The 144,179-nt window shown below is 44.0% G+C and overlaps 2 protein-coding genes, 2 long non-coding RNA genes and 1 pseudogene across 9 annotated transcripts in view; 3 read left to right on the top strand and 2 right to left on the bottom strand.

The window, feature by feature from the left end:
- Positions 1-19,302, top strand: part of SPMIP9 (sperm microtubule inner protein 9) — a 65,025-nt gene extending 45,723 nt beyond the window's left edge. For 2 of the 5 annotated variants that reach the window (XM_040496808.1, XM_040496812.1), the window contains 3 exons: positions 15,316-15,352; positions 16,089-16,181; positions 18,768-19,302. In XM_040496808.1, the coding sequence (XP_040352742.1) occupies positions 15,316-15,352; positions 16,089-16,181; positions 18,768-19,196 (559 nt within the window). In that variant the 3' untranslated portion in view covers positions 19,197-19,302. Of the gene's footprint in view, positions 1-14,388; positions 14,898-15,315; positions 15,353-16,088; positions 16,182-18,767 lie in introns of those variants that run through there. The other 3 variants (XM_040496807.1, XM_040496809.1, XM_040496813.1) reach the window with 3 other exon arrangements.
- LOC121044482 (uncharacterized) lies at positions 5,517-14,313 on the bottom strand. Its single transcript, XR_005797322.1, has 5 exons — positions 14,164-14,313; positions 11,528-12,331; positions 9,540-9,654; positions 6,764-6,973; positions 5,517-6,350 (listed from the first exon to the last, which is right to left on the bottom strand). It is a non-coding gene; the product is annotated as an uncharacterized LOC121044482 (long non-coding RNA).
- A 20,704-nt stretch (positions 19,303-40,006) lies between the features above and the next one.
- Positions 40,007-109,206, bottom strand: EIF2AK3 (eukaryotic translation initiation factor 2 alpha kinase 3). Of its 2 annotated transcripts, XM_040496803.1 has the most exons (17): positions 108,689-109,206; positions 96,477-96,606; positions 77,990-78,184; positions 75,892-76,022; positions 73,658-73,892; positions 72,326-72,488; positions 70,863-71,003; positions 70,035-70,157; positions 68,485-68,705; positions 68,028-68,140; positions 64,293-64,415; positions 60,043-60,192; positions 58,271-59,048; positions 53,815-53,982; positions 48,115-48,216; positions 44,170-44,232; positions 40,007-41,221 (listed from the first exon to the last, which is right to left on the bottom strand). In XM_040496803.1, the coding sequence occupies exons 1-17, from the start codon at positions 108,997-108,999 to the stop codon at positions 41,021-41,023; spliced, it is 3,348 nt and encodes a 1,115-aa protein (XP_040352737.1). In that variant the 5' UTR covers positions 109,000-109,206; the 3' UTR covers positions 40,007-41,020. The 2 variants fall into 2 exon arrangements, with proteins under 2 accessions (XP_040352737.1, XP_040352738.1); XM_040496804.1 differs by lacking the exon at positions 48,115-48,216.
- On the top strand, positions 56,541-57,086 carry LOC121044480 (uncharacterized). The gene is made up of 2 exons (XR_005797321.1): positions 56,541-56,655; positions 56,903-57,086. It is a non-coding gene; the product is annotated as an uncharacterized LOC121044480 (long non-coding RNA).
- Positions 109,207-109,623: 417 nt separating the features above from the next.
- Positions 109,624-120,707, top strand: LOC121044533 (eukaryotic translation initiation factor 4B-like; annotated as a pseudogene).
- The last annotated feature ends 23,472 nt before the right edge of the window (positions 120,708-144,179 follow it).

Below are 144,179 nucleotides of genomic sequence, written 5' to 3'. Positions count from 1 at the left end.
GCCTTATCCTACAGGCAGTCCGGAACACAGGGAGTTCTAACCCTAGGGGATGAACGCTTCGGACTTGGCCAAGATGCTCCTGTTTGCAGGGTAGAGAATTGAGTGAAGGCAGAAGAGCTAATTAGAAACCCGTTGCAGGCAGGGGTCCATCTCAATAAAAATGATGGTGGCTGGAAGAAGGGTACGGAGAAAAAACAGATGCGTTTGAGGACTTGTGGCTGTTGATTTTCTGGCTTGGGCGGATGTGTGTCCTTCTTCACAAAGATGAGAGAGAAAGTTTTGGGGGAGTGAAGCTCAGTTTTTGATCTGATAGATTTAACAAGAATTGCAATGAATTGTATATGTAGTTTTATTATTATTATTATTATTATTACTATTCAGTATAATTAACATGCATTGCTATATTAGTTTCAGGTGCACAATAATAATAATTCAACAATTTTATACATTTCTCAGTGCTCATCGAAGTAGGTATACACTTCATCCCCTTTATCTATTTCACCCATCTCCCCACCCACCTCCCCTCTGTTCTCCGTATTTAAGAGTCTGATTTTGTTGTGTCTTTTTCCTTTCTTCATTTGTTTTGTTTCTTAAATTCCACATATGAGTGAAATCATGTGGTATTTGTCTTTCTCTGACTGACTTGCTTCCCTTAGCGTTATACTCTCTAGATCCATCATGATGGCAAGATTTCCTTCTTTCTATGACTGCATACTATTCCATTGTACATATGTACCACGTCTTCTTTATCTATTCATCTATGGAAGGACACTTGGTCTTACCCTGGCTGCCCCTGCTAAGGTACATCATGCTGCAGTAAACATAGGGGTGCATATAGCTTTTAGAATTAGTGTTTTCATTTCCTTTGGGTTAATACCTGGTGGTGGAATTACATGGCAGTTCTCTTTTTGATTTTTGGAGGGACCTCCACACTCTTTTCCACACTGGCTGCACCAGTTTGCATTTCCACCAACAGAGCACCAGGGTTCCTTTTTCCCCACATCCTCGCCAGCATTTGTTTTTCACTGTGTTTTTGATTTTAGCCATTCTGACAGGTACAAAGTAGTATCTCATTGTGGTTTCAATCTGCAGTCCCCTGATGGTTAGTGATGGGGAGCGTTTTTTCCTGTGTCTGTTGGCCATCTGCACGTCTTCTTTGGAAAAATGTCTCTTCAGGTCCTTGCCCATTTTTAATCAGATTATTTATCTTTATATATTTGGATATTCATCCTTGATCGTATATATCATATCATCCTTGTTGAAAGAAATTGGAAATGACACAAATGGAAAGATATTCTGTGCTATGGATTGGAAAAACCAATATTGTTAAAATGTGACAAAGCTACAGATTTACTGAAATCTCTACCAAAATATCAAGGGCATTTTTCACAGAACTAGAGGAAATAATCTTAACATGTGTGTGGAACCATGGAAGGCCCTGAATAGCCAAAGCAATCTGGAAAAAGAACAAAGCTGGAAGTATCACAATCCCAGATTTCAAGATAAACTACAAAGCTGTGGGAATCAAAACGGAATGGTACAGGCACAAAAATAAACACATGGATCGATGGAATAGAATGAATAACCCAGAAATAAACACAGATCCTATGGTCCATTAATCCATGACAAAGGAGGCAAGAATATACAATGGGGAAAAAGCCTCTTCAACAAATGATGTTGGGAAAAGTGGGCAGCTACATGCAAAAGAATGAAACCGGGCCACTTTGTTCCACCACACACGAAAATAAACTCAACATGGATTAAAGACCTAGATGTGAGGCATGAAAGTATAAAATTCCTAGAAGAAAACAGGCAGGAATTTCTTTGACATCGGCCATAGAAACATTTTTCTACTTATGTCTCCTCTGGTAAGGGGAATGAGAGCAAAATATATAGTTCTTTAAAAAATGTAGAGCTGGGGGGTGCCTGGGTGGCGCAGTCGGTTAAGCGTCCGACTTCAGCCAGGTCACGATCTCGCGGTCCGTGAGTTCGAGCCCCGCGTCAGGCTCTGGGCTGATGGCTCAGAGCCTGGAGCCTGCTTCCGATTCTGTGTCTCCCTCTCTCTCTGCCCCTCCCCCGTTCATGCTCTGTCTCTCTCTGTCCCAAAAATAAACGTTGAAAAAAAAATTAAAAAAAAAATGTAGAGCTGGGAGTTTTGGGGTCGGGGAGGGTGGCTATCTATCATTTGTTGAGCTTTTACTGGGCGCCAGGTACTTTATATACTTATTATTTCTAACCCAGTCAACTAATCCACTAGACAGGCATTCTTCTCTGCATTTTCTGTAAGAGGATGCAGAACTAAATAGCCTTCCCCAGGAATCACACTCACAAATAGTAGGGCAGCTGGGTTGAACCTAAATCTGTGTTCCCTGTAGGGAGTCCTGCTGCTTCCCCAACCGCAACCATCACTAGGGCCTGCTATGGATCAAGTGTGTCCGTGAATTACTTCTAATCATTTCTATGGTTATGCTTCCGTGATTAGTTATGACTACAAAACCCATCCCAGCAAGTGGAAAAGGTAGGGCGCGCCCTTCGTTCACTAACCCATTCCCAAATGCCAGGCATATATCAGGTGCCCAACAAATATTTGTAGAAAGGAAAGAATGAAGGCAGGGAGGGAGAGAGGAAGGGAGGCCATGGGGGAGGCTCCAGGCATTGTTACACTTAGGTGGTTAATTGCTTTTGACCAATGAAACAGTTACGTTCAAGGTTTTGGTAGAAAGAGCGGGGAGAAACAAAATTCTGTGTATACCACACGTTACAAATGAATACGAATAGAACATCCCTGAGAATTGAAGACAGGTTCTTTTTCTTCACCAAGTTTTAATACTTTTTTTTTTTTTTTGACAAATTCTCGTATATGGCTGTGAGCTGTTTAATGTTTGCTGATTAAGGGAATCAGTAAGTGGCATGTGTGTACACAATCTTCCTCGAAGTCTTATTTCATGTCCTAAGGTTGTTATTCTTGGTGTTATGTCCGGTATTGCTGGGATATAACAGAGGAGCCACTTAAATCAGGTTTCATTTATTTTTCATAGTTTGCTACACCAGGTAATGGGGTCGTGGTCACTTGATTGCTTGCAAAAATTCTTCACGTAAAGATATAATCAGTCATAATGGGATTCCCAAAATACTTGCTTATGGGCAAAATATTGCCAAGGGGTCCCTAAACTTCAGGGCACAAAAGAATTCCCTGACAACAAGTTTACCAGGCTGATCCCCCGGCCTGACCCCAGGCCCCCATCAAATTCTGATCTGGGAGGGATGTAGTGAGGTCTTAAGACCGTGTTCTCAGCAATCACTTCGGGAGGTCCAAGGACCACACTTTAAGATCCACCAACTTCTCTAGAAAGTGTTTGTGACCAAAAAAGTCTTTCCCAACCTCCCACTGCCAGATTGCGTTATATGAGGTGTGAAGGGGCTGACCTCAAACTGACTGACCAATCTGTCAGCGCGACTCCTAGGAGAGATGCTCCTCTCCGCACTTCATTCCAATGTGATGGCATGAAGGGAGATCCCCTCACAGATTACGCTGCCAGTGCCAGGTCAGGCCGGGAGGGACAGGGGTGTGACTTACTGGTCCCCTTGCCCTTTCAACATCTAAATGGCCCGACCCACCACTGACCCCAGACCCGAGGCCCAAAAGGCATGTGAAAGAACTTAGCAAAGTTGACAAAGGTCCACGGAGAAAAAATAAGCACTTCTAATATGTTGCTGTAACTTCTAGGCAGAGCAAGATCTATAAGGGGCAGTATTCTTCTTCTAACTCTTTTGGGTGTAGAATCTTCACCATTCCCTTCTTCATCTTCATGATCATCGTCATCGACAATCACAATAGTCAATAGTTACTGAGCCCCCATAGAACGCGTCTTAGATTTATTATGGGCCAGAGACCCTGGAGGTTAGAAATGTCCATTCCATTCCCAGGCCTCTGGGCAAAAGAATTTTATTCAGCCATCTCTGAGGGTCACAAATCATTCTTTAGTATCTTCACGGAAATGGTTTCTCCTTCTCATGAACATGGACATCCTTCCATATCGGTTCATCTGAAGATCTATCTTATTTTCTTTAAAGGCATACAAGCATCTCATAGTGCGGATGGACCCATGTTTATTTAATCACCTCCTGCTGATACAGATTTGGCCTGTTACAGGTATTTGTTATTTCAAGCAATGCCATAATGAATGTGTCCTGCCTATCTCTGCACACGTGAGTGGTCGCTGATGTAAGAGGCAACATCTAGAAGTGTAGTTGCCAAAAAGGTCAGAAGGTACAGCCATTTACATTTTTGGTAGGCACCTCCGATTGCCTTCAAAAGAATTATGGCAGCTTATACTCCTAACAATAGTGTATGAGGAAGTACCTGTTTTCCTCACACCAGGACTGGAACTTATATTTAAGACTTTTTTTGATGTTCTGATAAACGGAAAATTGCATATGTTTGTTTGCGTTCCTTTTAATTTGTAATGATGTGTTTATTGGTCATTTGTGGGGTTTTAAAATGTCTATTTTGAGAGAGAGAGAGCAAGCAGAGGAGAGGCAGAGACAGAGGGAGAGAGACAATTCCAAGTAGGCTCAGAGCCCGACATGGGGTTCGATCCCATAAACTGTGAGATCATGACCTGAGTCAAAATCAAGAGTCAAATGCTCAACCGACTGAACACCCAGATGCCCCAGTCATTTGTGTATTTTACTTCTGAGACATGCCTAATCTTTTACTAAACATGTGAAAAATTTTAAAATTATTAAACAGGTTACTTTTTTGATATGTCATTTTGAAAATAGTAAGCTTCATTTATTGAGAAAATTTATGCTATGAGGACACTCACTGAACATCTCATTCCTCACCTATATCACATATTTTGAGATTTGTTGTAATAGAATAGAGAGAGAAGCTAATCATATGAATTTCTTAAAAATGTTTTTAAGCATTACTAAAATAACAATAAAATAAGACAAATTAAGAATTGTAGTTTGAGATCTCTCTGCCAGTCACCACACTAGAAGTGGCCTCATGTTCAATCTTCTTAGCAGTTCTTTGGCATCAATAAGATCCTCCTCCTCACTTCAATAGAGAACTCTTCCCCTTTCTATGGGAGAGATGAGAGAAACACAAAAATAGCCAAAGCATAACACAAAATAACACAAAAGCAGCCAAAGATAAGGGCAGTGGCCCTTTCCGAGGCTCCCAGCCGTGGCGTGGCCTGACAAAGATTCGGCTTCTGATTGGAAGAGGCAGTCTGGGAAACAGCTTTGATGCCGAAACGTTGGGATTTCCAGAGAGATGTCAATGACTTCCATCCAAAGACCATCAGGAATCTGCCCGGACTTGAACAAGTTGGGTTTATGTCCAGTTGCAAAGAGGGAGAAGACATGCGATGAGAAGCGTTTAGAAGAATGGGGAATCAAAAAGTGTTTATTTCTGAAGTATTTAGAATGATTTGATCGTTATATAGTTGTGTCAGAGGGATGGGACGAGCCTGGGGTCCTCCTCCTATAGTGCCATCTTTCCCATATGCTTTCAAAAATTATTTATTATAGGCTTTGGGTATTAGGCGATTTGAGGGTGGGTTCAAGGAAGCGAGGCTTTGCTCTGGATTGGACACTTTCAGGAAACAGAGGACTCGGTAAAGGGGCTCGAGCATTCTTGTCAATCAGGCAGGAGGAATAATACGTTTAGGGCCGTGTTTGGTCATTCCTGTGTTTTGGGCGACGTTCGTGGTTTGTGTGTCTTCAGACATAAATAGCTGCTTGCCTTACTTTTGTCGCGATCCATCGTGATCACAGCAGTCTTGTCCGACGTGAGTATTCTCTGAACTCGTTGATGTTCAGCCGGAGAACGCCACGTCCTCAGGGCGGGTACCAGCCTCCAGATCAGGGGCCCCGTTTCACGTTCTTCAAGGAATTCAAGACATTGTTTGAAATAGAGACTATCCCCCAAATTCCGGTGTATAACTTGCCTCTTTAGAACCCCATCCCATTTCTCTCCAGGTGTGCAGAGGCCAGAGGGCTCAGGGATTGAAAACATGAACTCTGGCCACAGGAAGCTGGGGCCACAATCCTGTCTCTGTCACTTAATAGCTGGGTGAGACCCTAAGCACGTCACTTATCCCTTCTGTGCCTCATTTTCCTCATTTACAAAATGGGGAGAGTAAGGATTCATACTGAAGGACTGGGGTGAAGCAGTCGGGACATAACCCAGCAATTGTGCTCTGTTGTTACCATTGTCACCAAATGTCCAGTCAATTCTCAAGTGCCTGGCTGCTTGTAGGTGCCTCCAGCTGCTGTCATTCTCTTGTCATTCCCTCCTCTTCCCTGTCTGTGCTGCACACTTCTCCCACACTGGTCTTCTTTAAAAAAAAAAAAAAAAAAAAAATTTAATGTTTGTTTATTTTTGAGAGAGAGAGAGAGAGAGAGAGACAGAGCATGAGTGGGGGAGGGGCAGAGGGAGAGGGAGACACAGAATCCGAAGCAGGCTCCGGGCTCTGAGCTGTCAGCACAGAGCCCAACGTGGGGCTCGAACTCACTAACTGTGAGATCGTGACCTGAGCCAAAGTTGGATACTTAACTGACGGAGCCACCCAGACGCCCCACAGGATGGTCTTTAAGAAGTCTCTTTCATCATGTTCTGTTGAGGGACACGCTCCGCCCTCATTCTTGTTTAGTGAGCACATGCGACGGGCCAGGCATTGGGCTGAGCTGGGAATTTACAGCATTTTAGTCCATTCTCCTGCAGGGTAGGTATTTTGAATCCCCATTTTACCACTTGAGAAGGATACCGAGAAGACAGTATAAGGAACTTCTCCGAGGGCACGTGGTTTTTAAGTGGCAGAGCTGGGTTCAAATGCAAAATCTTCTGACTCTCAAAAAGAACACTATTGCAGGGTCTAGCACTTGTAAGTCTAGTCCGGCAGGCTCGGGAGAGGCAAAGGGCAGTTCAGATCTTTTGGGGAAGCAAAAAAAAAGGGCGCACCTAAATAAAGACATGGAAATAGCATCAGTTATGTGACAAATACCTGCCGGAGTGTTATAAATGCTCAGAGAGAGGGGTGTGGGTGAGCGTGAGCGGGCAGGAAGTGGTTGCTACCAGAGGTCAAAGGTTACCTGAACCTTCAGAGATGGGCCAGATATGGACAAAACGAGGCTCTGCATTTAAGACTTGATTTCACCACATCTCTTCTGCCATTTGTGTAGTCCCCTGGCAATACCAGATGGCCCTCCCTTCTGCACCCCTTACCTGTGCTTGCTCACCCTCCCTTTGGGCCCTTCCCCCTCCTCCCTGTCACCAGTTTGTAAAATTCAGATGGCAGAAACCTTGTGCTTTCCATCTCCTATTATCACCATGACAATGCCCCCTTCCCCCCCCCCCCCCCCCCCCCCCGCCCCCTGGGACTGGCCACGCACAGCATCTGACCCAGTGTCTTGCTCACCCAAGGCAGCCAGTAGTTACTTTTGAACAAATGAAGCAGGAGACTCCAAGTTCTTATACCAGTTTAACAATTTCACTGGCATTTTTGGTATCGATTCACATGAACTGTGAATCACATCTACCATTCTGCATGCACCCCAGGCTGGGCCCTGACTGGCTCTCTGCACTTGTACAAGTCTCTGAAAGACCCTGGTCCTGGCCTCCCGCCTCTAGAAAAAGCTAAGGGTGGGGCGCCTGGCTGACTCAATCAGTTAATCTCACAGTTGGCGGGTTCGAGCCCCGCCTCGGGCTCTGTGCTGATAGCCCAGAGCCTGGAGCCTGCTTCAGATTCTGTGTCTCCCTCTCTCTCTGCCCCTCCCTGACTTGTTCTCTCTCTCTCTCTCTCTCTCGAAAATAAATAAAACATCAAAAAAATAAATAAATAAAGGCATAAAGCTAGGAGTGGCCTGGCCATAGTCTCCTTGTAGTTGAGTATAAGAACCATAAGAATCTCTGGGGCGCCTGGGTGGCTCAGTCAGCTGGGCGTCCTACTCTTGGTTTTGGCTCAGGTCATGATCTCACGTTTTGTGAGCTCAAACCCCGCATCGTGCAGTGTGGAAACTGCCCGGGATTCTCTCTCTCTTCCTCTCTCTGTCTCTCTGTCCTTCCCATGCATGCTATCTCTCTCTCAAAATGAATAAATAAACTTAGAAAATATTAAAAAGAATCATAAGACTCTCGTGAGGCTTGTTAAAAGGTAGATTCTGGGCTTGGCTCCTACTCCCAAAGATTCTGACACGGAAGGTGGCAGCAAAAATCTAGGTGTTAACATATATCCAGGACTCTGAAGCAGCCGGTCACTGGGCTGCCCTTGGAGAAAGCCTGCTCTAGGTGACCCGGCTAGTTGCTATGAATCTAGAATGGAAAAGGTTGACAAACCCTGTGTTGGGGGCCCGTGAAGGCATCTGTGCGGGGACAGACCTCTCTGAAGCACTAACCCGTCTTAATTTTCAGAGTTGTCCACTTGAAAGCTAATGACCCAGTTGTGTGCGTCCCCAGGGGAAATCTCGAAGAGCGAAACTGACGCGCTCTAGTGTCCGGCCCCCTCCGGCCCCCTCCCGAAGATGTGGGGCCTCTTGCCCCCTGAGCTGTGCGGCAGGGGCTGATTCTGATTAACTCCACAGGATCTGTTTTTGTTTGTTTGTTTGTTCTTCACCTGAAGGGGTGTCCGTTTCTGCTGAGGGCCCTCCCAGCTGAGGCACCCTGTTTGGGAAAGGCGGGAGTTTGCTAAGCCCTTTGGAGGCTCCTGGCTCCTGGAGAGGGATCGGTATCCCCATTGCTCTGGGAGGAGGCCTTTGTAGTGTCGACTTGCTGTTTGTGTTTCAGGCTCTAAGGGAAGGTTTGCTCCTAATTAAAGGCATAAATGCTTTAATCCCTGGCCTGAGGGCTTCCCATAGCGCATTAGCCGTATTAGGAAGGAAATGGATTGTAATCCCTTTAATATAAGCCTGGAGGAACTCGAAGGCTTCTGGTTTGGGAAAAGAATTTCCTCCTGTGATTTAACAATATTAACATGCTGAATTTGCATAGACAGAAACTTGGGGCCCAGCTTTCCCTCCAGAAAGAGCCAAACTGATTCTCTCTCAAATGAATGACTGCTACGATAATTAGGCTCCTACAGCATACCAGCTCAGATGCCAAGGCATTGTACCTATTTTTCTCTTTTAGTTTTGTCATCCAACCGTGTCCATATGTATTTTCTCAAAAAGGAAATGAAGATAGAGAGGTGAATGTTCTCACCGAAGGAAGGAGGGGAGGATCTCGTTGAGATCCTTCCGTGTGCCCTGTGCTTTGTGGATTCTGCTTATTGATTGCTGTCCACACAATATATTTGTGTGTGCTTTTAAGCGTTTACTTCACCCTAACCACGTTTTTGGAAACACACTCATGTTGGTTTCTAGCGTGCCACGTAGTTTGTCTTACTCTATACAATTTGAACCCAACGCCCGTATTTAGGCTTTAAAAAAACAAACAGGATTTGTTTTCTGGTTTATTTTTCATCCCTTACCAATGTTGAAAAGATCCCCCTTCATGCTGCTGGAGGAGACAGCAAGAACCATGAGAAACTTACCTGTGCTGCTTCAGAAAAACAACAGGGATTGCACCGTGGGAACTTGAACATCGGTACATGGCGATCCAGCAGTGCGTCCGTGTGAGCTTACGACACGTCGTAGCTATGTTGTAGCCTAGATGTAGGAAGAAATGGGGGCACTGAGGCTCTCGGCGTGAACCTGCCCACGGTGGCTAGCCATGGGGTGGCCCATCTGAGGCCTCGGCCCTGCTCCTATAGGTTAATGCATTGACGTTGCTCCATGAACTCTGAAGCCCAGAGATTCTGCAGAAACCTGACCGCAGTGGAAGTGGCAAATGCCAGAAACTAAAAAAAAAAAAAAAAGGCTGAGTACATGGACCCCTTCACCTTTTCACTCCCGTGGCCTTATTTCCCTTCCTGCTGCCCTTTTAGAGAGGCAGAGGAAAGCTCTTTAGGGCAGGCTCGTACCGCAGGGCTGTGTGGGAGGGAGCTATGCTCCCCAAACGTGGCAAATCCTCTCTGTTAGCTTCAAATACCGCCTGTGTCACCAGCAGTTCCAGAGTGTGTATCACAGGTCCAGACCTTTCTTCTGGGGGCTATAGATTCTCTTACCCACTTGGAAGCCACACAGGCCGCACAAATGCAATATTTGTCTTACTCCCCAAGCTGGCTCCTCTGCTGGAGTTTCCTACCTTGCCAAAGGGGGACCAACCCCCAGCGGCTCATCCCCAAAATCTGGGAACCATCTTTGATATTTCTGTCTTGCTCCTGCTGATTCCTGATAATGAATTCTATAGAGTTTGGGGTGACTGGGCGATTCAGTTGGTTACGTGTCCAACTCTTAAAATCAGATCGTGATCTCAGGGTTATGAGATCGAGCCCCACACTGGGCTCTGCACTGAGTTTGAAGCCAGCATGGGATTCTCCCTCTCCCTCTCTCCCTGCCCCTTCCTCGCTTGCGTTCTCTCTCTCAAAATAAATAAATAAACATTGAAAAATTCTATAGAGTTTACTTCCAAAATGCCTCTTGAATCTGCCCATTCTTCTCCCTATCACTGTCATCTCCTCTGACCTGTCCCAGTCGCCACCATCAGCTAGTGGCCTGCAAACTCCTTGCCTGCATCTTTCTCACCCCCCCCCCCCCCCCCCCCCCCCAGGCCATTGTCGATCAGTGATCTTTTTGATATGTTGTTTCATCCTTCTGCTTTAATTCCCCAGTACTTCCCATTATTTTCAGGATAAAACCCACCAATCCCCGTGTACCCTACTGGACAAACCACCCCCACCCCAGCCTCATCTGGAGTCAGTCGCACCTGTCTCTCCTCACTCTGCCCTAGTAGAGCAGCCTCTGTCTTCCACACAAGACAGGGCTCCCTCGAGTCCTACAGTAGTCACACAGGCCAGAGCATTCGCCTTCCTCCCTAGGACTGAGTTATAATGTCACTACTTGGCACAGGTCTCCCCTCTAAGACTGGATCAGGTCCCCGCACCCAACTTCTCTTCGACGGCATTGTCACCGTTGTATTTAAAGACTCACTTATATAATATATTTCTCTATCGCTAAGCTGTAACTTCATGAAGGCAGAGACCACTTCTGTTTTATGTCACCACTCTGATCACAGGCCCCGTACAACGTCTGGTCCAGAGCAGAGACCCAGAAAACATGGGTAAACACTGGCATGAAGAGCCACCAAGTACCGTCACAGACTTATTATCCATTTGGCTTTCTTTTTTTTTTTTTAAATGTTTATTTATTTTTGAGACAGAGAGAGACAGAGCATGAACGGGGGAGGGTCAGAGAGAGGGAGACACAGAATCCAAAGCAGGCTCCAGGCTCTGAGCTGTCAGCACAGAGCCCGACACGGGGCTTGAACTCACAGACTGTGAGATCATGACCCGAGCTGAAGTTGGACGCTCAACCGACTGAGCCACCCAGGTGCCCCATCCATTTGGCTTTCTACATTCATTTCAGGTGGAAATCACTTACCTGTTTTACAGATGATCAAACTGGTTTCTGCTGAACTTACCTGGTTTACCCAAAGGCGTGAAGATACCAAGTATCAGGATTTGAAGTCAGGACTCCACTTGGTTTTATTTTCCTGGAACTATATCCTTGAGGCACAAAAGCCTCTTGTTGTGGCCCGGCTGTCCCTTCCACTTGTATCTCTGCCGCGATTGCATTCTTTACCGAGTTCTTTACCATTTCCTTCAGTGTTATTACATTCACAAGCACTTCTTAAATTCTTACATCTAAGGGACAGTGCACTGAGGGATAAAAAGGTGACTAACACCAAGTTCTTTAGCTGAAGGACACCACAGTTTGCTAGGAGAAATAACTACTTTCTCTCTCCAACCTTGGATTTGTTGGAACTGTTTTAGCTGTAAGTCGTGCAAACTCCACTAAAACTGGCTCCAGCAGGAAAAGGAATATATCGGCTCGTACAAACTGCAAAGTCTGAATGTAGTTTAAGCTTCAGGCATGGTTGTATCCAGGGGCTTGGTGTCCTCATGATACAGTCACTTTCTGTCTCCATCTCTTGGGTCTTCTTTTCCCTGCTCATTTTCTTCTTTGGCCAGGCTCCCTTCGATTGGTGGCAAAGATGCTCCAGGCGCCAACAGTTCTTAGTGCCTGCTATCTCGGAAAGAGAGAGATGCTTTGCCAGGAGCTGGCATGATGCTCATCAGCCCACCTTGGGTCACCAGCCTCTCCTTGAATCAATCGTGGTGGCCTAAGGGACGGAATGTTGCTCACTGTTGAATCTGCACAGTTCAGAACAGTGCCCAACACAAAATAGTGCTCAATACATATTGGTTGGATAAATGAAAAGCGTCTAGTAAAGAGAACAAGGAGAGCTTCATGGGAGAGGTGGCCCTTAAAAAGAGTGACTAAGGGGCGCCTGGGTGGCGCAGTCGGTTAAGCGTCCGACTTCAGCCAGGTCACGATCTCGCGGTCCGGGAGTTCGAGCCCCGCGTCGGGCTCTGGGCTGATGGCTCAGAGCCTGGAGCCTGTTTCCGATTCTGTGTCTCCCTCTCTCTCTGCCCCTCCCCCGTTCATGCTCTGTCTCTCTCTGTCCCAAAAATAAAAATAAAAAATAAAAAAAAGAGTGACTAATTTTTATTGTGGTAAATATATATAACCTAAAATTTACCATTTTAAATGTACAATTTTGTGGTTTAAGTATGTTTGCAACACTGTGCCACCATTGCCACTAGCCATTTCCAGAAAGTTTTTATCTTCTTAAAACTCTGTACTCGTTCCTTCCAACCCCTGACAACCACCACTCTCCTGCCTGTCTCTCTGATTTTTAAAAGTCTTTTTTTTAACGTTCACTTATTTTCGAGACAGAGAGAGACAGAGCACGAGTGGGGGAGGAACAGAGAGAGAGGAAGACACGGAATCGGAAGCAGGCTCCAGGCTCTGAGCCGTCCGCACAGAGCCTGACTTGGGGCTCAAATTCATAGACTGCGAGATAATGACCTGAGCTGAAGTTAGACGCTCAACTGACTGAGCCACCCAGGTGCCCCTCTGTCTGATTTTGACATCTCTAGGCACCTCTTATAAGTGGAATCCTACGATATTTGTCCTTTGTGGTCTCGCTTATTTCACTTAGCGTAATGTTCTCAAGGTTCATCCGTGTTGCAGCACGTGCCCTATCTTCTTTTTAAAACTGAATAATAGGGGCACCTGGGTGGCTCAGTCGGTTAAGTGTTTGACTTGGGCTCAGGTCATGATCTTGTGGTTCATGAGTTTGAGCCCCATGTCGGGTTCTGTGCTGACAGCTCGGAGCCTGGAGCCTGCTTCCGATTCTGTGTCTCCCTCTCTCTCCGACCCTCCCCCCTTCATGCTCTGTCTCTCTCTGTCTCAAAAATAAATAAACGTTAAAAAAAAAACAAAACAAAAAAAACCCTGAATAATATTTGAACAAAGGGAAAAAGAGACAAACCAAAAAAACCAGACTCCTAACTATAGAGAACAAACTGGTGGTTACCAGAGGGGAGGTGGATGGGAGATGTGTGAAACAGCTGATGGGGTTTAAGGAGGGCACTTGTGAGGAGCACTGAGTGAGGTATACAACTGTTGACTCACTGTATTGTACATCTGCAACAAGTATAACACTGCATGTTAACTACACTGGAATTAACAATTTTTAACTTTTTACAAAACAGAATAGTATTCCATTATGTGTATATATCACGTTTCGTTTATTCATTCACCTGTTGATGGATATTGGGGTTGTTTGCATCTTTTGGCTATTGTGAATACTGCTGCCATGAACATGGTCGGGCAAGTATGTGTTCGAGCTCCTGCTTTCAATTCTTTGGGGCACACACTCAAAGGAAGAATTGCAGGATCATATGGTAATTCTGTTTAGGTGTGATTTTTGGAGGAACCGCCATCTTGTCTTCCACAGTGGCTGTGCCACCTTCCGATTCCCACCAGGGGCACACAAGGGCTCCAGTTTCTCCGTATCTTTGTCAACATTTATTACGTTTCATTTTTGGATTATAGCCATCCTAAAGGGCGTGCAAGAGGGTGAAATTTTGACAGAGGATGGACAAGCCAGCCTTTCAGCCAACAGAGGCCTGCCTGAAGGGGCTATGGTATGCAGTGGATTGAGTCACGCAATGTCTGATGTCAAAATCCATGTGGGGTTCTGTTTACCTTCCTTTCCTGGAAACGACCGACTGTAGAGTACCGTAAAGGCCCCGCCTCCCATGTACCTTCCAGTGCTGCTGCCAGAGCTCATGCTGGCTCAGGTGTGCTGGAACATCAGTGACTTGCTCTGAGAGGCTGAGTCAGGGGCAGACACCCGGGAGGTGAGCTGGTCACCCATCACAATGACCGGGGGCTGTGATCAAAGCAGCCTGCATCACACAGGTCAGGGTGCATCCCAAAGACAGGTGTGGTGGTGGGGCACAGAGACAGGACTCTTCACGAGGCAGGGGCACCTGGAGTTGGAAGGGCAGGAACATCGTCATCTGCTTGGTAGAAGGAGGGGTAGGTGCTGTTTGCACTGAAGCTGGCCCCCAGCCCCAGGAGGGGAGCTCTTTATGCACAAAAAGGAGGGGGCGTAGGGACTTTTTGAGGTCTGGCAACCACCCCACTGGGTCACAGCCCACTGAATGGAATAGGCTCGGGGCTGTGTTCCATGGGAATGAAATGGAGTACCAGTCAAGAGCCTAGGGGTCCATGCACACAAGACAGGGTGAGCTCAGATTGCTCCCCAGTGCCCAGCTGTGAGGCTCCCCACTAAAACTTCAGGGCTGGGGGGGTCGAGGGGCAGGATTGGACCTACCTGTGGCTATCATTCAACTGGGAATGCAGAACCTTCTTCACCCTGGATGCTCCCGATCCCTGCTGGAAAACATGATTTGTGCTTCTGAATCGGGGCACCTGTAAGTCCTAGGCCCGTGGCTTGCTTCCTCAGCGCAGCGTTATGTGGGTAGCTTGAAATGGGCCATGGTGGGAGCATTTGCACGACAGAAATGCAGAAATCGGTAAATGCTTATTTATTTGCCTCCAAAGGTGGTTGTTAAATATTTACCAGCACACGACTTGCCCTGCTTGAGAGGTGAATCCGATGTTCTCATCGGCTCAGGTTCGGTCTGGGGCCTGCTCATGCCCCTTTGTCCCAGGACCCCTGTCCACCTGCCCATTGATCCCTGCTGCCATCAACCCCTGGGTGACTGAGTCATGTGCAGGGTGGGGCTGAGAGGATTGAGGCAGTTGTGCTCGGTTGGCACAGCTTTGGGGACAATGGCTGTTTCCCTGGCATGTGACAGAAGCAGGGCTAACCAACTTGTCTGTGTCTAGGTCATCTGCCATGGCAGGTGTGGTGTACTCCAGACAGGTGAGTGTTGTGGCTTTCTGTCTGTCCCTTGTGGCCACTTTGAGGTTGGGCAGCTTTAACAAACAGGCCCAGACGCTTTGGGGATCCCTATGATGATCATTCTGAAATGGTGGGAGGTTTTTTCCTTGTTTTTTAACCAGTAGGGGAAAGCTAAGGATTTGCAATGTTCTGAGGGTTCATTTACGTATTCAGCATGCATGTATTAGGTATCGTGGGTGTGTCGGTCCCTGTGCTGGGTTTTGAGGCTGCAGAGATGTCCAAGATTAGGTCCTAACCTTGTGTGCTTCATTAAATCCATTACAATTCGCCACGATAAGTGCTGCAACAAGGGACGTAAAATGTTGTATGAAAGCGGAGGAGAAAAAGTTTAATTTGGGGGAGGTGAGGAATGAAGGGGTGGGATAGATGTTTTGGGGCGAAATTTAATCTGGGTTTTGGAGAATGTGTAGGAGTTTGCCAGTCCGTGAGGAGTACCACTGGTGTTTCCGGCGGGAGATAAGAGCATGTGCACCTGTGAAGAGTAGTAGACTGTAGCGAGGCTGGTGTACAGAGGGCATGGAGGGGAGCCAAGTGGGATGAGGTGGTAAAGGTCAGTAGAAGCCAGATCGTGAAGGGCTCTGAATGCCAAGCCCAAAAGTTGGGCTTGGTCCTGTAGCCCATGAGAAGCCACGACTGCCTTTAGGTGGAAGAATGGCAAGACGGGATCTCTTGTTTTGTAATCTCCCTTGCCCTTTAGGCCCCTGTGGACTTAGATATATACCAGAGCTCTTACATGATTGACTATCAACCCTACGGGAAGCACAAATACTCCAGGGTCACACTACAAGAGGTAAGAAGTCGCTCGGTCTTGTCTTTTCTTCAATGGCCGACTGAAATCATCTTTACTGCATTTGTATTATGAGCGTGGATATTGGGGGCACTTACTTAGAACAATATCTGATACCAGGAGATCTAAAGAAGTCTTTTATGTGTATGTTTTGTGGGTGTGTATGCTTTAAAATGTACATCAACTCTAGGGGCGCCTGGGTTGCTCAGTTGGTTAAGCGGCCGACTTTAGCTCAGGTCGTGATCTCGCGGTCCGTGAGTTCGAGCCCCGCATCGGGCTCTGTGCTGACAGCTCAGAGCCTGGAACCTGTTTCAGATTCTGTGCTTCCCTCTCTCTGACCCTCCCCCGTTCATGCTCTGTCTCTGTCTCAAAAATAAATAAACGTTAAAAAAAATTAAAAAAAAAATAAAATGTACATCAACTCTAAGTCATGCATGCAAAAGAGTGTACATAATATACGTTTACAGTTTAAATAACATTGACAAAACAAACACCAATGTACCCATTATCAGTCAGCTTAAAACATAGCACGTTAGAAATACCAGAGAGCCCTAGTTAGCCCCTCCCTGCTCCCACCTCCTCCCACCTCCAGACGTAGCCACTATTCTGAATTTTGGGTTAATCATTCCCATGTGTGTGTGTGTGTGTGTGTGTGTGTGTGTGTGTGTTTATTTTAAGTTTATTTATTTATTTCTGAAAGAGAGGCAGAGGGAGAAAGGGAATCCCAAGCAGGCTCCTCACTGTCAGTGCAGAACCTGACGTGGGGCTCGAACTCACGAACCGTGAGATCATGACCTGAGCCAAATCAAGAGTCGGATGCTCCACCACCTGAGCCACCCAGGCTCCCCTCCCTTGTGTGTTTCTTTAAAAAATAGCTTTACTCTATATGTATGTGTCCCTTTAAACAAATTGTTTAGGTTTGCCTTTTGAGCTTTATTATATATTGGATCATACTATTCATCCTCTTCTGTGACTTTTATGTTTTGCTGAACATTGTATTTTATATAATATATTATTGATTTCTGCTGTGTGGTACTACACTGCATGAATGTGCCACCATGCCTGTCCCGTTGGCCATCTGGGTTTTTACTTTTTTGTTACCCCTCCCCACTGCCCAGTGTTGCAATGCCGATTGCACAGCCTAATGTATCCACCGCCCCGGGAGTGGAATTGCTGGTCACAGGTAACATCGCTATTTGCCAAAGTTGTTACATCGATGCAGCAGAGACAGTTCTGTAACTCTCCAACCTTGCCATACACTTGGTATTGATAGACCTTCAGAGTTTTGCTGATTTGGTTGGTTTGAAATAATATTTTCTTGTGATCCCATGTTTCTGGATATTTATTATTCTGTGAGATGTCTGTCCTGCCTTTTGCCCATTTTTTTTTTAAGTGGGATGTTTGTCTTTTTCTTATTAATTTGTAGGAGTTCTTTACATATTCTAGACATGTTTCATTTGTTAGTTATATAAAGTGGCAAAAGTTCACAGGCTGTGGTTCATCTTTTCACTTCCTCTCAGTGAATCGCAATTCTTACCCAATTCTTACTGGCAAAATATAGCATCTTTCCCTGTATCATCTGCTCTTTTGAAGTCTTAAGAAATCCTTTCCTATTTCGAGGTTTCGCCCCAAAAAATAAGGTCTAGACAAACAAAGGGGACAATTTCTGGGATATAGTATTTGGTGGAAGCAAAGTGCAGAGTGGGACTATAATGTGCATTTGTGTACAAACCAAGGGTGTGTGGAACTTCATTATATGTTTATATGTACATAAACTCTATCTAAAAAGATACATGGGGCACCTGAGTGGCTCAGTCGGTTAGGCGTCTGACTCTTGATTTCGGCTCAAGTCATGATCTCTCAGTTTGTGAGTTCAAGCCCTGAGTTAGTCTCTGTGCTGACAGAGGGGAGCCTGCCTGGGATTCTGTCTCCCTCTCTCTCTGCTCCTCCCCTGTTCACTCTCTCTCTCAAAAATCAATAAAATAAACATTAAAAAAAGAAGAAGAAGAAGAAGAAGAAGAAGAAGGGCACCTGAGTGACTCAGTCGGTTGAGCATCTGACTTCTGCTCGGGTTCTGATCTGGAGGTTCGTGAGTTCAAGCCCCACATCGGGCTTGCTGTTGTCAGCACAGAGCCTGCTTTGGATCCTCTGTCCCCTTCTCTCTCCCTCTGCCCCTCCCCTGCTTGCACTCTCTCTAAAAAATAAATGAAACATTACAAAAAAAATTTTAATAAAAAAATTTAAAAAACCCTTTGTATTATTTCAGTATTGCCCTCAGTCATATACATTACCATTCAAAAACTAATTAAATTTTTTTTTAAGAGAGAGCGAGCATGAGTCGGGGAGAGGGGCAGAGGGAAAGAGAGAGAATCCTAAGCGGGCGTCACACGGAGCATGGGGCTGGATCCCACCACCCTGGGATCACAACCCAAGCTCAAATCAAGAGTAGGACACTCAAAGGACTGAACCGCCCAGGCGCCCCCAATGTTTTTTAAGTAAAGAGAAGTGTGCTTCCTGGAGGATAAGGCCAAGGAAGCTTCGCCTCTCACCGAGCTCAGCTCTCGGTTCATGTGTGATTTATTTCCACAGCAAGTGAAGCTGGATGCCCAGCTCCGGGACAAAGAGTTGTACAGGCCGATCCCCAGCTCCAAGCCCAAGTTAGAGGATGGGTACCCCGCCTTCAAAACTCCTCCCATGACCGCCAGAGACCTGGGACTCCCAGGCTTCTTCCCACCACAAGACCAAGACCGGGCGACCAGGGCAGAGGGCGAAGGCAGGTTCACCGGTCTCTGCCATTCCGTGTACCCGGTTTCCCACGCTCTGTACCTGGCCCAGGGCGATCCCAACCGCGTCCACCAGAGCGCCCACTTTCCGTGCCTCCTGGAGCCCGAGCACCAGCCTGCCGCCAAGGAGGGCAAAGGCTACTTACTACTGCCTGGCTGCCTCTGTCCTCATCACCACAAAGTCAAGTTCCCCATCTTGAACCGATGGGGGCCCTTGATGCCATTTTACCAGTAGGAAGTGTGGGGCGCCCGCAGGGGCACTGTGGAAACCCTCCCTCTCACCAGGCAATCCCCCACTTCCCTTGGAGAATGGACAGAAGTGAAAATAAAGCCGTGGAAGAACGGCCCTGCCTGTTCTACGCTGCGCCCTGCCTGCCCTGGGACCACATCTCTGCCCACCTGTAGGAGGAGGAGGGGATGAGGGAAGGAGGGCAGGACGGAGGGAGAGAAGGAAAACTGGCGTCTTTGGAGGCTGGAATCCGTGTCAGTTGAGCGTCCTGCTGTAAAGATTCTTGCTGCTGCAGGCATTTACTTACGAAATGGGAAAAATCACGTTCCCCAGAGTTGTCTGGATGTTGAGTGCGATTGCAAACTGGTCCCACGCTGGAGCCACCCACAAGTGACCACTTCAAGGGCGTCATTTTACACGTTCCTTCTTGCTCAGCGGTGCTTTTGCAAACATGCATATGCCCTCTTAGGGGCACAATGCAGAAATGACATTCTTCCCTTCCAGTTCTGCCCTCTTGGCCACAGCCTGGCCACATGGTCCCACCAAACTGCAAGGAAGGCTGGGAAATATACCTTCATCCTGGGTGGCCATGTGCCGGTGAAAAACAGGAAGCCAGCAGAATAGAAGGAGAGGGTGTATTGGGGTGGACGACTGTCCATTTTTGCCACAAAACCTGAGGAGGCTTTCCCATGGGAATCACACCAGACACCTTGTGCTTCCCCAGGGAATCTCGTTAAAATGCAGATTCTGAGCCAGTCAGTCTAGGACAGGGGCAAGATTCTGCATTTCCAGCAAGCTCCCTGGTGAGGCCAGCACTTCCGGACAGGGGACCATGCTTGAGTAATGAGGTCATACACAATACTCTGCACCTTCCGTTTCTCTTTACAAGCCATCACTTACAGATCTATTTTTTCTTTCTTTGTTTTTGTTTGTTTGATTTTTTTTTTAATTTTTTTTTTAACGTTTATTTATTTTTGGGACAGAGAGAGACAGAGCATGAACGGGGGAGGAGCAGAGAGAGAGGGAGACACAGAATCAGAAACAGGCTCCAGGCTCTGAGCCATCAGCCCAGAGCCTGATGCGGGGCTCGAACTCACGGACCGCGAGATCGTGACCTGGCTGAAGTCGGACGCTTAACCAACTGCGCCACCCAGGCGCCCCTGTTTGTTTGATTTTAACAGCCTCCATGCCCAGTGTAGGGCTTGAACTCACGACCCTGAGACCAAGAGTTGCATGCTGTACCTAGTGAGCCCGTCAGCCACCCGGGATGCAATTATCGTTATTATTTTAAAGTTTATTTATTTATTTTGAGAGAGAGAGGGAGTAGGAATGAGGGAAGGACAGAGAGAGGAAGAGAGAGAGAATCCCAAGTAGGAGCTGAGCTGTCAGCACAGAGCTTGATGTGGGGCTCGATCTCACAAACGATGACAGACCTAATTATATATATATTTTTAACAGCTGCCTGATATTCCATTGAATTGATGGATTGTGACGTATTGAATGATTCTCTCATTTGTGGGCAGTGAGGCTTTTCCAGTTTCCTTCCTACAAATAATACAGCAGTAACAATTTGTGAACATATACCCTTGCTGCTTTTATTTCTGTAAGAGTCTTACAAGGGCTGGGTTTGTGCTGGGTCTGATGGGGTGGGTGTTTGCTGTTAATAGATACCATTAGAAGTGCCCCCATCCTCCCAGCAGTGGGTACCAGTGCCTCTTATCCCCATCTCCTTATGATGGACATTATCAATCCTTCTGATTTTTGCTAATTTGATAAATAGAAAATGCTACCTCATTGTGGTTTTAATTTGTCATTACTTGGGTACTGGTGAGATACAGGATCTCTTCTTTTTTTAAGCTTGTTTATTTTGAGAGAGAGAGAGAGGAAGAAAGAGAGAGAGAGAGAGGGAGACAGAACACAAGTGCGGGAGGGGCAGAGAGAGTGTGAGAGAGAGAATCCCAAGCAGGCTGCACTCTGTCAGCAAGGAGCCTGACTTGGGGCTTGATCCCCAGAATCATGAGATGATGACCTAAGCTGGAAACAAATTGGTCACACTGCCAACTGAGCCTCCCGGGCACTCCCATGGTCTTTATTATATCATTTGCCATTGGGTTTCTGAGTCCCATCTTTTGCCCTGAATTATCTTTTTTCTTATCAGTTTATAGGATTTTTTTTTTTTTTTTTGCACATTGGCCATGCTAGTTCTTTGTATAGCACATGTTCCTAATATGTTCTCCCTGAACTTTTATTTTTTTTTATTTTTTTATTTTTTTAAATTTTTTTTTTTCAACGTTTATTTATTTTTGGGACAGAGAGAGACAGAGCATGAACGGGGGAGGGGCAGAGAGAGAGGGGGACACAGAATTGGAAACAGGCTCCAGGCTCTGAGCCATCAGCCCAGAGCCTGATGCGGGGCTCGAACTCACGGACCGCGAGATCGTGACCTGGCTGAAGTCAGACGCTTAACCGACTGCGCCACCCAGGCGCCCCTCCCTGAACTTTTAAATACACAATTTAAAATATGTAGTCGGAACATATTTTTTGCTAACATAAAATGAATACCTTCAGTGGAAAATGCTGCAAAGTGAAGAAAAGCACGAAGAAGAAAAAGAAATCACCTCTAATCCCACTGCTCAGCCAGTAACTACTGGTAACATTTTGATTCCCAGCGTAGCAGATGCTCGGTCAGATCCTTGGGCTGTAGAGCCAGACAAATCTAGGGCTCCACCCATGCCTGAGTTTACTACCTAGCACCTGAGGGGTATTCTAGAAAGTGATTTCATGTCTCTGAACAGCAGTTTCCTCATCTGTAAGAGGCATTCATAATGCTCCCACCTTTTGAGTAAACACTGCACAGCATCTAAGATATTGTCAGTGCTTGGAGAGACCTTTTATAGGCATTTTTACAAATCTCATACTGGATACGTAATTTTATTTATTTTTTTAAGTTTATTGTTGAGAGGAGAGGGAGGGAGAGACTATGCAAGAGGTGGAAGGGGGCAGGCAGAGAGAGAGGGAGAGAGACAGAATCCCAAACAGGCTCTGTGCTGTCAGCGGGGAGCCCTAACTCGGGGCTCAATTTCATGACTATGAGATCATGGCCTGAGTCCAGATCAAGAGTCGGATGCTTAACCAACTGAGCCATCCAGGTGCCCCTGAATATGTAATTTTAAACGCTGCTTGGTCTTCGTTGCATTAGCAATAAGCATTGCCATTCAGCCTTAAAACTTTATAAATATCCTTCATGAGTTCAAGCCCCGTGTTGGATGTAGAGATTACTTAAAAAATACAATCTTAAAACTTTACAAACACGCTTGCATGTTCATACCGTAATTACCAGTTAGATGTTCAAGTTGTTTCCAATTATGTCTTTTTCTCTTGCAAATTAGGCTACAGAATAAACTTTTTTCCGTAATTAGAGAAAGAAGCAAAGTTACTGTGTCAAAGTGTATGTATATATTCTCAATGAGCATTACCAAACTACGTTCTAAACAGGCGTATCTTTAATATCAAGGAATCTTTTTTTAGGTGTGATGATTGCCTTTTGGTTATGTTAGACTTCTTTTTTTTTTTTTTAACATTTATTTATTTTTGAGAGACAGAGTGAGAACAGAGCGCAAGCAGGGGAGGGGCAGAGAGAGAGGGAGACACAGAATCCGAAGCAGGCTCCAGGCTCCTAGCTGTCAGCACAGAGCCTGACGCGGGGCTCGAACCCACGAACCCTGAGATCATGACCTGAGCCGAAGTCGGTCACTTAACCAACTGAGCCACCCAGGTGCCCCAGTGAGATTTCATTTTGAAATACAGGAGAGATGATGTCTGAAACTTTATTGATTTCTTTTTTCGTGATGCTTATTTATTTTTGAGAGACAGAGAGACAGAGGCAGAGACACAGAGCTTGAGTGGGGAAGGGGCAGAAAGAGAGGAAGTCACAGAATCCAAAGCAGGCTCTAGGCTCTAAGCTGTCAGCACAGAGCCTGATGTGGGGCTCGAACTCACAGATGTAGGGCTCAAACTCATGAACCAGGGGGATCGTGACCTGAGCTGAAGTCGGATACTTAACTGAGCCACCCAGGTGCCTCTGAAATTTACTTTAAAATGCTGTAGCAAAGCAGTGTTACTGGAACAAGGGAATAAATAAAACAAGATCATTGACAAAATAACTGTAGCTGGTGATGGGTGCATGGAAGTCCATCATCCTGCCTTCTTTTCCACTTTAGTGCATGTTTAAATTTTCCGTCATAAACAGTAAAACAGGATGAGGCACCTGGATGGCTCAGTTGGTTGAGCACCCCGCTTCAGCTCAGGTCATGAGCTCACGTTGTGGGTTTTAGCCCCATGTCAGGTTTTGCGTTGACAGCATGGAGCCTGCTTCAGATTCTGTCTCCTTCTGTCCCTCCCCACACACTCTCCCTTTCTCTCTCTCAAAAATAAATAACAAAAAATTAAACAGGAGGGAAAGGAGGAAGGGAGGGAGGAAAAGGAAGAAAGGAAAGGAGGAAAAAAGGGAAGACATACCTTTAGACTATGGGTACCCATCTTTTTTTAAAAAAAAATTTTTTTTCAACGTTTATTTATTTTTGGGACAGAGAGAGACAGAGCATGAACGGGCGAGGGGCAGAGAGAGAGGGAGACACAGAATCGGAAACAGGCTCCAGGCTCTGAGCCATCAGCCCAGAGCCCGACGCGGGGCTCGAACTCACGGACCGCGAGATCGTGACCTGGCTGAAGTCGGACGCTGGACCGACTGCGCCACCCAGGCGCCCCTGGGTACCCATCTTTAAGTGTATTCGTTCATAATATCCTTGTCATCCTTGCTATTCTGAGTGAAAAAAAAAAAGAGGAAGGAAGGCTGGAAGGAAAGGGGGATGGAAGGGGGAAGGGAGGGAGGGAAAGGAGGGGGAGGGAGGAAGGAAGAAAGGAAGGGAGGGAAGGAGGAGAGTGTGAAAGAGAAAGTCTGTTAGTTGGATAGTATAATCTGATCCCCGGTGAGGTTGAATAATTTCACAAATGACCCTTATCTCTTCATGGGTTGCAAAATGCTTTCTCGCTAGCGTGTCCCTTCTCCTTGACCTATTACACTCTTTCGTGAATCTGTTTTATCCAAAATGGCTTCTAGGATGTCTGTAAAAGAAAGTTTATGAGTGAAATCTCACCACTTTTCAATGCTTGTGAACGTTTTTTCCAGTGTTGGGCCATACGGGTCCGCTGACAGTTTTAACACATAGTTACTTCCACAAAGTGATTTGGTTGCAAAAATGTAACAATAGCCACCCTTTACCCATCACCTGTTGTAAGCCAGGCTGTGAGCATACATGACAAACCTTCTTCTGTCTTCAACAAATGAAGAAACAGAGGTTCAGGGAAGTTAAGTATCGGCCCAAAGCCACACATCGCAAAGCTAGAATCTGAATCCCAGAAGCATCTGATTCTAACCCCAGTGGTCCAGTCAGTTTTAGAATGTTGCATGCCATTTTGTTCTAAATAAATGATAGGAAGCCCTTTAATACGATAGCTCTCTTGCTCCCTAATGTCCAAGTTTCCAAAGCTGCCATTTGGTGTGAACAATTGCCCCACCAAGAAGATGGGCAGATGCAGGGCTCCCTCTGGATTCTGAATCTCGAGGTGTTCAGGAGGTCACAGCCCTCGTCATGGACTCCCAAGGGCTGGGACTGGCCACGCTGAAGATCTGAAATGGATCACAGAGTCATGCCCGGACAGGTCCACGGGAGCCAGAGCAGGAAGGCTGGCCGGGACCTGGGCCCCTCGGAGCAGGACAGCACAGGGAGTCGATGGCTCCAGCGACGATGATGAATAGAGACCCCAACACACGGCGCGTGAGGCACTGGCCACACAGTCCCACACGCAGGCCCCAAGGTGACCCTGAGCTGTGTCTGGGCAAGAGCCACTGCAGGCACGACAGCCCCACCCTGGAAATCTCTCTGACTTGGTCTTGCCTCAGACCCCACCGCAGCCGGAGCGCCCCCTGCAGGCCCTCCCCATATCATGCTCCCCCATTCTTTCTCCTGGGCAGGACCTGGCCTCTGGGGCCCCTCACCTGCGCCACCCTTCCTACCAGGCTCCCTGCCTTCCCCAAGTTCACAGGCAACAGGCCGACGTCGGCGCCTGCGCACTTGCTGTTTCTTTCTGTCTCCCCCCCCCCCCCCCGAATTATTGCGTCCTCTGAAAAGCCTGTCTGGCCAATCCCCTGCAGTAACACTGCAATTCCCGAGTGTTCCCAAGGTCTGCCATCCCTGCATCTCTCTGAGGGGTGCTGTGCGGATTACCTGGCTGAACCCCTAGGGCCTGGCCGAGACCGCTCGGTAACTGTTAGATCTTTTTAATTGTCGTTTTTATTGTCTTTAGAATTATGACGGTTTTACTTACCTTTGTTGTTCCCGGAAGCCGGCCTGTAGCAAGTGCTCAGTAAATAGTGAAGGAATGAAGGGGGCGAGAGGGAGGAAGAGCTTTCTGAGGGGCAGCGCAGCAACCAGGTGGCCCCGGGCCTGACCTCCAGGCATTTTCTGTAGCTGCTCCCTTGGTTCTTGCCTCTGGCAGTTTCAGGCTCCAGGCGGGGCTGTGTGTCCGTCCGCCTTCAACCAGGGAAGCTCTCGGTACCTGGTGATGTCAGGTGAAGTTACCTGAGTGACATTCCTGAGGACGGCCCACGGCTTTGCCCAGTGAACTCTACTCTTTACCAAGTGGAGTCTTCTTTGGGAAGACAGCAGGACGGTGGGAACTCCAAACTGGGTTTGGGCCACCCCCTTGCACGTTCCTAGTCCCAATTCTGGCCTAGTGCAATAACTGTGTTTAATCAACAGATTCAGGAGAAGCCTGCTTTGGTCAATAGACATTTCAATATTCTCAGAAGAAGACTCTTAGCTCCTCGTCCAGTTTATTATGGGGCAGAACATGGCTCCCTGCCAGCAGCCACCCCAAATGTCCTCATCCGTTTTGCATTTTTAGAGCCCCCCCCCCAGAGTACCTGAACATAAGGGAGAGAGCAGGGAATCTGGAGCAGGTGCTGTGGGTGGACCCATAGTGCCACCGGGTGGGCCAGCCCATGTCAGGCACAGCGCAGACCTTCTCTAAAATCCCACCAACAGCTGCCAACCGCATTTTACAGCGGAGGAAACCGGGGGCTCAGGTGATCTGGCCAAATGTCACAGGATAGGAATATCTTCCTTCCATGAAATCTGACTTCCATGAAAACCTTCAGTTTTAGCGTCTGTAAAAAGAGGATAATTATGTTCATTTCACAAGATGCAGATAAGAATGTGCAGGAGTGGGCCTTAAAAAGTTTTTTAAATTTAACAAAGGGCTCCTTTCCAATTATTGACCTAAAAGACGACAAGCTGACACCTGTCTTGCTGCCCTTGCTGGTAGATTCGCCCCTGCCCTGCGCTGAGCCCCACCCCCCAGCTGGAAGTCAACTTGAAGGGATGTTTTTGTCATTCCTGGGCCTGGGGAGGGGCCCTGATTATGACGCTGCAGAAACAGGATTGGGAGGCTCCAAGATAATGCGAAGGGCCCTTACATGTGTATATGCTTCAGAGTTTACAAAACACAGCCGCAGATGGTATCTCCCTTCAATCTCATTTCATCTCTGTGACACGCGAGCTCTTGCTCCCATTTCACAGAGGGGACAAGTAGCTCAGGCTGAGTGGGGATGCACACCCCGGGCTTGTACGGCAGTGTGCCTTTTCTGGATCAAGCAGCCGTTCACTGTGGAGCAGTAGCTCTGAAAGAGTGCCTCGCATCGGAGCACCTTGGTGAAATGCTGATTCCTCAGCTCACCGGGTCTGGATGGTCAGTAGGTCTGGGGCCAACTCCAGAAATCAGTACTTGTATCCAGTTCGCCTGGAAGCTGGGTCGCTGGTACTCTGTGGATCACAGTTTGAGCTGCAGCAAAGGATGCAGAGTTCTGGAAATCTCGGGGCAGACACCAGTAAATCCCTGCTGGAGATAAACACCACTGGGAGTGGGTGTGGGAGGGGTTGGGGGAGCAGGAGGTAGATCAGAGGAGGCACGTACTGAAACATCTCAAGAACGTTTGGGCCATGGGTGCCTGGGCCGCTCAGCCGGTTAAGCATCCGACTTCGGCTCGGGTCATGATCTCATGCTTCCTGAGTTTGAGCCCCGCATCGGGATCTGTGATGACAGTGCGGAGCCTGCTTGGGATTCTCTCTCTCCCCCCATCTCTCGCTCTCTGCCCCTCCCCCACTAGCTCACACACTCACTCTCTCTAAATAAGTAAATCAACTTAAAAAACAAAAACAAAAACAAGAGTGTTTGGGCCAAGCACTATGCCAGAATGCGTTCATTAATTTCCAAACATTAAAATATATATAGATATATCCTCCACTTACGTGAAGTGCCTAAAGTAGTCAAACCTAGAGAGATGGAGAGTAGAGTGGTGGTTGCCCACGGCGGGGAGAAGAGGGGATGGGGAGCCACAGCAATGTGAATGTACTTCACGCTACTGAACTGCACATTTTAAAATGGGTGAGTCAATTTTATGTTATGTGTATATTTTATCACAATAGATGTATACACACACATATGAAAGGGAGCTTCTCTGAGTATGACATAAAGCCTGGAAACCATAAATTAAAAAAATCAGGGGCGCCTGGGTGGCTCCGTCGGTTAAGCATCCGACTTCGGCTCAGGTCATGATCTCACAGTTCCTGGGTCCAAGCCCCGCATCGGGCTCTGTGCTGACAGCACGGAGCCTGGAGCCTGAAACTGGGACAACACGGACAATACAAAGGATGAAAGCATCTGAGTCCCTTATACGCCAAGAAGAAAAAGACCAACAATGCAGGAGAAAAACTACTTTTTAATGCTGTCATTTGCCCTGTTAGCAAATATCTGTTTAACACGTAAGCACCTGACACAATTCTAAGTGCTGGGGATATCACAAAAAAATAAATAAACAAATAAATATATAAAAACAATATTAAGACAAGGAGATTCAATACCCCGTTGGGGAAAATGACAAAGTAAATGGGGAAAGTATATAATACGCTGGAAAGCAATGAGTGATATGGAGAAAGTGCAGCAGGTGTGAAGGAGGAGACAGTTGTGCCGAGGGGCGTAGGTTAAGTGATTCATCAGAGCAGGTCTCGCTGTGAAGGTGATATTTGAGCAAAGCCCCGAAGGGAAGAGAGATCTTCTCGCGGTGACAAGTGGGGCCAAATGACCAGGAAAGACCCTGAAGGGTCAGGCCTGGGAGGCCAGAGGGCAGCACAATGAGGTCAGGGAAGTCACAGGGTCCCACATTATTGTCTACACATGGGTGAGTGCTTGCAAAGATTCCTGGTCCTCTTTCACACAACATGGGAGCCCCCTGGCAAGTAATGAGCAAAGAGATGACCTAAACCGATTTCTAGCTTTAAAGAGAGACTTTGGCCACTGGGTTACCAAAAGACTGAGAGGGACAAAGGCAGAGGCAGAGAAGTGGATTAGGATAATCCAGGCAGGCGGCGCTGGCCAATGGGGCCCAGAGCTTCAGCTGTGGAGATGGTAACTGGTTGGCTTTGGGGTGTATTTGAAGGGACAGCCAATGGAATTTCTTAACAGATCGGCTGGGGAGGCCACGTGACAGAAAGAGACGCGTCAAGATGACGCCATGTTTTGGGCTTGTGCAAACTGGAAAGGTGAGCTGCTTTTTTTTTGAACTGGGAGAGGATGACATATGAAGTGGGTTTGGGGGGAAGATCGCTTTGGAACTGGCGACATTAAATTAGAAATGCCTCCGGGACGTCCAAGTGCAGATTTCGGTTGGCCACACAGGGGAGAGGTCAGGGCCAGCTGGGGATAGAAACTTGGCAGTGAACAGCCTTTGGAGGGTACTGAAAACCGGGACACCCGATGCCATTGGCACGGTGTGGAAGTGGTCCAAGGACTGAGGTCTGGGGCAGGTCAGGGTTGAGAAGTCAGGGAGATGAGGCGGAGCCGTGAGGTGGGAGGAAAACCAGGGGAGTGTGGTGTTCTGGAAACCAGGAGAAGGGAGGTGTCAGGGAGGAGGGAGCCCTCATGGGATCAGTGGGGTCAGAGGCTGCTTCTGGGCCAGGAAGTAAGAGCTCTGAGAATTACCGCTGGATGCGGCAAGGCTGTTGATGACCTGGCAAGGAGCCCGGGTTGGGGTGAGGGTGGAGGAAGAGGGCAGGCAAGAGAGAATGAGACAAAAGAAACAGAAGCACTGAGTGTAGAGAACTGTTGAGAAGCTTCGCAGTAAAACCCCGGGGGGGGGGGGGCGCCGAACAATGGGCAAGGACGCGGAAAGTTCACAGAAACAGAAATATGTGTGGCTTTTAAACATATGGAGAGACGCGGAACTTCATAATCAAATAAACGACAGAGATGTCATTTTATACCTCTTAGACTAGGAGAAATTAACAAGTCAATACTGTATTACTGGAAGAGCAGAGAAGCCAACTGTCATCCCTTGTTTTAGGACTTTAAATTAGTACAGCCTTTCTGGTTGGTGGAAACGCACTTACAGGGGCGCCTGGGTGGATTTCGGCTCCGGTCATGATCTCGTAGTTGTGAGAGGGAGCCCTGCATTGGGCTGCGAGCCAGGCATGGAGCCTGCTTAAGATTCTCTCTCTCCCCTCCCCAGCTCGTGAGCACACACTCTTTATTTCTCTCTCTCTCTCTCAAAAAAAAAAAAAAAAAGTACTTACACTTCAGCTCAGTAATTCTACTCATAGGAATGTCCCAATGCATAAAGTCACACAGATATTCAATGACCATGTACAGGTATACACACAGCATTATTATGTATGATATTTATAATAAAACCCTGGAAGAAATCTAGATGTCTATGAACTGGCCTCATGGTATAGCCATAAAGGGAACACAAGCAGCTGTGTGTACCAGATGGACTAGGAAACATTCTGGATGATCATTCTGGACTAGGAACCAAGGAAAGCAAATGTATATTGTCTCTCATTTGTGATGAAAAGAGGATACCTACATACATGCCTGTGCAGGTCTCAGAGATTTCTGGGAGCACACACAAGACACTGAAATCAAGGGTGACCCTGGAAGGGTGGTCTAGGGTTCAAGGTAGAGACATATTTTACTCCACATCCTTTTTAACTGTTTGAAGTTTTACCCATGAACATGTACTGTGTTAAGAATTCACTTTATTATTATTATTATTATTATTATTATTATTATTATATTTGAGAGAGAGAGAGCGAGCAGGGGAGAGGTGCAGACAGAAGAGAGAGAGAGAAAGAATCTTAAGCAGCCTTCATACTCAGTTGCAGAGGCCCATGTGGGGCTCGATCCCACGACCCTGGGATCATGACCTGAGCTGAAATCAAGAGTCAGACACTCAACCGACTAAGCCACTCAGGCAGCCCAATAATTCACTTTAAAATAAAACTTCTGGGGTGCCTGGGGGCCTAGTCAGTTGAGCATCAGACTTGAGCAACTGGTGATCTAGCAGTTTGTGGATCTGAGCCCCACATCGGGCTTTGCACTGACAGTGCAGAGCCTGCTTTGGATTCTGTGTCTCCCCCTCTCTCTCTCTCTCTTACATAAATCAACATTAAAAAAATTTTTTTAGGGCTGCCTGGGTGGCTCAGTCGGTTAAGCATTCAACTTCGGCTCAGGTCATGATCTCACAGTTCGTGGGTTCAAGCCCTAGGTCAGGCTTTGTACTGACCGCTCACAGCCTGGAGCCTGCTTCGGATTCTGTGTCTCCCTCTCTCTCCTCCCCCACTCGTGCTCTGTCTCTCTGTCTCTCAAAAAATAAATAAATGTTAAAAGAAGTTTTTTTTTTTTAATAAAAAAAATCTTTTTAAATAAAACTTCTGCCCTAGAGTTATATCATGCGGAGCTGGAGGGACTTTCAGGTGATCTAACCCAGTGGTTCTCACACCCCGCCCATGGTCGGGCTGCATCAGAATCACGTGGGGGCTGCAAAGGACACAGAGCTGATGGGCAGATCACATCTCGTGGGGATATGTGGGGATAACGTGGGGATAACAGCTCCTCAGGCCATTCCGAAACACAGGCAGAAGAATGCAGTGGGCACCGTGCTCACTGCAGTGTACAATTCTCTGGAAAAACTGACGGCCTTACCAGCGTCAAACATCATTCTGGCGGCTGTTTTCCCCACAGTGAAGAGTCAGGCAAGAAGATCCCAGTGAGCTTCCCTGTCAGTAAGAAGAGACCGGTGATAAAGCAATATAATAACTTGCACTAACTAATGCCCTTAACAGCCCTATGAGGACAGGCCCTATTACTATCCCCATTTTATAGATGAGGAAACAGAGGCACAGTAAAGTCACAAGTGAGAGTGAGTGGTCGAGCTATGATGTGAACCCCGACAGTCTAGCTCTTAAGATTAGAAACAGGAGAAAAAAAAAAAAAACACGAGGATTCGGACCGACAGCGCAGAAGCGCACCTCTGGTCGGGTCAGAGCAGCACTCCCTGCAACCTGAAAGTCCGGAGAAACCCTGGGAGTGAGAGACTCGAGGCAACTGCAAGGCCATTTGATGGAGAAGACAGCTGGGGGCACTCATGGGACAGGAAGAAGGTCGATGAGACTGGCTGTGCCGATTGAGGACAGACCGACTGAATATCTGACCACCTTAAAGCAGTACTTCTTTCCTGGTGTGACGACTTCTTTTCTTTACGTTTGTTTATTTTTGAGAGAGCGAGAGAGTGCGCGCAAGTGGGGGAGAGGCAGAGAGAGAGAAGGGACAGAGTATCAGAAGCGGGCTCTGTGCTGACAGCAAAGAGCCTGATGTGGGGCTAGAACTCGAGAACTGTGAGACCATGACCTGAGCTGAAGTCGGTTGCCCAACCAAAGGAGCCACCCAGGGGGCCCTGGCCATACTGCTTTTTTATCTTGTTGGTGCAGCCTGGAGCTCCAGCCTGCTCTCTCCGCAGTCCGGCTTGGCTAGGCTACAGGAGGAAGGTTGAAATATATCTGAAACCTCACACATGCTCTATTGCAAATATTAATGTGCGTGTGGATCCCTTGGGGCTCCCGTTGAGATGTGGATTCTGACCCGGCAGGTCTGGGGGAGAACCTGACATTCTGCATGTCTGCCCATGTTCCCAGTCCAGCAGCCACACTATGAGTGGCAAGGCCTGTGCTTCTCTGCCTTGACTGCCCCTGGAAAACATCCGGGAGCTTTAAAAATTCCCAGTACGTGGGCCCCACACCCAGAGGTTATGAGTTATAGGGCTGGAATGTAGCCTGGCTATTGGCATTTTCTTTCTTTCTTTTTAAGCTTTTAAGCTTTATTTATTTATTTTGAAAAAGAGAAAGCATGGGCAGGGGAGGGGCAGAGAGAGGGGAGAGAGAGAGAATCCCAAGCAGGCTCCACACTGCCAGCACAGAGCCCAACTCGGGGCTCAAACCCACAAACTGTGAGATCATGACCTGAGCGGAAATCAAGAGTCAGAACTTAACCTACTGAGCCACCCCGGCACCCTTTGGCATTTTCTAAAGGGCCCAGAATTAAAAAAAAAAAAATTATTTATGCTTTATGTTTATTTATTGTTGACAGAGAGACAGAGCACAGCGGGGGAGGGGCAGAGAAAGAAGGGCTTCAGGCTCTGAGCTGTCAGCACAGAGCCCGACCTGCAGCTCAAACTCTCGAGCTGTGAGAGCATGATCTGAGTGAAGTCGGATGTTTAACCGACTGAGCCACCCAGGTGACCTTAAAAGAAATTTTTTTTAAGTTTATTTATTTAGGAGGAGAGAGAGAGAAAAAGCATGAGTAGGGGAGGGGCAGAGAGAGAGGAGAGAATGCCAAGCAGGCTCCAGAGCCCAATGCAGGGTTCAAACTCATGAACAGTGAGATCATGACCTGAGCCAAAGTCGGATGCTTAACTGACTGAGCCACCCAGGTGCCAGTATTTTAAAATGCTCTCAATATAGATAAGAGGTGCTTTAGAATCACCCGGGGAGCTTTTAAATATGTAGGTTTGGGATGCCTGGGGTGGCTCAGTCAGTTAAGCCAGTCTTGATTTCAGCTCTGGTCATTATCTCACAGTTGGTGGGATAAAGCCCCAACATCTGTGCTGACAGCCCACAGTCCGCTTGGGATTCTCTCCTTCTCTCTGCCTGTCAGGGCCCGAGCTCTCTCTCTCTCTCAAAATAAATAAATGTAGGGGGGAAAAAATGTAGGTTCTAGGGCAACCATCCCTAAAGCTTTTGATTTTTAAATCTTAAAAAAGGTCCCCAAAGAAAGTGTATTTTAGTAAGCACCCCTGGAGATTCTGCTGCAGGTAAATGGTACTTACACTTGGAAGCTTCCCCCAATGCCGATGTCTGAGGGCTGTGATTACAGAGAAAAGGTTGGAAGGCCCCATTATCAGAATTGGCAAGTGCCCCATTGAACCCCAGGCTCCTACAGCAGTAGGGCAACAGGGAGTAAATCACATTTAAAGAAATAATCTCTTTACCTGCCTTTCCCACTAAGGTTGATATACCTGTGTGATTATTTCTGTAGAACAGATCCAGAAATAGACCTGCTGCGGGAAGAGGAATTAGCTTTCCAATACAGACAGATACTGACTAGAGAATTCATTGAAATGCATCCCAGGTAAATCTTTTTGCCATCGAATACAGGAAAAACGAGATTCCCGTTGTGGCTTTCATTTGTATTTCCCTGATGAGTAGCGACGTTGAGTCTTTGCGTTCATGCATGCATTTAAAAATACAACTCACTTGTGATTTCCTTGATTACACCCACGGATGGGGTAAATCCATAGACTTAGTAACCCTCACTTTCCTCCTCCATAAGACGCGGGCGATAACGTCTCCCAAGGTGGTTGTGAGGCTTAGGGTGCGATTTCATGAAGGTGCAGGACCGGGTGCGCAGCAGGTGGCCCCGAACCGTGTGCCACGGAAAGCCACCAGGGGCCCGTCCTCCCGCCGCGCAGCGCGCCGGGGTCCGGGGCGGAGCCGCACAGCTGGAGGGCGGCGGCGGACAGCAATTACCGACCTGCGAGGACCCGCGGCTCCTGCCACCTCCTCCGGCTCCCGCGCAGCCTCTCCCCCGCCGCACGCCCCCTCCCCCAACGAGCACCGCCGGCCGCGGCCCCTCCCCTCACCCCACGAAGGGACCGCAAACCCCGGGCCTTCGCGCGGGAACGCAGAGCCCCAGGCTTCCCCCGGTGTCTTGTCGCCCCCACGTGGCCAGTGTGAGCTCCTCTGCCTCCCGGGGCCGGGTTCTTCCCCGACCTTTCCTGGCGCCGCTCCCGGCTGCGAGCGAGCCAGACGTCCGGCCCCGGCCCGGGGAGTCCGGGGCGCATCCTCACGTCTTTGATCTCCAAACCCTCTGGCCACACCGCGCCCCGGCTCCCCGCGGAGGCAATCGAGGGAAGACTCGCCGGCTGCCCCGTTGACCGGCAGCTTGGGGTCAAAGTCCGGGAAGAAAGAAGAAATTAGCAAACACGAGCCCCTCGCCCTTGCCCTACAGGCAGCGCCAAACCGCCCAGGATAACAACAAAGGGCGCTCCTTGGTTGCTTTAATAATAAGCATCCTTTCACATCAGCATAACACGTTATCCTCACGTGATCAAAAGCCAGCCTCTAGTCCTCGTCACACGCATATTCAGTATCTACACTTTTGCAGACTCGTTTTAGTGCTACATATTTTACTGTGCAGTGGTTTTTCTTTCCTTCTTCACCTCCTGTTTCCTTCCTTTCTGCTCTTTGGGTACCCAACAGGAATAGCCAGCGGTTCTTTTTCTTTCCCTCTGGTCTTACAATTATAGAGTTGCATATATGCACATATTTGTATGGCTCTAACCCACACTTCGGTCATTTTGTCCTTGCAGTAAGTCTTGCCCAGTTATGCCCATTTTGGAGTTCAGGAAACTGAGGTGATGATTACACTTATCCATTTACATACTGTTTACACTTACCAGTTTCTATGCTAAACATTGTATCTCTTCCGGCTGAATGTTCACAATGCTTGCACTTGAGGAAACGGCACAAGGAAAATCGAAAACAAGTAAATAGTAATGTGGCCCAAGGTGATGCCAGAGCCCGCTGAGGTCTTGTCACCTGTCACTCCCCTAAACGCCCTCTGGATTGAAGCGAATTCAGCCGAGTAGAATTGTTATGCTAAGGGGGCGGTGGTCTGTCTGGTGAGGGCATTATTACAAGCTTCCTGCTGTGTTCCTGTAGTTATCTGAATCTTTGTGTTCCTTGCTCACGTGCAGAACAGCAGTGAAAATATCTGAGTTGCAGAGGCCTTAGTAGAATTAAATGTGACCACGTTAAATCTTTCTAAACGATAGAGCAGGGTACAAAATGAGATCAATGAACACACGGTAAATGCTATTTATTGGTTTCCTTTCTCTAGTTAATTTAATAGTATTAATTCCGAAAGCAGTGTATCCTGTTGGAAGAAGTCAAACAATACAATGGAGACTGAAGTTAATAATCTTCCCCTTGCTCCCCCTCCCCCAACTTCACTCTCCTGAGGTAGCCAGTGTGGCCTTGGGTAGGGTGTGGATACTCCTCTTTTTTAAGTTTATTTATTTTTAAAGATTAAAAAAAAATTTTTTTTTAACGTTTATTGATTTTTGAGACAGAGAGAGACAGAGCATGAACGGGGAAGGGTCAGAGAGAGAGGGAGACACAGAATCCGAAGCAGGCTCCAGGCTCTGAGCTGTCAGCACAGAGCCCGACGCGGGGCTCGAGCTCACGGACCGCGAGATCATGACCTGAGCCGAAGTCGGACGCCCAACCGACTGAGCCACCCAGGCGCCCCAAGTTTATTTATTTTGAGAGAGAGAGAGAAAACGTGAGCAGGGGCGGACAGAGAGAAGGCGAGAGAGAGGATCCCAAGCTGACAGTGCAGAACCCAACTCGGGGCTCCAACTCACGAACTCATGACCAGAGCTGAAAACAAGTCAGAGGCTTAACCAGCTGAGCTCCCCAGGCGCCCCTGGGTGTGGATACTTTTAAACTTTCTTTATGCCTACGGAAACATTTCATTTAAACAGATATAGAGGCTGCTGCTTTTGGTTGCAGTTGTCCCGGTCACACTCCTCTGCCACACTCCTCTGCGACTTGCAGGTTTGTCGTTTATTTGCCGAATAGACATTTTATAACTCCACTTATGATGCCGACTCATTTGTATAATGTCCACAGGCTGAATGTATTCTCACTCAGCCCCCCCCCCCCCAGGATTTCTTCAACTGGAGAGAGAACATCCTTTAACCTTCATTACTTCTCAGTATCAAACCCCCCTCCCTGCCTCTAGGCAGGTTTGTGATCTTTCTGGATAGTGAGAATTTTCCCAGGATCCCCCGGAGGCACCTGAGCTCTGGGCCTGCAAACTCTCCGTTGTTCTTTAACCTTTTCCTACCCACATTCTTCCTGCCAGCAAGCCAGGAGTGGATCCTGAAGTCGCTGTCATCCTGACGATGTTCTCTGGGTGCTCTCTAAAAGCTCATGGCATTTCAGATGAAGGCAGATAGGAAGCCGGGCACTGAGGCACCCCCTTTGGAGAAATCCTTCAGAAGGCAGCAGTACAGAGCAGTGGCAGGGGTCCTCCCCTGGGCTATTGGGGGCCAGCACCGCTGTGATGGCCGGACAAGGGATGTCTTTCAGCTCCCACTGACCTGGCTCAGGGCCTCTGACTCTTGCTGGATGAACGCATCCTGCCTGGTTCTGTCTCCAGCCCCTTCTCCCTCCAGTCAACCCTCTTCCTCACTCGCCACGACGATCTTAAAATTTCAGCAGGTTCTTTTTCAGCCCAGCAACTTCCAACGGTTTCGCATTTTCTCCGGAATAAGCCCCAAATTTTTAGCATTGACTCCTGGGAAACTCATCATTTTTCAAAGAGCACATCTGTCCCCAAACCACGCCCTTGTTCTTCTGGATTCTATCCAAGTTCCTGCACCCGAAATCTGGGAGCCATCTACTCCTTCGTCTGTATTCATTTAATTCCAGTGTCCTGGCCTTCCTCAAATTCATCTATTTTCTCCACTACCATGATTGAGAGCTCTCTTATTCCTCCCCTTCCCCACAAGTCTTCCCCTGGGCTGTTTCTGCTGCCTTCTCCAGTCTTGTCTTAGCGCAATCCGGGGCGCAGAGGAACCAGAGGAAGCCACTCTGCTGCTCCAAAGAGGGGGTGCTCATGGAGGGATTAGGGATGCCAGGACTGTCGCAAGCAGTCGGCACATATTGTCCCCTGTTTATTAAGTCATCGTGCGCTTGAATTTAAAGGCGGCTCGTGGCAAAAGCATTATGAGACATGCTGTGGTTGAACTTTATCATCGCTGGTATGTTCTTGTCGGTCATGCATGGACATGCATGCTATGTTGTTCTTTTAATGTGTTGTCTCTTTGGGGGCGGGGGTTATACCCTTACAGGTGCAAGAATGTGTTTTATCCCCACCCTCAACAATTTGCTTCCTGTGGGGTTAAAAGGTGAAAACGAGCCCCCTAGTGGCAGCTACTGTAGTTGCATGGGTAGAATCTGGAGGAGGGCGTCTCCTTAAGCAGTGCCTCGCAAATCTAGCTGTGGAAGGAGCAAATGTCCCCAGAGGTGGACTAGAAAACATCCAGCATTTCTGCTTACTCCTTGACTTCTCCAGGAGTAAGACCGAGTCACTCTATGGCCCATGGTTGGATTGGAAACTTGTTCTGTCTCCACTTTGTTGTAGAAATAGAATTGCTTTTGGTGCAAAAGCATCCAGGGAGAAGGGATCAGTGAGCAACAACAGGGAAAAGGCAGACCACCCGAAACATCATCAGTGTCTGCTTTTTAGTGGACCACTGGGAGGCAGAGGGCAGAGTAGGTGGCTCGTTGATGAAGTTCTCACGTCTTCCCCACCTCTGGACCAGCACTCACTGGAGTACTGTTGCCTTCGGGGAGGGCAGAGCCTGAAAGATGTGCGTGAGCTTCCTCCTGGCTCCGTGTCAGTAGGCATGCGTGGCTCTCCCACCGGAATCCGTCCCATGCAGGCTTGGCTGGAGGTGGTGGGTGCACTCTAGTGACAGCTGAGGAAGGAGCTAACTGGGACAGCATCGGACAGAGCCACAAGGTGCCAAGTGTCCCAGCCCATTTCTCCTCTCATTTAAAGCATAGGGCCCCCCTTCTTTCCGGAAACTTCCAGGAATTGAGACTTCTGTCTTTAGCATTAGGATTGTTCCGCCATCTTGTCTCCATTTTTACCAAGTATTTATTGCAGTGACTGGTACGTTTCTTTCCCTCCTCATTTGGCCACTTCCCGAGGGCTGCAGCTATGCCTGTGATCCCCTTACATCCTCCAAATTCAGCGCCACAACTGTGTGATCAAGTGCCAAGCTTTGTGCCAGATGTTGCTGGGGTGGCGGGGAGGTGCGCCCCTACCCGTGGGGACCTTAGCTACTAAAGAAGGCGGATTTGCACCTGAGGACTGGCTCATCTGCGGCCTGACAACGACAAAGTGCTGGAGGGAGAGGTGAGTGTGGAGGGAGGGGCCCGGAAAAGCACCAGAAAACACCAGAAGCAACAACTTGAAGGGAGAGGTAGGGTGTGGAGTCAGGACAAAGGGCTCTGGGTGAGGACGCGAGAGACTCTGTTCTGGCTACGCTGAGGACTTGCCAGGAGCCACTGGCCCAGCCCCTAAACCCCCATGCCTGCTTTCCTGCTGGTGGCCAACGAAGGCACACGCAGAAGGAAAATGGAAGAAGGCCTGATTCTATCATAAAAGTGTGCAACTCCTCAGACAGCTTGGTACAAGGGAGTAGACAAAACCCTGACTAGAAACCGTAATACCTGTGTTTGGTTCCCGGGCACCTAGGTCCAGCGCCTGTCTGGGACCTGAGCGTCACCAGGAGAGGGCACCGATGACAGCCGCCACGGCCAGCTCTCAGGGCTGTGAGGGAGGGAGGGTCCGCAGCTGGGACTGAGCGGCGTGCTGGGAGGATCTCCACAGGATCCCTCGCTGGGGTGAAGAGGCAAGAGGTAAGGGGACAACTAGGCCGGCCAAGAGGCGAAGAAGCAAGAGGGCGGCGGGCTGGCCAGGGGCCAAGCGGAACCCAGGAAGGACGGTGATGCTCGAGCCGCCGCGTGAAGCGCAGAGGGTTGAGGAGACACACAGATGCCCGTGACGCGCTTTTCCAGCTTACAGATGGCTCCGAACTTTGTGGGGCAGACATTATTTGCGTGAAGAACGGAAGTAATCCTGCATTTTGGCCCCTGAAAGTTGTGCCTGGCTGGCCGGCGCCTCATCCGCCCAGCATACCATGCGCCTCCCCCCGGAACGTGCCGGACGGACATTCTGTGTCGCCAGCACAGCCGGCGTCTCCCGGGCCCTGGTCTCTGCGACGGCTCCCTTCAGGGCGGGGTCCTCTTTCTGTTCCCAGTCCCTGGCACAGGGTAGGCCCCGAGCAGACGTCTCCTAGTTATGAGTCCAGTGATTTCTGAAAAAGACTAGGTTTTGTCAAGTCTTTGGGAAAGAAGAGAGAAAACACCGTTTGAAAAAGGTTAGAGAGTTTTTTTTTTTTTTTTTAACATTTATTTATTTTTGAGACAGAGAGAGACAGAGCATGAATGGGGGAGGGGCAGAGAGAGAGGGAGACACAGAATGGGAAGCAGGCTCCAGGCTCTGAGCCATCAGCCCAGAGCCCGACGCGGGGCTCGAACTCACGGACTGCGAGATCGTGACCTGAGCCGACGTCGGCCACTTAACCGACTGAGCCACCCAGTCACCCCTAGAGAAAGTTTTCTTGAGAGTAGGGTTATGACCCTTCCTAGACCTATGATCCTGTTTTATAAATTTGCAAAACTACCATTGGGAGCCAATTCCCCCGAAGAAGAGCCAACTGTAAATAAGTCTTTAAGGTTTTATTAAATCATTTAGACTTGAAAGAAGTCACAATACTTAACACACTTAAGTGCGTTCTGTACACCACCAACCCAAATGGATTGAGCTCAGAATTTTTATAAATAAAAAATAAACATATTTACAGTGAAAAATAAAAACATGTTAGCTAGTTAGATGATGAAACTGTTACCTATAATCAGTTTGGGGAAAGTACCAGCCTACAGGATTACACATAAAACATTTAAGATTTCATTAGGTTTAAAAAGTCCATCATTGAAGAAGTTAGTTGTAACATATGATTCATGTCTCACTACAGCTTTTTCCTTCCCCAAACCAGAACTTGTGGCCAATTTACACAAAAAGCTTCATTTTCCCTTTATTGGAGGTAAAAGTACAAAAAGCTCTTAAACTCTCCCTAGAACCATCTAAGGAATAAAGCTATTCAATACTACAAATGTCACTATAAAACTAGCTATGGACATAAACCATTATTATACAATTTGTGCCACTTGTCCTCCAAAATAGTGCAGATTCTTCATCCACCCACCAGGTCAAAAACGGAGTCAGCTTTTTTGGAAATTAGTTTCAAAATCACCACTGTGTCTCTAGAAAGCATATTTCTAGAACAATATAATTACCACATGTAGGAACTGTCATTCTTCTGAACTATAAAAATATTTCCCTTTAATTCTCTCTTTATATTTTAGGGATTACTTCTACCCCCCCCCCCCACCCCCAGACAAAGATGAGGGCTATAAAGCTTGGCCAGCCAGTTTCAAGAGACCCACGAAGAACAAGGACCACACATGATTTAGTGAGAGCCCTCTTCTGGAGTATAGCAGTACAGAGTTGGCTCAAATTAGGTTATGCCCCCAAATCCAGTTTAAATATGACTTAGAAAGAGCAGTCCAAAATAAGACTGAGTGAAGAACAAACTTTTCAAGTTCACAATTTCGGAAAGCCACATTCCTAAGAGGCCATTCTGTGTCACCTGTTAGGGGTGTGAACATAAGTTAAGGCTAAGTGCTTGGCAAAGGGCTCCAAGAGCTGCTGCAGTGTCTTGAATGTTTTGTTCCTGATGAACTCATGGAACGAGACCTCTGTCTGAGTACAGTTTTTCCTAGAAATTCCAAGTCTTCAAATACAGCATTTTCAATAATGTTGGTAGCTTCAGGCCGTTCCATGGGGGATGGAGAGAGCATGTCTTGAACCATCACATACTGAAATATAAAAATTGTCTTGTCACGAAGGGCCAGGTTTAGACCGTGAAATAGTCTGCTAAATCAGGAATCAGAAAATGTTTTCTGTAAATATATTACGTCTGTGGGCTAGTTTCTGACGCAACTTCTCAACTTTGCCAGGAAAGTACAAAAGCAGCCACAGATCTTAAGTAAATAAATGGGCATGGCTGTGGCCCAATAAAACTTTATTATAAAATTAGACAGAAAGCTGCACTTGGCCTGTGGGACATAGGTTGCTAATCCCTGGTCCAAATAAACACGGACCATTTCATGGTAATTGAATTGATTGTTTTCTAACATATAATAAAGGGTCTTAAATCATATCCTTGAAACACAGACATAACCTGTCTTTAAAAATAATTCCATCTTGGGGCATCTGGGTGGCTCAGTTGGTTAAGTGACTGACTTCAGTTCAGGTCATGATCTCGTGGTTCATGAGTTCAAGCCCTGCATCGGGCTCTGTGCTGACAGCTCGGAGCCTGGACCCTGCTTCGGATCCTGTGTCTCCCTTGTTCACTGCCCCTACCCTGCTCATGCTCTTTCTCTCTCTCTCTCTCAAATAAACATTAAAAAAAAAAAATTCCATCTAGGGGTGCCTGGGTGGCTTAGTCAGTTAAGCAACCAACTGCTGATTCCAGCTCAGGTCATGATGTCGGGTTTTGTGAGACTGAGCCCCACGCTGAGCTCCATGCTTACAGCTCTGTGCTGATAGCACAGAGCCTGCTTGGGATTCTCTCTCCCTCTCCCTTGCTCATGCTCACTCCCTTTCTCAAGATAAACATTACAAAAATAATTCCATCTTATAACTGCATATGAATGTACAATTATCTCAATAAAAATTTCAATTAAAAACAATCACACCAGAGGGGCGCCCGGGTGGCTCAGTCCGTTGAGCATCCGACTTCGGCTCGGGTCATGACCTCGTGGTTCGTGAGTTCGAGCCCCGCGTCGGGCTCTGTGCTGACAGCTCGGAGCCTGGAGCCGGCTTTGGATTTTGTGTCTCCCTCTCTCTCTCTGCCCCAACCCACTCACATTCTGTCTCTGTCTCTCTCAAAAATAAATAAAACATTAAAAAAAAATTTTTTTTAAATCACACCAGAGATCAGTACCTAACCCCTTTTCTTGATTTTTTTGAGCTCCCTTATATATATTTTTTTTTATAACACTTGTTAGTGTGGGTCCTTTTCTTTTCCTTTTTTTCCTAAAGTTTATTTATTTTGAGAGAGAGAGAAAGTGAGCGAGCAGGGGAGGCAGGGAGGGAGGGAAAGAGAGAGAATCCCAAGCAGGCTCTGCACTGTCAGTACAGAGCCCGATGCAGGGCTGGAACTCATGAACCGGGAGATCATGACCCGAGCTGAAACCAAGAGTTAGATGCTTAACCGACGGAGTCACCCAGGTGTCCCAATGTAACATGTATTTTTCCAGGTGCCCCAATGTAATATTCTTATAAGCCACCTTGGAAATTGAATCATCAACTTTGAAAAATATATAACGAAGTAATTTTTAGTAAAATATATTTCATTTTAGCTTAGTGTATCTCTATATTATAAAGATCATTTTTTTAAAGTTTATTTATTTTGAGAGAGAGAGAGAGAGCGGGAGAGAGCACACGAGCAGGAAGGGGCAGAGAGAGAGGGAGTAACAATGCCAAGCAGGCTCCACATTGCCAGCAGAGAGTATGACCTGGGGCTTGATCCCACAAATTATGAGATCACTACTTAAGCCGAAATCAAGAGGTGGTCAGTTGCTTAACTGACGGAGCCACCCAGACACCCCTATAAAGGTCATTTTTAAAAATTTATTTACTGGGGCACCTGGGTGGCTCCGTCAGTTAAGCGTCTGACTCGGCTCAGGTCATGATCTCACGGTTTGTGAGTTTGAGCCCCACGTCGGGCTCTGTGCTGACAGCTCGGAGCCTGGAGTCTGCTTCAGATTCTGTGTCTCCCTTTCTCTCTGTTCCTCCCCTGCTCACACTATCTTTCTCTCTCAAAAAAGAGATTAAAAAAAATTTTTTTTTAATTTACTTATTATTTATAAGAGAGAGAGAGCACAAGTGAGTGAAGGGCAGAGAGAGAGGGAGAGAGAGTGTGGAGCCCAGAGTGGGGCTCAAGTTCACCCGAGAGGGGCTTGAACTCACATCGAGATCATGCCCTGAGCCAAAGTGGAACACTCAACTAAGCCACCCAGGCACCCCTATAAAGATAATTTTTGAATGCAGTTCTTCACTGACAGATAAATTTGGACTTTTTTCTAATTTGATAATTAACACACAGTCTGATTTACTTCAGTTTAATTATTTAAGAAAATTCAAGATTTATAAAATGATGTGCGTGTGGACCAAATATATTATGAAATAAAAATAACAAAAGTAGCAAAAACAAACTTCAAAGGTTCATTACATACAATTTCTTCCATCAAGACCAGCTTAATTTTTCCTTCCCACTCTGCTGAACCATTTTACAGTGTCGCTCTGAGTGCTTTCACTCCAACACACATAATCAATGGAAATTAGTGACCCCCCCCGCCCCCCCGCTGCCCTGCTTTTTAAAGAAATCAGCCAGTTTTTAAGGTCCCTCCCAAATTCACTGAAATAAAGAGATTAATGGCGCGGTCCCAGGAGCAGCTCTATGCCCGTGAGTGCGCTAGGAGTTCAGCCTTACTCAAGCCAAAGGACACACAGGATGCACACATAGGACATAACCCAACAGGGAACACAGAACACGGGGCTGAGGGCCCCACCAAGGACCCCAGACCCAAGTTCAGTCTGTGATTTTAACAAGTTGTGTACGCTTGGGATCAGGTCCCTTTCTTCTCTAGACCTCTGGCTTCCTCATCTGTAAAATGGGAAACTGATGAATTAATGGCTCAAGACCCTTTAAGTTCTGAATTTGATTCACAAGAAAATAAAAGATTAGAATTATACAAACCTCACGAGGATATTTCTGAGTAAACAGTGGTGGAAATTTGAGATTTCTTACATCAGTTAAGATCTATAAAGAAAGAAAAGTGTTACTGGTTTTTAAATCGGTTTGGACCTATGGATTTATTTGTTTAAACGTATTTTTTGATACTCTCACAGAGTGACTAAGAAGAAAATTGAGTATTAAACAGACGGAAAATTTATCAATAGCTTTTCCTGACCTGACAATCTACACAGAAGTGCTTCCAGAGCACAGATCTTACATGCCATCAAATCATCAAAATCTAGAAAATAATTCAGACACAATCATGCTTGAATTGTACATATTATACTGACACCTCGATTTTAACTGAAAACACATTAATCTGTGTAAAAAAAAAAACCTCAATCATTCATGAATAAATTATTTGTGACCTTACGTGGGTAACTTTTTCTATTTGTATCTAGCCTCTTTGTATTTGATATGAAAGAGTACATTCTTTCTTCCTCTCTCTCTCTCTCTCTCTCTCTCTCTCTTTTTTTAGTTATCTCTATCCCCAACGTGGAGCTCAACCTCATGACTTTTGAGATCAAGAGTTTCACGCTCTGCTGACTGAGCCAGCCAGGTATCCCTGTTTTTCTTTTTCTTATTTTTTTTTTTGAGTGAAAACAAAACAAAACAAACAAACAAACAAACAAAGTTAATTGTGCTGAATCCTGAGTATAAAACGAAGCTTTTCAAAGTTCATTGGGAAATTTTCATACATGTTATCACTCTCTTTATGTTCCAGAGAAAGACATAATAGAGAACAAAACTTTTAAAATAAGATTCTCAGATTTAAGAGAAGATAGTGAATCCACGTAAAAAGAATGGAATGTTCTAAAAAGGAACAATCTTGGACATTAAAAATTGGATTGTCAAAATAAAAACTTAGGAAATTGGAATAACGAGTTAAGGAACTCTTACAAAAGAACCGTACAAACAAATGGGAAATAGGAGGGAAAAAATTAGCCAATTATAGGATTAAGTCAGGAGTTATAGCAAAACAGAAAAGTGGAGAAGAATTTCTAAAGAACTGGCACAAGAAATTTACTAGAACTGAAGGGGTCACATCTTCTAACTGCAAGGACCTACCGGTGTTAAGTACATTAAGTGAGGGGAAAAGAGATCAATGAAAGGACTGAATTTCGTAAGAGCTTCCAGAAAGGAAAACAAAACGGTTCCAAAGATTCCACATAAAAGAATCAGGTATCGCAGAGGCACCAGCTCTGCAGCACTGGAAACTGTAAGGCGGAGTCAATGCCCTCAAGGTTCTGAGGAAAATTATTTCCAATCCAGGATTAGAAGCTGGCCAATTCATCAATTACATTTAAAGACGGGAAAAATATCTTTTAGAAACGCGGAGACTCTAAAATTTCTCTCTCATACATTCTTTCTGAGGAATTGGCTGCAGAATGTGCTCTAGCAAAATAAGGGAGTAGTGCAAGGAAGAGGGGAAACATGGAATCTGGGAGACAGGGACCCAGGCGGGGAAGGGCAAGTGTGCCCTGGGTGACACCTTATAGAAAGTCCAGGGGGTATTCAGTTCAGATGGGAGGACAAAAGCTTTGAGAAGCAAGACTCCAAGAAAAGGCAAACAAAACAAAACAAAACCCCCAAAACCAGACAGATAAGCTATACTGAGCACTGAGAAAATACTGTGCGATAGATATGTGACAGATTTTGAACACGTTAAAAATGACAATAGAGGTTCACAGAAAACGAAGCAACTGAGAAAAGGCCATTCTGGGGGGAAAATGTATCAGAAAGAAGACAAAGAGTATGTTATTTGGTGTAGCCCATAGAACAATTTTTCACGGTCAAGATAAATTCTGGCTTCATTTAACTCAAATTGTTTTTACATAACTACATTTTAAAAATATTTTTTATCGAAATAAAATGCAGTTTTAACCGCTTAAAAGTGCCTTCAGTGGTTTTTATTCTGTCCACAATGTTGTACAACTATCACCACTATCTAATTGGAGAACGTTTTCATCACCCCAAAAAGCAGCCCGTTAAACAGCCCCTCTCCATCCCCATCTACCCCCAGGTCCTGACAACTACGGATATGCTTTGTCTGTATAGATTTACATATTCTAGATATTTCACATCAGTGGAATCCTACAACAGGTGGCCTTTTGTGTCTGGCTTTGCACTCAGTGTAACACTCTCGAGGGTCATCGGTGGTGTAGCATTTGTCAGTGTTTCATTTCCTTTCGTGGCTGAATAACATTCCATAGCACAGGCACACCACATCATTTTGTTTTTCATCAGCTGACTCACATTTGGGTTGTCTCTACTTTTTGGCTACTATGAAGATGCTACTGTGAACACTTGCATGCAAGCAAGTCTGTATGTGGACCTATGTTTTCCTTGCTTTTGGGGAAATACCCAGGTGTGGGACTGTTGAGTCATGTGTAACTCTATGCTTAATTTTCTGAGTAACTGACAAACTGCTTTCCCCAGTGGCTGTACCATTTTTCATTCCTACCAGCAAAGGTATGGGACTTCCAATTTCTCTATATCCTTTCTAACATTTGTTATTTTGTTTTGTTTTGTTTTGTTTATTACAGTTGTCACAGATGGTGTGAAGTAGTATCTCATTGTGATTTTGATTTGTATTTTTTTGTTGCATTTGATTTGTATTAATTTGTATTATTTGTATCCCTTCTTTGGCGAAATGTCTATTCAAGTCCTTTGCTCATTTTTTAATTGAGTTGTCTTTTTGTTCTTGAATTGTAATAGTTCTTTGTATATTCTGAACACTAGACCTTATCAGATCTATGGTTCACAAACATTTTCGCCCATTCTGTAGGGGATTTTCACTTTCTTGACAGAGTTCTTTGATATACTTGTAACAACATAAATTTTGATGCCGTATGATTCTGATTCTTTACATATGTTGGACCTGTTTCATATCTTTCTAGAAGTTTTTAGAGTGTTCTGAAATTTAGCCATCCCGGTTTTTTAATTTTCTTCTTTTTTTCCCATTTATTATACAGAGTACTTGGTAGGTCCTTTTGGTTAGAAAATATGAGCCCTTTGATACTATGTGAGAACTGTATCCTCTTCTACCATGGACAGGAGTCAATAAATAAGATCTAAAACGGATACAGAAATGGTGATAAGAACAAACTTTAGAAATATGGAGGTAAGTACTGGGGATAGCAGTTAGAAAAGTTGAGGGTGACCACTTATGAACAATGGGGGGAAATGTGACAATGGCCTCCTTTTAAAAGACTTTCAGTAGTTGGGGCACCTGGTGGCTCAGCTGGTTAAGCATCTGACTCTTGATTTCAGGTCAGGTCATGATCCCAGGGTCGTGGGATGGAGCCCCTCGTAGGGCTCCGCGCTGAGCGTGCAGACTGCTTGGGATTTTTTTCTCCCTCTTTCTCTCTCTCTCTCTCTCTCCCTCCCTCTCTCACTGCCCCTCCCCCACTCGTGTTTGCCTGCTCTCAATCTAAAGCTTAAAAAAATTTTAAAGACTTTCAGTAGTCTTCCTTAAAAGCCATGGTCATGGCTTATTTTCAGAGAAAAAAAACATTAATTATGCTTAATTTGCCAGTTTTTAAGTGTATGAGTGTGTGGCCACTTGCCCTCAGAAAAACTCTTTTCTGACCAAAGACCACCGTCACTCCCTCTCCGCCCCCATTACTCGTGGTCCTAGTTTTGCACTTATTACAAATTGACTGAGGGTAGGATATTGTTAATGATGAATTTAAGCAACAAGGAATCATCAAATAATTTTTGAAAACTGAGCTTTAAATGGAAGTAAACAGTCTACAAATCATCCCTGTAAAGCTCATGTGACCTTTTCACTTACAGTCAACTAGTCTGATGGTATCCAGAATAAGTTACTCTCCTTTTAAAATCCTTTCTTTTGTAAACTTGAGTATTTTCTTTTTGCATCTTTTCTGAGTAGGGGGAACTTACCCTGACTCTCTCCATCTGAGTGCTGAATGGGTACAGCAGTTCAAACAGAATGAGGCCTAAAGAAAAGATGTCCACTTTATGAGAGTAGTTGCTTCCATGAATCTGCAATCCCATATAAAGAAGAGATATTAGAAAAAAATTAACAGAGGTCATACAAAATTAATACAGCCTTAGTGAATCCCAAAGTTGACCTAGTCACTTCTTGGTTTAAACGTAATCGTATGGGTAAAAACGTCAGCAAAGAGTTAATAATCACTCCCAGCCTCTTTTCTTCAACTCACCACAGCAAGAGTAATTAAACTACTCAGCATTACAGAAGGAAAGCCCAGGTACCGCTCTGAGATACGCATCAGTAAAACAGGCCCCGAAGAAACCTGGAGCCTTGCAGTGCTAAAAAAAGTTTGTGGGAGCCAGTAAAAGCTGCTCAACTACCCTCGAGGTGAAGATTTTCAAAGCCAACACTATCTCAAGCAGATCTCTCATTTCTAATCATCTTAGACCTCACCCATTTTTATGAGAAAATCTTCATTACTCCAAACCACTAATCAACTGTGGTTAGCCCTCATTATGGTACTTAATTGTGGCCTGCTTTGCATTCTTAGTTGTATTTTACATGCGTATATTTCTTATTGTTCACAACTAGATTATAAAGTCCTGGAGGGAAGGAAACTGCCGCTTTTGTGTTCTCACCATCAGGCACTGGGCTAAGTATAGAGAAGGCCCTCAATAAAAACTTATTTGTTAAAATGAACAGACGAATTACAGCCCAACTGCTCCATAAAACAAAGCCTCGTTCAAATTAAAAGTGACTTCCCCGGACTTAGAAGAACCCTTTTACGTGTGAAAATCACTCTAGGCAGAGAACTTCACATTTGGCAAACATTAGAGAAGGGCGTTACTCTGAAAGCACTCCATGGTGGCATTTCTTTTTTTTATTTTTATTTTTTAACGTTTTTTATTTATTTTTGAGACAGAGAGAGACAGACCATGAACAGGGGAGGGTCAGAGAGAGAGGGAAACACAGAATCGGAAGCAGGCTCCAGGCTCCGAGCCATCAGCCCAGAGCCCGACACGGGGCTCGAACCCACGGACCGCGAGATCGTGACCTGAGCTGAAGTCAGACGCTTAACCGACTGAGCCACCCAGGCGCCCCCATGGTGGCATTTCTTAATGGGGGACTCGAAGCCCTCTCCCACCTCCTACGTGGCAGCTGACACCAGCCTCCCAGGCTCCTTCTACCAGCCAGCCTGCCTCTGTGTGTAAAGAGTATCAGCTCGGGAGAGTGTCAATGCCAACATTGGTGACATTACCTTTCCCTCTTCCCTTCCCTCTTCCCTTTGGGGGGTTGGAAAGTATTCCAAACTCCCCAAACTCTTCAAAAACAGAGCTTCTAGGGCTACAGTGAAAAGGACGCCCTCACACACTATTTGGAAAATAACACACCTTCATGAAAAGCAACTTGGCAGAAAGCACTGACTTCCATTTAATAGTCCTATTTTATTTCATCCACCCAAAGGTAGGTGGAAATGGGGAGATCTGTACGCAGGGATAGTTATTTAAGTAATACTCCTAATAGCAAAACTTGTAAGTAAGTAACTAAAATGCCCAAAACGAACATTGAATAAATTGCTTCACAGAGAGAATACTATATACCCAAAGCTATTTTCTAAAAACATTTAATAATGTGGGAAATGCTTAATTTTAATATTTTATCCAAAATCTTATGGACTAGAATCTCAAGTTTCTTTTCCAAAATAAAGTATGTATAAATACGTGTTGTAAAGGGTGTATACATATACAGAAAAAAGAAATAAGAACCACTGTTGATGTTTTAGAGATTTTTTAGTAAGTGATTTTAAATTTTTCTTTATACATTCCTAGATATCCTACATACAGAATAGATCGATATATAAGGAGGGGGAAAAAGTATGATTACGTACATTTAAAAAACAATGTAGCTTCACGATCTCTACAAAAAGTGATCACACAAAGTGATCTCTACAAAATATCTAAAAATTAAGGAATTAAGTGTAAAATCTCAAGAGGGGTAGAATATAATATAAATATACCCTTTGAGAGTTTATCACGGTGCAATATTAGAACTTGGACCGTATTTCTTGGTAATTACAACCAAGAAAAAAGTAGCTGGTCTCTGCTCACTTATTTTCTCCTAGAAGGGTAAAAAAAATTGAGAGCTTTGATAAAATATATTTTAAAACAATTTAACACAGCTTCTGAAACTTGGTTAAGACAATTCATACAAAGTATTCTGCGAGACTTTTAAAGGGACATTTTTTGTTTTTAAATTTTTTGGGTAACATTTATTTTCTGAGAGACAGAGCATGAGTAGGGGAGGGGCAGAGAGAGGGAGACACAGAATCCAAAGCAGGTTCCAGGCTCTCAGCTGTCAGCACAGAGCCCGACGCGGGGCTAAAACCCACGAACTGTGAGATCATGACCTGAGCCGAAGTCAGACAGTTAACTGTTCTTTTTTGTTTTTTGTTTTTATATATATATAAAGGGACATTTTAGGAGCACCTGGGTGGTTCCGTGGGTTAAGCATCTGACTCTTGTTTGGCTCAGGTGATGATCTTGCAGTTTGTGAGTTTGAGCCCCACACGGGGCTCTGTACTGACAGTGTGGAGCCTGCTTAGGATTCTCTTTCCTGCTCCCTCTCTCTGCCCCTCCCCTGCTCTCTCTCTCTCACACTCTCTTTCACAATAAGTAAATGAACATGTTTAAAAAAAATAAAGGGACATTTTATAAAGTGACAGTGTCTATATTGAAGAGTGTATAATATAGAATAACAACAAGGTAATTGTTAAGAGAATTAAGACTATTTTTAACTACCATATTTTCACTGCAGTGTCAATGGCAAAATTTCTCTGGCTATCCTTGATTTCTAGTATCTTCAACAACAACAAATATGATATCATTTATGATTGATCTCTTCCTTTCTCAGATGGCAGCCCTTTCCTCCAACAAACACACACCCACATGTGCGCACGTGAGCACACGCATCAGCCGCAAGCCACAATCCAGTCACAGCACAGCAGTGTGGGGTTAGCTGAGTCCATCTAGTGTCTATGTTTCCACTGACATTCATACTCACTCATCCTATCACGGTTGTAGGTGTTCGGGATAAAGTAAAACAAGAGAAAAATTAGGTCTCTCTTCTGATAGCTCGTATTTTAGAGGGGAGGAAAAAATTTCAGAGAGTTAGAAATGCTGTGAGAAGCATAAACAGTACAATGGGATAGATCCTGACAAGGAGTGGAGGGAGAGTCATCTCTTTCAAAGGGTGTCTGGGGGCAGGGGTGGAATGGGATATTGTACAACAGTTAAATATTCTTCCTTCTCAAAGGCAATTCCTATGACTGGTCTCTGATATAACCTTCCAAAGATCATCTAATCCACAGATTCTCAAAGTCTGGCCTACAGATCCCTGAAGATCCCAACATCCTTTCAGGAGGCCTGCAAGGTCAGGACTATTTCCATACTCCTACTAAGGTATGATTTGTCTCCTCTCTATGTTGACATCTGCACTGTGGGAAGCTTAGCGTGAATCGAGGCAGCCACACCGAGCTGTACCAGTGGTAATGATATTCTTCGGTGCCACATACAGTTAAACAACAACAAAAAAGGCAGTTTCCCTTAGAATGTCTTTGCTGAAGCAGTAAAAATCCTTAATTGTATTACATCTCGACCCTTAGGTACCTATCTTTATAATGGTCTGCATGACAAAATGGGAAATATTCATAAAACATTTCTGCTCCACACCCAGGCCTAGTGGTTGTCTCAAGAGAAAGCGACTGTGCAGTTGTTGGAGTTGTAATATAAACTGGTTGCTTTTCACCTGCCTCCTTAGCACAGCAGGCAGCGCGTCAGCCTCATAAACTGGTTGCTTTTCCCATTTTGTCACCATTTTGACTTGAAGCAACAACTGGTCGACAAACTATGGTTATTCCAACTTGGTTACCTGACAGGCATTTTCTTTCTTTTTTTTTTTAATTAAAAAAAATGTTTATTTTTGAGAGAGAGAGAGAGAGAGAGAGAGAGAGAGAGACAGAGTGAGAGTGGGGGAGGAGCAGAGACAGAAGGAGACAAAGAATCCAAAGCAGGCTCCAGGCTCTGAGCTGTCAGCACAGAGCCCGATACGGGGCTCGAACTCACAAATGGTGAGATCGTGACGTGAGCTGAAGTCTGATGCTTAACCGGCTGAGCCACCCAGACGCCCGAGACATTTTCTTACAGGTGAACAAAGTGAGATTGGCACTTCAAGGTAAACTGACAGTGTTTGTGGCTAATGATAAAAACTGAGCTTTGGCATGAAGTCAGAGTTTGGGAAAATTCATATTCACCATGGGGGCTTCTTAATGTCTAAAGCCTTTTCTAGTGAGACTGGTAGAGATATTAATCCAAGTTATTTTTTAAAATACTAGATAATGACTTGTGACAACTTTTGGAAAAGTTGCATAACGTAGGGAACCGACAGTTTTCAAGTTACCAACACACAATGTGACAAAATCATGCAACAGCGAAAGATCCTTTCAAAGTACAAAAAGGACCAAGGACGTTACAGTAACAGAATACAAACGTTTAGTGGACACGGTTTTAGACTCCACAGGGCAAATGACTTTTAAGAAACTATCACTTACTAAGTTTTGATGCACTACCAAAGACAAACCCTCACAATTACCTGAAAATGCTATTAAATACTCCTCCCTTTCCAACTATGTATCCGTGTGAGGTCCGATTTTCATTTCCTTCAGCCAAAATAACACAGTGCAACAGATTAAATGCAAAATCAGATGTGAGAATCTGGCTGTTTTAAGTCCGATAAGATTTGCAAAAAATGTACACAAATGCCACTCTTCTTGCTAACTTGTTTTTGTTTTGGAAAATACTTATTTCTCATAGAAATGTCTTTGAGATGCGATGGGTTCAATATTGCTATTTTTATGAATTTCTCAATATTAACCTCTAACTTGGCAAATATTGATAGGTAAGATCCCATAAGAAAAACTCTTGGGTTCTCAATCACGTTTACAAGTATAAACAGGTATCGAGACCACAAAGTCCTAGATCGGCTGTCGCAGAAGCATCTGTAAGCCTGTGAGTATGGTTAGCCTGGTGGTGGTTGTGCATGCTTCTCTGATGCTCTCGGGATGCCCTGCTCCCACTACTCTTCTAGGCCCTGTCCGTTCTCAGTGCGTGTCCTTGGGAGACTAAGCATACCACAAGGCAACACATCCTAGCCCATCTACCACTAGTTCCTGCCCTGGTACATTCTAGAAGTTGCTTGTGAATTACTGGAATGAGCAGCCCAGTACAGTACTCTGGCTCTGGCTGGCTCTGAAACCAGTTTCTACATAGTTTACACAAGATGAACTGGAGTTACGTTTGGGAGAGGGGCATTCCAAGTCTTTTTCTAAATTTCCGGTTACTGTCAGGTTTTGGTGCAGGGGTGAGTGTGTTTTATGCGCTGTATTTTTCTTAATTCATCCCCAACTCAGGTTGTAGAAATGGCACCCTAGCTGTGCTGTCTATGAATACTACTACCAGTTTCCATGATTTTCAGATTTTATTGTATTGGGTATTTTGAAGAGAATGTGGATGGAGATTCCTGGGGCTCATCTAGTTTGTGGCCATTCTAACTGAAAATCCATTTTCAATTCAGAAAGAAAACAAAAAACTTGCCTGCTCTGGGCTCATATACAGTTTGGTCCCTACTTGTCCTGTGTGTCTGGCACATGCTGGCATTGGGGTCAGAACCATCTGCTCTTCCTCATCCTGGTCCATTGCAGTCACTAGTCCAAAGTCTCCGACCTTGACCACATCGTCCACTGTAAAGAATATGTTGGAAGGCTGGAAAAAATAAGATAAAGGTATGGTGGGTGTATATGGAGAAGAAGAGAACTGAAGAGAATTATTTAAATGACTGTAGAAGATATATACAAGAAACTAGATAGTCTCAAACATGTTTCTCTTTAAAATGGACTAATATAAAAATAAAAGCAATCATCCAATGTTGAGTAAGGAAAAGGGAGGGGTGACAAAGGGAGCTAGCATTGATTGAACATCTATTTAAACTCTTAGAGATTCACATTCTCCAGGACCCAGTCCTCAATCTCAGTATTCTGGACTCTCCTTGGGCAGGCTTTTTATGTTTATGACTTAAGCCATGATAGTTAACAGTAATAATAACAGCAAAGGCATACACAACACTGGTAATGCACCAGTTCTAAAGCAGTTCACCACTACTGGGGTGCCTGGGTGGCTCAGTCAGTTAAGCGTCTGACTTCAGCTCAGGCCATGATCTCACAGTTTGTGAGTTCGAGCCCCGCATTGGGCTGTCTGCTCTCAGCGCAGCACTCTCTGCTGTCCGGAGCCTGCTTTGGATCCTCTGTCCCCCCCTCTCTCTGCCCACCCACCCTGCTCATGCTTTCTCTCTCTCTCTCAAAAATAAACAAAAATTAAAAAAAAAATAAAGCAGTCTACCACTATTAACTCATGTAATACTTACAACCGTATTAGTCCTTTTAGACCCCCATTTTACAGATATGAAAACTGAGGTCCAGAACAATTAAGTAAATTGCCCAAGGTTACCCATCTAGCAAGTGGTGGATCAGGGATTCAAACCCAGGAAATTCAAGTTCAAGTTTCCCTAAGAAAAAGACTTCTGGTTCACTGCCACAAGGCCAGCATTCAGGACAATCATTGCCCTATGGTAGCTCATCACTTCTATTTGATGAATGAATAAAACAGACTGACCTTTGGGTTTGTGTCTGAGAGGGGGAAGTAGGCTACCAAGGAGAATAAGAGCTCTTCACTACTACCTTGTGCTGCCTCTTCTAATACCCTAGGCTCCCATATACTCCCAGACCACTGTCCTGAGTTCTAAACCCTCACATACAACTATTTGTGGGATATATCCAACCAGATTTCTTGTGGGTTCCTCCAACTGCCCGTGTGAAATACATCATCGTTCCTTCAGCACCTATGCTAACCCTGGCTAACATAAACACTGTCGAAGCCCTTGAAATAAGGAGAAAGGAAGTCATTTAGCTCATGACATTGAATGTCACTGGGCCTCCAACACTGCTAAATAACATTTTACTCCGGGGCGCCTGGGTGGCGCAGTCGGTTAAGCGTCCGACTTCAGCCAGGTCACGATCTCGCGGTCCGTGAGTTCGAGCCCCGCGCCGGGCTCTGGGCCGATGGCTCAGAGCCTGGAGCCTGTTTCCGATTCTGTGTCTCCCTCTCTCTCTGCCCCTCCCCCGTTCATGCTCTGTCTCTCTCTGTCCCAAAAATAAATAAAAACGTTGAAAAAAAAATTTAAAAAAATAAATAAATAAATAACATTTTACTCCTAAACTGCAAAATACGATTCTACAGTTTCGACTCTGAAGCAGTAAGTTATTGCACAAAACCCAAAGTCTACAGTAATGGCATCCTGCTCTCCCCCAAATGACTCCATGTGAGAGACAACAATAGACTGTGCTGCCTTAGGTTTCATCTTTCTGCCTCCCTGCTTCTTTTCTGGGGTCAGTTGTTATTTACTAAACACTGTAACGGACTTTTTTTTTTTTTTTTTTTTTTGGTTTTCCAGCATCTCCCCCTGTGCTTCCACCAGAAATATCCTGACTTGCCTTGGGGAACTCCCTTCTTCCCAAGTGTGCACCAACCCCCGTGGTTCGTGTGGAAGTTGTCCTGAGGCTACTACCCCAGAGGTTATATAAGCCAGTCACATGGTTCCATCCCCTGGCTAGGAGACTGGGTTAGGGGTGGATATGTGTCCTTGACTTATCAATTAGAAAGAAACCCAGGATTTCTGATGAATATTGGGGGAAAGAGATACTTTTGTTCCCATGCCCTATCCAACGACCCTCAAAGACTTACAACATGAAGCCCTGAGAACTGCTGATACCTATCCTGAGACCGTGAAGGGAAACCATGCCTGAAAATGGAAACACGAAATGGCGATGGGGTAGGGCCAGGTTCTGCCTCTACATCTCTTGGTCCTAGATCAAGCTTCACCTGAATCTTGGATAGTTCAGTTATATGGCCAATACATTTCCTTTTTGGTTAAATCGGTACAAATGCTTTTTTCCCATAAACAAAAGAATATTACAAATAAAATGGTATGAGCGTACAGAATGTGCCAGACATTGTACTAAGGAACTAACAAGTGAACAAAACAGACGTGGAAACCAAAGGATAAATAATACAAGTGTGATGAGAATTTAAAGGAGAAACACCAGGTTCTATGAGGACACAGTATACCTGAGGAACTGCGAAAAGCCCAGTGTGAAGCCCCAGCTAGAGAGAAGAGACTAGAAGCCTGGAGAACTGGGGGATGGGGAGCGCCAATGACAAAAACTGGGCAAGGAACAAAAGCTGGGGAGTGGAAGGGCCGCAAGGTTTAACATGGCTCAGAGCCTTGGGTCAGAACGAACAGAATGCAGACCTTTTTTACACTGGGAATAAAAATTGTGGGAGTAATTTTTCTGGCACACTGGAAGTCTTTAAAAACAAAAGGTCTTGGGGCGCCTGGGTGGCGCAGTCGGTTGAGCGTCCGACTTCAGCCAGGTCACGATCTCGCGGTCCGTGGGTTCGAGCCCCGCGTCAGGCTCTGGACTGATGGCTCAGAGTTTGGAGCCTGTTTCTGATTCTTTGTCTCCCTCTCTCTCTGCCCCTCCCCCGTTCATACTCTGTCTCTCTCTGTCCCCAAAATAAATAAACATTGAAAAAAAAAATTAAAAAACAAAACAAAACAAAACAAAAGGTCTTTACAAAGGAACAGACTTTTTGATTTCTAGAAAAACTAAGGGGAAATTGGAATTATTTTGGTGGATAGACAAACGCAGAAAAAACCTTTAGACAACACTGTGGCATTAAACAAATATTCACTAATATCTCATTAACATTATAAAATCGGCAGAAGGATACATCATCAGTGAAAACATAATTACATTGCCTTTCAACTTGGAATCTTGTGTGTACAGTAAGTGCTAAGTACAAGAAGAATGTGTTTCTAACCAGATGATAAACGTTTACCGTATTCAAATAGCCAGCACCCTTTGGTTAAGGGGATCTGGCTTCCTGGAAGTTGTCTTCTCCCTTTCAACCAAAAGAAATCATCTCTGAACTTTTCTTACAGTGCAAAATAACTCCTGCTCATCAGTTTGGGCCCACCCTAAAAATCACTGAAGCACAGTGATTATATATACCTCAATAAGGATCACTTTGGAAAAGAGGAACTATTCCTAATTCTTATCCCTGTTATTCCAAACTCTTAAAACATATTCAAGGATTAAAAAAACTACTGGTGATTTGAGAAGAAAATAACTTGTCCAAGTAGCTACTTTGGTGCCTGAAACAAAAGTGTGTGGTCACGTGCAACAAAACTGAAAATGGCTGCAATCAATAATTTTAGCTACTTCGTCATCAGGAGAGTATTTATATATTCCCTACACATGTGCTGATTGATGATCGCTGTGAGCGTATGGAATACGGCCGAAATTAGCCAGGTAAAAGTTCCATATACTTATTTCAGAGACACACATTGAAGAAATATTGAGTATTTTAGCAAGAATCTTATAGAATTTAGCATATCATATTGCCACAATATTCAATACCGTATATACCAAAAATAGAATCAAAGTTTTTAGAGCTAGAAACAATCATGTGGCTATTTCCTTTCTTTCCCCATCCAGCTTCTCACACCCTTCCCCAAATGGCTAATGCGGAACCTATGTCTGCCCTTCCTTCGTGGGTCCTTTCACCAGGCTACTCTGGGGCCCTCTGGAACTTATGTCAGGGTTACCCAAAGCCATAGGAAAAACAGGGTATATCTGCTCAGGGTGGATTGGTCCTTTTCATCAGGAGGACCGGGAATACTTTTTACTGTAAAATGAACATAAGCACATTATAGAGGACAGGGTATGCTCTGCCCGAAGTTTTCAAAACACAAGACTTCTTTTTGCAGAGGTTCCTTCAGGCTATTTCCCCTGACCTCTGCTCCCTTCTCTGATGCCTTTACTCTCCTTTGCCCGAGGGCACTTCAGTTAGAGACCGACAAATATCGAAAGAACTGCTCTCAATCACAGAATGTCAGACTGAAACCCCTGGGCGGTGTTCCCCGAATACAGACCTTGAGGTCCCTGTGCATGAGCCCTTTACTGTGCAGAAACTCGACGGCCTCTGCGATCTGCAGGAAGATGTGCAGACACATGCTCCTCTCTCTCTCCTCTATGGTGCACCGACTGTTCATCCAGTCTTTGAGGTTTTCCTTTCTGCACAGCTGCATCTGAATGTAAAGATATACCTTCGGTGAACTGGGCTGGAGCTTTTCTGCAGTGTTTTTAGTGAGATCTAAACTCAAAGTGGTCGGTCTTGGAGGAGAAATAGAGAAGGTAGGTTCGGAAGAAGATTTGCTACTGGAATGCTTGAAAGGAGTCAGTTTATTAGCACAATGGTTGCCAATATGCAGGCGGTCAGTTTTGTGCTCTTCTTTCCTGGATGCATTATCGCAGCCAGAATCTTCAAACACTATAGAAGAGGATGTTCGCTCCCTTGACCTTCCATAAAGGGAAGCTTCAGAAGGACAAAGTTCAAAGGAGTGCCCCTCCTCATTGCCGTCCATGGTACCGTCTTCCATATCACACTCTGTAAGGCAACTGTCCTGGAGGTTGTAGGCTGCATCCACTGATTCGCTGGTATCTCCGTGGTTTGTTCCTGATAATTCCAGTGGAGAGAACTGGCTCTCAGATGAACTTGTCTGGCCACAGGAAATCCCTACTGAAAAAGACCTCCTTTGTGAAGAAGGAGCTATGATCTCAATATGTTCCTTTGTAGAGAAAGGGTCCATTCTGCGTATTTTAACGGATGGTCCATCCACTGGACTAGGAGAGCTGAGTGGCCAGTCTGTGCTACAAGTGGGAGAGATACAAAGGGAAGAGAGGGAGTATGTGCTGATTAAATTATGTGAACTATACTCTTTATTCTAAAAGCTTCGTCTGTAAGAAAGCCAGTTACCAAATGACAAACAACACACAGATTAAATAAAAACATGCTATATGTGACAAAGGACAGTCATATTCCATCCATTTCTTCTAAGAAATTTAAATTGGAAAGCTTCGTTTTATACTCGAAGCCATTATCTGTTGTGCCAGAGCAGCCAAGGCCTTTATGCAAAACACAAGGCACTGAGGGCCCACCAAAGACAGGATTCCTCAGCGGCCGTGATTCTGAATCCCTCGTCCACACTGGGCCAGCAGCTCCCAGGGCCTTGAGCTGAGGATCACCTCACTGGGTCCTTCCATGGTTTGGCTACTGACTGCGTCTATAACAAGTGCCACCTGAACAAATGGCTTCATGTGGATCTGGGGCTGTGTTTGGCACACGTAGGCTGGGATTTAATCCCAGCTATTTGGTGAACAGTCTGTCTGCAGCCTGCCTCTTCTTCGTTCTCATTTAATCCTTTTTACAAGAGCCTTCTTTCCCAAGATATAGGAATTATCTGCAGTAAGTTTAAGTATTTTTAGCTGCAAATACGTATAACCTACTTCGAAAAAGAGTTGTGACTTGTTAACTACTGAGAAACTAAACATCTAAAATTTAAAAAAACTGGAGACAAAAGCAGACAATCTCTCTTGATGAGAAAAGCCAACGTAAATCCCTCAGTGATTTACAATTTGTAGAGCCCTATCTACAAAGAATTTCAAAAATTCAGGTTCTAAAAAATAAACTTTTCAATTAACAAGTGGCTAGAGAATGTTCTAAAACATGACAGAGAACAGCAGTTTTTCCTAAAACAAACAAACAACACACATCTCTAGTTACAGAAATGATATTTTATTCACAGAAGGAAAAACTAGCCTAAAAGGAAGTGCTAGTTTTTAAGTCTATGTCTAACCAAGTTACCTTTCATCTTTCAGCCAGATTTCATCCATTTTTTCTTGCCACTTCTCTGGTGGTGCCTCCAACCAAGCATTGAAATATCTTACAATTCCTGGATGGTCAAGCTTGGCTAAGGCTTTAACTTCTCGCATTACCTTTTCCCGAGCCAATTCCCTGAAATATAGAAAAAAGACAACACTGAAGGTTGCTCTTATCTGAAAAAGTAATCGTATCTAATAGTAAAAAATAAGAAAATAAAAATCTCTCTTGAATGTAAAATTAGAAACAGAGGAGTTAGGGGCTCCTGTGTAGCTCGTCAGTTAAAACTCTGACTTTTTATTTCGGCTCAGGTCACAATCCCAGGGTCATGGGATTGAGCTCCATGCTCAGCACGGAGGCTGCTTACGATTCTCTCTCTCTGTGTCTCTCTCTCTGCCCCTCTACCCCATTCATGCACTCTTTCTCTTAAAAAAAAAAAGAAAAAGAAAAAGAAAGAAAGAAAGAAATGAGTTAGCCTAGTGGCACAATTCTAAAAATCCACGTGGTAGGTTTTATATTTTAAAAAATACACGTATTTTATGGGCACCTGGGTGGCTCAGTCGGTTAAGTGTCGGACTTCATCTCAGGTCATGATCTCACAGTTCGTGAGTTCGAGCCCCACATCCGGCTCTGCGCTGACAGCTCAGAGCTTGGAGGCTGGACCCAGCTTCAGATTCTGTGTCTCCCTCTCTTTCTGCCCCTATCCCTGCTCATGCCCTGTCTTTGTCTCTCAAAAATAAATAAACATTAAAAACAATTTAAAAAATACATGTTTTTAGTTTTTTTTCTTCTAAAAATAAATGCTACAGACATATCTATTGTCTCTTGGATGACTAAAAATGAATGACTACAGACCGTTAAAGATTAATGTTTAATGTTTGTTAAATCAATAAAAAGAGGAATAGGTGTTAAGTATTCAGAAAAGGGAGCTCAGAATGGCAGCTGAGGAGGATGGAGAACAAACACACTGGTACATACATAATTGGCACAGCACATATTATGATGCAAAAAACCTGTATTACCATGTTTGTTTGAGGCAAGTCTCACATACTGAATATCACAGGCAATGAAGTGTATTAGAAAAGTGTCTGCTGGGTCGCCTGGATGGCTCAGTTGGTTAGGTGTCTGACTCTTGGCTCAGGTCATGATCTCAAGGTTTGGGAGTTCAAGCTCCACATCAGGCTCTGTGCTGACAGCGCATGGGATTCTCCTGCTTGGGATTCTCCCTCTCCCTCTCTCTCTCCCCCTCCCCAGCTCACGCTGTCTCTGTCTCTCTCAAAATAAATAAGTAAAAGTGTAAAAAAATTTTTAAAAAAGAAAAGCATCTGGATTCGATTTTCTGCTGTGACAGCTTTTCTGATGGATCTAATCTCACATATCTAGGGATCCCACTATCACCTGAAACAACATAATGAATGCAAGTGACGTCCTCCTCTCTCCCCAGGAGATGGATGGCCACTCCCACTCTGCCCTCTGTGCTTGGCTGTTGTTGTCCTACTCTCCCAATCTGAGAATCCTGCTATATTTTTGAATTCTTCAACTTCTAGGTCCCCACCTTCAGTTACCAAGTCCTATCAGCTCTTCCTTTTCAATTCATTACACTCATTCGTTTCTCACCCGTCCCCACTACTGCGCACAAATGTTCCACATCTTAGGACTAAACTTACAAAAAAAAAAAAACAACAACCCCAAAACACCCAAACCTAAAACCTAACAAACATTTATCTCTGACCCTTTCCTCATGTCAGCCACTTATACGTACCACCTCCAGAGCCACCTCCACTTTGATCACGTCACCTCTCTACTCAAAGACCCAACTGTCTACGAAACAAAGTCTAACCCCCTTGCTTGGCATGTAAGGTCCTGAAACCCACATCTTACATCTCCTCCACACTCCCCCATCCTTACCCTTTACTCCACCCACGCCAGAATGCTCACTGTTCTCTGTGCCACCTCCAAGTGCTTTCCCTAGAGCCCTTCTCGGGCCATCTGTGTAGTGAGACATCCCTCCCTCACACATCCGTCTACTGAGAGACAGGCTACTCTTGAACACCCAGCCCAGATGTCACCACCTCCATAAAGCTGGCCTTCCTTGATTTCAGCTACATCTGCACTTTTGTCATGGGAAGCTATTTACTAATCTAGGCCACCAGGTAACAGTCTTCCTTGTATTGTAATTATCTGTATATACACAAAATTATTTTGTATGTACACAAAAGCTTCGAAGAGTTATTGGTTCTCGGGGACAGAAGTTTTGCTTAATTTCATATCCTACGTGGTAACTTACACATATGAATATGTAAACTACTCAAAAATTATATATCAAAGAGAAGAATTAGTCACATAGTACACAAATCCATCCCAGTCCTGTGTCCCTATCTGTTGGACAGAATGTTTAACTACCAGTTACAAGGACACTGAGCAATCAGTGCACATTTAATCCAGAACCAATAGGAGCATGCTAAAATAGATGGAAAAGAAGGCATTACTCAAAGGCAATCATCTTAAGCATGACACTGTTCTGAGTCAGAAATCCTACTTCCAGGAATCTATCCTAAGGAAGCAGATGTGGTAAAACATTTATATTAAGGATGAACAAGGGGCGCCTGGGTGGCTCAGTCGGTTAAGCGTCCAGCTTCGGCTCAGGTCATGATCTCGCAGTTCGTGAGTTCAAGCCCTATGTCGGGCTCTGTGCTGACAGTTCAGAGCCTGGAGCCTGCTTCGGATTCTGTGTCTCCCTCTCTCTCTCTGTCCCTCCCCCACTCACACTCTGTCTCTGTCTCTTTCTCTCAAAAATAAATAAACATTAAAAAAATAAACATTTAAAAAGACAATTAAATAAATAAAGATGAACACTGCAAAGCTGTTTTTAACTACAACAAATTTGAAACACAAATGTTTAAAAAAAAAAACAAAAAAAGGAACAGTTAAAATATTTCACATGTATCAGTTGAACTATCATCCAGCCATAAGATACTTGTAGTATATTTTAGCATTTTAATAAAATACTCTTAATAACATGTAAAACACCAAGAATTAAATGAAGGAAGCAACAGATAAAACTGTACTGTACTGGTAACTATGCTACTAAGAAAGTAAATTTATGATCAGACAAAAAAATCAAAAGGAAACACCCTAAAATGGTAATAATATTTCTGGGGAGAAAAGACACAAATGAGTTTTATTTTTTTTTATTTTTATTTTTTCCAACGTTTTATTTATTTTTGGGACAGAGAGAGACACAGCATGAACGGGGGAGGGGCAGAGAGAGAGGGAGACACAGAATCGGAAACAGGCTCCAGGCTCCGAGCTATCAGCCCAGAGCCTGACGCGGGGCTCGAACTCACGGACCGCGAGATTGTGACCTGGCTGAAGTCGGGCGCTCAACCGACTGCGCCACCCAGGCGCCCCACAAATGAGTTTTAATAACTTTCTCTGTTTCCCACAATAAATACATTATTTCTAAATGGTGCTATGTAGTAAAGTCTACAGTCATCATAATTCATTGTGGGAAAGCCCTGAGTGGTTAAGAATCAAAAACAAGGGCAGATTTTCTAAGTAGAGACAAAGCAATCTCAATAGATCACCCCAGGGCGTCTGGGTGGCTCAGCTGATTGAATGTCCAACTCTTGGTTTTGGTTCAGGTCATTATCTCACAGTTTGGGGGATCGAGACCCATACTGGTCTCTGTGCTGAAGGTGTGAAGCCTGCTTGGGATCCTTTCTCTTTCTCTCCCTCTCTCTTGCTCATGCTCTCTCTCTCTCTCAAAATAAATAAATAAACATTAAAAAAATAAATAGATCACCCCTTTTATTAATCTTTTTTAAATTTTTTTATTTTAATGTTTTATTTATTTTTTTTTTTTGAGACAGAGAGAGAGACAGAGCATGAGCAGGGGAGGGGCAGAGACAGAGGGAGACACAGAATCGGAAGCAGGCTCCAGGCTCTGAGCTGTCAGCACAGAGCCCGATGCAGGGCTCGAACTCACGAACTGTGAGATCATGACCTGAGCTGAAGTCGGATGCTCAACTGACTGAGCCAGCCACCCAGGCGCCCCTAGATCACCCCTTTTAGACAGCTGGTTACCTGGTAGCCCTCAGAAGCTAAGATTCAGAAGGTCAGAAACTATGTTTCCTATAGGATCTATGGAGTATAGGAAGAAGGATGTATTGCCTGTGGGATGAGTAAGTAATATGGTCCTAGCTCCAGGTTCATTATCAGTGCCCCTCCCTTACCTGTTGGGGAGACGGATTCTCTTGATAGCATAATTGCAGTCATCAACTTTATTTCTGGCTTCAAAGACAACTCCAAACCCACCGCGTCCCAGGCACTGAACCGGCTCAAAATCTGTTAGATATCTTTAAAAAAAAAAAAGAAATTTTAATAAGGTAATAGTTCAATCTTATTTTATGATGTATAAAAAATGTCTAAACTCTGTAAGTCTTATAGAACTTATTTTAATAGAAAGTGTAGGGTTTGTGTTTTTTTTTTTAATTATTTATTTGAGTAAATGCTAACCCCAACGTGGGGCTTGAACTCATGACCCTAAGATCAAGAGTCACGTGCTCCACCAACTGACTCAGCCAGGTGCCCTCAGAGTGTAGTTTAAATTCTACTACTAGCATTCTTTGTTCTTCTGTTTATATAAATGAAGCAAACCCATTCTAATTTTTTCCAAGAAAATGTATAAAAAATAAAAAAGTTCCTGTTTAGTTGGGAATCACCTGTTAATCACTTGTTTTTATAGCAACCACACTACTGATCTAACCTGTCTGATACTTTCCATCACCTACCAAAATATTCCATCCTTAATTCTCTAAACTTCTGCCTCCTGTGGCATTCTGCACTCAATGAGAAAAACACAGTTTAATCCTATGTCAGTGCATTTTTATGGCAAAAAATGTAATCAATCCTATTATATTTAAGTGTTTTTTTTGTTTTTTGGGGTTTTTTTGGCCAGAAATCTTTCTAGGAACCAAAGATGTCTGCAATTGGCTGGGATGCCTCCTGAGTCAGTGTGCTCATCACCGGCTAACTCAGCATCTGTGACTTAAAGGCCGGGCTGCACACTGTAGTCTGGTCTCCCTTCCGCGCCCGACCTCACCGCTCTGTGCTGTGTTCCAGCCAGCCTGCACGAGGTCTCACAACTTCGGCACTTCTGCTTCTGCTATTTGCTCTGCTGAGATGGCCTACTTCTTTGTACTTAATGAAACTCTTGTTTTTCCTTCATTCTGCTCATCTCGCCATTGCCGTAGGGCCTTCCTACACCCCTGTCTTAATGTTCTCATAGCACTGTTCACACAGTACTCTGAACAACTTAAACGTAATCTCGGTATTTTGCAGTTATTCGTACTCAGCTCACTCTCCCCACTGCCGCTGAACTGTGGTGGCCTTGAATACAGAAAAGCATTCTTGTTTCTCTTTGTATTTCCAGAGGCTGAGCTTACCTGGCAAACAGAAGATCTAACAAATATCTATCGAACAATATACGAAAAAATAAATGAATGCATGCATGCCTGCTATGAAGTTGTTCTCCAGGCAGATGGGGAGTAGTTGAATTAGATTAGATTATCTTTAGTGTCTCTCATAAGGCTAAGTTTATTACTTTATGATTTGCACACTCCTATTAATTTAGTAGCTGGCTCAGCTGGCTAGAGCACAGAGTTAAGGAGGAGAGGCAATTGATCCAAATCCTCCATGGGCCAATTACCTTCACAGAGAATGAAGAACAATACTCTGTATCCCTAAAAATAGCTAGTCAAGGCACTTTGGTACAAATCCATCTCCCCGGCTACAAAGCCCATTGAAATCCATACCCTACTTCTGAAGGGCCAATTGACTTTTGCCCTATATTAAAGAAAACATCCATATGAAAATAAATATATCGGGGCGCCTGGGTGGCGCAGTCGGTTAAGCGTCCGACTTCAGCCAGGTCACGATCTCGCGGTCCGTGAGTTCGAGCCCCGCGTCGGGCTCTGGGCTGGTGGCTCGGAGCCTGGAGCCTGTTTCCGATTCTGTGTCTCCCTCTCTCTCTGCCCCTCCCCCGTTCATGCTCTGTCTCTCTCTGTCCCAAAAATAAATAAAAACGTTGAAAATAAATATATCATCTGAAATGAGAGACATCTTATTTAAGATTATAGACTCTATAAAGGTAAGTATCATCATGCCTAAGGTCCCAACTGACAAATCACAAAGTTGGGTCTTGAACTCATGACTGGAACCAGAGCTCAGGTTCTTTATAATGCCTACAATATAGTAGGCATTCAATAAGCATTAGGTATTATTATAGAGCTTATGTATTTGAAAAACAATCAGCTGTACTCTCCATATTGAATAAAGTTAAAGGAAAATAAAGTCTAATTCAATTTCAGAGTACATTATTCTAATTCTCTTCACAACAGCCTTACAGATATATATGCTTATTCACTAATCCCCATTCCTCCCTGTGTTTACCTAATTCTTCCTTACTCACAATCTAAGGTTCAATGAAAATGTGACCATATGACATTTGGCCAATGAAAATGGTCGTTTAGGACAACCTCTTCTCCACTTACAGAATCATCACAACCAGACTGAGTCATTTATAGTTCACGGCTTTTTTCTTGTATGTTTCCGTTTTGCCCCGTATTATCTTCTCTCATAGATTTTAAGCCCCTTCAGGATAGGACTAGTCCTTTTGTTTTTCCCAAAGCCTGGAATACTTTCCTGTGCTCGGTTGTTTAGAGTAAATGTTGAATGAACAATGAATGGCTTCAGTAGTGGACTCTACCCGATGAAGAGCTGTTGGGTCCCTAGTTCGCTCCCTCTCTCTACCTGCTGGTGTTGCTGTCCACTGACATATTGGTTAGCCTCTTTATTAGAAGGGTACTAAAGCCTTTGCCACTTCTTAGTCACCTAGTAAATTCTCCTTTGGGCAACTTGTAGCTAAACCAAATTGATTACAGTCAATTCTCCATTTGTCATAATACAGTATGAATGCACCGTAGATCAATTAGGTCCACAGATAAAGTATCACATGTTTTAGCTGTAATTTTCAATCTTTCTGTCATCAAATCATTACCCTAGGTATTGAACAGTGAGGTTCTGTATCTCTTCCTTGTTTCCATATTACCAAGTGTTAAGTATGATATCAAAACAAAGGGAAAACACAGAAATAAACCATGTAATTGAAAAATGAACCACAGTACCATTCCCTGTACCACAAAGCATAAAAAACTATATACCTAATAGATGCTAACAGATTCTCCCTTTTATTTTACTTTCAAATTATTTGAATTGCCTACTTTTTAGGTGACTCACCTCCCTCTTCTATTTTTAAAAATGACCTATTGGTGCATTCCCCCCATTTTTCTATTTCTTATTCTAGACAGAATAAGGATGAAATAAATAATTGAGGATTAAGTAACATATAGAGATTTATACCATACTCTAATAACACAATAACAATTTGGTACTATTAATGACGAGCCCAGTACGTGGTAGATCCTCCATAGCTAAATTAAGTTCTGGTAAGAACTTAATTTGGCGGCTGAAATTCTGAACTTCTATAACACTCTATTTTTATCTTTCTTAGGGTACATACCACTTTGAATAAGTTTAAGTTACTTGAGGGTTAAATCTATGTTTTACTTACCTGGACATTTGTGCATTAAAAAAAAAAAGTTAGGGGCACCTGGGTGGCTCAGTGGGTTAAGTGTCTGACTTCGGCTCAGGTCATGATCTCACCGTTTGTGAGTCTGAGCCCCGCATCAGGCTCTGTGCTGTCAATGCAGAGCCTGCTTCAGATCGTCTGTTCCCCTCTCTCTCTGCCCCTCCCTCGCTTGTTCTCATTTTCTCTCTCTCTCTCTCAAAATAAATACACTAAAAAAAAGTTAAACAGGATCTTAGTTTAGAGGTCATTTCTTCTGTGATTCCAACAGTTGCCACCAGAAGCTGCACCACACACACATATACTTTATGGTAAGACTTACCGCGATATATACCCAGAATTTTTTATGTCATTCCAGCTACTGTCCTTGGCGTCTCCACTTACAGAATCATATTTACTTTCAGTCTGACACTGAGTTTCCGATTCCTTCCTTTGCTGGCAAGGTGGGGAGAAAAACCACTGTCAAAACTGAACTGGAGTTAGCTGACTATCTTAAACTATAAAGTAACGTTAAAAAGGTAAACAATATGGGCAAAAATAAGCGTATTGTGAGAACACAAAATGCAGCATTTCCTTGGTCAGTGGGAAGTGAAGCGGCAGGGGTGCGAGACAGATTGCAGTGGGTTGAGGAGCGAAGGGGTCGTAGGTCAGTGGACAGGAAGGGATGGGCAATAATGATTTCATGGTAAAGCTAAGTAAATGCAGTACCCTCTTCCCCACCCCCACACATTATTTACCCCACACTTTGAGATACATTAGAATTCTAAAAAAGGTCTTACTCTGTGAGGATGAGGATGGAAAAGCCTCCGCACGATAAAAGTTGTTGCTATGATACAAAATAGAATGGTTCCGACTATCTCTTTCCACCAGTGTAAGAGGAGAACGGGATCCTTTTTGCGAATGTTCTTGTTGTAATTTGGGTTATCGAGAAATCGGACCGTGATCTGTGTGCTCCGTTTGCTCCTCTCCCTCTTGTAGTATGGTAGGTAATAACCATTATCTTCAAAAACAAAGGTTAAAAAGTTTTTTTTTTAAAGATAAACCAATATAGAGCCACCTTTAATTGTTAAAAAATTCTCTATTTTCCTGTCCCTTCTATCACCAGTTCCTTTCATTAAAGTTCCATCTCTTCTTTAACACATTTCAATAGCCTCATTACCCTACTTTTTCTTTTTTCTTATACAAACCTATTTTCCTTTATTCCATAAGCATCACAGATCTTCTTTGTACTGAATAATAAGACTAGAAAGAAAGCTTAAGGGCCACCCCATTCATTACCTCATTAAATAATTCAATTCTTTAAATTCGGGAGAGTTAGACAGTACTCAGTCTTCCTCCAAGGATTTTAAACTTTACTTCCATTTAGACACCAATGAAATACCATCAGTCATTCTTCGCAAACTGAAAAGAAAACATCTCCAACGCGCTCATTGGTTCATTTCACGCTGTCAGAATGAGGTTGTCCTGGGAAGCAACCTGTCTTTTTGGCTTCTATTTTGTACCACGTGGACAGACTACACAATTCTCTCTTACCTTGTGTTCTGATCAGCATCAGATAAAGACTGATGTTTCTAGGTCAGAGCCTTCTGTTTTTGTCAATTTAAATTCTACAATAACTTCCCAGTTCCAGCATCTAGGGTGACTGATGAGGAATCTATGCTTTGGCCTAATGCAGATTTGAGAGTTTTTCTTAACATGTAACTGTTGGGAATACTTTCATATCTAAATACATCCTAACTTTAAATACCCAGGAATGTATTTCATGTCAAATTTTACCTCCTCTTACTTTTGCGCTAATTTCCCCTGTCGAAGGACAAAATTAACATCCCCTCATTTTATAGCATTTCACACAGTATTATGGGAAACATCTGTTTTCTTCATTATCCAGGCTGATATCATGTAGTTTATATTAAATAGGCTTTTAACTAAATGAGAGCTAATCACCAGAATGAATGCTTATTGAATACTATTTGCAGGACACCCTGCTAGCTAAGACTGTATGTGTATTATCTATCTCATTTAGGCCTCATAACAGCCCAGTAGATAAATACTAGGATTACTATCCTCGCTTTACAGATGAAGGAACGAAGATGCAGATAAGCTGGGTGTGCCCAACCTGGTGTCAGGGGCAAAACTGGGATTTGAACCCTAACAATCTAACTACGGAACCCGTATCCTTGGCCACCATTCACACTATGCCTCCCAAGATATTTTATTTTCTACCTTCCAATGACTACCTTTCATTTGAATTGCAACCATTCATTTCAAAGGAATAAATAAATGCAAAGAAACACCTCAGCATTTTCAATGCAAGCTTCCTCACACTCACCATATGGGTATTGCAAGATTGAAAGCGCACCGTTGCTGTACTCTTCATGAGAAAACTTATCGTTGCTAAGACATTTGTCGAATTCATCAGACCCTACCAAGACAGGAGTTCTGGACGGGGAATCTGAAAGAAAATGGTAAAATCTTACATGTTAAGGCTTCAGGGAAATTGCGTGAACCTCATTCATTCCAAACACAGATATTCAGCCACAAATATGTTAAGTCACAAAATGTTCAAATATGTTAAGTCACACAAATGGCTCAAAGGTCTTTCCCCCCCGAAAAGCACAGCCTTGTAGAGAAGCTGAGTCATTTAAACAAGTAATTAAAATAGGATGTGATGTATGTGATAAAAAACTACACAAGCTACAGAAAGATAACTGAAGGAAGTAGGTGGTCTAATATCTGCATTCAACTCATTTAAGTGTCTCATAGAATATGCTGTAATAACCAGATAATGTCTCATAAGTATTCTTCACTTGATCTTAGCCAAAAGGCCGAGAAGCAATTTTTCATAAATATTCTTAGCGTAAATATGTTAAAAGCTAAATGATACTCAGTCACAGTCAGTGAATGGTTAAGAATATTTCTCTGTTGTCTGGAGAAATATCTTGGTAACAACTGATTTCTCTAGAAGCAGCTGTTATTTCAATGAAATCATGTAAAAGATCATTAAAATTCACTGACATCTCAAATGCCTTCCTAGTTTGTCAGAAAATAGAGTACCTATGAGTTGTAATCTCTGTGCTATTCAATACCAGGACAAAGACAGTCATGATTAGGCCTCTGAACACCTCACTAATATTACAAAAGTTCCTAATTCACTTACGAATTAAGGGCTTCCATTTGATTGTTGGCAAAGGAACAATTGCATATTCATTATTGACAGATTCCAAGGCCTTGGGACTTGTAGGAAACTTTTCTGAAATTCTGACTGATGACTGCAGATACAGCTGACCTCTGTACATTCCTGAGTCAATGAAAACAGTATCAATTATGTTTAGAATAAAGCACCAAGGATTTTTTTCAAAAAGGGTCATTTTGATTTAATAAAATTAGATTAATTCCAGGTATTTCTTTATGTGCTACAAAATGCTTTTCAAAGAAGAATCAAGCCCGAAGCACTCAAATGTGACCCAAACAAAAATAGGGGCGGAAAGTTATATATAAGTTACAATGTTTCTCACTGAATAATAATTTTCAGCAATTACTGGAAAACTCTTCTAGTAGGGAAGTTCAAGGCAATTAATCCAGATGCAAATACAAACGTAGAAAGTTTTAGACTCTGAGGATATATGAGTAATTCACAACATACTGTATGATGGCAACACTTCTTTCTTTTTTTAAAGTTTTTTTCTCTCTTTTTTTTAATGTTTATTTTTGAGAGAGCGAGCACATATGCATGCACACGTGCACTCGAATGGGGGAGAGGCAGAGAAAGAGAGGGACAGAGGATCCAAAGCAGGGTCTGTGCTGACAGCAGAGAGCCCAAGCCGGGGCTTGAACCCACGAACCATGAGATCATGACCTGAGTCAAAGTCAGACACTTAACCAACTGACCACCCAGGAGCCCCAGCAACATTTCTAAGCCTTTTTTTTTTTTTTTTTTAATGTTTATTTATTTTTGAGAGAGAGAGACAGAGTGCAAGCAGGGGAGGGGAAGAGAGACAGGGAGACACAGAATCTGAAGTAGGCTCCGGGCTCTGAGCTGTCAGCACAGAACTCAACATGGGGCTCAAACTCACAGACCGGACTGCGAGATCATGACCTGAGCCTAAGTCAGACGCTTGACTGACTGAGCTGCCCAGGTACCCCTCTAAGCCTTTCTGATATAGGTCTCAGAGGAAAAGAATATGCCATGGTAATTGAAAGTTTCAGAATTGGATAAATGGATGGGGCACCTGTGGCTCGGTCAGTTCAACGTCCGACTTCGATTCAGGTCATGATTTCATGGTTCGTGAATTTGAGTCCCACATTGGGCTCTGTGCTGATAGTGCGGAGCCTGCTTGGATCATCTGTCTCCCTCTCTCTCTGCCCCTTCCCCACTCATGCTCACTCGCTCTCTCTCTCCCCCAAGAATAAACATTAAAAAATCAAAAAAAAAAAAAGAAGTGGATAAATGGAAAAAAACAGGAATGTAAATCAAAGTATAAATCTTAAGGGCAACCTAAGCCAGAGACTGTATTTAGGAATTACAACTACTATAGGCACCGCTGAAGTAGAAAGGAATGATGTAGGAATAAAACCTAAACGTCAGTATGTCCTGTCACTAGATAAGAGACATCTACTCACCCAAGTAAACGCTGTTTTCTGTGGCTCCTCGAGCAGCTTCTACAATGTCTTCTTCATCTTCTAAAACCTCATCATTAGATGCATAACTTGTATCATCAAAAAGACTGATGGGAATGACTTTTCCGTCCTTAACCAACCAGGCAGATGCAATGGGAGTACAAAACTGAACAAAAATGGACAAGAAATTTTATAGAATTTCAAGCAGTATTTACATAATTCAACTCCTAAAATGACATTTAAAAATCACAATTGTAAAAATTTTTCCAGCTTATGAGGTATAATCGACAAATAAAAAATGTATATATTTACAGTATACAATGCCATATTTTGATACAGTATATACACTGTGAGACGATTAGCACAATCAAGCTAATTAACATATCCATCGCCTCACATCATTATTTTCGCGTCAACATTTGAAATCTACCCTCATTTCACAACATATACATATATCAAATCATCACACTGTGTAGCTCAAATGTACATAGTTTTTATTCATCAATTATACCTCAACAAAGAAAAAAAATTGTTTTAATCTACCCTCAGCAAATTTCAAGTATATAGTACCATTAACTATAGTCACCACACTGTACATTACATCCACAGAACATATTCATCCTGCATAACCGAAACTCCGTACTCTTTGACCAACATCTCTCGATTTCTCCTGCTCCCCAGCCCCTGGCAACTACCATTCTACTCTCTGCTCTGTGTGTTCAGCTTTTAAAATTCCACATGCAGGAGATCATGCACTGTTTACCTTTCTGGGCCTGGCTTATTTCACTTAGCATAATGTCCTCCAGGTTCATCCACGATTTCACAAGTGACAGGATCTCCCCCCCTTAAGGCTGAATAATAGCTCACTGCGTATATACACGCACCCCATTTTCCTTACCCATGCCTTACTATGGACGCTTAGACTGCGTCTCTATCTTGGTTATTGTGAATAATGGTGCGCTGAACATGGCAGTGCGGATATCTCTTCGAGATATTGATTTCACTTCCTTTGAATATATTCAGAAATAGGATTGTTGGATCATATGGTAGTGTTCTTTTTAATTTTTCAAAGCCCCTCCGTGCTGTCTTCCATACGGCTGTGCCCATTTACGCTCTCAGCAGCAGCGCACGAGACTGCGAACACCCTCACCAGCACTTGTTTTCTGTAGCCTTTTTCAGAGTAGCCATCCTAACAGGTGTAGAGCCGCACATTTCTTAGGGCAGAGAGAACAGGCTGAGAATCTAAAATGAGAGATATTTCCCTCTACCCGATAAGTTTGGTCAAACTGGGAAAGGAAAACAACGTATTTATAAATTCTCGGTGGGTTTAGGTACCTGGTATTCCCATTCCAGATGTCCTCCCTTCTTATTAAACGCCATAACCTTCCAGTCTGCAACCGACACCTTTATCACTGTGTCCATCATGGCAGCTTCCTGTTCTTCCACATCTGAAATAATTTTAGACCCTTCTTTGTTCCCACTGGGCTTTAAGGTGCTTTCAATAAATCCGGCTCTAGTTTCCATGTCTGGAATATACCGAAGTTCAAAGTGGCCAACACTGAAATTCCACCTTAAATTTACAAAGGTTTGTTTTAGAAATTTACACTTAAGGAAAGGGATCAAATCATAAAGAACTGTTCCAGATTCAAGAAGCAAACACTAAAATTTTGTGAGGAGACAAAGAATAACTCAACACAATTTTCTGGGAGTGCTTTGCTGATTTATGCCACAAGAGGGCATCACCTTGTCCTGATCTGTTAGAAACCTGGGATCTGAGTTGTAAACTGACAATGGCTATGGGACAGATTTTCTCTCAAAAATTAACAAATGTTCACATTTCCAAATCAGAGCGATTTTCTCAACACACACCAAAGTTACCTTAAAATGAGGCCAGCAGCAGTGTGCTTTGTCAATTAAATTAAAGCCTGGGCACATTTCATTCAAGTGCAGAGAAATTAATTCGTCCCAATAAATCAATGTACACAGCAAGATAAATGCATCGGTTTTGTATTTATATGAAAACATAGCCCCAAAAGGCAATGTAATTCAGTGTACCAAGACTGAAGGTCATACCACCTCAGCTCCAATCTCAAATCTCTCCCGAGATCTGTCAAGTCATTGAACCTTTCCTGAATTTCAGTGTCCTCATCCATAAAGTGGCAGTAACAATGTTTCTTCTACAATTAATACACAGATCACTTAACTTTTGACAGTATAATGACTTGTCACTGAGATAGAAAATGACCTAATAATCCTGACATCTATTAAAAAATAAACTTAAGGAACATGGATCTTAGACCCCGGACTCTTCTTATTTTGGTAACTCAAAATTCTGTTGAGATGGACATCTGTTCCTGTTGGTGGCTGGACACCCAGCAAGCACTCAAACACTTAAGGAAACGAAATCCCAGGGGCGCCTGGGTGGCTGTCAGCACAGTCCGCTTTGGATCCTCTCTGTCTCCCTCTCCCTACCCCTCCCCTGCCTGCTGTCTCTCTCCCTCAAAAATAAATAAACATTAAAAACATTTTTTAAAAAAAGGAAACAAAATCCCATCAGGAAAAAGAAGGTCAGATTGCCAGCAGATGCAAAGCCCTACTCACAGTCCAGTGAACATAGAAATACATTCTTAACTGATTTTAAGAAAACAGGAAAGGAAGCTGAATTATATTGCATCACATTAGATAATATCTGAAAATCTGGTTCACTTTCAAAAGATAAAGATGAGATCTCAAATTATTTTTACTACAGAGGCAAGTTAAAATTTAAATATTAGGTAGGTTAAAAAAAAAAATCAAGCATGTGATTTAGGACCAACATAAGTAATCCAACCATCTTGGTTCTTAATCCCATATTTAAATGTAAAAATTACATAAGGAACTCATTATTTGAAAAGGGAAACAAAAAGGCATTTGACCAAATGAATTATACTTCAACGCTTTAAGAAAATAGACAAAAATGTTATTTTAAAATTGGGTTGTCAAACACACTATGAAACTACTGACTAGAGAGAACTACAGGGTCAAAGAGGCCCAAGTTGAAATAAAGTGCATTAACTTTGTCTTAAGAGCTTTTCACTGATCTGTATGATCAGTGAGGTTGCTACATTGATTGTATGGGCCTTCCTCTGGTTATCATCTCCATAAGCATATGGTGGGAGTCTCAATTCAGGATTTGTTAAAAACCTCGAGACCATTTATATTTATTTATTTATTTTTAAATGTTTATTTTTGAGAGAGGGGGCACGTGTTTTGCGCACAGGGGAGGGCCAGAGAGAGAGGGGGACAGAGGATTGGAAGCAGGTTCTGCGCTGACAGCAGAGAGCCCGATGTGGGGCTCGAACCCACAAACCGTGAGATCATGCCTGAGCCGGAGTCAGATGCTTAACCGACCAAGCCACCCAGGTGGCCCCCATGAGGCCATTTTTAATTTAGGGCCTACATTTCTCTTAAAAGAGCTGTGTGTTTTTCGGGCAAGAAAATAGTTCAGGAAATTTCCATAAAGAAAAAAATCTGATAAATTTGGGTTTTGCTGAACTAATGATCAACAGCCACATGATCTGAATACATACTTCTCATTGCCACTGCGAGGTCCAACAGCTCTAACAGTTTTCTGGGAGCGCTGCAGAAGCAGGATGTCTTCTTGTTCCATTTCATCATTATCCCACTGGCGACAACCCAAAGCTGAGCAGATATACCTCACCTGAAAAGACAGATAGAAATTCTGTAAAGAATACATAAGTTACAGGAGATCGGAGATATTAAAAGAATCTATATAATTTATAAAAAAATTGTGGGGATCTGTAATACCCAAGTATTAAGAAACATCGGTTAGGCTACCAATTCCAAAAATGAGTTACTTAGAACTACAAAAGAAACAATAAATATTTCTGGAATTATTAAGGGAAAATCCTTATTTTAAGGATTTAGATAATTTTAGTTTTATTTGGGGGATTTTCAAGGATGATACACGAGAAGACATAAACGGTTGTGATCTCTTAGCAATAATTTCATTAACAAAAGTCCAGGTGTATTAAAAAAAATTGGCCTCAGAGTTCCATATGATGGAAGAATTTGGTTTTTAAAGACGTAAATCTCTTTTAGTAGCCATACTATTTAAAAGTACCTCCTTCAGGGGCGCCTGGGTGGCGCAGTCGGTTAAGCGTCCGACTTCAGCCAGGTCACGATCTCGCGGTCCGTGAGTTCGAGCCCCGTGTCGGGCTCTGGGCTGATGGCTCAGAGCCTGGAGCCTGTTTCCCATTCTGTGTCTCCCTCTCTCTCTGCCCCTCCCCCGTTCATGCTCTGTCTCTCTCTGTCCCAAAAATAAAATAAACGTTGAAAAAAAAAATTAAAAAAAAAAAAAAAAGTACCTCCTTCAAACCTTCATTAGAAAAACAAAGAAGGACTCTCAGTATGATCTGAGCTAAAATCTTCACAGAAAGAAGCACATGTGCTAGAATACCCGAATTTTGCAGCAGCACATCAAATAGAGAACCAGACAATAGGGGTCAATTCCACTGTCACAGAGATGAGAATACTGAAGGAGATAGAGGGTCACAAGGCCTCCTCAGTACAAAGCAGATGTGGGTAGTGGAGAAGGCAGAAAAGCATCTGCAAGAGCAAGAGGGGGCTATGGGCCTAACACTTAAGTAAGGAATCGTTAACGTGTGAGAAAGTCAAGGGGCAAAAGGTCATTTTTTCTCTTCTTCCTTGTTCTAGTCTTAAGTCTATATACAAAATATTCACATATCAAGGTTAAGAGTTAAAAAAAAAAGATTTTTACCTTTCTTTAAAAAATCAATTTTTTTAATGTTTATTTATTTTTGAAGGAAAGAGAGACAGAGCATAAGCCCATAAGGGGCAGAGAGAGAGGGAGACACAGAATCCGAAACAGGCTCCAGGCTCTGAGCAGTCAGCACAGAGCCCGACGCGGGGCTCGAACTCACTAACTGTGAGATCATGACCTGAGCCGGAAGTCAGACACTTAACTGACTGAGCCTCCCAGGCATCCCAAGACTTTTACCTTTCTAAAAAGGATGTATTTAATTAGTTACTCCTAATAAGAGATTTATATTGTAAGACCAATCTTAGAAGCAGATGATGGTTATATCCTGAAACCTAACATTAGAGAGAGTCTGGGTCTTAATGGTATAACTTTTTCTGCACACAGACCTAAGTCAAATTGAACCTTGGAAATTTCTTAACTTTTAAAGTTTCAAGTTTTCTCATCTGTAAAATAAACACAACTTTCCTCTTGGATTACAGGATCAAACTAGATAAGTAAGTAGTAATTATTCTTATTGGGATTATTATTAATATTTGGAGGGTTCTTCATCTGTCCAAATGGAAACAAGAATGTGTGACCTCTAGGAACATCATGAAGATTTCAATATAATGTATGAAAAACACAACTGACACACACTAGACCTTATTGATTTGTTCTCTTCCTCCTGCTTTTCCTGGCTCTGCTGTTTATTCTGTTGTCTCGGATACATTTAGTTTTCTTAATAATATTTTGCCCTTTCTACTTTGTAATTCATTTATTCAAACAAATAATATCCTCAGGGAAAAATAATAAACCTCAGCCAGTAATAGTATAGCTTATTAAGTTATTTCCTCTCGCCCTATTTATTCTGATTCCTCCCCAAATAATCCAACATTTTCACTCACCTTTCCACTATATGCACTGAGTCCGTAGGTAGTGAGAGACTTTCCTCCAACCAAAACAACATCGTCTCCAAATTTATAAGAAGATTCAAGAAGCGATTCAACTGTAAAAGGAACAGTTTCCATGCTCTCACGGTCCCGGTCCCACTGAAAGAGGTCTCCATCCAGGGAAGGAATGATCATCTTATTCCCAAATACCTAAAACAGAAGGCAAAATTTTAAAAAATATTTTTTATTTTAATGTTTATTTATTTTTGAGAGAGAGAGTGCAAGCGAGGGAGGGACAGAGAGGGAGACACAGAATCCGAAGCAGGCTCCAGGCTCTGAGCTGTCAGCACGGAGCCCAATATGGGACTCGAATGCACGAACTGCGAGATCATGACCTGAGCTGATGTCGGCCACTTAACCGACTGAGCCACCCAGGCGCCCCCAAAACAGAAGGTAAATTTTAAAAGGGATCATAACTTTACAAGTAGTGACAAAGAGCTGGAGTCTTGAGCCTGATGTTCTCTAGCCTCCTTCTGAGCAGCATGTGGAGAGGCACAATTTATCAACCAAGAGCAATGTAAAAAGAGCTGCCAATCTCTCCTGGGGTCTACGCGTAACACTCTAGCACGGTTTTCTCAAACTCTGTTTGTGATGGGTGTCCCATAATGATACATGAGCTACCAAAAGAGTTTTGTGATCAAGTGAATTCAAGGAGAGGTTACAGCAATTCATATGCTAATATACAATACGTTTTTCTAGCAAACAGATAGTATATGCGGTATTTTCCAGACCTGTTTTATCCAGGGCAATTACTACCATAGGCTCAGATCCACGGAACACAGGTCAATTCAAGCAGTATCCCATCTTTTATTTATGTTCTCAAATCTGCTATGACCCGGAACCCTGGTAACAAAGCTTACTGATTTTATGCTCTTAGTTGTCCTTCCTTCTTTTAACAATGTGTATGGAGAGCCTACTATGAGCTGGGCATGAGTATGTTGCTTGGGGAGAGACCGCTGAGCAAAACAAATTAAAAAAAAAAAAAAATCGCTGCCCTGTGGAGTTCAAACTCTGGTGTCAGGAGACAAACGACATAATGAATAATCACAGTATATGAGGTGATAAATAACACAGGAAAAAATAGAACAAGATAAAGGGAGACTAGAAATGTGTGTGGGAGGGGAGGGGGACTGTCAACAGGGAGCACAGGGTAGACCCTACTGAGAAAGTAACATGTGAGCAAAATCTAAACTTGGGCCAGTTAACCATGCTGACATCTGGGGAATAGCCTTTGCAAAGGCCATAAGGTGGAAGCACGCCCTCCACTTTGGAGGAAGCACAAGGAAGATGGACAGGCTATAGCGGGAAGGACCGAGGCATGGAGAGCAGGCTGAAGCCAAGAGATGTGATGGCTCCAATTAGGTTGATAGCACCAGAGGTACTGCAGGGTGTCAGATCTGGAAGGCCAAGCCCAGAGGAGCTCATGGGGGATTCCCTGTATAGTATAAGCAAAAGAAAAGAGTTCAGGGTAACTGTAAAGGTTTTGGCTATGAACACCTTGTTTCTGGAGAATGGGTATTAGTGCATGGCTTTGTGACACTGACCTTTCGGTATTTAAAATATATACGATTTGACTTAACTTCAGCTAAGGACAACACTGTTTTCCTGATCATCCAGGCCCAAAACTTTAGAAAAAGAGAATATAAAAGAAGTATGGGTTTAATCAACAAAAAAAAAAATTGCAAATAAAATGTTGACCTTAACTTTTTTCTAACAAAATTTCTCTTTGTATTTCTTTGTTCCTCAATCCTATCATTAAAGAGATACTTACTTGAAAATGCCCATACTGTCACTAAAAGTGCTCACACATCCTCCCTCCCTTCTAGCTCAGCCCCACACCCTGGGATTCTAAAGGGCTGGTAGAAAACCACTATTCTAATCTACTTCTCTCTTTCATTTCCTAGTTCAAATCCTTGTACCTCCTGCCTGAACTATTATAACAGCCTCTTTACAGTTCTTAACTGGCAATTTCCTCAATCTAAACTCTACCTATCTTCTAGATTAATCTCTGAGTCAGAGTTAAGCTTGTTATGACATTATTCAAAAATCTTCAACAGTTCTGTATTATCTTATAAAGACCCCAAATCCTAAATCTGATATTCAAAGTTCTCTAAACATGACCTCAAACAACCTTTGCTTCCTCCTTGTCTTCTACTATTCCCTACATGGGCAGAAATTGGGCATCAACACTTAAGCATAATTGTTACTGTTACTGTTTCAGTTATGTCATTGTCAATGTCATTTCTTCTTCCTGGAACACCTTCCTGTACCAAAAATGCCCACTGAAATCCTATCTGGCCTTCAAGTTAGCTTCATTTATGTTTTTGCTTTGAAAACCAAGAAAATTTTAGCAATGTAAGATTGCTGACAAAAAACTGCCCATTCCTTAGTACTGTACCTTGCTTTCTGCTCTATGAGCTGAGACAGCACTACATTCTCAAGAACTGTTTATTGTACCTCTAAGAAATACTTAACTCATATGCTAATGCTTCTACGTTTATGTTTACAACGTGTATACAGTGGCTGTGAAAGCAATACACCCAAACCTAGTGCCTGGGTTGTGTTATCCAATTCTACTTCCCACCAAAGGAATCAAGGCTCCTCAGAGAAATGTCTGATTCCAAGGGCTGGGGCAGGGTAGGCACAAGATGAGACTTTAGAATCTTATTATTCTAGAGAGTAAGGATATGTTCAAACCAGATAGAAGTATACCATTCACCAAATCTGGTCACTGAGCAATTTAAGGACCAAAATAATTGAGTACTGAATTATAATGTACTGAAGAAGAAAACAAAAAGAACTCGTGAGTCCATACTGATAACAAATAGATAAATAATACATGGGGGAGAAGGGAGGGCTGTTACTGCAATAAAATGCTAAGTGTCTACTGGCAAATATGACGGGAGGGGTGAAGTTAGAAAAATTAGCATTTTGCAACCATCACAGTAAAGACTGCATCAAGCAAAATTCAGCAATGGTGTTAAGTCTAAGAAGGTGGAAATTGTGATGAGGAGTAGGATATTTGCATGGTCTTAAAGTGTCTCCCCACGGACTGCTTATTAGTTACAAGAAACTAAAAATAGAAACAAAAGCAAAAAAACTCCAATAATTATAGAGTGGAGAATTTAGATAATACCTTGACCAGATGATCAAAATTAACATCATCAATAAGTGACAGATGTGATTCCCTAGGAGAGGACACATCACCTACTCAGTATTCTAAGCCAAGAATGTACAATCTAAATAACCAGGAAGCACTGGATAAGCACAAAATGAAGAAATGTCTATTTTTTTAAATAAAAGGGCAGAGAGACTGTTTTCTTCAAAAATATCAATGTCAGAAAAGACAAAGTCTGTAGAAAAATCTAGATTAAGAGAGTCTAATGGGACAAATAAATGAACTACCTGACCCTAGACCAGAGGCTACACTAGAGGTAAAGGACACTATAAAAGACATCACAGGTATCTTTCGGAGATATTGTGGGTTTGATTCTACACCACCTCAATAAAACAAGTCAAATGAACTTTTGGTCTTTCAGTGCCAATAAAAGCTATGTTCACATTGTACTGTAGTTTACTAGGTATGTAATAGCATTATGTCTAAAAAATAACATAATACCTTAATTAAAAAATACTTTATTGCTAAAAAATGCTAACCATCATATAAGCTTTCAGCTAGTCACAGTCACTGATCACAGAACACCATAACAAATACATGACAACGTTTGAAATATTGCAAGAATTACCAGTGGTGACACAGAGACACGAAGTGAGCAAATGCTGTTGGAAAAACGGTGCCGACAGACTTGCTCAATGCAGGGTTGCCGCAAACCTGCGATTTGTAAAAACAGTATCTGTAAAATACAGTAAATGAGGTATGCCTGTACTAGGTCAACTGATAAAACTGAAAAATACAGACATTAGATTAAAGTATCGACATAACTTTACGAAGTTGATAACTATGCTGTGATTATGTAAGAGAATATCTCTATCAGGAATACAAGTGAAGCATTTAGAACAAAAGGCCATGATGGATAGCTGATTTATCTCTACACGTTTTAGGGGGGGAAAAGTGTGTAGGAGGGGTGGGGGAGGAAAAAAGAGAGAAAGAGAGACAACTGAAATGATAAAGCAAACAAGATTTGGGGTAAGTGAATCTGGGTATATAAAGGTTGGCCCTTTCTTTTTATTGTTATCATTTTTATTCGTGCAACTTTTTGTAGTTGGAAATTATTTCTAAAGAAGAGGTCAAAAAGAAAAGAAAGGTAATAAAATCTTGCAGGAGCTCTGTAATTAAACTCAGAGGGCGATACCATTAGCAAAGGTTCATCTTGATTCTGGGTATTTAAAGATCTCCAACTCTTACTCTTTATTGACAAACATTTGATTTTAAATAAATTCCTGAATGGCACCAGTATGTATACCACCTCATATGACCTCAGAGTTTTCACATTACTATTTTATCCATTTTTTTTTTAAGTGTGTTTATTTTGAGAGAGAGCAAAGACACGGGTGTGCGTGTGACTAGGGGAGGGGCAGAGAAAGAGGGAGAGAGAATCCCAAGCAGGCTCCTCACTCACTGCCAGCACAGACCCTGACATGGGGCTCGAACCCAAAACCGTGAGATCATGACCTGACCCAAAATCAAGAGTCAGACGCTTAACCGACCAAGCCACCCAGGCACCCCTATTCTTTGCTTTCTTATTTTAGTTTTTAAAAATTAAAACTTTCCTTTTTATCTTTTGTAGAATGTCCAACTTGAAGTTGTCATTAAGAGCGGATTTAGGTCATTAGTATACATACCCTATAAAAACAATATGTAGGCAATATGATCTCCCATTCTCCCATTTTGAATTACCTATCAGTTAGAAAATCAAGTATTTACTGTTGTCTCCCTTTCGTATTATGTTAGGTATTCTCTATCCTATTTACTAGAATAGTAAATTCAGATTATGATAAAGTTAAAAAATGGGTAGTTCGGTCGTCTGGTCAAGTCAACAGCAGCACCAGTTAAGGACAAACAGGGAAAGCAGGTGTGCATCACTACAAGAAAGAGGAAGAGGGGCTAGAAGGTCTGTAGTAAACAGATAACACTTATTTTGACTTGTTTCCTCTGCCATTAACAACCTCTTTTCTCCTAAAACACTAGCAGATCCTTAAGAAACACAATGGCTCCTCAGTGCAAAAAATCAAAAACTAAAAAACCGCTAACAAAAAACTGCCCAACTAATACAGATTAAAATTCGTTTCTGTTTTAAAGATGATCTATATATATGCCTCCAAATGTAAAAGAAAACAAACATCCTGCTATTAAAAATATGGTTTAGGGGCGCCGGGTGGCTCAGTGGGTTGTGTCTGACTTCGGCTCAGGTCATGATCTCACAGCTTATGAGTTCGAACCCTGCATCCAGCTCTGTGCTGACAGCTCAGAGCCTGGAGCCTGCTTCGGATTCTGTGTCTCCCTCTCTCTCTCTGCCCCTCCCCTGATCATGTGCACTCTCGCTCTCTCAAAAATAAATAAACATAAAAAAAATCTTTAAAAAATATGGTTTAGTGCTCGCTTTGGCAGCACATATACTAAAAAAATTATACACATATATACATATATATATGGTTTAAACAACCAAGAAGATTTGAGGTGATTGACCATATTGAGAAGAACTGCCTTATTTTAAAAGTTAGACGTTCAACAGCATTAACTCAGTGAGAAAAGTGCAAAACCCAAAACAACAACAAAAAGCATTCTATGATTCAGGACATCATGTCGTATTTCTAGATCGTGATTTTAAAAGCTCACTTTGAAAGAGCTGCTCTTCACTAATTGGCTGCTGATGAGTCATACCCATGGCCGCTAACCTTTGCACTGATCTTTGTAGAGTCTTTCAGGCTGCATATGTGAAAGCAGATGGTGCTTTTCCTTGAGAGCCACAAGAAATGATGTATGCATGCGGTTCAGGTAGTAAGATGACATCACCCCTCACAAGAGCATTACCTCACCCTCCCAGCATAGGAATGAGTCACTCGATAGTCAGCTGCAAATCTCTTGGTAGAAAAAAATGTAGGTTACGGTGATGCATTTTTACATCCCACTGATTCGTCTCTGCAAGCAGCTATTTGTTCTGATTCGCTGCTCTGCTTCTCACACTAATTGCGTGACTTGCTTCCTCCATCAGTCACTTTTTAAAAATATAAATTCTTGTTGTTTTATGGTTTCCAACCCCCCCCCCATTTGTTTTTTCCTGTGCATAATTTTAAAATGAAAGGTTGTCACACTGGTGGGCAAACTCAGTACCGAAGAGCCAATCAAGATCTTTATCCATGCAATCGCAAAGCAGTAGGGTGAAATAATTCAATTTCTATTTCTGAACAAAACCTAAATGGCATAATGAATACCAGTGGCACATGTAATCAGGGAGTGCTATTTGAAATCAGAATGTGAAAATAAGAATTCCATTTCCAAGTGACAGGAGGAACTTCAACCGAGAAAAATGTAGGAAGTGCTACTACTCCAACGAATATAACCAGAAATAAAAACAAAAATTCTTCTAATTATATAAAATATATTTTTTAATTTGGTTCTTCCTTCTTTTTCTAGGTACCACGCACCCACCACCGCCACGGACACATATATTTTCTGGGGTACATTCAACTTTAACTTATTCTGAACATTTTGAAACATGTAAAATAGAAAGAGACTAATAACCCCCCATGTATCTATCACCCAGTTTCAACAATTACCAAATTTTGCCAATTGTTTCGTCTGTTCCCCACCCACCCACTACATATACTTGTTTACTAGAATGATTTAAAGTAAATCCCAGACATCATGCCATTTCACCTACAAACATTTCAGTATTTTTTGCTGAGAAGTAACTACCCTGCCGATATCACATTTAACAGAATTGAGAGTAATCCCTTAAAATCATCTAATATTTAAATCTCCTTGACTGTCTCAAAGATGTACTATACAATTGGTTTGCTCCAACAAGGAACTCAAACTCCACATATTACATTTGATTCTTTTTTTTTTCCCCACAAGAACCCTTTAACTCCCTTTTTCATGCACTGATTTGCTTGAGACACCAGACTATTATTCATCCTATAGAATGTCCCACAGCCTGGAGTTTGCATGTCATTTAATTTGTTCTTTTGTTCCATTTTCTGAAAAGTGTGTGATTAGACCTGGTGCTTTGATCTGATGCAGGTTGGATTTTTTTGATAAGAGTACTTCATAGGTGGTGCTGCATACTTCCTATTATATTGAAGGCCAGCCAACCACAGCTTATAAACCAAATCTGACCCACTGCCTGTTTTTATCAGTAAAGCCTGATGGGAACACAGTCACACCTATTCATTTATGTACTGCTTTCTTACTACAACTACATAGACCATCTGGTCCACAAAGCCCAAGATATTTACTCTCTAGCCCTTTACAAAAAAATTTGCCAACCCCTGTGTTATGTCATATTTGTTACTATTATTCATCAGTAGATTTGGAGGAGTCAGCCTGACCCCTCCATTTTAAAGTGTTCAATCAACTTTTCACCATTTTAGTATCAACTGATGACCTATTATTTCAATAAAGGGAATAAAACAATGATTTCTAATTTCATATTCTTTCTGAATTTATTAGCAAGAACTTTCCCTCGTGTAGTTTTGGAAATGGGATTTACATGCACTATTACTTTCTCAAGTAGAGAACATTAAACACTTTCAAATCCAAAAAGTTGCATCCAGTGTGTTCCCTAACTCAGAAAGAGAGAAAAAGAACATGCTGGCCCTGAGAGCTACAAGAGCCAAGTCCCAAGTACAAGTTTAAGAAGCAATAAAGTGAAAAGGGAGGAGAGGGTAAGCAAAAGGGGTGATAAGAAGCATGTGGTAAGACTCAGGCTTATCAACAGTAGAGATAAGGAAGAATGAACACAGCCTGTAAGGGAAAAGGAAAAGGAAAAAACGATTCTAGAATATTCACTAAAAGGGCACACATCTCTGTCCCACCTCAAGAACTCCAAGCATCTCCAGAATAATGCAAGAGCTGATGCTTCTAATGATGACCTCAAGGACTAAAAAGATAAAATTCACGAAGACTGGGAAGATGTAAAATACATGAAAAACACTCCTTTGGAAGCGTTAACTTGTTGACTTTTTTTTGTTATATGGAAACCCCTTTTTCCCTGAACAATTCCTTTGCTGGCCATGCTAGCTGTTTTGCTAACCTAGGTAGGGAGACAACAGTAGGCATCCAACATATGAAATGGAGCCGGGCCCTCGGGGTGATGAATGCACCTCCTCCAGCCTCATTCCTGGGTCCCTGCCTTCGCCTACTGCTTGCTACGTGACCTTGGACAAAAATTAACACTGCACCGTTTTACAAAACTTCTCACGTTAACTGACTGCACTTGATCTGCAAATTCAGTCTCCCCAGCTGTTTTAAAAGGTGTGCCTTTTGGTTCCCAGACCACTGATGTTTCTACTGCTTTGGGGATCTACAGGCCTCCTGCTTTTCCCCACTCCTGTCCCTGTTCCCCCCAGTTCCTCTACAGTCAAAACAGAAAGGGATTTGGACACTCTCTAGAATTCAATTAAGACCAAAGGAGGATGTCGTGGTCAACGAGGAACAGGTACAGAGAGGAAGAGCAGGAGCGCGTTGACACGTGGTGAGTTCCCAGAGACTGAGAGGGCTCTCCAGGTAGAGATGTTAAGGAGGCATTTGCCTGAGTCGGTCTTCAGCTCAGAGGAGAGGTCTGAGCTGAAGAGAAAACTTAGAACTGCTACTGTCATGGGAACAGAGGCACAACCCCCTTGAAAGAGAGTAGGGTGAGAAGATGACCCACACCCAAACTTCTAGAATTCTAACATTTAAAAATCCCGGCAGAGTGATGAGTCAGGGGAGACTGAGAGAAAAAGGTGCCTCAAGTCTACTGGCTTTAGTAGGATTTTAGGGACTCTCCTGTTTTCTTCCAGGTTCTGTTAGTTGGTGTGAATACTTTACGAATGTTTATATATATAAATACTTCCCCAGTTTGAGATGACTGGATTGAAATACAAATGCCTCACCGAGACAACCTTCTGATTCATCAGAGTCTCACTGAAAGTCTCAAAGCAAAAAAGAATGTCAAGAAATGCTTTCCGTTTTGACTATGGAGGAATCTCTCCCACTTAAAATCCGTCAAGGGCTTCTGATGGCTCAGGATAAAATCCAAAATGTTCAACACAGCTTACTAGACCCAGTACGACCTGGCCCTGGCCCTGCTCAGCAGACTCATATCTGCGACTGCCCCCAACCCTTGTCTTTGCTGCCTTTCCTCTCCTTCTCTCAGCTCCTTGAGCACACTGTGATAATTCCCACCGCAAGGCCACCACATGGGCTACTGCCTCTCCCAGAGCAGTCTCTCCCCACCCCTCTGCCCATCTCTTGCCTGGACAGCTCCTTGTCCTCTTAGATCTCAGCTGTAAACTGAGATCCCTTCCGGGGAGACTTCTCCGGCCTCCTATCCAGGTAGGTCGGGCACCTTTGCGAAGGCTCTCTAGGTTCCACCCTTCCATGTGGCAGTTACCACAACTCAATTACATTACTTATGCTGTGATTATTTCATATCTGTCTCCCCAGCTGGCTCCACAAAGTGCCACATGAGTTCCACGAGGGTGAGGGTCTCATCTGTCCTGGGCACCGCTGTACCCCAGTGCACACCCTGTCAGGCTCCCATGGCACTAACGATAAGTTCTGTTTTGGATGTGTTAAGTTCAGGTACTTTGACTTTTCCACTAGGGATGTCTAAGAGGCAGTTAAGCGCTCACAATCTGCTGAGCAGCATGCAAAGTCTGCTACGTACATGATGTCTTTCAGCAATTATTCTGGATAAAGCACATTAAGAATTATGATTATTAGTACACAAAACACAAATACATTGGTAAGTACTGAAATATTTCAAAAAGCATGAAGCATCGGAAAGAGGGCAAGGAGAAGTCCAAAGATCTAGGGTTGAGTCTCAGCTTTACTACATCAGACACATCTCTGACCCGTTGTGAGCCCTAATTTTCTAATCTGAAAAACAGAGGCTAGTAAGAGTATTTATTTTACGAGGCTATGTAAGGCTGACATATGAATGGGTTTGGCATCACTTTGCAAACTACGAAGTACTAATCAAACAAGACTTGTTATGTAAACGTAATGCTATTTTGAACCTCTAATGTAATTCATGTGTGTATGCGTATATACGTATACTTATTAAAAGTGTTTAAAACAAAAATATAAACTCTTAATCTGAATACTTGTAAATTCATCCTGAACCTTCTTTTATTCTCTATAAATAAACTTCAGAAATAACTAAGGTTCATGAACACCAGATTTCAAAAGTTTCCAAAAAGCCTTTAGAATTTAAATAGCTGCTCCAAAAGTAAATTCACGGAGAAAGTAGAGAGCTTAATTATGCCATGTCAATTATTTCTTTCCCAATCCTGGATTTACAACCCCCATTTAAAAACAAAGCCTTGGGGGCGCCTGGGTGGCGCAGTCGGTTAAGCGTCCGACTTCAGCCAGGTCACGATCTCACGGTCTGTGAGTTCGAGCCCCGCGTCGGGCTCTGGGTTGATGGCTCATAGCCTGGAGCCTGTTTCCGATTCTGTGTCTCCCTCTCTCTCTGCCCCTCCCCCATTCATGCTCTGTCTCTCTCTGTCCCAAAAATAAATAAACGTTGAAAAAAAAAATTTTTTTTAAAAACAAAGCCTTGGGGGGCGCCTGGGTGGCTCAGTCAGTTGAGCGTCAGACTTTTGACTTCAGCTCAGTTCCTGATCCCGGGGTCTTGGGATAGAGCCTCGCGTCAGGCTCCATGCTAAGCACGGAGCCTGCTTAAGATTCTTTCTCTCTCTGGGCGTCTGGGTGGCTCAGTCAGGTAAGCATCCAACTCTTGATTTCAGCTCAGGTCATGATCTCACAGTTCACAGGTCCGAGCTCCATGTTGGGCTCTGCGTTGAAGGCACAGAGTCTGCTTGGGATTCTCCCTCTCCCCCTCTCTGCTTCTCTGTGTTCTTTCTCTCTCTCTCTCTCTCTCTCTCTCTCAAAAGTAAATAAACATTAAAAAAATAAGATTCTCTCTACCTCTACCCCTCTTCCCTGCTCTCTCTCTCAAATAAAAAAACAAAACCAAAAAACCAAAACCTCAAAACTAAATAAAGATGAATTCAATATAAGAATTAAATATATCAAACTGTTACCAGTCTTAAATTTACCAGAAATCTCTATCAACCCTAAAATTCTCTTTTATCACATAGACATTCTGAAGGACTGTAAAGTACTTTATTGATCACAAAGATGAACAATATTAAAGTTAACAGGCATATTTTTGTATATTTTAATTCTTCAAAAATGATATATATGGAACATAAAATGATAACTTTTAATAAACCAAAATGAGCAACCTACCAAATGACTAGGTACCAGAATTAAGTATTTGTGACTTTAAGAGAAAAAAAATGTTGAAGCATTGTGCTAAGGAAACACTTTTTTTTTTTTTCCCCCTGAAAATACTGAAATTGCTGTGATGGGGAAAATGGAGGAATCTTTTTTGCTGAAGGTGTTCTTGGGCATCGTACCTCACAGACTAAGGAAGGGGGCACGGTTAACAACTAATTAGATGATCTAACACGAGGGATTATGAGAACTTTCAGCAGATCTGGGTATTAGTCAGAGAAGGCATCCCACGTGACATGCTTAAGAGGAAATGTTTTGTTTTTTGCTTAAAAAAAAAAAAAGGAAATGGAGAAAAAAACAAATCCCGAAGCAATGTGTTATTAGTTATCATCAACAATTGTGAAATAATGCCCAAGAGCATTGAGATACTACATAGAAATTATTTAATTCATTCATTCTTTCTTTCCTCAACCTATAGTGAACCTATAGAACAAAATACCTCAAGGAAAACTATCAGACTCACTTTGTAAGTGTACTTTTTGCATTCATGATGAAAAACACAGATTTCAGTAACTATCTCTGCCTTCATTTAGATCATTATACATTCACGAAGTAGATAACGTGCATGCAAAGTCAATTTCCTAAAAAATAGGGTCAAATCAATTTCTCGGCAACATGCATGCTAGAGTAAACTAGTTTACTTCACAGCAATGCTTTCAGCCGTGCGAAGGGATTAATAAAACAAAATTGAATCAAAGCATGGTTTTATTTCTATAATTAAAAGAAAAGCAATTAACCTAAGCAATTATTTACATATTGGCTTGCTACATGACTGAACAGTGACTTTTCCAAATAAACCGCAGTCTTCAATGACACAGTCAGGCTCAAAATATGCTAGTTTGTGTACAAATGAGAAACTGCAAAATGACCAGACATCTTTCAGTGTAAATTAGAGAACCTTTAAAAGAGATCACCGATCCTCTTTTAATAAAGCACCACTCAAAGGGTCTACTGATGGATTCTTTGTGAGCAAATCAAGTTAACCATTAAAAGTATGCCTTTTCTAAAGGATCCCCCTACCTACAAAGGCCTTTCTCAATGAATGCATTCTGATGAGGGGTGGGGAGGAGGCTGGAAAGCTCCAGTATCATAGCTGTCTGTTTCTGCACCTGTCTGAAACAGAAAGGCGGTGTCCCTTGGGGAGAAACATGCCAAAAATAAGATAAAACCCCAAACTCTAAGTATAGACTTATAATAGGGTTGTTTGTTCTTTGTAAGAGGGGGAAGAAAAAAGGCATTTTAACAGAAAACTGAAACAAAAAACCAAATATGGTATCTCTAAATAAAGAAAAGGTAAAGGTATTATCTCAGGAGAAACTAGTTACATGTATACAATTATGCATCCTAAATAAAGATAAAGAAGGTCTTTGTAATTAGGAATATGTTCCAAGACATAGACAAACAGATAGTTCAAGGATATTATATCTACTTAGATTTGGTGAAGTGTGATCCAAGTGTCACCCAGATATCCCAAAGCAAAACTATGCTAATACACTACAAAACAAAATTTAAGACAACCAATGAGGAACCACAGCGAAATCTCTTTAGTGCTTTTTCAAGGTTTAATCTGCATATAAATAACCAGAGGAAAGCAAATCAGACTTCACTTCAGGTGGTCCTTCGAAAAATTAAAAACAAAATTCTCAAGCTATTATCATAAGCATTAGGCTTAGAACCTAGGGCACAACTGTTAAAGCTGATGGAGTGAACTTAGGTTTACCATTTATTCTCTCTCTCTCTCTCTCTCTCTCTCTCTCTCACACACACACACACACACACACACACACACACACACACACACACCAGTTTTAGCTTGGTTTATTATCAGTATTCTTTTGAGAAAGTTTGTAAATTACCTAGTCAAGAGGAAATAATGGTAAATCAGATCAGGCATCTCAACCACCCTGCAGCATACAGGTGATCCTAAATATTATATAATATTGTTTTTAATGGAGCTGTCAATCTCTCCTATCTTGTATGTTAATTTTTTCATTGACATAATAAAAACACCACTAAAAGAATGTAATAAACTATTTTATATGCCCTTTACATTAGAAAAGTTTAAGGACAATATCATCAGAGCAGGCCAGGAGGCAATGAGATATGCACCTAATGGCAATTTCTAATGAATTTGTGCTTTATTTTTTAAAGCCTTAAATGTGGTTAAAAAAAAAAAAAAAAAAAAGGGAAGTTGAAAACTTCCTCTCGATAATTTGGGAGTTTCATGTATCTGATGCTACCTGATTCCTGAAGTTACAACAATCTTTAGGATTTAGTGTAGTCCCATAATTTTACAGAGAAGGAAATTAAAACTCTGCTGAACTGAAGAATTTAGCCAGGCCACATAGTCAGTGAACAGAAGAATCCAAAGGAGAACTCAGGTCCCTGAGTCCCAGCCCCTCCTCCACAATCCCACACAGCATGAGAAGTTCCTGTGTGGCTTTATTTTATTATTCCAGCAAAAGTGCATGTGATTCATCACTGACTGCTCTATCATTAATAACTTTAAAATTATTTAAACAGTCAGGGCACCTGGCTCACTCGGTCGGTAGAGTGTGCGACTTTTGATCTTGGGGTCACGAGTTTGAGCTTCACGTTGGGAGTAGAGATTACTTAACACATAAAAGTTAACAAAAACTATTATACAGTCTATCAAGTTCTCTTCATTAGATTCATAAGTAGCTTTACTGATTGCTGTACAGGGAATACACCTTCCCCGGCCTTCTGGGTTTCATCTGTTTCTTCTTCATACCACTCTTTTTTTTTTTTTTTTTTTTTTTTTTTACATTTATGTATTTTTGAGAGACAGAGAGTGAACAGGGGAGGGGCAGAGAGAGAGGGAGACACAGAATCCAAAGCAGGCTCCAGGCTCTGAGCTGTCAGCACAGAGCCCAGGCGGGGCTCGAACCCGTGGACCGTGAGATCATGACCGGAGCTGAAGTCAGATGCTCAACCAACTGAGCCACCCAGGCGCCCCTCCTTCATACCACTCTTGATGAAAGCTTAGAGAGACTGCCATTCTAATACAGGAGTCCCCACATGGGGTCATGGATCTATCTATTGTCACCTGGGTGGCTTTGGCTCTATCTCCAGGCCAGTTCCTTCCACCTGCTGTATCTACCCCTCCTCCCTACACTACCCTTCCCTACCAAACGCTGAGCTTCGGAAAGAGAAAATTAACTATTTCTCACAAAAAGTTAGGGACCTTCGTAAAATATTTTATCAGATGCATAAAGGTATAGTAACTCTATGTGTCATATTTAGGGCATTTCAAATAGCAGTTTTTGAGCCTCTTTTTGCGGCATTTTGTCCAACTTGTGAACACAACTTGTAGCTGTTGAGCAACGCACACCCCACTGAGTACCAGAGGACTCAAGCTCACGCTACATTCCTGTTTGACTTCCAAATATTCTTATACTATTTCTATCATACACTAGCTCAGCAATTCTCAAACTGTGGCCTGTGGATGCTCTTACAAGTGCAGAGAGTCAAAAAGTTCTGCGGCGAAGGTGTTACTTGCTTTCTCACTGGGGTGATATCCGCACTGATGGTATAAAAGCAATGGTGACTAACACTGGCAGCGCCTTAGCACGCCATCGAGCACCCAACCACTGGTCACTGCGTTTCTCACCAGCACACACTTGCGGCAAAAAGAGAGAGAGAGAAAGAAAGAGAAAAGTTTCACTCAGGAATGTTCCGGTGAAGTGATAAAAAGTTGATTTCATTCATTTGGGACCTGAGTACACGTTTTCACTCTTCTGGCGTGACTGCTGAGGACACACTAGCACTTTAGCCACACGCTGAATGAAACACGTCTTGAGGAAAAAGCGCTTGTGTGACGGACTTTGGGGGCTGTTTGTTCATAGGGCGCCATTTCTACTCGAAAAATTGAGGGGATGTGATGGTTATGAGAGCTGGGTACCTGTCAGACATTTTCTCAAAAATACACACAGTGAACCTCTCACTGCAAAGAGAACAACTGACCATATTTGTGGGGGAAAAAAAAACAAAAAACAAAAACCAGTTTTCAAATGAAAATTCGAATTTTGGAAAACCTGTATCTACCAATGTAAGCTCAATAGTTTCCCAGTACTTAACTATTTTTCTGATGAGATCAGTGGTGACAGTAACACATTTAAAAAATTTTTTTTTAAATTTACATCCAAGGATAATAACGAATTTGATCTTTAAATATTCTATAAAGAAATGTGTCAACATCTGGAAGATCTGTATAACTCACTGGATCAATATTTGCCAGATGATGTTAGAACATCATGCATGAGTAAAAGGCAAGACAGACAAATGGATGTTAATGTAAAAGAGTACAAAATGTTCATTGATACGGTTTCAGATTCTACAGTGCAACTAACCTTTAAAAAACTTCCATGTGTTTTGGTAGAGTATCAAAAAAGAATGACCCAATCATCTGAAGAGGCTTCTAAAATACATCTCCCTTTTCTAGCCACGTATATGTATGTGCCTGGATTTTCTTCTTCATATAGTTCAGCCAAAACAACAATGCAACACAATGAGCGCAGAAGCAGATATGAAAATCCAGTTATCTTCTGCCAAACCGGAAAGTAAAGAGACTTATAAAAATACAAAACAAAGCCATGCTTCTTACTAAAATATTTTTAAACTGGAAAATAGTCTTCATAAAAATGTTATTTATGCTCTCATCCAATGGGTTCGTTTTTTAAAATGATTTAATAACAACTCTTTTTAAAACTTCTTTGAGCAGCCTGAGTTTGTAAAGGGGAGGTGCACACAGGATGGAGAAATGGCAGAATTGAGTATGGTCAGGCAAGGCTCGGTTTAATCCCAGCTTTATCGTCTAATCGGTCTGCAATTTCAAGCAAATAACTTCTCTGAGCTTCAGCTTCCTCTTCTACAAAATGACCCTAACACATCGGCCACAGGAGGATCTTTGTGAGGATCACACTGTGTATAAAGTACCTAACGTGTATATTACAATGCCGGTAACAGTGTTGTTGTCATTAGCGTTATCTACATAGAGAACACGTAGTCTCAAGAAATAGTCTCAAGAACTTGGGGCAGCCGTAAAGTCTAGAAAACCTATTATGTTATCCCAGATGGGCAGTATCTTTTGATTTTCTGTTCTCACAAAATAGAAAATGAAAATCTAGGTCTGAAAAGAGGCCTCAGGCTTCTTCCCCTGCATGGAAGGTGGCCAGTGAGCTTTTCATTTACTGTTTCAGGGTGACACAGTGAAACTTTGGGAATATGCTTGAGATTCAACATTTCAAAGTATTTTATCCAAAGGGTCTAGGGTTTGGGGTACGTGGGGAGGAAAGCACTTAAAACAAGAGAGCCCTGATAAACCACAGGAAATGAGAAAGTTGAACTGTACCTAAGAAAACAGCTAACGTAACTTAAACCCACTCAATAGCGCTCAGGGCATCATAACTATTTGCATTCTACTTTGTCATACCATGCAATTTATCTTTCGTTCGTGAGTATATTTTAGTTTGCAAACACACACATGCTTTGTACCACCACAACACACTGTAATATTACCTCAGATGTAAACAGCTTACAATCTTCTGATTTTGCTGATCATCTTTTTATGTCTAGTTTAAAAATAAAGCAAAACATGCATACCCAAGCATAATCCCAGCAGAACACAAATCAATGAATGTTTCGCTTGAGTAGTAATTCACTTGAATATTATACCTGATTCACATTATTGTAATTTATAATAAAATTGCTATTTATATTAATAATTCACAATACAACAGAAGTTCAGTATTCTCAGATTTTTTTCAGCACACTGTACCATCTGATAAATGGTAAGCACTATGAAAACCCAGTGAGGGCTCGGCACACACAAATGTGGAGGCGGGGCAATTTCCCAAAGCACCTGCCTGGGTGTTCCAGGAAGGAATCCAGGCTGGGTTTATTAGAGTGTAGCTGGGTCACTGGTAGCAGTTTTTTCATCAGAAAATTCCATCAACACTAATCAGGTCATTCTTAAGCCCCTCATGTTAGGTTTTGTCCTTTCCAAATTTGATACCAACTGGAAAGCTTTTTGAAAGGGAAAAGTTGGTGACGAAAGAGAAAAAAGAACACCCACAGGGAGTGTCCCAGAGGAGCAGCCTGGTAAGATAGGAAGCTTGAGAGTATTCTGGAAAACAGAGGTGACTGCTTCCGTGTTGGCAGTCACAACTCAAGAGAGGGGCTTATTTTAAATGACTTAAACAAGAGAATAAAGCTCTAGAAAAGGACAGAGACTTAATCTATCAGAGTCAAGACGAAAGGTGAGAAAAAGAAATTTCCCTCATTTAACCTGCACCGCACCCAACCTCATCAAAGTAAGCGGTGTCCTCACTTACTGATGAGGACACTGAAGCTCTGCGGAGCTGTGTTGCCTGCTCAAGTCTTGGAGTCATGTGCCATAAGAGTTTCAGAAGCACGGTTTCTTTTTTTGTTTTTGCAAGTAATCAAATTTGTCTAAAATTACATTCAAAGAAAATGTCGTGCTTACCATTAGCGTATATACTTGAGGGAAAATGTAGGGAATAATTTATGGGATTTTGCCGCATGTATTTCTAACTATTAAGATGCAGTTAAGATACTTTTATTTGTTATTATTCCTAGGCACCTTGTGACAATAATAAGGCGGAAGAAACGGTGATCATGTTATAGCTCAGATAAAGAGCTATAGTGATACAGCAGACAGTATTCTCAGTTACTCATTTATATGATTAACTCCTTTAATGTTCAAAACAATCCTAAGAAGCAGAAGACATTACCCACTCATTTTACAGGAGGGGAACTGAGGAACAGCAAAGTTAGGTAATTGCCCCAAGGGGACACAGCTCGCAAAAGGCAGGTAGACCTCACACCCAGGCCATTAGGCCCTGAGCCCCAGCTCTCTAAGCAAATACAGACTACAAGTGTCAGCAATCATCATTAACTGTTTCCAATCAATATGTAATAGAAAATCCTTACCTCTGGTTTGCTGAGGCTGGATGAAACCAAGGAGCCGGATCCCACGTCCAAATCCCACTGTTTTTTACCACGATTCTCAGGATCCAAGGCAGCAATTCGCCCATCTAAAGTGCTGATAATCACTAATGATCTATAAATGTAAAAAAATAATAAGACAAAGTTTAAAAGATGTGTACGATATTGGGCACTGACTGCATACACTGGAAAGAACACCGGGCCGTCTCAAGGCCTGGGGGAGGAGGGTCCACCTCCTCACAAACACAGTCTTGCTACTACTATCTGTCTAAAGCCCACCAGGCTCCCTGCAGTAGGTCCTCTATCTGTTTCTATCCCTTGTGAAGAGCTCCAGACTCCCAGGTCACCCCTCGTCCCCCACGCTGTAATCCCCACATGGAACTCAACGTTCCCGGTTCTGCTGTCTTTTTCCCTTCCCTGAGCCCTGAAAGCCTTAACCCCGAAACACAGTTCTCCCTGAATATTCACTTGCCTTCTTGCTGGAGTAGGAAGCCAGCTCTTCCTGAGGACATTGTTTCCGGAGCAAAGAGAATTCTTTTTTCCAAAACCCTTGACCCTTGGGCCTCGTGACAGGGTAGGCGCACTCCTTGCGCCTCATTGCCATCTCCACACTATTTCTCTCCTCTCGAAAACTCCTCAGGATCAGACTGCCCCCCACCCATTACCCCTCCTAGTAATTGTCCACTGACCCTTGGGCCACTAGCCTCACTCTTTGAGGATTTCAGCTCCTGGTTTAACTGTCACTGTTAACACGTTCTTTGGGTTTTCATTATCCGTTTACCTTGCCTCAACCACTGCCAAGGTGAGACCCTAGCCCTTGGCATTACCAATCACCGCATCTCCCCTGCCCCACTGAAATTTCAAGCATTCCATTCTCTGCCACCAACCCCTCTTTCCCGCTTATTTCCTCTACTTCCCCGATTCCCACAAATCTCTGACCCCACCAGGGATCCTGTCACTTTGACCTTGAGCTTCACTACCATTATGCCCTCACCTCTTTCTTACCCAGTGTAAATTCCATAGTCCTTCATTTTAAGCACTTCCTAGCTTCCTAGCTCCCCCCACCTCTACTCCCTGTCCCCTCTCGCCTGTCACACTTTACTGGCAGAACTTCGACCCTCGTTAAATCCAACGTTTTGCATTTTCTCACTCGCTTCCGTGCAGTTGAATGTGGCCAAAGAAAAACATAATCATGCTGACTGGGCTCACTTTAATCACGACCACCAACGTGGAAGGGGCTATTAATGATGCTCTGCCATCACAGCACACTACTCTGGTCTGTATGCTCACCCACTGTCCTAGGTTGACAATGTCATTTCTCCTCAACTTCTAACACTAGCTCTTCTAAGCTCAGGCATCTCGGGGACAGATATAATCAAAAGAAATCCCACCATCACATCTCTCAGTTTATCAGCAAGGGACCCAAGAATTCTACCTACCCTGCTATCACTGCAGGTGAACTGTTCATTCATGGTTCCACCCACTACCGACGTTTCTGTTTAGAAAACAGATCTCTATTTGCCAGTCCTCACATCTCCTGTCTTGCTCTTACACCAGTCATTCCCCCTCTACCAGAGCATCCTTGTCAGCATTCAAACCTGGTATTATTTCCCCCAACTTAAAAATGAAACCAGTTAAACAAAATGAACCCTTTCACCTCTCTAGCTTCCATCCACTCCTTGCCTGCCTCTGGAACAAAACTCCTTGAAAGAGTTCTTCTATATTCTCTCTCCAAATCCTCTCCCCTTTTTCTGTCTTAAATTATTCCTAATCAACATTTTGCCTCTGCCGCTCCACTTCAAAGATTCTTGTTGGGGTCATTAAAAACCTTCATACTGAAAAACCCCATGGTCAGGTCTCCGTTCACTTGACCCCCTAGCAGCACCCGACCAGTGCCTTCTCCTTGCCCTTCGTGAAACGCACTCTTCATGCAGCTTCTAAGATCTGATTTTTTTTCTTAGTTGTACGCTACTCTTCCTTGGTTTCGCGTTCTGGTTCTTTCTCATCTCTTCTAGCTCTTAAAGTGTTCTCTACTCCCATGTACTTCATCTGATGGTCTCATCCAGCCTCATAGCTTAAAATACCGTCTATATGCTGGCAATTCCCAAGTTTGTATCTGTCCCTGAACTCTGGACTTACATGTCTAACTGCCTGCCAGATTCAGGTGGTCTTACAGGCTTCTCAAAGTTCGCACATCCAAAATCGGTACCCCCAGAATGACTACCCCGATTCCTCAAACTCATCCTGATTTTCCCTCAGGGCCTTTGCAGCTACTGTTCCTTCTGTCTGGAACATACACTCCCAGATCCAGAACTGGTCTTCAATAAATATTTGTCGAATGAAAGACTGTGTTGTATACTTGTTTTAGGAATTTGTTAGGTATGTTTGTCTGCTTCAAAGGCCATGCAAATTCCACCTACAGATAGTTATGTTCCACTTTAGGACTATAAATACAAACTTCTTCTTTTCTATTTCACTTGAAGTACAAAGCATACAAAATCAAAGTGAAGCTAGCAGTTGACCATGACAAAAGAGTTCAATAAACTCGTTGGAAACCTTTCAAAGCACTCAATTGTTTATCAAATGAATAAATGTATCAAGTGAATAAATAAAATTGTTAATTTATTTCCCAAACTATACACTAATTCTCATTTTGAATTTTCCAAATGGTAACTCATAATCTAATTTATGAAAATAAAGATTTTTGCTGCATTACGAACGCTAGTGACTTTAGATAACTAACCAAAAGAAAGAAAACAACTTAACTCCCCTCCCCACACATTACCCTGCTTTTGAAAGAGATCTGTTGGGAACTGGGGGAGAGATGGATACTACGAGGAAGAATATTATTTTATAATAAAGGGTATAAAAAATCCATACCTTAGATGTGCCAATTTACAAATAAAAGCAAGAGAATCTATCATTAAGCCAGCATTCCAAGGTTCACAGCCAAGTTACCTCGTTCCTAGTGCCATTGTAGAAATGCCTAATTCTGTTCAGTAATCATTAAACACAAATAAATAGCGGAATGAAAGCCACTCTAAACAAAACTTAGTATAAGCAAACAGTGTTAACCCATGAAAAATTAAGGAGACCACTGGAACACTTCAGACACTATTTTTAAAGTTCAGAACCAACATTGTTTATCACCCCTGACATTCTACTTTAACAACAACAGCAACAAAAACCTTTATTTTTTGAGTATGTAGGTATTTGGGCTAGAGGTATATAGAGAAGAATGGTAAAATTCTAGGTCTCATCTTCAAAACAAAGAAAAACCCAACAATAAAATATGCATATGTGTATCTTAGGTGGATATAAAAATACACTTTAAGAAGTCACTTGGAGTTTAACATCTAACTGTTCTTTCACTGAAAACCTATCATATGAGGTGCATTTTAACTGAGTCAAAGATTCTGTTTTTAAAAATTTTTTTAATTTTTTTGTTTATTTTTGAGAGAGAGAGGGAGAGAGAGAGAGAGATGGAGATGGAGCAGGGGAGGGGGAGAGAGAGAGGGAGACACAGAATCCAAAACAGGTTCCAGGCTCTGAGCTGTCAGCACAGAGCCGGACGTGGGGCTCGAACTTGGGAATGGCGAGATCATGGCCTGAACTAAGTCAGACACTTAACTGACTGAGCCACCCAGGCGCCCTGATTCTGTTTTTTTTTTTTTAAAACAAGATATTTTCAGATTATATACTGAATCCAAAGAAGAAGTGTAAATTTGGGCAATAATTAGAAGAACTACAAACCTGTTGGCAGGAACAAATAAGTATATCACTTTCTTAACTGCCTTTTGATATTTAATGTAATCTGTTTCTTCTATGTGAATGCAGTACCCCTAATTATTTTAACCTGCTTGATAGAAATAACAGTAAATCCCCTACCCACTCTGTTAAGTGTCAACACACACAAAGTCCTTCATTCGCTCGTCTGCAACCTGCTAGCCATAACATTAACTATGGGCTCCTTCCCAAGCATGTCTCTGGAAGCAAGTATCCCTTCTGCTGTGGCTGAAATTGAGCAGCGTTACGGGGCAAAAAAAAGATGCTATCCTTTGGACTATTGTATCTAATCACATTCTAAGAGAGAGATGCTCATCCATATACTATCGATTGAGAAAAGCATCCAGTAGACAGATAATGCTGAACACACGATAATCAGAGAACAGGAGTAAGCATTTAGAACAAACATCAATCAGAGCTGCAAAATGAATATCCTCCCCAAATAGGGAGAATATAAAGCCATTTTATCTCCCCACAATTCACTCGTGCTACTTTCAGGTTTCTATGAACAAGAATGATAACCCCTTAACTTATTCAAGAATTGAAGGGAACTGCAGACGCAGCATTTCCTGTGGAAAGAACTGGAGCTTTTTCTTCTTCTTCTTTTTAGGAATGGGAGCTTTGTGCACATCCCCATGGCTCTGCTCTTCTGCTCTCAGCTTCATTCCACTTGCTTTTTCACAGGTAAGATACAGCTATTTCACCAGTTCAGAATAACTCAGACTTGCGTGATCATAAAAATAATCTGGGGGTGCTTGTTAAAAGCCATTAAACATTCATGGGTCCCATCCCCAGAGGGCTTGGGAGCTATAGCTTGACAAGCACCCCAGGTTGAGTCTTGCTACAAGGCCAGTTTGGCAAACACTGACTTCTCTCAAAGGGCTATTTCCTTAGCATAAAAAACTAATCTATGACATGGATGAAGAAGGTCTATTGATCAACTCTGTCAATTAATTCTTTGAAACTTCTATCCCTCACTTACACCTTGCTTTAGTTTACAAAGGCATTTGTTTGGAGGATTCAACAGTGAGCACTGTTCTCTTATGCATCACCCAATCCTCGGAAGCCACTCTTTTTTTTTTTTTTTTTTTTTTTTATCTTTATTTCTTTTTGAGAGAGAGAGACAGAGTGTGAGCAGGGGAGGAGCAGAGAAAGAGGGAGACACAGAATCTGAAGCAGGCTCTGAAGCAGGCTCCAGGCCCTGAGCTGTCAGCACAGAGCCCGACGCAGGGCTCGAACTCACGAACCGTGATATCATGACCTGAGCCAAAGTCGGATGCTCAACCGACTAAGCCACCCAGGCGTCCCACTTGGAAGGTACTCTTAAGAGAGGTTTTCAACAATCTCCTCCTAATGCCAGACCCATTCTTCTCATCAAGTCTGTCCTGCAGCAGCAGCTGAAGGCCGGGTCTTGATTCTGGACCTTCTCTTTCCCTGGCTTCCACAAGGCCACTTCCCTTCACCCCATCATTCCTGGTGCTCCCAATCTCCAGCAAGCAGGCCATGGAGTTCTAGCTTTAGCCAATGCCCATGGCTTTGACTTCACGTGGAACATGACGGCTCCCAAACCTATATGGTATTTACCATCCACCGTCTCTCTACCTGCTCTAGTTCCATTTCCAGCAGGGCGCACCCGTTATCGCCACAAAGTGTTCAGATGAATCTTCTCTCCCACATCCTTTTCCATTTGCCTTGTCACTTAACACTTACATGAGACATCATGTCTACCTTCTCCCTCACGTTCTACATTTAGACAACAGTCAGGTACTATTGATTCTATTTCTGAAGCTTTTAAATCGTCTTCTTCTTCTTCATTACCGATGCCTTTGTCCCAGAACCGATTCTCACTTGTCATCAGAACACCTTCAAAAGCCTTTCTGACATATTTTCCTGACTCAGGTCTCTCTCCCCTGTGCAGTTCCAACAGTTTTGTTTCTATTATAGAGATCTGATAAAGTCCTGAAGCTCCCTGTGCTCACCAAATAAAGGCCACACTGCTTGGTATAGCACATACAGCCTTTCATAATCAGGCATAACCCCCATCCCACTGCCACGTGCATGCACTCACACACACGCACGCGTACGCAGGTTTCTAAACTTTTCAACAAAGTTCCCTTTTATTCTTTATCTTGCATCTTAAATGATTTCATTTGCACAATAAACATCATTTCTAAGAAACTCCCCCATTTGTAGAGGAAATACTTAAGTACCAACCAAAATACTGAACATTTCTTGGGGCGCCTGGGTGGCTCAGTCAGTTGAGCATCCGACTTCAGCTCAGGTCACGATCTCGCGGTCCGTGAGTTCGAGCCCCATGTCGGGCTCTGGGCTGATGGCTCAGAGCCTGGAGCCTGCTTCCGATTCTGTGTCTCCCTCTCTCTCTGCCCCTCCCCCGTTCATGCTCTGTCTCTCTCTGTCTCAAAAATAAATAAACGTTAAAAAGAAAAATTACAAAATACTGAACATTTGTTAAAAGTCATAGCTAAGATTACTATCTTAAGTTTGATACAATTCTAGTTCAAAGCCAAGAAACCTGACTGTTTAATTAGGCTTCTCCTCACTGGATATCCACTTTCCATTTAGTTATTTAAAAATACTGATAATTTCATGGATCTCCACTTTTGCCTTGGAGATCCAGGAGCCCTGGCTTGGGAATCACTGCTCTGGGCTTTGCAGCCTAGAGCGGCCTTGACACTTCACATTCAAGGACTCACACACTCGATATCCCCATTGGCTTTATTCTCCAACTACTCTTATATCGCTCACTATCCATTCTAGTGTAGTTAATTCTTCAACACAATGATCCCCCTGTCACAGCTGGGGCTTACAGGCAAGCTGAGCTGCCCATGCATCCACCCGTGGGCCCTAACAGTGCCTGGCCCCTACATGAAATGCAATGTTTGTTGAATGAAACATCTTCGCAGGGCAGCCACTATTATAGAAACACAAAACAGAAGCTGAGAAAGATGTGACTTGCGTAAGGTCATGCACCAAACAAGAGGTTTTGGACAGAAGCATGAATTTAGGTTTTTAAACTCTATCGTTCTGTTAACGATAAGTTTTCATAAATAGCAACTACTATATTACTATAATGTGCAGCTTTTACTCATTCCAGAAATTTCATCAAGATGCCGTCTATCCTGTTATTGCTCTGATTTGCCCTCAACTGAGCAGAAATGACCTTACGCCGTAATGAATATCCAATTTTGAAAAACCGTTTGCTTTGACTTCAGACACCCAGAATACCTGCCTATTTACAATTAAGTTTATCAGAGTCTGGTAAGTAGATGCTAAATTCTTTCATACAATAATTTTAAAGGAGGCTTACTACCTGTAGACATTTCCCATGCGAAAGAGAAGCAGGTGACAGGAGAACATTATATTGAGTGAATAGTTTCTACATTAACAACTGCATTTTTAAATTGCACATTTCCTTTCTTTGAGGGAAGGGAGAGGGGAAAAAAACTCTACAAAATTAAAGATGCAATTTGGCTCTCTCTTTCTGCCCCTTCCCCACTCACGCTCTGTCTGTCTGTCTGTCTCTCTCTCAAAAATAAATAAACATTAAAAACAATTTAAAAAAAAAAACAAAAAAACAAAGGGGCACCTGGGTGGCTCAGTCAGTTAAGCGTCCGACTTTGGCTTAGGTCATGATCTCAGTTTGTGAGTTCGAGCCCCGCATCGGGCTCTGTGCTAACAGCTCAGAGCCTGGAGCCTGCTCCGGATTCTGTGTTTCCCGCTCTCTTTCTGCCCCTTCCCCACTCACACTCTCTCTTTCTTTCTCTCTCTCTCAAAAATAAATAAACATTAAAAATAAATAAGTAAATAAATAAAAATGCAATTTGGTTACATCTGCTTTAATGTAGCCAGGAATCTTCACCTAAACATATGCTCTTATTCAAGAAAGCATAGGTTCTTGTCCAAACACAAACTAGTACTAATTAGACCGTACTTCTTGGTCCTCACCTACTAAGTAAATCTTCAAATCAAACCTCCTTTATTTAAAAATACCACAGGACTAGCCCTGCCCCAAATGAAAACAAACGATGTCAAAAATCACCTGCTATACGTCATAGCTTTGCCACATCAGCTAAACCTTAAAGAATACCATTTAAGTTTTCAATGTTATAGACAACATGAGTACCGGATATCCTTTCTCTATGAGATTAGAACATTTTTGGACACGCTCTTTCTGCTTTGTTCTAGGAGCCGTTTTTAATCAAAATGGCCACTTACAAATGGAAAAGGGTAAAATATAAAAAAATAAAATTAATTCCCCCCCCCTTACATTTAGTTCTGTAACCTACAAGTTCTCCTCTTTGTATTTTATAATATTTTGTAGTAAAAATGTCCAGCAGCAGCTCCTCTCTTACAAAAAGGGGGAAAAAAAAACAGATGAAGTTCCCAGGCAGTATTTAGGAAAAGAAGAAGCATGCTGGAGTCACAGCTCACAGCAGCTGATGAAAACCCAGGCCCTTTCTGCAAAATGCCTCAGTGTGTAAAGGCTTCTGAGTTCAAATAAAGAAGAGTATCCTCAGGGCGCCTGGGTGGCTCAGTGGGTTGAGCATCTGACTTCGGGACTTCGGCTCAGGTCATGATCTTGCAGTTTGTGAGTTTGAACCCCCCACTGGGCTCACTGCTGTCAGCCTGTCAGCTTAGAGCTTGCTTTGGATCCTCTGTCCCCCTCTCTCCCTGCCCCTCCCCTGCTTAGGCTCTATCAAAAAATAAATAAAACATTAAAAATGTTTTGGCTACTTTTTAAAGAAAAAAAAAGTTTATTTACTCATCTACATGCTCTTGAGATGTAGAGTAAGCAGTTTGGATAAAACCAATGAAAACGCCACCAAGAGAAAAAAAATGAACCTGTGGGTCTCATATTGCTTCTTGGGCATCAAAAGACAACAAGCAAAAATAACAACCTTAATTCCCCACCTCCCTCTTTTTAAAACAGTTTGCAAGTACCATACTTCTTCTTCACAGCTGTTTGTAATAAACGCTTGGTTAATTCAACTCTGTTCCTCCTCCTTTAAATAAACAGGATATTGGTCTATTATTATGCAACGCCGATATTGTCTGGTTTTTCACTTTTTTAAAGAGCACTTAGGAAGAAGTTTTATAAACCTGGCATATGTCTCTTTTGTTGGCTCTATCAATTTACTTATCCAAGGCTTCTCCAACTTTCCACACTATCTCAAGCTACCAGGAAGACCCCTAACCACGGGCCTATCTCTTCCTAGAAGATTCTGTTTGCCCAAGATCACTTACTCTCTGCCAGGCAAAACTCCTCTATTTTCACTCTCCTTGTGTCTGAGAAAGAAGTGGTCCTCCTGTTTGCCAAGTAGATCCTCTCCAACGACTTCCATCTCCTGCTCTATTCCTTTCTCCTCCAACCTGTCTCTACAGGTTCCCTCCTCTAAGTGGATAACCACTCCTAGAACTTGCCTGAGGTCAAGCTGAGCAGTGCAGGAAGGAGGGAGTGGGGCTGAACACCATAGATGAATCCTTACCATCTTGCAATCTGAGCACTCTGTTGCTTGACTTAAATTCTTTACGCGTGCTTACCACCAAATCCCTCATTCTTCTCAGTCCTCACCCTACACCTCCAACCCAACGCATGGGATTTGTCTCCTCTGCTGGCTCATCTTCTCTAAAATATAAGGCATTTTTTTTCAATGTTTATTTATTTGAGAGAGAGAGAGAGAGAGAGAGCGAGCAAGCAGAGGGAGGGGCAGAGACAAAGAGGGAGACACAGATTCCGAAGCAGGCTCCAGACTCTGACCTGTCAACATAGGGCCCGACGTGGGGCTTGAACTCACAAACTGTGAGATCATGACCTGAGCTGAGGTTGGACCCATAACCAACTGAGCCACTCAGGTGCCCCAGATGTAAGGCATGTCTTGAGGTCTATCATGAGCCTCCTCTTTCTTACAGCTTCAACTCTGTACTCTGATTTCTCTCCAACTACAGGCCATCATTTTTAGCTGCTTCCCAAATTACTCCTTCTGGGTGGCCTGCCTGTACCTCCAAGTCACCATGCCCCAACACCATGCCCCTTACCTTTTCTTCCCTGCTCTCCTCAATTTCCCCACTTCCCCACGTGTACCCCCATCTTCTGACCACCCCGTCTCAACTCAGTCTGTGGACAGGGGTGCCCAGGGAGGAGGAAATCAATTCATTTGCCAGGAACCAAGATTCTGTCTCAAATCTCTCAAATCTCTCCCCTCTGTTCTATATCCACTTAACAACAAACTTAAACAGACCTGGCATTCAAGATACTCTACACACTTCTCCAACTGTAATGTGCATGGGAACCATATGCCGATCATGTCAAAACCCAGATCCTCCTTCAGTGGATCCGGATGGTGCCTGATTCGTATTTCCAGCATGCTCCCAGGGCATGACGACGTTACTAGTGTTAGACTCTACATACACAATCTGGTCCCAACCTATTGTTCTAGCCTCATCTTCCACAACTCTCCACCCAGCACACATCATATGTGCATGTCTGTATCTCCCTCATACACACAGGACACACACACACAGAGATATACAGACAAAAATGTTCCCTAAACATCTTTTCCAGCTTCTGTGCCTTTTCCTGTTTCCTCAAGTCCAGTGTTTGTTCACCATGATCCAACTCACATTTCACAAACCAATTCACTCTGCCATGGCCTTTTCTGAGCTTTTTACCTACTTCACCCCCAAAACTCCACCCACTGAACATCACAAAAACCGTGGGACACTCGGGGCACTCCTTCTGTTCTGTAATGTCATTACGGGTCTCCTCATCTAATCCTCACTGCTAGACGACACACACCTCCTGGAAGACAAGGACTATCTGCCTCTGACCTCTGTTAACCCCAGGGCATCCTGGGGGCTGTCAGTGCCAGTAAGCACCTGCTGCAGTGGACCTGTACCTAAGAAAAATGAAACATCTACTTTACTTCATGTAACTTACTTTGACCAGATGCCTCAGAAGCTTAAGGAAAACAAAAACACTCTTCCGGGAAAGTTAATTAGCAAAATCTATGAAAATTTTGTCAAATGTTTGCTATTTAAAAGGAAAAAAATCTACATACAAATGTTCCAATAATGCCCAGAAAATTGTGGTACTATCCCAGGCGTATAGATTGAGGTTCTGATATTTAACTGAAAATGAAATCTAACTTGTTAGGATCTAGTAATTGCTATATTACAAGCTCACAATACTTTCTAATACAGTTCCTTGCCCTCTCTGGTTTAATTTACCTAATGCTCCTTCTATCACTCGGTTTGTTAGAGGGGACATCACTTTTTCCCCCACTTGTGCTGACATTAGCTGCCTGCAAAATACGTTACTATTAAAATGTCTTACATTTGTGTCCAGTCTTTGAAAAGTGTTTAAAAAGATGTAGCCTAATGTAACATTTTTTTTTAATTTTTTTTCAACGTTTATTTATTTTTGGGACAGAGAGAGACAGAGCATGAACGGGCGAGGGGCAGAGAGAGAGGGAGACACAGAATCGGAAACAGGCTCCAGGCTCTGAGCCATCAGCCCAGAGCCCGACGCGGGGCTCGAACTCCCGGACCGCGAGATCGTGACCTGGCTGAAGTCGGACGCTTAACCGACTGCGCCACCCAGGCGCCCCTAATGTAACATTTTTAAGGAGGCTAAGCAAATCAACCAAGACAACCATATCTTAAATGTTTACATCTCTTAAACCCTCTAAATATCAAAGAACTGCCAAAATTCAAGACCTACCCACAGCTCTTAAACTTTGGTGCGTGCAAGAGTTGCCTGGAGTGCTTGTTAAACCTGCAGATTCCAGGTTCTTAGCCCAAGAAAGTCTAATTTGGCACAACTGGGGTGGGGCCTAAAAATCTGTACAGTTAAGCAGCATCCCAGGTGATCTGATGCAGATGTTCCGCAGATCTCAATTAGAGCAACATTAACCTCACCCCCTGGTCCAAGGGCCAGCCACTACAGGGGTGTGTTTAAAGGGAATTACAGAAACCTCTTTGTAAAGTCCTTTCCCCGAACAGCTATCACCCCAGCAGGGATACTGGGGTGATCCACAGAAGACAAAAAAGGGGAAGGAGTCCCTGCAACAGGAATCAAGTTCGAAAACAATGAAAGAGGGAGAGTGCTGTTTCTTTCCCACCTTTGCGCTCCATTCCCTGAGCATCCCCCAGACACCTTCGAGGATGCTGCATTTGCCCGCAAGCGAGGACGGGGGAGAGGCCAGTCGCTGGCCGGGGGGATGGGAACGTGGCTCTGCGCTCACCCCTCCCCCCCGGGTCACCGCACGTCTCCGTGTGCTAGAGGCCACTGCGGAGGGGGGAACCACGGACCCCACAGCCTCCGCGAAGCGCATGCGTAAACAAGTGGACTCCCGGGTCGCCGGCCAGGGCGCTCAGCCCGCGCCGCTCACCTGCCTCGCGGCTGTAGCTCGGCCTCGTCGTCGGGCTCCGGCTCCCGCGGCTCCTGCTCGACCGCGGCCGCCGGCACTGCTTCGGCGTCCTCCACCGTCACCTCGGCCGCAGCCACGGCCCCCGCAGCCGGCACCCGCGCTGCTGAAGTGGGAGCGGCCGCGGCGCCCAGGCCGAACGCCGCCTCCACCTTCGGCGCGGGGAGGTCGGGGGCGCGCCCTGCGGCCACCGTGCCAGCCGCGAGCCCCAGCAGCAGCTGCAGCAGCAGCAGCAGCGCCCGCACGAGCGGCCCCGGGCGGGTGGCGCGCTCCATCAGCGTCCCACCCCGCGCGGGGACATGGAGGTGCAGCCGCCGGCGCCTGCTTCTCCCGGTGCTAAAAGCCCCTGACCAGGACCAGGACGCGCTAGGGACCCCGCCGCCTCCCCGACCGTCTGGGCTGCCGAGTGGAGCTGGCCCGGCCACGTCTTAGCCCGGCCTCCGCCACCGCCACCCGAGTGACAACCTCCCTCAGTCATCGCCCATTGAACAAACTTTCGGCGCGTCTCTTCTCTGATTGGCTGCGGCCACCGCCACTCTGGAGACCTAGGTTTGTCCTGTTGGAGAAGGTGGGCTTTTCCCGGATGTCAACATCACGCCTACCAATCAAATCGTATTGCCGTCTTCCGGCGCCCGGCCCCCTCCCGGACGCGGTTACCAATGAGAAACGGCCCTTCCCGCAATTTTCTTACCTGATTGGTAGGCCCCTCGGTACCCGGAATACATTTCCCCGGAGCAGATTGGCCATCGCTGTGGTTGGCCTTGCCCCTCAAAATGAGGCGCTAGAGCAGACTTGAAGATCATTGGTAGAAGTGGATGCTCCTCAAAGGTCTGAGATAACTTCTTCTTGATTGGTTGGAAGCGGCACTTAATACGTGGCGGATTCTGACTGTGGAGAGGATGGTCCCAAGTGAAAGGAAGAGTGGGAAGCGAGTCCCTGGTGGCCGGGAGGCGGCCGACCTTAAAGGAGCTGCCACTGTGGCTCTTCTAAAGCCTGGTCTGTTTGGAAAAGCAAAAGCGAAGTAGGGAAAATGAGTGGCGGTACAAGACGTGTGGTCCCCAGAAGTGGAAGGGGCAGGACGGGCTCAGCAGAGTATCCTGCTTGTGGTCGTGATGGTGCTGAGAAATACTGCCTGCTAGAGATGCCGGCCTATAGAGGATCCAGTCTCCCTGACACGCCCCCTTCCTTGTTATAAAGGAGAAGTAGTCCAGGCCCTATGCGGCGACTAATTTGTCTAAAGTCACACACCTACTACTTGCGAAACGATGACTTTAATCCAAGCCTTCTGACCCTGGTCTGGCATGCTTTGTACCTCGTTTATAGGGCTCTGACGAAGAAAGATAAGACTGCAAAAGGTCAAACTGGAGAAAATTTGAATGTTCATCTCAGGCGATGGACCCTTTCATACGGCAGTTAAAGAGACCCTGAAAATTTTTGAGCAGATTGAAACGGTAAGATGCGTCCATCAGCAGTGTATTCAAAAGAATAACATCAAAGATGAGGAAGGTAGCTGGGAGGCTGTAGCTGGGAGGCTATTGCCTCATCAAAACTCTGAAGTTTTTTTGAAAAATATTGGCATACAAACATTCTCTAATTTCTTCCGTCCTAAAGCAAAACAAACAAAAAGCCCCACTTCCTCTTCCACCTCCTGCCACACTTCCTTGCTCTTCAATACAGCAGAACTCTCCAGCGTTCTAAACATCTTGTCTTCAATTCTTCTCTTCCTCCCAAACACACTGCAGTCAGGCTTTCAAGCTCAAGTCCACCAAAACTGCTCTCACTGAAGCCATCATTGCTAACTTAAAAGGACAACTCTGTCTTCATCTCATCATTTGTATTTAACCCAGTAACTCAGTGTTTCCTGTGTAAAACACTTTTCACTGGTTTTCCTGCCCCACAGGCCAGGTTATGACCCTCATTAGGCCTCATTTTATCTGAATCACCTCATTAAAGGCCGTATCTCCAAATACAGTTACGTTCAGAGGTACTGGGGGCAAGGGCATCATAGGAATTTGGAAATGGGGGAAGGTACACACTTCAGCCCCTAACACTCGGATGCTCAAAAGACTTGTTCCTTCACTTCTTTCAAGGCTCTGTTACCTTCCCAGTGAAGCCTCTCTGGACCACCCTTTTAAATATTGAAACCCCTCCCACAGGTCACTTCCTAAACTCCTCCCCTGATTTATTTCTCTCCTTAGACCTTAAATACTGTCATCTTTTTTTAAGTTTATTTATTTTTGAGAGAGACAGAGACAGCATGGGTGGTTGAAAGGCAGAGAGAGAGAGGGAGAGAGAGAATCCCAAGCAGGCTTCATGCCATCAGCACAGAGCCCGATGTGGGGCTCGAACTCATGAAACTGAGAGATCATGACCTGAGTGGGAACAAAGAGTTGGACACTTAACTGACTGAGCCACCCAGGCACCCCAGGACTATCATTGATATATCTGTTTTGCTTATCATCTGTCTCCTTCCACTTCTCTGTAAGTTCTAATGAGGATTTGCTCTTTGATATATTCCTAAATAGAGCCTAAAACAATGCAAGTTGTTTAGTAAATGTTTAAAAAATATTTATTGAATGAATGAATGAATTCATTCAATAGAAGGGAAAGAGACAAATGGACAGGAAGAGATTGTAGTTGCTGTAGATAGAAGGGAGTCATTAAGGAAATCCCAGAGTATCAGGCGAAGCAAAGGTATGCCTTCCATGGTGAAAGGTGAAGAAATACCCCTAAAGAATAACTTACTTTGAAAAAGAAAATAGATGAGAGAGTTCAAACTAGCTGACCATGGTTTACTCAACAAAACAGGAAATAAAATCTCTTGCCAAAGTGAGGAAGGTGTGAAAAAATTAACTTGAGATGAAAAATGATCGTTGACTACTTGTAATGGCCCATTTGAAATTAGCTAGTGTATATATGTTAGTGAACCTTACCTTCATGGTTTTTTAACTTTTTCAAAAAATGATCATGGCATGAACAGTAATCCAAGCTAATGTGTTAGGAGTCTGCTCGCCACCCGCAATTGATGTGGAAGTTTTGTACCTTCACTTCTTCATTACTATTCAGGGAGTACCATGGGAGTAAGGGTGTGAGCAAAATAGGCATGGTCCCTGCCCTTCTGAAGCTTAACATTTATCTGGTTAGGGGGACAGCCACTATTTTAATAATCACACATACATTTATATGATGAAAACAAGATAAGTGCCAAGATGAAAAGGCACAGACAGAAGAGCACAGTGGTGGAAAATGCCAGGAAGGAGGGTCAAGCTTTATACTCAGAAAAAAAAAAAAAAAAACCCATGGAAATATTTCCATTTTGGAAAAAGAAGAGTCATGATCATGAGTCATGGTCAGCTGACTAGGAAAATCACTTGAAGGAGGGAAGAGAATAGCTGCCAGTTGGGGGAGAGTCATGGTAGCTGCCTGGGAACCTTGGCCTGTAAGTGTGAGTTCCTCAGGGAAGTGTAAGAATATTTGGGACCAGGAAGGATAGCTGATCACTAAGTCTGAGCCACGAAAGGAAGCTGGTGTGCTTAAGTATCGTAGCCTGGGGTTGCCCAGTTTAGAATTGACATTCTAAAACTGAGCATGGTCCAGAAGGTGAGCAAGGCAGGCCAGCGATTTAGAATCCGAGGCTCAGTCTGTTAGCAGAGAAGCCTGTATCTGGTGCTGCCTGAATTTGCCCTCTGTCCAGAGCTTTCCTAAAAGCCCCACTGAGGGACTTCTGCTTACCTTTCCCAGGCCAGGACCATGTCAAATCGTCATCTGCAGCCACAAAGGAATCCTACTGGCACTCTGAACAAAACTGGGGTTCTGCTAGTGAGGATTAAGGAGAGAATTGGTAACCCACTTCATCCAAGTATAATATGTGTACTTATGGAAAGTGCCTACTTGGGTAAGTTTCAACAGGTGTATATGCCAGTCAAGATAACCGAACATTCCCACCTTGCCTGAGAACTTCCTCGTGTCTCCTCACAGGGTCCTTCTTCCACCCCAGGCTGCAGGTAATCAATGATCTGTCTTCTGTCACCGTAGACTTTCTACAATTTTTAATGTAATTGTACAGTATATACTCTTTTTGTGTCTGGCTTCTTTCACTCAACATGATGTTTTAAAAGTCAGGCATGGGGGCGCCTGGGTGGCGCAGTCGGTTAAGCGTCCGACTTCAGCCAGGTCACGATCTCGCGGCCCGTGGGTTCGAGCCCCGCGTCAGGCTCTGGGCTGATGGCTCAGAGCCTGGAGCCTGTTTCCGATTCTGTGTCTCCCTCTCTCTCTGCCCCTCCCCCGTTCATGCTCTGTCTCTCTCTGTCCCAAAAATAAATAAACGTTGAAAAAAAAAAATTTAAAAGTCAGGCATGTTCTTGCATGTAGCAACATCGTATTCATTTTTATTGCTGAGTAGTATTCCATTGCATATTGTTGTAACATTGGGAGATTTCCAATTTGGGGCTACTGAAAATAAAACTGCTATGAACATGCATGTAGAAGTCTCTGTGTACATAGGTGTAGTTTTTATTTCTCTTTAGTAAATGCCTAGAAATGGAATATTGGCTCATGTCGTTGATGTATGTGAAGTTGATAAGAATCTGCCAAACAGTATTCGTGCTCTGGCTAGATCAATCAATCCCCGAGTGAAAGATGTGAGAGTATAAATTTTTGTTTTAAGCCATTGCATTTTGGGATGGTTTCTTACACAGCATTATTATGGCAATAGTCAACTGATATAGCACTGTATAGTTCACTGTGTGGCAAACTCTGTTGGGTGCCTACCCGTATAAATTCTTCTCTTTGCAAATGCTTTGACTAGCAATTTCACTAGGGAAGATGTGTCAATGTCCAGGGCTGCCTGGGTGGTTCAGTTGGTTAAGCGACCGACTCTTGGTTTCTGCTCACGATTCCTGAGATCTAACCCAGCATCGGGCTCTGTGCTGACAATGCGGAGTCTGCTTGGGATTCTCTCCCCCCCTTTCTCTCTGCTCCTCTCCCGCTCTCACTCTCTCTCAAAATAAATAAACTTAAAAGCAAAGAAGATATGTAAATGTCCAATAAGCCAAACTTATTCCACCGTGGTTTCACTTTATACTCCTACCGGTGGCATGCGAGACTCCCAAGTTGTTCCATATCCTTAACAACAGTTGATGTTGTCAGTCTTTTAATTTTTGCTTTTCTTGTGAGTATGCTGTGATATTTCATTGTGTTTTTGGTTTGCATTTCCCTGATGGCTAATGATTTTGAGTGTCTTTTGATTTTGTGCTTGTGAAACATTTATACTCATATGGAACTCATGCCCTTCACCTGGGGGTTTGATCGAGCCAGAACACATTTTTCTTCTGGCCATGGCAGAAGCACAAGAAAGATGAGTGGACATTACAGGGCCTCTTAAAACTGGAGTCAGGGGGCGCTTTGGTGGCTCAGTTCGTTGAGTGTCCAATGCTTGATTTTGGCTCCGGTCATGATCTCAGGGTTTGTGGGTTTGAGATCCACCTCAAGCTCTGTGCTGTGTCAGAATTCTCTTTCTCTCTCTCTCTCTCTCTCTCTCTCTCTCTCTCTCTCTGCCCCAACCCCACTCATGCTTTCTCTCTCTCAAAATAAATAAGTGAACTTAAAAAAAAAAAAAAAAACCGGAGTCAGAACTGCAGTACTGTTGGGCACATGGGTGGCTTAGTTGGTTGAGTACACAACTCTTGATTTCAGCTCAGGTTATAATCCCAGGGTCATGGGATCGAGTCCTACATTATTAGGCTCCACACTGAGCATGGAGCCTGCGTGGGATTCTCTCTCTCTCTCCCTCTGCCCTTCTCCCCTGCTTGCATTCTCCCCCCCCCCCCGCCCCCCGCACCTCTCTTTCAAAAACAAAAAATAGGACTGCAGTGCTGGCACTTCCACTTGCATTCCATTGGCTAAGGCAAGCATATGGCCAGGCCCAGTATCAAGGAGGCAGGAAAATATGCCTCTTGTGAGAGAAACTGCAAAGTCACTGACAAAGGGCATGGGTACAAGATTTCAGAGAGCAAAAATCCAATCTACCACAAGTGCTGTGCATGAGAGTCACCAATTAGATCTGTGCCTGAATCTAGCATGAACAATTGCTTCAAAGCAATACACACAATGTAGTTATCACTCCGTATCTATTAGGAAAAATTCTATTTGGAAAAAAAGTATCAAGTGCTGGTGATGGTGTAGAGGAACTGGAACCCTCATGGTGGCTGGTCTGAAGGCAAAAATGGTGAACTATTTTGGAAACACTTTGGCCACTTTTTATACAATTAGACATACACTCACCAAAAGACTTAACAGTCCATTCCTAGGTTTTTACCCAAAAGAAATGAAAACATTTGTTCACACAAAGACCTCTATGTGAATGTTTAGCCAGGTTCCTCATTAATTTCCCAAACTGGATACACTGAAAATGTCTATCAACTAGTGAATGGATAAACAAGTTGCAGTTCCGCCTTGTGATGAAATGCTACTTAGCAGTAAAGAAGAACACCACACATGTATATTTCAGACCTCTGCTTTTATATGTCTGCTAACATCCCTGGAGCCAAAGTATGCCACACTGCCAAGTGCAAAGTCTAAGGGCAGAGAAGCAGCATAGCCATATACCAAGAGGCCACCACTAGAGTGGAGATGTGTATTACTACCGCAAGGCAGAGAAGATTTGTGACCATGCTTTATTCTACCACACCCACCATGAGTTCCCTTATCTGAGTGACTGAATCTAAAGAAATGCATTGAGGCTTCAGCGGGATAGTAACTGATAATTATCAGCTCCTGAATTTACACAGTTCAGTCCAGTCCTGGACAGATATAAACGATCATTTCTGGTCCCCTTGGAGATCTTTCCAAAAGTGGGATCTGCAGGCATGTGCACATAAACGCAGAAACAAATCCCTACGTATATACCCACACATGCAAATGTATATGGGCTGTGTGTGTGTATATATGTCCAGTGTCCAGTTATACATGCCTTTCCTCTAAAAAAAAGGTGAGTCTCAGATTTTCAGAGGCTAAACTCTTAAGGAGAAAAAGGAGGGGCGCCTGAATGGCTTAGTCGGTAAAGCATCGAACTCTTGACTTTGGCTTCAGGTCATGATCTCATGGTTCGTGGGATCCAGTCCCACGTTGGGCTCCATGCTGACAGTGCAGAGCCTGTTTGGAATTCTCTCTGAGCTGAATTCAAGAGGCAGACACTTAACCCCCTGAGCCACCCAGGCACCCGCATTTGTGATTATTGAATTGGCACCAAGTAATCCTATTTAAAAAAATTTTTTTTCAACGTTTATTTATTTTTGGGACAGAGAGAGACAGAGCATGAACGGGGGTGGGGCAGAGAGAGAGGGAGACACAGAATCGGAAACAGGCTCCAGGCTCTGAGCCATCAGCCCAGAGCCTGACACGGGGCTCGAACTCACGGACCGCGAGATCGTGACCTGGCTGAAGTTGGACGCTTAACCGACTGCGCCACCCAGGCGCCCCCAAGTAATCCTATTTTAATTGTTATAAGCAACAGAGAAAAAGTAAGTTTCATATATATATATATATGATTCATTCCTGTCAAATAAAACCCAAAAAAACATAGTATCCTCTAAGAGCAAGTGTTCTACATGGTTCAAATAAAGAAAAATGATGGGAGAATCAAATCCTCATACCACATATAATTTTATGAGTGGGCCAGACTGAAAAACTGTATCTTAGCTATCAGTATTTGGTCAAATGCTTCCAGCTCTGATCTAAGAGCTGGTTTTAGACCACATCTCTCACTGAGAATGATGGTAAATTAGATTAAAAAAAAAAACACACACCTTTGAAGGTATCAGAAAGCAACCAAGGCATCTAGGACTCAAAGGGCTAAGCATAGGAAAGGAAGAAAATATGAGATCAGAGTGACATTCTCCATCATTCCCCCCTGAGACATTTGCTGAAATTATAAGCAAAAAGTGCAGGACCTAGACCCAAGCAGAGAGGCGCATCTTAGGGAGCTTTTAGGAGTCTCAAGGCAGAACACAACGTGGAGTTCAGGGCTAACAAGAGAGCCAGGATTGGAAGGGCTCAGATTTCAGAGAAAAGAGAATTATTGAAAAGTGAGTTAATATTCCACCCCCTTTTCCCACCAAGGCATTTGCTGGTTCCTTAGCCATGCACCATGCAGGTAAGGTATCAAAAGCCTGAGCAGAAAGAAGGAGATAATAGGCTGACAAGTGAAATGGTCTCATCAGGCTTAGGGAGTCAAAAAACAGAAGCCAAGGCCCAGCAAGAAGTGGGAACTCTGAAAAACACCGCCAGCAGAGACTCTGGACAGTCTGCAGATGGAAACAAAGATAAAGTGGAAATAACTTGCCTTAAAAAAGTAGCGTCAAAATACTAGATACCCTTATTGGATTAGGGTGACCTGCCCCTATTCTTTCTGCCAGGAGAAAGTTAAATGATCTCTGGAGAAGGAAAACATATAGAGCTCCTACAATTATTCGTACACAGTGGTTAGCATTTGAACAAAAAAATCTATCAGCTATGAAAATAATTATGATTAATATCCTACATGCTGTTGTTTCCTCCGTGTCATTTCATGGTTCGATAAATAGTTCGCTTCTTTTTTCGTGCTGAATAATATTCCATTGTCTGGATGGACCACAGTTTATTTATCCGTTCACCTACCGAAGGACATCTTGGTTGCATGTAGGTTTTGGCAATCACTAACAAAGCTGCTGTTAACATCCATGTGCAAGTTCTTGTGTGGGCATAAGTTTTCAACTCCACTGGGTAAAAGGTAAGAGTTTATTTAGTTTTGTAAGAAACCAACAAACTGTCGTCCAAAGTGGTTTTATATTCCCACCAGCAACAATTTAGAGTTTCTGCTGTTCTGCTTCCTCACCCTTGCCAGAATTTGGTATTGTCATTGTTTTGGATTTTAGCTGTTCTAATAGGTATATAATGGTATCTCGTTTTAATTTGCGTTTCCCTAATGACACATAATTTGAGCACGTTTTTATATGCTTACTTTGCAACATCTATATATCTTCTTTTTTTTTTTTTAATGTTTATTTATTTTTGAGAGAGAGCAAAAGCGTGGGAGGTGCAGAGAGAAGGGGGACGGAGGATCCGAAAGCAGGATCCACACTGACAGCAGAGAGCCGATGCGAGGCTCCGACCCATGAACCGTGAGATCATGACCTGAGCCAAAGTTGGATACTCAGCCACCCGAGCCACCCAGGCGCCCCTGTATATCTTCTTTAGTGAGGTGTTTGTTCAGGTCTTTTGCCTATTTTTTGTATTGGATTATTCTTTTTCTCTTTGTCGAGTTTAAGAGTTCTCTGTATATTTTTTTTTTCAACGTTTTATTTATTTTTTGGGACAGAGAGAGACAGAGCATGAACGGGGGAGGGTCAGAGAGAGGGAGACACAGAATCAGAAACAGGCTCCAGGCTCTGAGCCATCAGCCCAGAGCCCGACGCGGGGCTCGAACTCACGGACCGTGAGATCGTGACCTGGCTGAAGTCGGACGCTTAACCGACTGCGCCACCCAGGCGCCCCTGTATATTTTGGATAACAGTCATTTCTTAGGTATATCTTTTGCAAGTGTTTTCTCCCAGTCTATGGTAATGACAAGTTTAAGGCACGAAAGATTACTAAAAAAGAAAGGGGGGCATTTCATAATCATAAATGGGCCAATCGCTCTCCCTCTCCCAACGTGACAGCCCCAGCAAAAAAAGAGTAAGAAGGGGAAGACTGTCTCCTTTTTTTTTTTTTTTTTAAATTTTTTTTTTCAACGTTTATTTATTCTTGGGACAGAGAGAGACAGAACATGAACGGGGGAGGGGCAGAGAGAGAGGGAGACACAGAATCGGAAACAGGCTCCAGGCTCCGAGCCATCAGCCCAGAGCCTGACGCGGGGCTCGAACTCCCGGACCGCGAGATCGTGACCTGGCTGAAGTCGGACGCTTAACCAACTGCGCCACCCAGGCGCCCCAAGACTGTCTCCTTAACAGACTTTGTGGCCGAAGATGGGGAACTGGTGGAGGAAGCACCTATGTCCCCAGACCAGTCGGCTGGGCTGAGGAGACAGATAACCCGGAAAGAGATATTTCAACCACTCGACACAGTCATGATGACCATATGTGTAGGATTCCTCCAATTGACCATTCTATCTGCCCACTGCTCCAAGGGCTGCTCAGGAACCCAATATCAAGCAGGCCTATCTTCCCAAATCGCCACCTGCACTGTTTTTCTAGGGAACTTGCCCTGTGCTGTGACAGAAGACTCCATTAAGGAATTCTTTGGAGGATTCGATATCACTGCTGCTGTACCTTTACCATGTGAACCCAGCAACCCAGAGAGGTTCAGAGATTTGGGTTATGCTAAGTTTGAGAACCTGAGTTTGAATTCCTTGCTCAGTGCCCTGAGCCTCAAATGAACAGTCTCTATGTAACAGGAGACTCTGAGGGGATGTTGCTGCTCAAACACAGGCTAAAAACAGGAATGGCCATTTTTGGGGTGGAGACAGAAATCAGGATTCTGACAAAACAGGTACACACTGGAAGGCCCATCTTGCAACAGACAGCTTTGATGACAATCTGCCTAGAAGAGGTGATGATAGCTTTGGAGACAAATGTCAGGACTGTTATGATGCGGGCCAGTATTGTGATGGGCATTGGGATGTGGTACCGTCATGGCCCGCGCCAGGATATGGATTGATAAGGGGCTGGCATCACTGTATCACTATGACGACGGAAGCACCGGAGACTGTGACGGAAGCTATGATTCCAGGATAGGCAGGACAGAAGAGCATTTGGTAGTTGGCACCATAGGGATGATATCCACTGAGGAAGAAGGGACCGCTATGAAAACAGATATGACAGAGGAGATGATGGGTCATGGGGCTCCAGAGATTATTGCTCTCAGGATGGTTATAAGCATGATGCCTTTAGGCACACAGGTCCCCCCAACAATCTGAGTCAACGGCCGTGGGGTACTTCCAAGGAGGCTAATTCCTCTGCCAGCAGCGCACAGTCCATTTGAACAGCCTATGGGATGGCAAAGCCTGTCGACACAGGCGCTAGAGAAGTAGAAGAGTGGCTACAGAAGGGGCAGGAGAGAGAAGGAACAGAGAAATGTCAGCTGGATGAAGCAAAACTAGAATGTCAGCCTTGGGAGAGATTCCAAGATGGCAAGGTGAAGAAACTCGAGAAGGGGAACGGTTGAAGACAGGAAGTGAGTCATCATGGACTGGGAACTTAGCCCCATTTGGCAGACATGTGCAAAGAACAGAGCATGAGAAGTCTCTAGAAAACAATCAAGAGGAAGACTGTCACTCTCCAACTTTGAAACCTCCCAAACCTGAACAGCCTCTGGAAGCAGAATGTTCGAGTGCAGTGAAGTTCTAGCCCTCCTGCTCCATCTCAGAGCTCAGACGCCGATCCCCTACCGGGGTGGGGGCGGGGGGGTTCCTGCTCAACCATCTGAGAAAAGACCACCATGGAAAGATGAACTTGAAGTACGTGGGGTGAATGTCCCGAAAGGTCAAAGTGGGGACTCCAGCTGTGGTTCAGGAGATGAGGGAAGAAAGACCACTGGAAGGAGTCACATAGGAAAGACTGCAAAATGGATCAAGTTCCCGGATCTGCACCTGAGCCAAAGAAACTTGAAGAAAATCTGGCCTCCAAGTTCAGTTCTGCTGTCTCTGTTGTCTCTGTTGCTGCTGTCTCTGTTGATGGTGGAGATGAGAATGAGGGAGAAGATTACATGGAATAGACCTCTACATTCTGTGCTTCCTCCTACCCTTTCTCCACCCTGGGACATTCAGGAACAAATCAAGCCTCTACCTAGAAAAGATAAAATAAAACTCACCATTTCCTGGGGAGAAAAGAAGGGGGATCAACTTACCAGGATGATTTAATATTCTGGGACTGGGGGATTTTCTGGGAGTTGGGACTTCCTGTTTTAACATAGAAAGTCCTGGGGTGCCTGGGTGACTTTGTTGGTTAAGCATCTGACTCTTGATCTTGGCTCAGATCATGATCTCACGATTCATGAGATCGAGCCCCGCATTGGGCTCTGTGCTGACAGTGTGGAGCCTGCTTGGGATTCTCTCTTTCACCCTCTCTCTCTGCCCCTCCCCTACTTGCCTCCTCCCTCCCTCTCTCTCTCTCTCTCTCTCTCTCTCTCTCTCTCTCTCTCTCAAAACAAACAAACATTAAAAAAAAATAATAATAAAATAAGGGGCACCTGGGTGGCTCAGTCAGTTAAGCGTTGACTTCGGCTCACGTCATGATCTCATGGTTCGTGGGTTTGAGCCCCACATCGGGCTCCATGCTGATGGCTCAGAGCCTGGAGCCTGCTTCAGATTCTGTGTCTCCCTCTCTCTCTGCCCCTCTCCTGCTCATGTTCTGTCTGTCTGTCTCTCTCTCTCTTAAAAATAAACATTACAATTTTTTAAAAAATAATAAAATTAAAATAAAATAAAATAAAATAAAATAAAATAAAATAAAATAAAATAAAATAGAAAGTCCTGTGCAAACTGGGATATGTTGGTCACCTTTTATGGTGGCAAAAGACCAGGGAGCCTGGGTTCCAAGCTAAGCAAAGGCTTCCTTGCAGTCTCTGGTTTCCTCTGTCTTCCATCCTTACATCAATACAGCCTCAACTCCGCTCACCCTGCCTAGTAACCCAGCTTACAGCTCTGGTGCCTGCCTGCGCCTCCCTTCAATGGCCACACGGCCGATACATCTACTGTCCTTGGCAGCTGGACTCCATCTGTCTCTCAAGGGTTTTGTATTCAAAAGAGGGAGAAGGTACAACCTTTTCCTGCTTAAAAAAAAAAAAAAAAAAAAAAAAAGGAAAGAAATATATGTATATATTTCTACGCCTCTATTTCTGTATCTCTATAACACTGGAAGAAGAAAACTGGTCACAGTTTTTGTTTCTGGGAAAACAAACAGGGTGGCCAAGGCACAAGGGTAAGAGATTAGGAGGGAGGCTTTTCCCTTTTTTAGTAGCTTTATTGAGATATAATTCACATTCACCTAGTTTAAGTGGACAATTTAGTATTTTCTAATTTTTGACAGATCTGTGCAACCAGGAAGGAGACTTTTTAAAAATATATTTATTTTGAGAGAGAGAGAGAGAGAGAGAGGGAGAGGGACAGAGAATGAGTGGGGGAGGGGCAGAGGGAGAGAGAGAGAGAAAGAGAGAGAGAGAATCTTAAGCAGGCTCCACACCTAGGGTGGAGCCTGACACGGGGCTTTGATGCTTCTGGGATACATGCAATGAAAAGTCACATGGGGCGCAAGCCACACCCCAAACAGCAAGACCCCTCAGTGTTTTCATTGGTTGGGTAACTTTTGTTGCCAACCATCAGAGAACGGAGGGGAGCTCCTCCTATGACTGGGATCCAGTCTTCCCCCTCTTGCATCTCCAGGGACCTGCTTCTTTGCAGAGCACTGATTTTAGCATAGCACTAGGTCAGGATTTTCAGGTACTTGTCACCAAGCACGGCTTCCTGGGATAGCACCGTGTACAAGGGGGTGATCATACATTCGGTCTCACAACTCCCTCCAACACGGCACAAGTTAGAACATCTTCACAAAGGTGTTTATGTTTGTCTTAAGTGTTCTTTCTAAATTCACTCTGATTTGCAACAGTGAATCTATGTTACCTGTGTATTTTTTAAGTTAAAAATAAGTTAAAATTTAAGGCCTCCTACAGGAAGCCTTCCTGACTCCTCCCTCATTTCCTCATGATAGTTTTAGTTCCTTTAGTTTCCATAAAATCCACCTCTAGCTCACCTCTAGCACAGAGCTTATTCTAAGGCATTTTAATCACCTGTTTAATTACCTAGGTCCCCTTTAGACTGTGATTTCCTTAGGGCAGGTGCTCTGCCTTTCATAACTGGGTCTCTAGGGTCTTGCATGGAGCCTGGTGCACTGAGCCCTTCATCTTTACACCTCCCCTAAAGTGTCCTGCTTTTCACACCCAGCTCTGTCAACAACTAACCTTACCACACCGATTCTCAAAGAACCCAAAGAAGACTTCTTCTCTTCAGTCGGCTGGCATATCTTACTAAGCCCTGAGTACCCAACTGTATGCAATAATATGAGAAAGTAAGGATTCCAGAGGGACTTGAACACACCCATCTTAGGAATGCTAGAAATTAAGGCAAGTCCCAGGCATGTTATTTAGGTGGGAACTATATTCATTCATATGTTCATACCTCTGGAATGAAAGTTAAAGGAAGGGAAGAGGGTGGTGAGTTAGGGGCTGGAACTAGATCTTGAGACAAGATAAAAATTGGAGGGAGGAAGGGCAGGGAAGGCACAAATCTCTGCTTTGGAAAACAAATTGTTGGAGGGACAGAGCATCATACAAACACTGAACTTACACAAATTCCATTAGGTATACTTGGAAGAAAGGAAGGGAGGAAAAGGGAAAGAAGAAAAGGGGGAAAGGGTGGAAAAAAAGATACAAGAGGAATAAATATTTAAATGATACAAGCTTTCATAATTCTTTTAACATACCAGAGATCCCATACAACATTTCACACAGTTGTTTCCAAAGAGCTTGAGAAGGAAGACGTGACATCTATTTTCCAGTAGTGTGTAAGGATTCAGCTTTGACCACTTGGATTATTAGAAAAGGTTTGTTTTTGTTTTTTTTTAAGTTTATTTATTTTGAGAGAGACAGAGCGCGAGTGGGGGAGGGGCAGAGAGGGAGAGCGAGAATCCCAAGCAGGTTCCATTTGCGCAGTCAGCACACAGAGCCCGATGTGGGGCTCTAATCCATGAAACCGTGAGATCACGGGTTGAGCCGAAATCAAGAGTCGGTCACTTAACCGACTGAGCCACCCAGGCAGCCTGGGGATTATTAGGGGAGCTTTAAAAAACAAAACAAAACAAGACAAAACAGAACACAAATGCCTGCATCCCACCCGCAAAAATCTGATGTAATTAATTGGTCAGAGGTGCAGCCTGGGCTTCAGACTGGTTAAGAACTCCCAAGTAATTTTCTTTTCCAATTTTAAAAATTGTGGTAAAATGCACAGAACGTAAAATTTAACATCTTAACCATTTTTAAGGCTATAGTTCAGTGGGGTTTAAATATACTCAGAGTGTTAGGCAACCATCACCACCATCCATCTCCAAAACTCTTTTCATCTGTAAAACTAAAACTCTATACCCATGGAACAATAACTCGCACCCCTCACCTCAGCCCCAGGAAATCATCATTCTACTTTCTGTCTATATGATTTTGGCTGTTTAAGTACCTCATAGATGTGGAATCATACAGTACTTGTCTTTTGCGTCTGGCTTAGTTCAACTAGCATGATATCGTCAAGGTTCATCCATGTTGTTAGCATGTGTCAGAATTCCCTTCCTTTTTAAAAAAATTTTTTAAAAAAATGTTTATTTATTTTTGAGACAGTGAGCAGGGGAGGGGCAGAGAGAGAGGGAGACGCAGAATCCGAAGCAGGCTCCAGGCTCCGAGCTGTCAGCACAGAGTCCAACACGGCGCTCGAACTCACGTGCCACGAGATCATGACCTGAGCTGAAGTCGGACGCTTAACTGAGCCACCCAGGCACCCTGGAATCCCCTTCCTCTTTAAGGCTGAATAATACTCCATTGTATGTATATAACACATTTTGCTCATCCATTTCACATTGTAACTATTGTGAATAATGCTTCTCTGAACATGGGTGCACAGGTATCTCTTTGAGACCCTGCTTTCAGTTTTTTTGTGTATATACCCAGAAGTGGAATTGCTGGATCATACGGTCATTCTATTTCAAGTGTTGGAGGAACCTCCACACTGTTTTCCATAACGGCTGCACCAATTTACATTTCCACTCACAGTGCATAAGGGTTCTAATTTCTCCCCATGCTTGTCAACACTTGTTATTTTCTGGGCTTTTGGTAGTGGTTATACTAATGGTTGTGGGGTGGTGTCCTCTTGTAGTTTTGGTTTGCATTTCCCTAACGATAGTGATTTTAAGCGTCTTAAGATGTGCTTAATGGGCATTCATATACCGTTTTATGAAAAATATCTATTCAAGTCCTTTCCTTGTTTTTGAGTCAGGTTGTTCAATTTTTTTGGCTGTTAAATCTTAGAAGGCCTCTGTATATTCTGGATATTAATCCAGATCCCTTATCAGATACGTGGTTTACACATATTTTCTCCCATTCTGTGGGTTGCCTTTTTATTCTGTTGAATAAATCATCAAATGGGGGCACCTGGGTGGCTCAGTCAGTTGAGCATCTGACTTCGGCTTAGGTCATGATCTCACGGTTCATGAGTTCAAGCTCCACGTCGGGCTCTGTGCTGACAGCTCCGAGCCTGGAGCCTGCTTCGGATTCTGTGTCTCCCTTTCTCTCTGCCTCTCCTCCCCTGCTTGTGCTCTCTCTCTCTCTCTCAAAAACAAATAAACATTAAAAAAAATTTAGGGTGCCTGGGTGGCTCAGTCAGTTAAGCATCCTACTTTGGCTCAGGTCATGATCTCACAGTTCCTGGGTCCAAGCCCCGCCTCGGGCTTTGTGCTGACAGCTCAGAGCCTGGAGCCTGCTTTGGATTCTGTGTCTCCCTCTCTCTCTGCCCTTCCCCCGCTCTCTCTCTCTCTCTCTCTCTCTCTTTCTCTCAAAAATAAATAAACATTAAAAAAAAATTTTTTTTAACTGGAAAAGGTGGGGGGAGGGTGTGAATCAAGCATTTCAGTACAAACTATACCACTGAGTAATCAAACATGATGAGGGAGGCTTCTCTTTATAGAAGTATTCTACTAATGAAGAAGTAAGGATAGAATTAGAATTCTGCCGTTTTGTACCTCTGATGAATTAATGGGTATAGACCCTAGAGCCAAGCAGTGGCATCACAATAGATAGACAACCATATGTAACATACCACCGGATAAAACTATATGGTACTACTTATGAAGTCATCTTGCTACCAAAGAAATGTTAAAAACCAATCCTAAATTGCATCAAGCCTATAGATATAAACTACCAGTTCATGGGAAAGACAAGGGACAGAGGAATATTTCAACTAACTCCACGGGGATGCAATAAGCAAAATCTGAACTATGAGAAACAACAAACAAATTACAAGGGGTAAAAAGAGATGGGGGTGATCCTGTAGATTAAAAGAGATTAAGAGGGGCGCCTGGGTGGCTCAGTCAGTTGAGTGTCCAACTCTTGATTTCGGCTCAGGTTGTGATCTCACCTTTTGTGAGTTTGAGCCCTGCGTTGAAACTCCCCATGAGGCTCCGTGCTCATCATGTGGGGTCTGCTTGGGATTCTCTCTTTCCTTCTCTCTCTTTTCTTTCTGCTCCTTCCCTGCTGGTGCATGCACACATGCTCGCGCGCTCTCTCTCTCTCTCTCTCTCTCAAAATAAATAAACTTAAATAAAATAAAAGAGATTTAAGAGATATCAATCAGTTGCAGTGTGTGCACCTGTGGAGAAAAGAGTTAACACAGCAGGCCTGAGCCTGCTACCCTAAAAATGCCTGCTTGCAAGGATGGCCCTTGGCTGGTATCTGGGAACTTAGATTGGGGTGGGTTCTCACCATTCCCTAATAAGAATGTCTCACTTTGCATAAACTATAAAAACAATGTAATTTGTGCTGAATACCTGCTTTCCTACTGGGAGTCTGGAATTTTGGTACATGCCAAGCAATGGGTGCCCATATATGATCAGCCCTGAGTAAAACCCACAGTCACTGAGTCTCTAGTGAGTTTCTCTGGCAGACATTTCACATGTGTTGTCCTAATTCGATGCTGGAGGAATTAAGTGCATCGTGTGTGGCTCCTTTGGGATAGGACTTTTGGAAGCTTCCTTCTAATTTCCTCTGGAATTCATTCTGTACGCCTTTTTCCCTTTGCTGATGTTGCTTGTGTCCTTTCTTTGTAATAAATTATAGCTATGAGTATGACCACATGCTGAGTCCTGTGAGTCCTCCTAATGAATCACCGAACCTAGGAGTGGTCTTGGGGACTCCAGACATAGTACCTTATTTGGAGGCTGATAAAACATACAAAAACAAACAAATAAACAAACTAACAAACAAACAGTGGGGGGGGAGGGTGCAGAGGATGGGAAATGAGAAATGAGGAAAATCTGAACTCAATATAATGACACTGAAGAATTAATTTTTAGATGATGTAATAGTATCATAGTTCTGTTTAAGAGATATGTATGTTAAAATATTTGTGGGTCAAACGATATGAAGTCTGAGATTTGCTTCAAAATAATCTGGAGGGAAGGGTTGGAAGTAGGTAAGCGTATAGATGGAAAAAGATTGGCCATGAGTTTAAGGGTCTTGAAGCTGGAAGTATGTCTATGGCATTTCATTGTGCTATTTTGTCTACCTTTGTATATGTTTGAAATTTTATGCAATAAGAAGTTTAAAAGATCTATATCTTGGGGATCTTTTAATTTCAGCTCAAAGACAGCTTCCTTGTTTGTTTTTTTCACTGCTGCAGAATATCTCCTTATATAGGGTGGTCTCAGTTCTATGTGATTTGCCTTGCCACTGTCTTTAGGACCTGACCCTCAGGTCACACGCAAGAAGGATGTTGGATATTCGATAGCTCACGGAATTAAAGGAAAGGCTGAATGAACAACCAAGTCTCTGAAAGTACAGGAACTGTGGCAGTTTTGGGGGGACTCGAGAAAGGCGATCCCCATGGACAGGCTCTTAAAGATAAGTCATCAGGAGAGAGCACCTCAGTCATTTTTTTCCGCGGAGTCACACTGTCAAAGTTCACCTTCCTTGGAGAGAGGGATCTTTGACCGAGCTTGGATTATGAGTCCCTTCTCAGCTGGAGAAGGGCAGGGCCCCTTGGTCAGCAAGCCCCTTAAGACAGCATTCAGTGGGTGGGAGAGGGGTGCGTTCCTACAGGGAAATCAGAGTTCCTCTATCAGTGGATGGGGGGATGGATGCTGGCTGAACAAAACAACAAACGTCTGATACTGAGGAGAGGAAGAACTCTGGGTGGGGCCTTCGCATGGCCAACCAGGGAGCTGGAGTTACCAGAAGATTGGGTAGGCGGTAACAGGTCAATCTCTTGGGCTATAACCCATACCCTTGATTTTCTTTTCATTGGCGTAGCCTGAGAAACAAGGGCTGCACTAGAGAGGCAGGGGACCAATGACGTTTAAACAGGTTTTAAACACCCTGGACATTAAAAAATATAGTTCAGGGGCGCCTGGGTGGCTCACTGGGTTGAGCGTCGGATTCCGGCTCAGGTCATAATCTTGCAGTTTGAGAGTTTGAACCCTGCCTCAGGCTCCACGCTGACTGTGCGGAGCCTGCTTGGGCTCCTGCTCTCTTCCTCTCTCTGCCCCTCCCCCACTTGCAGTCTCTCTGTCTCTCTCTCTCTCTTTCTCTCTCTCAAAATAAATAAATGTAAAAAATATATAGTTCAAATGAACCAAAGAGAAGAAACAACACAAAAGATTCCTGAGCAGGAGGACTCGCTGTATCTCAAGGCAAGAGTTCTGCTATGTGCTGTTGACAGAGAAGTTTCCATTTGTCGGTCCAGTCAGCCAGCCTTGTGTTTAGTTCCTTCCCAATTCACCTGTACCACCATCTCCCACAGATCCTACTGCTTGAGAGTCTCGTATTGCCCACTGAGGGTTGTCTCACTGGGGACGCTGAATTGTGAAAGCAGAGAATACTAACACTCCTGATCACAAAACCAGAGCATATAAATAAACCCAGGAGAGTGGATTTAGGGAAAGTTAAAGAAGTTATTAAACAGTGGAGTGATTTATCCAGGAAGCTGTGGAATTCCCTTCCTGAGATGTCTGTAAATACACAATAAAATACATTTGTAGCTAAATACCAATTTAAAGATGGCTTTTCTGGGTGCTTCCGGTCCTAAGATTTTATTCTCTCAAGAGCCAAAATGTAAAAATAGAAAATATAATGTGTCTTGGGGTGCCTGGGTGGCTCAGTCGGTTAAGCGTCCGACTTCGGCTCAGGTCAGGTCATGATCTCGCAGTTCGTGGGTTCGAGCCCTGCGTCGGGCTCTGTGCCGACAGCTCGGAGCCTGGAGCCTGCTTCGGATTCTGTGTCTCCTCCTCTCTCTGTTCCTCCCCTGCTCACGCTCTGTTTCTCTCTCTCTCTCAAAAATAAAGATTAAAAACAAAAATTAGGAAAAAAAGAAAATACGGTGTGTCTTTCTATTATCATTTTGGTGCCTCTTTGGGCACATTGCATAATTGCTGGCTTCCACGTTCTGAAGCTTGGTTGCTGAGATTTGGAGAACGAGCGGCTGTTATCTCTGCTCACCAGTTTTCAGAAAGATCTATATAACCTTTGGCACAGTGGTTACGAGAGGCCCAGGAGGTAGCGTTATTAAATTCTAATCTTGCTTCACTCACAGTGGCACTGAGTCTCTCTGGCAAGTTCCTGACTTCTTTCTTAGTAAGCTCCACTACTTTCTCCTCTTCCTCCTTGCCTTTTTGCTTCCTATCACTTGTACATTTATTTTGATCAATCCAAGGCACTAATGGTATTAGGGACATTATTTAATTCTTGGTTATCTTTTGAATGTGCACCGCAGGGAAAATAAACACTTACCCTCCCTGCCTCTATTCTATTGGTTATAGAATAATTCCCATTAATTTTCTCTCAAATGAGTGCAGTCGGGGGGCACCTGGGGGCTCAGTCCGTTGAGCGTCCAACTTTGGCTCAGGTCATGATCTCGTGGTCCATGGGTTCGAGCCCCGCGTCAGGCTTTGCGCTGACAGCACAGAGCCTGCTTGGGATTCTCCGTCTCCCTCTCTCTCTGCCCCTCCCCCCCTCAAAAATAAATAAACATAAAAAAAATTGAAGCGAGTGCAGTTGGCTGGTGAAAAGAGTTTGAATCAGTGCTGATCCAGGACTAGAAAAATAATTCAGTGTTCACACTCTTGATCATGAGTCAGTCAGTGCCATTTTCCTGGGTGGAATAGAAATAGCACCGGTAGCTGGAAAATGAAGAAGGCAAGAGGTAATCCTGACAGGCTGGTGACTGGGTGGTGCTGTCTGGTCTCCTGCTGCCCCCACCGGCGTGGGGGCCCTCTGGCTGACTGCCATCCCATAGCACCTGTGCCCGAGCAGGCACATGATAGGATCTCGGTAAATATCAGCTAAATGACAAGTGAATAAGTGAATGGTTGAACGAGCAGTGTTTGCCTGGACTTGTTCTCTGGCTGACCGTAGGGCTCTCCGCCCTCCTCTGAGTGCCGAGTCTGGATGACTTGGAGGGAAGGGAGCTGCTGGGTAAAGGCCAGTGCCAGCCCATGCCTCAACCCTTCCTCCACCAGCTGCGTTCCGCTGTCCGCCCTCTACGTCTGCCCCTCTGCTCTGTCCTTGGGACACAGGCTTCCTCTCCCACGGCTGCACTTGGAGGTGAGAAGATGTTTCCATACTTTCCACTTGCCGGCACTCCACAGCTCCCTTATTTCTCTTTGAAAGCAGCTTCCCGGCAGGGCCTGAATTCGAGAAGCAGGTAGTGTGTGCTGATGATAAGCTCTTCCTGTTGGCTTGGTAATTGTGTTTCCAGTGGGGTGACAATCACCTGACCTCGGAGCCCAGCCCCCCAGTTTCACTCAGAGAGGCCAAGAGTGGCTCTGATCTGTATCTGCTTTTCTGAAACCCCAAAGGCAGAAGTGGCTGTGGCCTGGCTGCTAGTGGGTGGGGCCTGGAGGAGCCGTGCCTTTATTTACGAGTTTGTTCTGGGAGAACGGGCAGGACCTGGAAAAGCCAGACTGTGAGGTGGAGGAGTGGCCCTTCGGCCACCTCACTGATGACCCTCTCCCTCATTGCTAAATTAGGGGGCAAAAGTGCTGTTTAAATTCATTTTTTTTAACATTTATTCAGTTTTGAGAGAGAGCATGAACAGGGGGAAGGACAGAGAGAGAGGGAGACACAGAATCCAAAGCAGAAATCGGGCTCTGGGCTGTCAGCACAGAGCCTGACACAGGGCTTGAACTCACAAACCGTGAGATCATGACCTGAGCCGAAGCTGGACCCTTAACCAGCTGAGCCACCCAGATGCCCCAAAAGTGTTGTTTAATAGAAGAATCTTGATCTTGGTTCTGAAAAGAAGATAGACAGAGAGGCATTTAAAAACATTTTTTAAATGTTTATTTTTGAGAGAGAGAGAGACAGACAGACAGACAGACAGACAGAAGGTGAGCAGGGGAGGAGCAGAGAGAGAGGGAGACATAGAATCCAAAGCAGGCTCCGGGCTCCAAGCTGTCAGCACAGAGCCTGACGTGGGGTTCGAACTCTCAAACCGTGAGATCATGACCTGAGCTGAAGTCGGAGGCTTAACGGACTGAGCCACCCAGGAGCTCCAAGGCAGTTTTTATATATAGCTCTGGTCTCCCACATTCCTCAGAATTGTTTTTTTTTTAACTTTAAAGGCTAAGTACACCATGAACTTGAATGTGCAATAGGTAGCCATAAACTGCTGAACTCAGCAGGGAGGAGAAGAGACAACCCCCAACTAAGGGTTCTTGGAGGATGGCAGAGAAAGAATGTTCTCTCTGAAAGGAAACTCTGGAACTGTAGTACTGTAACAGGTCATCAATGTATCTACTTAACTCCCAGCCAGCCTAACCACATGGTACCACCATTCTGCACAGGCATTTGAGTCTATTTCTCAGCTTATGGAAATACCAGAGACTCGTTTTGTTTTGTTTTGTTTTGTTTTGCTTTGCTTTGCTTTGCTGTGTGGCTAAAGGAGGAAACTCTAATTGGTCCTCTGCATAACCAAAGCCTATAAATAACCAAAATCATACAGAAAGGAAACTTTCAGAAAAGCCCTTTCAATATAAACCCTGGCTGTTATGACTGGTTCTTAGTTCGGATTCAGTTTCTCAGAGGTGTAAGGGCCTCAAAGAACTTAGTAGCTCCTCACTTTTCTTATTTAAATCCAGAAGGCCCTTTGTGCACACGCTAGGAAGAGACCTGTGGACATAGGCCTTTATTGTCATAACAACACAACAAAGCCTCTTCAGTGAATGAAAGATGGGCTGGGACTTGATGGGTTCAGGAAGGGGGAGTTTGGCTGAAGAAGCCCATTACTGTACAGAAAGTGTGAAGGACATGCCTAGAGAGGAGGGGGCCAGACTGCAAAGAAAAGAGCCTTAGGAAAAGCATGTTTAAAAAAAATTTTTTTTTAACGTTTTATTTATTTTTGAGACAGAGAGAGACAGAGCATGAACAGGGGAGGGTCAGCGAGAGGGAGACACAGAATCTGAAACAGGCTCCAGGTTCTGAGCTGTCGGCACAGAGCCCGATGCGGGGCTCGAACTCACGGACCGCGAGATCATGACCTGAACCGAAGTCAGCCGCTTAACCGACTGAGCCACCCAGGCGCCCCAGGAAAAGCATGTTTAAATTTTTGTGGGGTCGGAAGTGCCTGGGTGGCTCGGTCAGTTAAGGGATGGACTTTGGCTCAGGTCATGATCTTGAAGTTCGTGAGTTCCAGCCCCATGACGGGCTCTGTGCTGACAGCTCAGAGCCTGGAGCCTGCTTTGGATTCTGTGTCTCCCTCTCTCTCTGCCCTGCTTGTGCTAATGCTTATTTATTTTTGAGAGAGAGAGAGAGGAAGAGAGAGAGAGAGCATGCACGTGAGTAGGGAAGGGGCAGAGGGAGAGGGAGAGGGAGACACAGAATCTGAAGCAGGCTCCAGGCTCTGAGATGTCAGCACGGAGCAGACGTGGGGCTGGAACCCACGAGCCACCATGACCTGAGCCGAAGTTGGACGCTTAACCGACTGAGCCAACCAGGCTCCCCAAGCACATTTGTTTTAAAGTCTGAGAAGTCACAAGAAACTGACTTGACTCTGCTTAACCCAGGAGGAGATTGTATTGCTGAGAACCTGATTCAATTTTTCTAGCCAATCTCATGACAATGAATTTGTAAGTAGCTTCTTCGTACCAGAATACTATCAATCAATTTAGTACCAGGCAAACCCCACTAGCAAGTGACCTCAAAGTAAAGCCCCACTGATGGTAATGTTATAACGCTCAACACTCAGTGCTTCTAACACAGTCTTGCACAAAAATTCCTGGGATGCTCACAGGTATAGTCCCCGTGCTTCCTAGGCTTGGCCAGTCTGCAGTTCTGGTTAAGTTTCTTTCCTCTATAGTTTGAAGAACGAAGGGGCCGCCTTGCTCAGACCCACACCCTGCTCACGTGGTCCTGTTTTGTGGGCTGCCGCTGCTCCCCGCTGCTCACTCACTGCCTGCCAGCATTCATGGAGGCCTTCTACATGTCTCTCCATCAGGTTTGTCTCCTCTCTGGCCAGCAAGGAAACTCATTTCAGAGGGGTTGCTCCTCAAAGAGCTGCGGGGCCTCTGTGCCATGGTTTTCCCTTTGATGTTACACTTCTCCTTTTCTCAAAGCTCAAAACCCACTAGCTCACTGGATGTGTGTCATGGGGAAAACTGGACCCGGTGGGTAAGTCACCTCCTGGATTAGCCAGGGTTCTCCAGAGAAACAGAACCAATAGGAAGTGAGCATATGCGTGTGTGTGTGTGTGTGTGTCTGTGTGTGTAGAGACAGAGAGTAAGAAAGAGACTTATTTTAAGGAACTGGCTCATATGATGGCAGGGACTGGCCAGTCTGAAAATTTTAAGGCAGGCTGGCAGGCTGGAGACTCAGGGAAGAGTTGATGTTCTGGTCGCAAGACAGTTTAGAGGCATAATTCCTTCTTCCTTGGGAGACCTCGGCCTTTTCTGTTAAGGCCTTCAACTGATTGGATGAGGCCCACCCATGTTATGAAGGATAATCTACTTTACTCAAAGTCTATTGCTTTAGATATTAATCTCATCTGGGGCGCCTGGGTGGCGCAGTCGGTTAAGCGTCCGACTTCAGCCAGGTCACGATCTCGCGGTCCGTGAGTTCGAGCCCCGCGTCGGGCTCTGGGCTGATGGCTCAGAGCCTGGAGCCTGTTTCCGATTCTGTGTCTCCCTCTCTCTCTGCCCCTCCCCCGTTCATGCTCTGTCTCTCTCTGTCCCCAAAATAAATAAACGTTGAAAAAAAAATTAGATATTAATCTCATCTAAAATATACCTCACCATGACATCTTGGCTGGCGTTTGACAAAAAACTGAGTACAATGGTGTAGCCAAGTTGACACATGAAATTAACCATTACACCCAGGTGTGCTGTGGAGTTAGGCTCACTCTGCCAGGCTCCGGGGTCACTTGCAATGCCTTTCCTCTCAAGCTGCTTGTCCCTCTGTGCAGTCTGGGTCCCTGGGGCCGGGACTGACTAAACACTTAACTCACGTACAGTCACATTAGTGTGTAATGTGGACAGAGCCCTTCTCTTAAACGTATCAAACCAGCTTTAGTTTACATGGCATTCTATAGTTTTGTCTTTAAAGTCCCCTTGCCAAAGAGTTTCTCCATCCTTCAGATACTAAAAGCTTTAAGTACGATTATTAAAAAATTTTTTTTAATGTTTATTTCTTTTTGAGACAGAGACAGAGCATGAACGGGGGAGGGTCAGAGAGAGAGGGAGACACAGAATCCGAAGCAGGCTCCAGGCTCTGAGCTGTCAGCACAGAGCCCGACGCGGGGCTCGAACTCACTGACCACGAGATCATGACCTGAGCCGAAGTCAGACGCTTAACCGACTGAGCCACCCAGGCGCCCCTTAAGTACAATTATTTAAACACCGAACAGAATGACAGCATGGAAATGGAGAGTTGCTGGCTACCAGACAACAGAGGGAAGGCGACCATGCCATTCAATACCTTGATGGTCAAAGGACTAGATTTGGAGCCAGGGAAGAGATTTGCGGATGTTGATGTGTGGTGGGGAAAGATGGATTGCACACAGTCAGGGAACTTGTGTCATGCTCTACGGGTCCAGATGAAGGCAGAGAATATTTGCAGCCATAGTGATTTGGTTACGCCTACCTAGACCCAGCCTCAGATTCATTAAGACTTACTTGTCTTTGTTTTTGCGATTTTATGGTTTCATCTACTAAATAGCTTCTAAATTTCACTCTTCTCCTCTCTTCCCATTCTGAAATCTTACCCTTGCCTTTTTTTTTTTTTTTTTTCATCTTTCCTTTTTAGAGATGTCAACACTAGGACTCTTTTGGAAGCTAGGCTTCTGTGCCCAGATGGTACCTGGTGACTAGCCATGCAAATAGACTTTGAAACTTTGTGTTCATTTTACACAATAAACTAGCTCAAGGGTCATAGCATTGAGAAACGTTAACTTTTCTTTTTTTTTTTAATTTTTTTTTCAACGTTTATTTATTTTTGGGACAGAGAGAGACAGAGCATGAACGGGGGAGGGGCAGAGAGAGAGAGGGAGACACAGAATTGGAAACAGGCTCCAGGCTCTGAGCCATCAGCCCAGAGCCTGACGCGGGGCTCGAACTCACGGACCGCGAGATCGTGACCTGGCTGAAGTTGGACGCTTAACCGACTGCGCCACCCAGGCGCCCCGAAACGTTAACTTTTCTAATACTAACAGTGTATAAGAGGGGTCTAGGTGGGTGGGGCCACTTAAGTCTTGTCAAAAATGAAAAACTGTATCTAATCCAAGATGGCCTCATTATGGACTGTGGAAGCCATGGCAATGCGAATGCCAGAAGGTGGAAGGAGAATGCATATACACTTTGGGAAATGAACAACGCTGCTTTTCATGCCTGTAGCTAATTTTTCAGTCTTTGTAGGTGGGATATATCCAGCTCTGAATGAAAAAGCATATGTACCTAAAACTAGAAAATATTTTTGGCATATAGCCTAGATAAGACCCTCTATTCATATACATATCCTATAACATATAACACCGCATATCCTTGAATGCCATTATGTTTAAATTTTTTTGTTATAATATGGGTCCATCTTGGAACTAAACCAAGGATTTATCTGCTGTAGAATACAGTGGACCACACTAGGCCCCAAGATGTGGAGCCTGAGAGTATCATCATAATGAACATTGCTCTAATCCAAAAGTATAATTGTGTGTACAATGCATATTCTTAGGAATATGACTGGTCTGAAAGCATTCGTATCCATGATGAAACAGGATGTCATCTATATCCAATTCATTTCTGTGACCACTTAATGAACATGTGTAACATGGTGGCTATTGTGTCAAGTATCTAAGAAGGAGACTTTAAGAAAAGGGTGTAGAGGAACCTGGGTGGCTCAGTCAGTTAAGCATCTGACTCATGATTTCCACTCAGGTCATGATCTCACAGTTCGAGAGATTGAGCCCAGCACGGTTCGAGAGATCGAGGGATTCTCTCTCTCCCTTTCTCTTTGCCCCTCCACTGCTTGCATTCTCTCTAAATAAATAAATAAATAAATAAATAAATAAATAAATAAAATTAAAGAAAAGGGTGTAGTCCAACCTGCAACTCCCTTGTCTTGGAATATAATCCTCATGGTAATTTGGAAACGTTAGTATTTAGCACCATCCTGATTTTCATGGCCTCTCCAACTAAAGAGCAAGTCCTTGAAATAGTATCATAGGTCTGTGATCGCTTGAGACCCTTAGCAGGGCAAGAGAGTGGGTGTTAGCATGTAATCTCAGTGAGGCCAGTGCAAATGCTCAGCACTGGCCAAAGCACAAAGCACAAAGCACAAAATGAATGTTTCTCTTTTGGGGGGTTGGTAGTTTTCTAACTTTACTGTATATTTGATTTTTAAAATCCTAATGCTCAGACTATACCCTAGATCAACACAATCTGAATCTCTGGGAGTGGGAAGGAGGCATCAGTAATTTAAAAATCTCCCCCAGCGATTCCAATGTATGGCCAAGTTTGAGAACCAGTGTCTGGCCAGTACTGCTCAAACTTTAATATTCATACAAATCACCTGGGGATTTTGTTAAAGTGCAGCTTCTAATTAAGTACGAATAAGGCTTGAGATTCTGCATTTCTAAAAGCTCCCAGGTGGTGCGGATGCTATTGGTCCATAACTCACTGGATTAACGAGGTACCAGAAACTCCGAGGAGGATACCAAGACTTCCACTGGGGGTAGCGTCAAGATGAAGTGTGACCAGGTATAGTGGATGCTGTGGATTGTGTCCCTCCGTGTCTGTTCCAGCCTCTTCTAATGTGCCTTCCTGCACTATAGAGGCAAGAAACTAAAAAACTTCATTTCCCATTGCATCTAGGGCTCTGAATCTGATTCCCATCCCACGAGTTGTAAACACTCAGGTGATATTTGAATTCAGGACTGAGGATGGTGGCAGAATACGAGGTCCCCATTTTTCTGTGTGGACTGTAGCGAAAGTTCTAGAGCTGGATGGATTGGGGCAGCACCTCCCAGTGCAGCAGAGCTCCTGGTAGACTATGTCCTCAGTATGGGCTTGGGGATTGTTCCTGAATGCTCAGCCTTCTAGATTCTGTGTCTTCAAGCCTTCCCACGATGCCGTAAGTTTAACGACACGGAACTCTCTTATATGTGGGAAAAAAAAAAAAACAAACCCATGTTTTGTTTTATTTAGGTTTGTTTTTTACTAGCCAAAGCCAAAGTCCTTTGAACTGGCATCCAACCTCCAAGAACTACTAGAATTATTAAATGCTTATTTGGAGGACTTTGAAAGAATGCCTTTCTGGAAGGGTGGGGGGACTCAGAGCTGACACTGAAGGAGGAGTTGAGGGGTTAAGAGAGGGAGACTCCCTTATTTTCCCAGGATCCCAACTGAATGGGAGTTTCCCGAGTCTGGGGCGAGGTTGTACCTGGGGGCCAAGCTGCCTTCTCTTTTGTAGCATGTCGCATCCCAACCTTAGGGACCAAGGAATCACTGTAAGGTGTCTGACAACCCACAAAGGCCTTTTATTTATTTATTTGGGGGGGGAGGGGCAGAAAGAGAGGGAGAGGGAGAGAGTCCTAAGCAGGCTCTGCACAGTCAGTTCGCGGGGCCGAATGCAGGGCTCCAACTCACGAACCGTGAGATCATGAACGGAGCTGAAATCAAGAGTCAGATGCTTAACCCACTGGGCCACCCAGGCGCCCTTACAGTAGATTTTTAATTATGAGTTTTGTTCAACAAATACTAGAAAAACAGCTGCTCGCTAGTAGAGGTCTACAAGATGTTTTCTCACATAAGTTAAAAAAAAAAAAAAAAAAAAAAAGAGCGCTCATACTCAGAGATTGGGTATCCCTGCCCGGTCCTTCTTGAAGTAGAGATTGGATGTTCCCGCTGTGATACAGGTATAATAAGAAGAGTTTGCTCATAGCTGGGCAAGCAGAGGACAAAGCCCAGAGGGTCTGAACAAAGGGAAACCTCACAGCCCCTCTGCCCTCACTTCGCGTGGAGATTCTGGGTCTGCTGTTCAGTTTGAGGGCTCTGGGTTTTGTTTTTATTAAGAAGCCTCCATTCTCTCTCTGATTCAAGGTCACAGGGGAGAGAAGTCCCACTTGGAAGCAGTCTGTGGTAGCAGCGTGAAAAAAGCCAGAAAATTCCGGACTGTAGTACAATTATTCACTCATTCAACAGTCTTGACTCTCAATTGTGTGCCAGGAAAAATATTCGACTCTGAGGGTGTTTGCTACCAACCCCGTCCTCAGGAAGCTCACAGCTGAGTGAGGGAGACGTGCAAATATGTGGGTGACCAAATGCAATGGTAAAAGTGGCAGGATGGGGTGTTTTCAGTCAGGACCATGCTGAAAGTGATGGTGGCCTATCAATACAGAGAGTCAGTCATCTATCCTTCATTTTATACAGACTGCACCTCAGACTTTACCAAAGAGTCAGCAAGGGGAAGCTCATCTTTGTAGACATCTGTCTGTCCCCTCGGAGCCTACCCCCCTAAGGCTGGAGGACAGAACAACACTGGCTGACCATGCCTCGTGATTGGCTCAGACGAGGTTTGGGCCGCCCCCCCCCCCATGCTCACCTGCCCTCCCCCACTGCTGCCCTTCTCAGGTGGCCCCGTTCTCAGGCACGGTCACTAGCACAGCTCTGAGTCATTACCACGGGACGTCTGTCTCTGCTCCCACCCTGGTCCTGCCAGATCAAACACACTGGCCACGGAGGCAATTAGCCGAGGAGCCCTGAGCCCTGTTTGCCTTGACCACTTGTCACACTCGCCGCCCCGTATCCGTGATTGATTTACGGGCCGTGTCCCAGGCCACAAGCCGGACTCCACGCTGGCGCCTGGGTTCCTCTGCCCCACTGTCCCTCTTTCTTTCCAGCATCGCCCACCCAGGTGACAGCCTTTCCGGCCCAGGCGGTCTGCCTTTGCGCGATCCTCCTCGCTTGTTTTAAGCCCTCATTTCATGGCTGATTTAACCACGCTGGACCAAATGCTCTTCACAACAGAATGCAGAGCTGTGTGTCTCCCGTGCTCCTTGGCCCCGGAGGGGAGGGAGGTGGGGCATTGCCGAAGACTGACCGCGTGTAGTTGAGTGTTTTCATTAGCACCCCCTGACCCGCCTCGGTCTGCCCCGAGTTTCATTCCCGAATCACGGTCCATCTGCCTAGGCCCAGTCCAAAGGTGAAACGGGGTTTCCAGAAACCTATAGGCAGCATGACCACTTGGGGAACCTGCTACGTTTCGCTCGCTGTCTTACAGCTCTTGCCTTTGCTCCCCAGATTCTCAGCGCTGCCCTGCGGCTGGGGGGTGCCCCGTAGGCTCCGCTGCTCTCTGGAACCTGACCCCTCCAATGGCGCATTGGGGCTGAGTATCTGCCGTGATGGGGAAGGCTGGTCCTGTGTGCCCACCCCCGTTCATTTCAAGGGCTATGGTGGTTGCATCCTGAGATTCTACAAGAAACTTCCATTGGTTTTCTGCTCGGCTCCTGCGTCACACGGGGCAGAAGGGGAAAACTGGTGGGATCGGGCAGCGAGCGTGCATGTCAGGGCTGAGAACGCTACAAGTGTTCATTGCTTTCATGTTTCTCTCGTTTTTCCGCCACAGCTCCTCACTGTCTCGTCTCTCTCATCAGGGTGAAGTAGTGTGGACATGTTCCACATGCTTGGCATCTACCTCTGGGGGCACCATCCTGGGGCCGCACCGCAGACTCTTGGTGAGGTCGCAGGCTGGGCGACTCAGCTGCTTCTTAGCTACAAAGTAGGGAGTGGGAAACCAGGGTGAGATTCTGGTGGAGGAGATGTCCTTGGTGGTGGTCCTCTTTCCTTGGACCATGCTCTGTGCCTCACATGGCAGTGTGTGTGTGTGTGTGTGTGGTGGGGGGGGTGGTTTCTTCCCTGTCCAACACGGTGAGTTTAATCCAAACTGAATGGTTTCTCCACTTCTGCTCCAGCTCCCTCACCGTCCAGTCTTCCCACAGCAGCCAGGGAGATCTTTTTACAATGCAAACTGGGTCATGTCCTCCCCCCCGCGTTAAGACTCTCCCATGGTTTCACTTTATCAACGACAAAATCCAAACTCCTTCCCAAGACCCATGAGTCCATGCCTGCACTGGCCCCTGCCTGCCCTGACAAACTCACCTCTTTTCCCACTTCCCTTTTCACTCTGCTCCAGCCGCACTGAGAGGATTTTGCTTTCACCAACACTTGTGTCAGGGTCTCGGCACGTTGTCTGTAACGCTTTCCCCCAGAACTTCCGATAGCTGCCTCCTCGGCTTCATTTGGGGCTCAGCTCAAATGCCACGTCCTCAGAGTGACCTTCTTCTGGCCCGACTGCATTCTCCTGGGCTTTGCTGTCTCCGATTTTCTTGTGGACGCTGCCCCAGGATTCAAAGTGTAGCTTAGGTCTACCGACGAGCTAGATGTGGTGCCGTGGTTGGCAGGCCACCTTGTAGGACTTTACACAGGGGGATTTAATAGAAAAACACCTTGCAGTAAGCATGCACACACAACCTAAAAGCAAATGTGCTGTATAGCATGATCATTTAACGTGGCTCTGGTCCCCAGCCCTTCACTGGTATCTGTCATATGAGCCTGGATAAATATTTGCTATATTGTTAAATCGAGTTTAATTGAGTACATTATTGGACAACATTCAAAACCCCAGGGCCAGAAAATCTGGGGAAGTTGGGCTGTTCCAGAAATTCTTCACAGCAGGAAACAGAGAAAGACTTCGTAATCTAAATATAGCTGGTTACCATCGCCTCCAGTGACTAAATTGACCCTTCAAGAGAGAGGATGGTCTGCCACCTGGTGGTCCCTTTTAGCATCGCTCCCCCGTGAACCACCATGAATTCCTGCGTTGGCTCAATGTATCATAGAAGGTTAAGAGCAGAGAAGAGTCCCTATGTTATGACTATACTTCTAACCACTAAAATAGAAAAACCTGACAAAGAATTAAAAAAATTTTAATTTCGGTATAGTTGACACACAATGTTACATGAGTTTCAGGTGCACAACATACTGACTCAATTTCTCTATACATTATGCTATGCTCACCCTGAGTGTAGCTATTATACAACTTTATGACAATATCATTGACTATATTCCCTATTCTGTGCGTTTTAGCCTCGTGACTGATTCATTCCATAATTAGAAGCCTGTGTCACCCACTCCCCTTCACCCATTTGCCCATCTCTTTACCCCCCAAAATATCTTTAAATGATTTGTGAATCCTTTTATATGAGGTATCTCATAACAGGGTAAGGAAAGAAGGGACACAAAAGTCTATGGAATATATATGTTAACTAGAAATTCCACATAGATTGCTTCTCTTCACCACAACCTCGTGGTATAGTCTTACATCTGTTTTACAGATCATGAAATGGATACTCAGGGACTTTAAGACATTTCTCTGAGATTAAACAAGAAAATAAAGGGCACAGCACAATTCTTTATGGCTCCATAGATGGATTCAGGCTTTAACGCTGCATCTTCCCACACATTTAACAGATCACCTGCTAAAAAATTAACTTCATTGCTGTGTAGTTTATATAGAATCTAATTGTATGTTTTAACATTTTATGTTGAAACATTTACACATATAATATAGGAACGGGAAGTCGCAAACATTTTACATCTACAACTACAGGAAAATTCCAAAACTGGAAAATTGATATTGGTACAGTGTTTGTGTGTGCCATTTTAGCATATGTGTAAATTCATGTAACCACTACTGCACTCAAGAGACCGACTGTTCCAGCACCACAAAGACCCCCTTTATAGTCACACTGTTTTGTGCTAGTCTCAGCCTGTCGACAGCGATGCTATTGGCTAGAAATGCCCGTATCGCCCGTACTGTGAGCCCCCACAGACATTTCCCCTTTTGGAGCCGATGATGTGGCTGGACTGGCCCTTGTGGTTTTTATTATGATCATTGGACACACCTCATCAACAATCACTAGGGAACTTTGAAAAAACAAGGTTTGTTACTCCCAAGTCCTGGAGGGTACCCTGCTTGTCCGGGGCCACACAGTGAGGTTGTGGGTAGAGAGAAACAGCATCGACTTGGGGCTCTGCCTCTATTGGGGTCAAGGGTGGCGTGCCTGGGGTCTCAGGTTCACCCTTTGGGGGAATGAAGACGCGGAAGGGGAAAGCAGGGTCACGCAGATGGTCAGTTATCTGGGTCAACCAGGGCTTTCTAAAAGGGGAACTTCACGGGTGGGGCAGTTTGGGTCTTTATCTAGTGGTGTAGTTGGCAATGTGTTTATTGGAGATGGACGTCTCTGAAGTGGAAAAGCTTAATGGCAGGCACTTACATTATAGTAAAAAAAAGGTGTTAGGCATCGACACCACACATCCTCACACCTCTCTTGCCCACCATTCCTAAAGCCCGTCACCATTAACCTGTTCTGTAATGTCCTTTGACGATGGAACCAGGCAGTAAGTGACCTTTTGAGATTGGCTTTTCTTCACTCAGTATAAAGCTCTGAGGTCCATCCATGTTGTTGTGTGTGTCAATAGTTTGTTCTTTTGTATTGATGAGTCTAGTGCCATGGAATGGATGTACCACACTTTGTTTCACCACCCACCCACTGAAGGACACTTTAGTTGCTTCCAGTTTTTCTTATTAGACATAAAACTTTTGTTGGGTGCCTGGGTGGCTCAGTAGGTTAAGCGTCTGATTTTGGCTCAGGTCATGATCTCGTGGTTCGTGAGTTCGAACCCTGCATTGGGATCTCTGCTGTCAGCATAGAGCCTGCTTTGGATCCTCTGTCTCCCTTTCTCTCTGCTCCTACCCTGCTCATTCTCTCTCCCCTCCCGCCCCCTACCCCCCACACATACAAATAAACATTAAAAAAAAGAGAATGCTTTTGTGAACGTTCATGCCTAGGTTTTTGTGTGTGGACACGTTTCTATTTTTTCTGGACTAAAAGTCTAGGAGTCTAATTGCCAGGTTATATTATAGTTGCATGTTTAGGGTTTTTTTAAGGTTTTTTTTTAATGTTTATTTATTTTGAGAGAGAGAGAGAGTGTGTGTGTGTGTGTGTGTGCGCACACGAGTGAGGAAGGGACAGAGAGAGGGAGCTAGAGAATCCCGAGCAGGCTCTGCGCTGTCAGTGTGGAAACTGATGCAGGGCTCAATCTCAAGAACCATGAGATCGTGACCCAAGCCAAAATCAAGAGTTGGACACTTAGCTGACTGAGCCACCCAGGCTCCCCACATGGTTAGCTTTTTAACTAAAGTAGTTTGCCAAACTCCTTTCCGGAGTGATGTACTATTTTATCTTTCTATTAGCAGCGTAACAGAGATCCACTTTCTCCACATCCTTGTCAACGTTGGGTATTGTCACCCATTTTTATTTTGGCTGCTTTAATAGATGTAAAGTGATAACCCTAGGGAGGGTCTTAATTTGCGTCTCCCTAATGGCTAGTGATGTTGAAAATCTTTTTGTGTGTTCATTTGTCTTCAGTATATCCTCTTCAGTTAAATGACTTTTCATGTTTTCTGCTCATTTTCTAATTGGATTGTTTGTTTTTTTCTTCTCTCTCTCTCTTTCTATAATTTTTAAAAATATTTATTATTTTTGAGAGAGAGAGAGAGAGAGAGTGCAAGCAGGGGAGGGGCAGAGAGAGAGAGAGAGAGAATGAGACACACAATCCAAAGCAGGTTCCAGGCTCCGAGCTGTCAGCACAGAGCCCGATGCAGGGCTTGAACTCACGAACTGTGAGATCATGACCTGAGCCGAAGTCGGACACTTAACCAAAATGAGCCACCCAGGTGCCCCCCCCCCTTTTTTATTGTTAAGTTTTGAGCATTCTTTTTTATCCTAGATATGTGTCCTTTTTCAGACTGGTGGCTTGCAAATATTTTCTCCTAGTCTGTAGCTTGTCTTTTCATCCTTTTCATCATTAACAGCATCCTTCACAGAGCAAAAGTTTTTAATTTTGATGGAAATCAACGTTTTGATTTTTCTTTTATGGATCATACTTTGGTATCATGTTTAAGAACTCTTCACCAAGCCCTAGGTCCTGAAAGTGTTCTCCTATGCAATTGTGGTATTGTGACATAATAGGAAATATATTTTGGTCTTTATCCATTGGCACACAACTCCTAAAACCCTTGTGATTTCCCAAGTGATAAGAGCTATAAGAGCAGCCTTTGTCATAGTATTTAA

This window comes from Herpailurus yagouaroundi, unplaced genomic scaffold (genome assembly GCF_014898765.1).
Source record: "Herpailurus yagouaroundi ecotype Mexico unplaced genomic scaffold, PumYag 188, whole genome shotgun sequence".
In the NCBI taxonomy this organism is placed as follows: domain Eukaryota; kingdom Metazoa; phylum Chordata; class Mammalia; order Carnivora; family Felidae; genus Herpailurus; species Herpailurus yagouaroundi.
The sequence above is the reverse complement of the archived record's forward strand: the minus strand, read 5'-3'. Positions and strand labels throughout refer to the sequence as shown.

Bases quoted from the DNA above. Each gene is read 5' to 3' on its own strand.
- EIF2AK3 (XM_040496803.1), bottom strand. From the start codon at position 108,999: ATGGAGCGCGCCACCCGCCCGGGGCCGCTCGTGCGGGCGCTGCTGCTG. The intron at 78,185-96,476 runs GTAAGGATTTTC...CTTCTGTTTTAG, and splicing joins CCAGCCTCAGCAAACCAGAG to GTATTTGGGAATAAGATGAT. The intron at 59,049-60,042 runs GTAACTTGGTTA...TCCCACTTGTAG, and splicing joins ATCTGGCTGAAAGATGAAAG to CACAGACTGGCCACTCAGCT.